This window comes from Molothrus aeneus, chromosome 6 (assembly GCF_037042795.1).
Source record: "Molothrus aeneus isolate 106 chromosome 6, BPBGC_Maene_1.0, whole genome shotgun sequence".
In the NCBI taxonomy this organism is placed as follows: domain Eukaryota; kingdom Metazoa; phylum Chordata; class Aves; order Passeriformes; family Icteridae; genus Molothrus; species Molothrus aeneus.
The window spans coordinates 43,864,703-44,008,881 of NC_089651.1; positions in this window are offsets into that span (position 1 = coordinate 43,864,703).

Here is a 144,179-nt window from a genome sequence, read left to right on the forward strand (position 1 = left end):
TCATGAAATTTCTATAGATACATTCATAACTACACATCTTTGAAAGATAACCAAGCTTGTTTGCTTTTGTAACAAGTGCTTCTGGATCCAGTTTTTCCCTGGTTGCACATCAAGAATAGTCTAATTTACTTAAATGGGTTATTTTATTCCTACAAAATAATGTGAGAAATTAATTCTGGGCATGACACATTTCTCCTTGTGCATGTTGTAAACAATGAAAAAGTCTTGGTGAATTGAAACACATTGCTTTCCTCACAGGCATGATTCTGTACAGGTCTCTCAAGGCTGAATAACTCAGAGGAGGAGGCTGTTGTAACTTACAATACCTTGCAGCAGCCTAGATTTAAGCCTATGGCTCAAAGACTTGAAGCTATTTAAGCCATCTTTATCCTATTATCTATGTCTGATCTTAAGATCAGACATCTTTTTTTTTCCCAGTACTATACACAGGCACTATATATTTACACTGATGTAACGTCTAATATAAACAGCATTCTGCTGATTTTGAAGGGCCTTGTAATGTCCTCAGATAAGGAAAATGTGCTCCAGGTTGTGTTTTACCTCATCAGGATTTCTGTATTTTATAAAAATGCACAGGCAAAAGTCATAGTATTAAATTAGCACAAATTTTAGTGTACCTGAGACAAAAAAAAAGTCAGAAAATTTCATTCTGAAATACTTTTTTCGCATTCTGCTAGTAATATGCTGAAGAACCCATGGCAAATAATTTTTAAGGAGAGTGCAATTATTTTATGTTTTATAAAGAAAAAAAAGAAAATTGGTAACAGAAGTAACTTTTCATATTACTTACCTGAGTATTATCATAGAATCATTTGCTAGTATTATTTAGATTGAAAAGACCTCTGAGAGCATCAAGTCCAACTGTAAATATGAATCATTAAGAGGCATAATTGTCAATAGGATAAAATGGGGTTTTTCTTTTTGACATTACGCAGCTAAATTAACAGAAGCATGAAGCATATTACAGTGCAAAATCTTAACATTAAAAAGTAAAATTTTTATTCAATTTTAACCCTCATTCTTTTGTTGTTTTTATTAAAAAAACTCTGCTTAGAATATGTCTGTTCAAAGATTAATATATCTGTCAGTTGAACCAATACTGCAGTAACAAGCATAAGAAATTCAAGGTGGATTTATTGGGACAGTCAGAAAGTGAGAACCATCTTAAAATACTTAAAGAATGACAGTTATATGAGTTAAAGGATGGGGGGTGAGAGTAAAAAAAGACTGAAATTGGCCCCGGGTAAAGACAGGAAAATGGAATCATAAATCATATAAGACAGCTGTGTTCTTTTATCCATGGATCCAGATGTTCCCACTAAATGTGTAACAACTCCAGAATTATTTTACAAGGAGGAAAGGAACTGTGAATATTTGATTTCTCTCTTTCTTAAACATGACTAGCTGGGAATGTTTGATGCCAAGTAGAAACTTTGACCCGTGCTTGCAGCAGAGCAGCCCCTGAACAGAGTTCTTAAACATAACTCCTTACCAATGTGGACTGTGATATGATTTAAACAGCCAGTGCTAAAAGGCTAAAGTTATACTGGGATCTTTTTGAAAACAGTGACTAGAATCAAATCTATGGTTGAAGCATCTGGGTAATACGAGGCTAGATATCCTCACTGACTAGGAATTTCTCAATGCTAGCCAGTATCAGGGGATGATGGAGTCCTGCTAGAATTAAAATCAGTTTCGTACTGAGATTAGAGGTAGATGAATCTTAGATGGTGAGAAAATGAAATTATAAGTCACTTCAGATATGTTTTGAAATAGCAGCTCAGGACAGACCATGACAAAGCTATTTAAATATCTTCCAAATGGAAATTATTTTCCTCTCTCCTCTCTGCCTCATCCTTAAAATGCAATAGCAGATCACGTATCAGCTTATGTTTTCAAGTAAAATAGAGAAGGAAAAGTTTTTTACTCTTCTAAATGTTTCTTTATTACACAAGAGTAAAATAGAATAATATTTTTTCTTTGTGTTAGTTTCCTTCACCAACAGAGTTTTGAATCTTACAGACTAATACCTATACCTATTCCATAGACATCTAAAAAGATACCTTATGCTGATAATAAAAAACAGCACACTATTGGGTTTTATTAGGTTATTTCTATAATTACACATCTGTGACTGAAGACAGGTATTAGGTGATTATCACACCATTGTTTGGAGAAGAGGAGAGAGGAAGACGAGTCTCCATTAAATAATCAAGGATGAGAATGTTCTTGAAAGTACATACGTTATATTTTCTTTTCCGTTTGATCTATAATAACCTGAGCTGCTATTTTCAATTTAGCTCAATGCAAGAAATACAGAGAAAAAGAAAAGGCAGAGACACCTACTTCTGTACTTAGAGGGTGCTGTTGAAATCATGGAGACAAACATGTACATCTCCATTTGAAGCCTCATGAAGTTTATTTAGATTGAAGAAATTAAGGCTCTTAAAATTATATGCCATTAAAATTCAATTATACGCCATTTCTAGCGCTACCTTCCACAGAAACCTGAGTCCCTGTAAAATTGTGGGTACTTCTCTCCAGTTTGTTTTCTGTAGTTCAGGGCGTGATAATATTGAGAGTGATATTTTGTGTCTGTGGAGGCTTTCTGCATCTTTGCATAAAAGCAACCACTGCAAGGAAGGTAGATCTTTTCAAGATTTATTGTGGATTGAGACATGGACATTTTTAAAGATGCTAAATGCTACTGTGTCCTTCATGTGGTTCTTAAACCTTTTCTTTTTTTTTTTTTTGGTAAAAATAGTTTCTCAATTTGATAGGTTTATAAAATTTTGAATTTTCTTTTGCTATGTAAATGTGGTTAGGAAGATTTTTAAAAAAAACAATATTCTTCTTTCTCTTTTTTATGTTTTCCCCAAAACTTTTAATAGGGAAATGAGCTGGAAAAAAAATTGTGACTAACTTTTTAACATAAATTATGAATGGAAGTCCTAAAGTCCCACAGACCTCCAGAAGTATTTGGAAAGCTTGTTTTCTTTCTGGCAGACCTATTTAGATGTATACCAGCTTTGAGAGATCAGTGGAACAAGTGCTCTTAGCAGATTTTTCCAAAAGGCTGAGACAAGCATGGTTGTTTTTTTGACTATGATGACATAGAGAACATGAATAACTTATACATTTCAAAAATGTAATTAGATCTACAACCACTCCATTTCTTTTTTGGCTATGAAGACATCAAGACTCTATATGCCTATTATAAGGAGAACACTGTCTTGAGGGAGCTGCTGTAACAGTTTCAAATGAATCCATATTTCATCCTTTGGTTTAGGTGGTGAGTATTTTTAATTCTCATATGATTTTAAAATGCACCCAATTTAAAAATTCTCCTTCAGTTTTTATATTGTATTCTATTATTATATGTAAAATTCTGGATTTCAATGATTTTCAATCTTTACTCACTTTTTTATCTTTTCAAGGTATGATCAAATTATCAGTGCCTATTGATGTTTCTTGCAAGACTTTGGATCACTCTTTGAGCAGAAAGCCAAGTATTGGGCAATTAGAAATGTTTGTGAGTTCACTTCCAAAGGCTGAGGAAACCTGCTAACAGCTTAAAGTGAGTAGTGGTGTAATAAAAGCTTTTCTTAAAAAGGGAAAATGCGCAATATAAAGTACAAGAACAATATACTGTGGGAGGAGTGAATCAGATGTATGAGGAGTTTCTAAATAGTTCTATCAATCTGCTCAGTATTAGAAAAGGTTTATTTAACCTTAAAAGGGATAAATAGAAAACCAAAGACAGATTTTAAATCCTGTGAATGGTGACCTGAACATCAAATCATGACCTGAACGTCAAATTTTGTAGCAGAGAAAAATATAGGTTAATCTAAACTAGTATAGCAATCCTAATATAACTATGATCACAGAAGGAAGAAAGAGAAATCAAACTGGAATATCGTTACATGTAAGTTCTCTTTAATCTAGACATATGACAATACATTAAAGATAAGGCTCAAAGCACCATATTGGGTGGAGAAGCTACTTGTGTTACTGCCTCTCATCAGTTAGACAGCTGAAGAATACATCTCAACACATATTCAACTTATGGAAGAAGTAGGTTGACCTACAGAATCTTTGTGGTGTTTTTTTTTTTTTAGGCTTAGATATTTCTTTTTAAGTGTTCAGAGTTTCATTCTGAGTATCTTCTTTATACCTTGGAAAAAAAGTGACCTTAAGGACTTTCCTAACCAGTGCAAATTTCACTATAGATTCTGGACTTAAACTTTACTCTCTAAAGGATGCAGCATTAACATGGTTAAAATCTTCAGAAAATCTGGTACCAAATTTTTGTCCTATCTCCTACAAATGGCTTTGAATTTGTGGGACATATGGTGAATTTTTGCTTTTTCAACACTTAACTGGCTTATATTACTGGTAAACAAAAGGAAAAAGGATTTTTTGCCTTTAGGTGATGTATTTTTTCCTGATGGAAGCTGACAATGAACTAAATAGCTATGTTTGGTATTCTACATGAATAGAATTGTGACTGGCCACTCCATGGCCAGAAAAAATGTCAGTGTTTTAAAAGCAACAAATGGCTATTTTACTTCTCTTAACCTCATAAAAATTAGTGAAACCTGGTTGACAAGAGCTGAGAAAGAACTTAGGTGAAAACATTAACATACTGAGAATATTTAAGAATTCTATTAATCCCTTGATAAAAGAATCTATAAGACTTGTCTTTGCTCCAGAATTTCTGATGGACTCTTACGAACTTTTTGCTGAAGAAAAGTGCCGATCCTAATAGGGAATAAATGGTAAGAATTAAATAATCTTCTTTGTGAAATAAGCCATCTATTTTTCTGTTCAGGATGTACCCTGTAATGGACTTCCATAATGGAATATGCTAGGCTGTATTGGTGTCTTCAGAGAATCAGAAAAATAATTCTAATTCTTTGTTTCCTTAAGTATCTTACCTGTTCTTAAGAGGATAACGGCACTCAGGATTTCTGAGACTTTCAGCCTAATTCTACTGCAGCATCCTCAGTTTTATTAAGATAGAAAAATAGTTGGCAAAAAATGAGAATACAAAGAACTAATGCTTTTTTTCCCTACCCTTGGATTTCATTCATTCACTTTATTTTCATCAAGCAAGGACCAGGTGTTGAGCCCCATTTTATTAGCCCTTCCATGAAAATGCAGGGAGTTTCTGACCCTGCTGTATATAATTGGAAAGCTGAGTAATTACATGTTATATAATTATACGTTTAGTTCTTTGGAAATGGACCCAGGCAACAGCTTTCAGCCAGGAAAAAAGGAAAAAAAAGAAAAAAAAAAAAACCAAAAAAAGAAAAAAAACCAAAACCAACAAAAAAACCTTAAAAAAACCAAAACAAACAGAAACCAAAACACACACACAAGCCCAATAATGTTCTGTTTCTTTGCTCACATTTTATACATACATATTTTTAATACGTGAACCTACCATAAATTAATCCTTTATCTACTATTTTTCTGCTTTCTCTGTTCACAAATATTTTAGAGTAAGGTTTTCAAAGAAAAACCATAAGAAACAGAATTATTTTCTGCTGACTAGGAAACATATTTTTTTCCAATCTCTTCTCCCCCTCATGCCCTTCACTGATTATTGTATTGCTAACCTATTCCACCTTTTTGTGTGCTTTAAAGCGATCTGTCAAAATATAAAAAAAAAGTTTTAAATTAAGGTCTTGAAAAGATATGAAATTAAGTTTTTAGGGAATACAGTATTGTCTAAAGGAAAAGACAGAGGAAACATGAAGACAAAAGATGTGGGCAAATTGAACAATGTTGTGGTATGGCTATGCAAAAATAAGTTGAGTTTTTAATTAAATGTATGGGAAGATTTGGTTTGGGTTTTGTTTTTTTCTGTTTTTGTTTATTTGTTTGTTTGGTTTGGTTTGGTTTTTTGTGGTTTTTGTTGCTTGTTTGTTTTTTGGGGTTTTTTGGTTTTTTGGTCAGAAATGGAATTTATTGCAGCAATGGAACTACTAGATTTAGTCCATCCAGGGTTTTCTAGAGGTTTAGGAATTTTAGAAAATTTCATTTACATTCAATAGTTCTTCCTTCTGTCTCAACATCTCCAGGCATGATATGCATAGAAGAAGAAATGAGTAATGTGGATTTGCTTGTGCCTTGAAATCTTAGGCTCTCCTTCAGGGAGGAAGCAGAATTGTTTTGTGCCACAATACCAGCTAATAGTGTGCACTCAGGAAGTGAGAAGACTGAGATAATCAAATCAGTTCTGAGAATAATAGGATGCAAAGAGAATTCAAAGAAATTTTTGTATTCAAGTACATAGAATAGCTCTCTTTTCCACAGAGAAGAGGGTATTGCTTGAATATGTGTGACCAATAGCATTGCATGATCACTCCATGGACACTCTTCTTCACATGTATCAGGTGCCAGAACTGATGTTTTGAAATCTCACTGTATTGTTTAACATGAAATGCTGACCAGAGCATGTCAAGTACTAGGTGACTATGTAGGGACCATATTTCTTTCATAGTTGCTGTGGAAATTTTAGAAGCTATTATAAAAAGAATTCCAACAATTTACAAGCTGATCTTATTACTCATCTTTTCCTTTACTGTTACTTCACTGACCTGAGGCAAGTTTTCAGAATTACCATGCTGGGAAAAGTTTAATTGTCTGTTTGGATACTGAATGGAAAGAGAATGTTTAATTCTACAGTTGCATCATTCATTATAAATATTCTAAATCAGGGAGTTATGGGATTTCATTTGTCCAGGGCCTAGCACAATAGGTCCCCTGATTGTGCTCTTGAAGCATTATGAATTGATGAATAAATGAATAAATATCATCTCAATGTTTCAGGCAGAGGCATGAAGTCCTTTACACACACCTAAATTTGCTATATAGTATTTTCTATAGAGAGAATTTCTTTCCTAATGGCAGGTAACAATGGCTTTAAAATAGGAAGATTCATAATCCTTATGGGCTTTATCCTATTGTGTAATTGAAAATGCCACCAATATATAACATCATTAAATAACTCTTGTATTAAAATAAGTGTAATGAGTTATTTTTAATTGTGTCTCATAAACAATTTTTTCATTGGTTGATAGAGTAGAGAAAAAGGAACAATTAGGCAAAAAAAGGCAAAACAAATTGGACTAAGTGAGAGAAATAATGATTAGTGTATATAATGAGTCTATGAGTGTATATATAATATGTTTAAAGTGTTTCCTATTCCTGTGGGGTATTTACTAAATTAGACCTACTTAAGAATCCAGAACCACATACAAATGAAGCCTGCTGACACTGTAGTTTTCAAATGTACTTTTGAATAGTCACATAGCTACACTGCACAGCACCAAAGCAGAGGATGTTATTCCTTTGGTAATATGAGCTGGTAAAGCATAGGAAATTTGGGATGATTTTCTGTAGCTGTTCCAAACTTCCTGGTCCACATTCTTAGCCTTCCTACAACTGCTTAGGAGCATTCCAGAAGTTCATAACTGTTGTAAAATCCACACTTCCATCCTCTTTGTCAGAGACTGAATATTATAATTTATTGCTTAAATATCTTCACAAAGGACTTTTGCCTATTAAAGCAAAGCTGTATTACAAAAAAGCTTCAGAGAAGACCACTGCACCCTGAATAGGCCTTCTGACTGAGGCCCTGGACTGCTCCCTGATGGAGATAAGATTGTGGCTCAGGTCTGAGCTGGGGGGACAAGAATGTGTTCACAGAGGGATCAAGCATAGCACCTTCGAGGTGCAGACCACAGCCCCACAGACCACAGGGCTATCAGCTGCCAGGCTGGCACAGACCCTCACACCAAAGGCTGGGGGGGATGGAAGTTTTTGGGTGTATAGGGAAGAAGCCTCTGGTTCGAGACTGTGAATGCCCATCCTCTGCTGTGCAGAGGAGCCCAGCTGTGGGGCCCCGCCACCCCAGGAAAAGCTTGTGAAGGACAGCAGAGTCAGAACCCATCAGGGGCCTCCCACAAGGGGTCCCCAGACCCTGCACCAGAGTGCTGCAAATGATGCAACAGATCCACAGTGCTGCAAGGGACAGTGTTAAACTGGACTCCAGCAAGGGAGGCACCTGGGAGTTCCCACCTGGCCCAAATGTATACTAATCCATGGGACTGTACACCTTTTGGCACGGCAGAGCCAGCTGGTCTCACCACCCAGAAGACCAGAGAGAGGGGAAAAACCAGCTGTCATTGGAACCCTGGAAGGGTTATATGTTTGTACATAACCCCTGTCACTCTCCCTCTGTGCCCCCATCCTCACCATGAAAGCTTTTTCTATTTTTTCTTTCTTTCTTCTTTTCCATTTAATTCTCCTTGCTTCTTTTAATATTAAATAGCAGTATATTGGCACCAACATCTAAAGTCATTTAGCTTTACTCACATTTTTTGGGTAGATTTTGAACATTTCTGGGTCTGATCCATTTTATTCACAGAGGCTTGGTCTCCTTTCGTCACCACTGTTAAAACAATTCTTAAAAGGTTAAGAAAAGCACAAAGCTGAGAGCTCCAGGGACATTATAGCCACAAAAGGCCTTCCAGGGAGGACAAGGAACTGCCCCAGCCTTGCTCCTTCCACATATTTCTGCTCGCCACCCATGTGCAAAAGCAACCTCAGCAGAAGGCTGCTTTTACTGCTCTGCTTAGGGTTAGGCTCATGCTTAAGGCTCCCTCAGCAGCTTGGCTCAAATTGAACTGTATACTTTGTTAAAGTAGGCAGAAAGCTCTCATAAATTACTTTTAGGGATTCCCTGCTGTGTGGTAGCCCTTACTCTTTTTTCCTTGAGTACAAGAGATTAAATGTCTGTGGGGAGTGAAAAAATGGCATACTTTCTTCACTTATTTCCAGAGATTGCTTGCCAATCACTATTAGAGAACAAAATTATTCCCAATTTCCTTGAACCTAGGTAGGGACAAACATATACTTGAGTCACAGTTTCTAATTTTCTTATCTTGATTTCTAGTGTGCCCTGAGTGACCAGTGAGGAAAACATTTATTTATAGCTTTTCTTGTTCCTTAGCTATTTGTCATGCTCAGACTGGGGTTTCTAAAACTTTGAAGGAAGAAAGGAATTAATCCTTTCTCTCTCACAGTCTTAATTCATAGGCTGCAAAGTGAGTACCTCTAATTCAGAACATTAACAGAATAATGACTTTTTACTGTCTTATTCATTTAATCCTATAAGAAGTATGTTCTGCTAAAAAGAAAGTCAGGAATTGGCTGGGTAGAGATTCTAAATGTGCAGTGTAACAGCCTGCCTTCAGCTAGAGGTGCAGAAAACAGAAAAAGAACCATAGTCCTTGGACATGACCCTGAATGGACATTTTATGAACCTTATATGTCCCTGTCTTATGTATTTATTGTTTTTTAACTTTCTCTTGAGACTTATATTCAAGTTAGTTGTTTTTTACCATATTGCTGTTTAGTCCTATGAGGGATGGAAAGGAAAACAGCTTGTAAGGTTTGTAATGACCTTGAAAACAGAAACAGCTGCCAAGGTCACATTTAACCTGTTGACTGCGTTCAGCAGGGATCTTTTGGGTTGACCAGTTTTGCCCCTGCTAAAGGTATCAGTCAGTGGAAATCCCAGAAAGAAAATGGATTAGACATTTCTCCCTTCAAATATGAAGAAATGTTTATACGTGCATGTATTTAAATCTGAATGTGATGTGCATCACAAGGACTATCTGATAAGAAGTCATGCTTACTAAGACTATACAGCTCGCACTTACATTCTGTGAAGTTCCATGAAAAGTTCACTTTTAATTCAGCTTTGATCTGAGAAGTTTTGTGGTAGAGAGCAGTAAGGTTATTTCTCTAATCCAGAGACTGACAGCACAAAAGAATCTGGAAAAATGCTTTATAAAATGGTCCTGTGGGGATTCTTTCTGTCTGCGCAATCAAATTTGCTCGTGGTTTTTAGAGACAAATCATGACTGTTCCACACTCCCACACCCACCCCTTTCACACTGTGAGCCTTGAAATTTAATTGAGGTTTTTAAAATACTCAGTGTTCTTTCTGATTGGTCATGAATAATAAAACAGTTGCAATTAGAATGCAAATTATTATTCTGTTGATGATGAAAGAGCCACGGTAGAATCCAGTTTATCCTTGTATTATTTGGACTGCAGTAAAAAAAATATATATGAGAGAAAAAAGAAGATAAGGTATCTATAAGAAAAATTAAAAAAAAAAAAAAGAAGTCAAGGAATTTTGTTTTCAAGATATATATAGGCTTCTGGAAAGGGTTTACAAATTTGTCATTTGGAGAAGGAAACCAGTCCAGGCAACACTCTTGATTTAGTACTGCACAATGATTGTGGACAAAAGGACAAGTGTAGGCAGTGGAAAGTGTAGCAGAAAAGAAAAGTGGAAAGGGTAGCAGGAAAAGTCTATTTTCAACCTATTCACTTTTGTGGCTCTTGGATCTTTTGCATCTTGGGGATCTCTGTGATATTCTCATCATTTCTTCACCCCAGTGGCTAGGTCATTATCTAACTCCAGATATAGAACAGTGATTTAATCTTGCTCAGATCCAGGTGAGACATTTTTTTTCTCCAAAATGAAAATGCTATCTACAATTTCAAAAAAGTAATGGAAATAACAACTACCTGGTACCACGATTAGCTGCGCGGTCCTTGGCTAGAGCATAAAAAGCATTATAAAGGAAGAAGTGCTTTGAAGTTTTAAAACTGCTGTTTTAGCCTTGTCAAAGCTCTGGCAGGTAAAAAAAAGTAGTGGCTATTTGCTATGGCTGTGTTTTCTTTAAGTATTTTTCTTACATGATTGTGGGGTTTGCATCTTCATATCTAAACTAACTTTTTCCTTCTTCACAGAAGAAAAATATTTTTTTATATAAAATAGAACTCTAAAAGTATCATATTAATTGAAATTTCCACATTTATTTAATAAAAGATATGTTTTAAAAATTCAATCATTTTAATATCACTCTGATCAATACATCCCCACCCTTTATCTTTGTTATCTGTTCCTCCATACTTTCAAGTCTGGATTACTGCAGGCTTACAAATTATTCCACACATCCTAGGTCTTTACAGATTTTAGCAGCTAAAATTTCATGAGATATATAAATGTAGTTTGGTCCAATGGGAAGCACAACATACATTCTTCATTGTATTGATTTCAAATCCATGTTGTAGTTGAAGGCTAATGCAAGAATATTGACTTAAATATTTCAAATTTTGTTAATACATCAAGAATTTAGCAGCTTCACACTTTCCAATCTGGACATGCTTTTCTTTTTCCTTTCACCTACTATATAGCTCATAGTAGGACAGCTTTTCTCTGTTAAATGCTTTGACAAAGCTCAGAACATCTTTGGGGGATAGAGCATTAATCTTGGACTTGAGCATTTCTGCCCAAAGTCTGTGTGAACTTGGGAAGCCAATTAGTTTCTCGACTTTGGTTCTACATCTCTAACATATTTATGTCAATTTTAATTCTATAGTTTGTAAATTTAGACAAGTACCTTCAAGACTAATGCTTCTACATAAAAGAATAAGGAAAAACAACCATTTAAATAATGGAGACAAACTCTATGAATTAATCACTTCTCATGAAGTTAAACAAACCTCACAAATTTACCCCTTCCTACCTGAAAGCAGTTTAGATACTCAAAACAAATTTAGCCTTCCATTAAGCACTCTATTTAAAAATATTTATATTTTAAAAGGTGTTGAAAATTAATGAAGACTAATCAGCAGCAACATAAGTAAGTATTTAAAATTTCTCAAAAAAACTGAATTGCTTTTTCACAAAAATATTGTGGCTTGTAATTTGCTTAAAATTTAGAAAAATAATTTTAAAATTTAAAGAGAAAAATTTGAAATTCAAAGAAAGAAGATTAAAACTGTAGCCATTTTAACCATGCCTAAAAGTTAAAATGAGATGAGGGGAGACATTTATATTCACTGTTGAATTGTGAATAATTTTATGTTTTTTTAATGCAAGATAAAAATATATTAATTACATACAACCTGGTAATACAAGAGTAAATTTAATTATTATTTTTAATTTTCATGGAGCAGCACCCTTTGGAAACTCACTGTTTTGCTCTTTAGCACTGCATGTTTGTTCTTCTCAGAAAGCCAGGTACTTAAAGCAGTAAATAATTCTTTTGATAGTAAAACAGTCGTGTCCTGCCATTGTTCACCCAAAATATCTGCTACCTACAACTGTCATATGTACTAGCCTAAGAAGCACAGAGTTTGCAGACTACTGGAAAATGTATATTTTAGTTAATTTCTGTCTATGCCTGAACTGCAAGCAGTGTTGCCCAGCTTTTGAGACCAGAACAAATCCTGCCATCTCTAACAAAACCATATCGGTTCCTCTCTATTACACTCCCGAAACATTTGGATATGTGAATATTTGATTTAACAAGCATACATCCTTCTATTAACTTACTAGAATTAACTCCTCATTATGTTAGAGTGGCTATGTGTATTTTGTCCATGTAATAACATTTGTAGGGTGGGAGAGAATTCAGGTTTGAAGAAAAATGCAAACTGGGTGAAGAGTGCCAAAACTAAAAGCCAGAAAATAATATTTCTCTCCTGTGATTTGCTCCAGGCTTACTATGTCACTAGCAATGGTTGAAAGTATTATACTGTTGGACAATATCTGACTTACATGTCCAAGGATGACGAAAAAATGATTCTGTTACAGCCTTATCTCCACCTGGGCACTCAAGTCAAGTCACATCTGTTCTGATGGTGCCTTGTGCATTGGCCAAGACAGAAACCACATTCCTAAAGCAATCCTCAGTAGAATCAATCATTTATGAGAACCTAGTGAGTGAATTATGCCTAGTGAGTTATTCTAAACCATTGTGTGTCGTGAACAGAACTTTATCAAAAAGACTAGGAAAATAAACACATATACTGAACAGCTTTGAAAAATGTAATACAAAAAACAGGTGAGTCATGCTCATCTCAATTAAGTTCATAAAAATCCACTGCTTTCCTGACATGTATCCCAGTAAAACCAAATACTATATACTATTGCCATATGCTTATTTCATACATAATTTCTGTCATTAGCATAAAATTTTGGGGTGTTTTTTATTGTCTAGGCAAAATGATAATATTACTATTGAAGTGCTGCAGTAGCATGGGAGGTATTTGTAATTTGTATTTTAATGAGAAGGAAAAATTAAAATTATTGCATCCACATAGACTTGTTTTATTTTAGAATAGTTCATGTACTCTTAAGCTCATTTTCTAAAATTACTTTACAAAGTAAGATCTTTTGAGTCTTTAGCAATGCAAACTGATTAAGCTGATAATAATATTATTATGAAAGATTTAAAGAGTAGTCCATTGTGATATAGAATAAATAATAATACTGCATCCATTGCAAATGTTTTTATAGATAATTTCAATAAATGAATATTTACAGTATGTGAGAATTTCTTTCTGTTTTTTATCTTTATGGATGCAAGCTGGCTTACAGCTGAATTGTCTGCCTCAACAGGAGTGTTTTTCAGTATTTAAACTCACACAACAGAACAGTTTATCACAAATGTACTAGATATATCCATCTTTGAGTAATTGAATACCCTCATGTTCAAAGCACTCACAGAAGCAGTGCCCTTCCTGAATCAAAATGAGACTAGAATAAAAGGATATTTCACAGCTGTAGGAAAAAGTTCAGAAATTTTAAGACACCTTAAATGTACTTTATGAAGGTTTCAGCAATATTTTGAAGTGGATTTGCTAAAAAAATGTTAGAATGAGTTATTTTCTATGTGGTCAGGAGATTGCATTGGCAAAAACAAAAGTTAGAAATAACATAGTTCTACTTCTCCACTTAGAACACCACAGCAGTCAGTGCAGAAGGGGGGCAAAAAGCATTAATTACAGTTTGTGGCTTCTCAGCTCTGGAGTCATCAGAGGTTAAATTCTGTAAATTAGAATATCTTAGGTGTCACAGCCATAATAGCCTATTTTTTTTTCACAAAATCTTGTGCCCATTACAAATTAAGGAATGGCACATTTCCCATTTTTTACATCTCTAGTATAGAAAAGGATTATGAAAGAAAATTACATTTACCTATCAAAATTTCCTTTCTTCCTTTCCCCATGTATGTTGGGAGAACCAGCTATATATTGACTACAACTGTTACTTACTTTTAGTGGGATAAGAGAGCATTAGCTCTTGCCATGACACAGATTTGCAAATAACTAGATTTGCAAGTATTCAATGCTCATCAGGATCATCTCTCAGAGGAGAAGTTGTTCTTATTGCTCTCATCCAGTGTCTTCATCTGCGCTACTAATAGAGGAGAGCTCTTAGCCTACATTTCTTCTTCCTTTCCCCTTTTCTCCACATTCAGTCTTCACATTTTCAAATTACATTATAGTTACATGTGATATAGTTACTTAAAATATAAATTTTGGTAGAAGCTCATGCAGTTTCCCAGTGTAAGTACAGTTAATAACAAATTATAATTATTTTTTCCTTATAAGATACTGCTAAAGCCTGTAGAGTCCTTGTTTAATGGAGTTTCATGAATCAATTTTTAACAAGGGTGAGATAAGGCAAAATACACTTTTAGGAAATAAAAGGTTTCCCTTCTTCTTTGGAATCTCCTCTAGCAATAGACCTTTTGCTGTGCTATGATCTCTGTTATTATTGGAAGTATCTTCTAGAAACATAATGGGCAGACTACCCTTCACATTTTCAATGTGGCCTATTAGACCAATTTTGAAATTAAAATTTTCCAGTAACCCAGATGGATAGGACAGCCTTGATCTACAGCAATCTCTCAAACAAAGTAGATACTCGGGTCTGTTCTTTGCAAGTAAGTCACAAATAAAGGCTTTGGAAATGAGGTTTTGAGAAATTCAAGGGACTGTTTACTGACCATTTACTGTCACATGACAAACTCAAAGAGAGCATTAAAACTTGCTGATCTTCTGGAAATCATCTGGTCAAATGCCTTATTTTGCTAAGACAACATTTAAATGCAGTTTCCTAATTAATTAAAAAAAAAAAAAGTGAAAAGGACACTCAAGAAAAGTGACAGAGAAACCAGTCAGGCCCAAGTACAATTGAATCATGTACCTGTCCAGAGATAACTCTTTGTATCTGTGTGTATGTGTGGTGAGATGGAAACAGTGTCTAGTCTGACAGGATAATGTTCAGAAATTATGCAGTTACTGATGGAAAGGTTGTTTATGTTTTCATACTCTTAAAAATATCCTGTGTGTTTGTCTAGTTGATCAATGCTCTTCTTTCTATATTTGCCTTCACCTCCTCCCTCCCTTACTTAGACACTGGTCAAACGTCACCTCAGCTTCATTTGTTCAGATGTAAAATCAATTTTTTTTTAAGAGAATTAATCAAAAAGTCTAGTCAGGTCATCAAGAAACTTCCACAGTTTTCTTGATTTCAAACTAATCTACAATTCTGTCTGCCTTCTTACTATAGGAAAGAACTATTCTTAGACCTAGGAGATCATCGTTTGTTACTTAGAAAAACTTCAGTTAGGGAATTTCAGTATAATAGATTAGACATAAACCATGCAAGAAATTGTACTTAAGACCAAAACAACAACAGAAAATATTGCTTTAAAGTGCTCAACAGCTGAACTAAGTCTGCTGGAATCCGATTCTTCCTTAACCACTATGGAGAAAAAGATTTCAAAGATAATTAATTAATTAATTAACTAATTTGATTTCAACAAGCCACAATCAGCAACACCAGGAAACTAAAGCCACTTGCATCATCTAGGGGTGTCTATTGAATTTTAGGAAAAAGATTTGCCAAGACTGACCACTACTTGTCATACACCTCCCTAAAAACATCTTTTTGCTTTATGTTCCACCTCCTCCCTAAAGTTCAGGGTTTTTTTATCTGCTTGAACAGCATATTATGTATCATTATACTATTGAAATGCTGAAAATCTTAATTAAAATTGCTTCTTATTGTCTCATTCCACTGCATAAATACCCAAGTTACCATTTCTTGTGTTTGCTTGTTTCAAATATGAATGTTGATACCTGTGACATCACTTTGTTCGTACCTTCTCACTTTGTCAAAAGTAAATGAAAGTTCTACATGACTAAACATGAAGAGAGAAGTGCTATGTTGAGGTTTACTCATACAAGTTCCTTCCCTAGAGTTTCTGTTTTCACTATAAAACCTTCATCCTGCAATACTTTAGGCTTACTTCCTTAAATGTATTTCATTCTCCTGCAGTGTCACTCACAACTCTTGATATTTTAATAAAGAGCTTGGGACTGAGTGTCTGCCTGAGCATTGGAAATTTCTAATTTTGTGTTTAATGAGGTTTTTGCTCTGAAAATGTAAAATTTGATAGTTATTTTAAAGCAGACCACTACATAGCTACTCCATTGTTATGGAGAGAAATGGCACTCTCTTGTGCAATGCTTGTGCTTCACAATAATGTCATGTATTTACCTTGTTCACATTTAGAAAATGCCATTCTTATAATCTATGGAGTAGCCCTGCTTAGCAGACCTAATATGCACACAAGAAAAGAAAATACCTAGAAAAGTACATGTGAAAAAGTGTACTGTCTTTAAGTAAATAAAGTATATTTATCACAGATGCACTAATACTCCAACATAAAATGACTCAATATTTAACTATTCAGCCCTTACTTCACTTTAGATTGCTTTGTTATTGGGAGTCTTTCTATGAAATAGGATATTAAAAGACACGTTCAAGTCAAAACATATCTCAAATACTTGTAAAAGTATATGGGTGACCAGTTCTAAAAGGCACTAAGCTACATAATATCTGTTTTGTTTTTTTTTAAACTGTGTGACCTCTTTATAATCACCTTTATATGTCTCTGCTAGTACAATATTGTATATTTATATAGGGGATTATTGATAGCACAACTACAATGTAATCAAATGCAGGATTCAATAACAACACAGAAGTTAAAATACCATATGAATCTAAAATTCCCTTTCAATATTGCTCAACCTAATTGAGGGCTTCCCCCTGCTCTCATTTTCTTACTCTGTTGTAAATAATATACTTTTTCAGCTATCACTATGGCAAGGAAAGTGAGAAAGGAGAGGGATAGCAGAGCAGGTTTATTTTGGTAACATTCTTGTTCATGTGGAAGGAGATTGCATTACATGCAGTTTGATCCCCAGATAAGAATGTTCAAAGAAACAGAATCAAAGGCTAATTATGAGCCTCCAGCCTTCAATCTAAAGTGAAAGATTGTGACAGTTTGTTTAAGATGAGAGCTTTTTAGTAAGTGAGCTGTGTTAGAGGAGTGATGCCCAATCAACTAATTGATCTGATAGAAAGCTGAAGTCTCTCATAAAAGAAAAAGGAAAAGTGATCATTTTGGAAAATCCTGCCATTTCCTGTTGTGATCATCCTAATTAGCTTCTGATAAAAGTAATAAGTGAAGGGGGAAGTAGAAAGGAAGGGTATGAGAAATTAAGAAGTATATGACCAGTTGTAATGTGTCAAATATTTTAACCCAAGTTGTAACTGCTTCTTATTTCATCTAGGTGCAATGAAGTTTAATAGAACAGAATTACGTCTGAGTTCCTTTACAATAACTGAAGACTTGGTGACAGATTTTTATAAACAATTATTTAAAACTATTTTACAGAGCTTATTTTATCATTCATTGTATTTATCCCCAAGCTAACTATTAAGGGGAAAAAAACCTAGATTTTTTAGGTGGTTAATTATTCATTTTAATTGTTTGGGATTTGAAAATGTCCATTTTAAATGTCTTGATTAAGTTCCATATGAATTGTGAATGCTATCAGAATTCTTTGGCCAAGGTGAAGTGTACACATACACTCTAGTATCATCAGCTTAGAAAAATGATTGGTGATTTTTTGACAGCCACAGAAATGAAAATTAAAAATCAAAAAATTATTCAGAAAGGAGAATAACAGAAAACAATTAATTGAGAATTACCTGAGAGGAAGCAAGACAATTAAGGTGCTGAGTGTTGAGTCCTTTGCTTGTTGAAGTTTACAAGTGTTAGTGGTCTTAATAAGTCAATGGAAACACAGGATTATGATTGAAAAACTCTTTGGTTACTTTTCACACCAATAATATCACTGCTCAAAGTGTAATGACCTTGATGATGAAATACTGAAGCTCCTTCCTAGAGCTTATGCTTGAGGTTGAAAACTCAGAAATGTAGATTAATATGTAAAAAACGCATACAGGTAAAACAGCTTGTCATGCTCAGTGTATTTACTTCAATGTACCTTTATAAACTTCAATGTTTTTTTTTCTTTAAAAATCCCTGTTCAAAGCTTATCAGTGATTTCAAGTATTGCAGGAAAAAAACCCAAAATGGACATAAAGTCCTACCTTTTGTATGTTGTATCATTTCAGACTTCAGCCACATTCTGTATTTTAGTTCAAGTGAATTAGATTAAACAAATGTGGTCAGCAAGATGCAATCTAAACACCAGTAGCCAGCATGCAACATTAATCTGGAGTACTTTCTCTGCACCTTCAATTCAGAAATTCCTTGCAATTAAAGACTGAGCCATAATTTTACACAGGTATGAGAAATTATTTTCCCTTATATTGAGACTTACTTTTAATGTATGTGGCAGCTTTGCTTTGACAGAACCCCTATAGCTGCAACATTTACTTTCAGTTTTTGTTCTCCAGTGTAAAACTGAAATTATTTATGTCAGCTTATCAAGGAACAGTTGTTTTCCTTTGTAATTTTCTTTAATGCATCTGGAAGACTATTTTATATTGCTGCATTTTCAAAGCTTATCTTCCTGTATAAATGTTTAAGTATGTGTTTATGAACATCCTGAGAATGGTGGCAATTATCAAAAACTATATTCTCTTCCTCCTTTTCTCACTCTATAAAACACTTTTCTCCAAAGAGAGCAGCTACACAATATTTTGTGGAATTGCTATGGAATAAGTTGCTACTCACTGAAAGCAAAGGATCAGATCTGCTTCTCAAAATATAACATATATATATGTTATAGATAAAGTACACTAATATATGTTTTCTTTTTGAATTAGAGACATACAGAAAATAATGCTATGAAAAGCAGTGTCAAAAAAAGGAGAGAGAGGAGTCCTGCAACTTTATTTGAATAAAGGGAGAGAGTCCACTGGGGCACACGCAGTATGTCTGGTATTAAAAATAACTTTTAACCTGCTTAAGATGGAAAGATAATATTATTTTTATTCTCAAGTTATTGCTCTTTCTCCTTTTGATCTAAAGTAGCAAATTGACTTTAAGTATTTACTAGAGACAATCAAACTTGTGTAATGGACCTTTTTGGCCAGCCATACTAATTTGTAATAATTTTTTATGCATGAATGCTAACATTCTTAAGGCCAATTCACAATTCTAATTGGTGACATTTTTAATATTTCTTATTTTATGAAGTGATATTAGTGTGCATCCTCACAAAGTCTAGATGACACTTTAAATTTTCAGGCAAGTCTTCTGCTTCACTGCACTTGAACAAGGTTTACAAGAAGACTTTGAGATCACTGGGGTTGTGCATGAACATAGACCACAACTTTTACAGAAACAATAAACTTATTTTTCATGCAAATAACCACCCCAAAAAATACAAATTTAGGTTTTTAACTGAAAAAAATTATCTAATAAAAAAGGCGAGTCACTGACACTAGCAAATAAATTTTCAATATCTAGTCTCCCTTCCTTTTTGCAGATTGTCCATTTTCACAAATACATACATCCATGACTTAATGACTGATGTATCCTGTAATCCACCATTCAAATTATTATAGTTATAATTCAGTATCTCAGCACTGTAACTTGCCCTCCAAACCTCATGGCCTATTTTCGGATTTTTTTTTTTTAATTAGATGAAAATATTTAATTGAATCTATCTTTCCTGTGCTAGATTTTTTGTTGTTGTTGTAGTGAATGACTAAGTTCAAAGCAGATGTAGCTCCAGTGGAATCTGAAAGCTGTCTTCATTCTTGAAATGTAAAAAGTGCAGGTGATCCCTCAAACCCTGTTATCTAAGCATCATGACAGTCACCCAAACCACTGATAGTACTTCATCCTTAAGTGTGGGATGTGGCAACATGTCGTGTCTTCTCTTACCTCAAAATTGTTTTTTCCTTTTTTGTTCTTCTACAAGGATTTTCAGTGTCTTTATACCACTGCTGAAACTATTCACTATCCCAGTCACCTCTGAAAGATCAAAAAGAAATTAGGAATCTGTAATAAAATTCTTAGAATTACCAGTGCTGCAACACATTGCAGAGACCTCAGGGCTCCCATCAGGCTGAGTTGTAAGAGTGTAGCTTCTTCATCTGATTGTCAACCTGAAAAGACTGAAAACACGTGTGATTGGAAATTCACTTCAAAATCTCCCAACTGTTGCTCCAATACCTTAACCCCTGACACTTTTCCCTGTTGCTGAATGCTGCTAACAGAGACATATATGACTTTCCTAATCATTTGATTCTCCTCAGGAAAAGGATATTACCAACTCTTTCAGAAGGGACAGTAAGTTAAACTTCATTCCTGATCTAATCTTTAAATAGGGAGACTGGGAGCAGAATGAGCAAGCAGAACCAGAACTAAGCATTGAGTAAAAAGGCTTCCTCTTTCAAGTTTGAATCGGAGTCCCCACAGCCTGGCAATTTGGGGAGAGAAAATGCTAAAAAGGTGGGAATGACCAGGACAGTGTGACTATATTTTGTGTTCTCCTAAACCTACCCATTTGAAGGTTATAGAAGACTGCAGAGAGCTTCAATGTCCTGACACTTACAAATGTGTAGGCTTTACTGTGTTTCGCCCTTTAGTAGCTATCTTAATGATCCTGAGACAACTCCTTGAATTAAATTTCATAAAATTTCTTCTGAGAATAATTATTATTTTTCACATACTAGAAAAATAAATATTTCAGATATTCCACACAAATTCCAGTTCTCTCTCAGGCTGAAGAACAGATGGTTAGGAAGGGGGACAGAGTTTAAGCTGATTCATTTTAGATGATGAATGATATATACAGTGACAAGGACACATTAAGTAGGAGACAGTTCTTTCAAATGTGTCACTCCAAAGAGGTGACTCAGATACTCACTTAGGTTGCTCTTTATCTGCTTTCCTAAGCCACAGCCTAAAATCACAGTATGCATGGTTACAACCTTCACACCTTAGCATACTGACAAGATCCTGACAGCTTTCTTTTTGAAAAGTTTAATACCTTTTCCACCTTCTAGTAAAAAAAATATAAATCAAAGGAAATGGAAAAAAAAATAGAAATATGACAAACTTCACTTGTACAAGACTATCTGCATTTTTACAGTAGAGAAACATATATCATTTTCAAAGAGAATTGAATTTCTTATTTTATTCAATTAGCATTTGATCTATGTGCCTCCTTCTATAAATAAATGCAGTTTTTCCAAACTGGGCTGTCTTCAGTATGCTGAAGACAGTAAACTGACTTATTTTCCTTTTAAAAAAGACAAAAAAAAGTTTTTTACTTGAAGATCATAGTAACACAGACCAATTAGAACCTCTTAGGCAACCATTTAAAATTACTGAAATTGGCTCCACATTTTCAGAAATCATGGAACCCTAGAATATCTCAGGTTGAGAGGGACACATAGGTATCATCAAGTCCAGCTCCCTGCTCTTTTAGTTCTACCTAAAACTAAACCATATGACTAACACTGCTGTTCAGATGCTCCTTGATTTCTCCAGTACTTCCTGTGAAGACTGTTCAGTGACAGACCCCTCTCTTACTGAAGAGCCTTCTCTCATGTCTAATCTAAACCTCCCCTTTGCAGTGAACCTTGCGGATTGTTTCAATTCTTTCAGGTCCTATCACTGATCACCACAGGATCTTGCCCTCCACAGTCCCCCTCAAGGAAGCACTAAGGTGCCATGAGGTCACCCTTCTGTCTCCTCCAGGCTGAACAAGCCAAGTGACCTCAGACCTTTCACAATCTTGGCTGTGAACACATTAATGGTTTGATGTTCTTGTACTGCATACAAGATGAGATGAGGCCACAAAGTGCAGCGCAGGGTGGGACAATCACCTACCTCGACTGGCAGGTGATGCTGTTCCTGATGCACTCTTACATTCTTGTTCAACTTGCCCTCAACCCAAAACCACAGTTCTCTTTCTCTGCTTTCCAGCCTTTTCTCCCCTTCTTTATATGTATTAGCAAGATTACTCTATCCTGGGTGAAGAATGCAGCACTTTCTGTTAAATTTCATACCACCTGTAACTACCCGACTTTTCAGATTTCCCAATAACCCTCTCTACATTTGAGGAAATCCAAAGATTCTTTTAATTCAGTATCATCAATCATTACAGTTTCCTTCTAAATCTCCCCTACAGCCCTCCCAGTTACTTATTAGCAAGTCTCTTTTATTTGTAATTTTGCCTGCTCATGAAATATTAAAAAATAAATTTTTTAAAAGTCTGAAATTCTCTATGGGCTCATCTCACAATACTCCTCGATGTGTTAGTACACAGGTGAGTTAGGCAGTTAATGAGGATGTAGTAAAATTGCAATTCTATTGTTAACACTAAGCTTTCCCACCTTTTCTGGTGGAATAGAAGGTTTTCATATTTTGTCAGTGTGTTGAATCATTTACTGCTTTGCAGTTTGGTTTCAGCTAGAGGACTCAGAATGATTGCTTCCCACTATTTATGAGCATTAATAAACATGCTTGGAAAAGTGGCATGAAGCAGGAATACCCCTTACATTCACAAGTTACATTATTTTGTACCTTAGCTTGGTCACAGCTTTCCTTCCCGTACAGTAGGAGCAGCAGCACATTTGTGCTGCCTACCATGTGACTCCATATCTGACCTGTAAGTCACAATGGGTCTCTGAACAGGACTTTTCAACTTCTGCACTCCACAGGGTCTTCTGTAGCCCAGAGCAGTGTGCAGGATCTGGAACTCAAAGCTCTGTGGTTCCATTCCCTCTCTTGTAAAAGAGCACCAAAGTAGATGGTTGCTGTGAATCTGAATTTGTTAAATATTTCTAGCATGCTTTATATCTGGGAAAGTTTTTACACTGTCATTTATTTATTATCCTTGTCAGAAACCAGTGTGCTGTTTTCCAGTAGCCATGCCCATATGCTCTGTGTAGACACATGCAGTGGGAAAAGAAACCAGCTGTGTTTTACCCACTTCCAAATACCTTGCTGGAAAAATCAGCAATAAAATCACTGTAATGAATCTTCTTACTTCACTCTCAATTTCCATGTCAGTGAGAATTTAAGGTTTACTTGAGAGAAGAATTCTATTTGTCTTATGTATCCTAAAACCTGCTTATTTATTTTTTGTAAATCAAATACCTCTCCTTTTAACCTTGAACATTCCCCAGTCCTGAACCAGACCGTCTTGCAAAATAAGCCAGTCAAACATTCTCATTGTGGGTAGGGGTAGTGGGAGAATAGAAAAACCTTCTGTCACCAAATCCTTTCCACCCACAGGCAAAAAGTCTTCACCCAATTAACTAACACCAGGTGCACACTTGAATGCATCAGAGGTATGTGGTATACTCACTGGCTCTGTTTCTAACTTGGCAGACAGACATGAAACCTGCCCCTGATTAGCCTGTTTTACTGGACCTGCAGCAGAGGGTGTTTCCCCTCTCAAGAAAATATTTTAGGTGTTTCTGTACAAATAATGAATGCCTGACAATGCCAGACCCAGCACACCCTGTGCATTAAAAGGATTATCCTTTTTAGGAACGGATTTGTCAAGATCAATCAGTGGCAGCAGTTCACTGCAAAACAGAAAGTGTTAGCCATGAATGACCAGCATTTTGTGCAAATGTAGAGAGTATCAGAGTCCATCTCTGTGGTGGGGTAAAGACTCCTACCTTTATGGGTATAGACTATCAGGTTCCTCCCAAGTTTGACTTTTCTCTCATATATTTTGGCTCTGAAAACTTTTGCTACCAGACAAAATAATTTTAAAAATCTGTGTCCAAAAGAATTCCAGACATACTAATTTCAACCTCTGAATGCAAATGATGTAGCTCTTCGGGGGCCTGGAAATCCAATTTTTATCTTAGAGGATTTTGAAGCACCAAACATTCCTGAAAATCAAATGTAATATTTGTAAACTTAGCCAGAGTACAAAGAAATGAAGGCATCCAGGACTAACAAAAAACTGTAAATATTTTCTCCTGAATGTTCTTGCTATTTATTAATATTTCATAAGTGAGGTGAAAACTCATGAAATTTGTCAGTTCTTTCCCTGATTTGTGTGACAGCCAAACTCTTTCATGTAAAGCTATTGGTTTATTTTCTTGTAGCAAAGCAGCTTTACCTGTAACTGCTACAAGTACACTCAAGGCTTTACAGTTACTACACAACTGAGCCACTTAAATAAATAAAATCTTTTAATTCAGGTCTTCTATCTAATATGGGTAAAAAGAACTTTCTCATTGTTTTAAGGCATTTAAAAGCATAGATGATCAATACATGAACTAGAAGAGAAGTTATAGCAACTGAATATAGCCAGCAAAATAAGATTTTTAAGTGATAAAATTCTAACAGCTGTGGAGTTTCACTAAGTTGCCCCATTCCATGGATACAAATTTATTAAATTATTACTGTTATTCTTTGAAATATTTTCTCTGCCACTTTATGGTACCTCAGAACACCAAAGCCAAAACAGAAGTCAAAATCCTTATTTGATTTAGTCGCTTGAGAGGGAAATGAATCTGTACTTGCCAGTAATTTGAACTTAGCCTTCCTAGAGGTCTATCACCTTCCTTAAATCAATAGCTTCCTCTTTTTTCTCTCTAACCTAAAGATATTGAAGACTATGTTTTAAAATCTCAAAGACTTAAATTCTCACAATTTTTTTAAAAATGTGTCTCTCAGACAAATTGAGTCCAATACAACCCAACTTACTGCGCTGTCTGAACTTAAAATACAAACCAAATTGCATGTATAGTTGTCCTCCTGCAGGTTCTCCTGAAGAGCTGGGATTCAAATCTTTGCCTCTAGAACAGAAGAACAGAAGAGAAGATTGATCATCTCAAAGATCAATTGGGTCTAGAACACTTGATGTCCACTTGAACTAGGTATGTGTGCCCAGGAAAAATATTAAAAATAGGGCAAGAATAAAGTAATACTTCCATGGCACAAAATCCCATACTGCAGAAATTTTACTGTTAGCGAGTTGCTGTACAGGAAAGTTTCAACTGGATCATTCTATTTAGTATACCCAAGGGTGGGCTTGTCTTTACTTAATTTATCCAAATTTTAATTATTACTTTTTTATATTACAAGAAATCCACAATATTTTCCCAATGAGTTCCACAGTTTAGCTAAGTATATATGTGTAAAAAAACCCCACTTTCCTTTGTTTTACTTTTCATTTGCTGTCAAGTAACATCAGTTTGTGATCCCTGCTTTTCCTTTTGTGAGGGTGTATAATTTTCCCTGTTCATCTTAATCAGTGTAGTCTCTCCAAATCTGTAGTGTTGCTGTGCAATTGCTTGTTGCCATTCACTGTCTGCTAATTCTTTTGTAGCAATTTTCAGATGCAGTTGAATTTGGTTTATTTGCCTTACAAATGAACTGAAAATTCTTCACAATATAAAATATTAAATGTTCTATCCAAATATGTAACATCATATATACTAAGGTTGTTTATTGAGTAGAATGTTTACATGCACTAAGGGAATTCAACATATTGTGTGCCAGACATGAAGAAAACATCTTGCACAAGAATAGAATAATTTTTGTCAACAGAGTGTTTGCCAAGACTGAGATTTTTAAAGGGACATACTTCCTGTTAAATAGTATCTGAAAGTGGAACTATTCATTTTAATCTTTATCTGTCTTTCCTACACTAATCCCATACTGGAATTGTTCCCAGTATTAGTATGTGCTTTGGAAGCAAAATCAACTTTGGAATCACCACTGGTCATTTTTAAAAATCTCCACTAACAACAGACTTTTAAATATGTGTCTTATTTTGTCTAAAAAAGGAATTGTTGTGTTTGAGGAGTTGTAAACTGCATGGTAAAGGCTAGGAAAATCCAGAAAACAGATTTTCTCCGAGGTATAGTTGGCACTGTTATTGTCTCAATCTCAATATTCAATAGTTTTCTAGTTTCTCTCTCTGCAGTGGCATTCTGAGAACCATTAAACAGCAAAGGACATCAAGCAAATGCAGAGAATGAGTGTTTGGAATCAGTTTATGTTCCAGGCCAGCATAAGCTATATCCCTAAATAATTATTTAAGACTTTTACACCTGAATAAGTTATTCAGGAGCTGGAAAATATATCAAAAAATAGAAATACTTTTTTTTTAGTGAACCACCTTGTAGTGATTATGGTGGTGGAAGTGATAATATAGATCAGACAAATGCCAAGTAAAAAGCGGTAATCAACTTTTGGGTCACATACCTATTGGTAAATGTAGTATTATTTCAGTGGACCCAGGGCTAGTTTATGTTCAGAGCCATTAGGAATTCAAAAGGATACCAATTCTTCCACCTCCCCCTACAATAACATCCATATGGCTTTCTACATATTGTTGCAAATTCAAATCACTGAGGAATTTCATGCAGTGCTTTTATCCCCTCACCTAACAAATCATCTATAAAACTAAGTACCCTTCACATGGTATTTGTATTAAGGGGTCATCTACTGTTTTTACAGACAGCTATTTGTTACTGGCATGTTTAATTTCTGCATATAAATAGCACAGATTTATAATCAAATATTTTTTTGCAAAGTCAAAACATTTAGAAGAACTGGATGAAAAAGTGATTGGAGGCAAGTCTTTGCCATCCACTTTCCCACTTCTCCATGGCCTCTTTTTAATGGTAGCAGGCCATCTATAGATTTCCAGGAATTAAGTACACATCTACCCTGCCCGCAGGGCAGATAAATCAGAGTTTATGCAGTGTTGTTTGAGGACTTTTTTATACTCTTATTAGTAGATATAGAGGAAACAGAGTGGGAGGGAAGGAATAAAAGCCTGCTGAGTCTGCAGGTTTCATCCTGTAAGTTCAGGCAGTTTGCCTGACCCCCCCGCCCCCTCCACTACTATATGTCAAAGGTGACATCTTTGCAATAGTTAAGAGTACTTTTTTCCTGTTCATTGTAAAAAACATTAGAGTAGATGAATGAGTCAACCAGTAAGGGCAAAGATAATCTGAGATTTGTCTCTTAAAATGGACAATAGGAGATGTTTTTGTCACTCTGGAAAAACAGGAGAAGGATATACCAATACTTCCCACAGTGCTGCACCACATGACAGCAATCTGTGGTTAAAGAACTCTCAGAGCAAGGTGCGGTTTCATCTTTAATTCAGTCGCTCTCCTTTGAATTCTACAACTTTAACCAATGATGTTTAGAACTTCTATAAACTTTTTCCCCATAACCTCCCAAGGCAGAATGCTTCACTTTTATCCATATGTTGCATAAAGAAAAATCTCCTTTGGCTGGTTTCTCAGCAGGATCTAGGAAACACATGTGATCAGAGCAAAGAGCAGATTTATCACCTCTTGAGTATTCAAATGCTTATCTTCAGAATGTCAAAGGAAGTAAATTCTGGAAAGGCCCTCAGAGCTTGTGCTACTATTGTATGCTCATTGTCATTCGTTCATTGTCATTCAATGGTAGTGTTAGCAATTTTTTCAGTTAAAGTTTGGCCAGATTTTAATTTTACCCTTTTACTTCTAAAATATTTTTTCTTTTTCACCATGTAAATGCTGCATGAAAGCATCAGGACACAGATATTACACTTGTTCAGCACTTTCCTTGATTTCATAGACTCTGATAAGAGGCTGACTTAAAACTCATCATTATGGGTCATGGAAAATGCAGAGAGCTAGAAAGATTTCACATAAAAGTTTGGAAGCACTTCATGTAACAACAATCTGCTTGCAATGCTGAGCTTTTTTTCCTTAACATACACAACCTACCACTTCTTTTGTGATGTCATCTGAGATAACACAACAAAAGTGTGTTTTGTGAGGAAGTTCACATGAAAAGCACTCTACTATTTCTTCACATAGGGCCAAAAAGAAATTCAGTGTTTTCTGATGAGTGTTGTCATTGACAAGAATAGATGTATTCTGGGAATCTGGAGGTTGGGGAGGATGTTCTGCACTGTTGGTGGTGCCAGAGTGCAGGACTCTGACCAGTTTCTTTTAGATATTCCACACATGGACCATTAATGTTTGATACAGATTTACTTCTTTAAGTTATTTTAAGTCACATGGGATTTTGATTTAACAGACAACTGCAAGAATGGATTTGAATCAGAGTGCAAGCACAAATTGTGCTTACCAGACTGAAGCAATGCTAGCATTCATTTGAATCACAATAAAGCAAAAATTTCCTGAGCTCGTCATCAAAACCCCAGATATACCCAGCACATCAAAGGATACATGGATTGAAACTACATCAAGACCGTTGCTCTCCTAACAGGTCTTTTGTTTGTTTCTCATTTTAACTTCTATAGGTCATATATATTTTTTCATTAATGAAGGGATTAACAGTTAGCAAACATCTGATATAGCTATTCATAGAGAGCAAAGGCTCCCCTCTGGCACCCTTTGCAATGAGTTTAGCATCCTTTAAAACAGCCATGATTAGAGTCACTCTGCACATCCTTCCCAAATTTCATCATTACATTGTCTGTGGCCGTCTCCTCTAAGCCTTCTGTTGTAAGGACTCAACCATCAGTAACAAGGGGAAGAGAAGAATTAAAAAAAAACAAAACCAAATCAAAACCTGCAGATGTTTACTGAGCAAAGAATACAGAAATGAAAACAAAAACTGTAAAATTGTTAAATTCTACTAGAAAATTGAAAACAAAGGCTATTGCAACAGAGTATAATATAAGTGAGGAAGAGAAGAAAAAGTCAGATGAGGAGCAGCCATTATTCAGGTCTTTATGTAGGCATAGAGGAATAAAATATTCAAAAGGTTTGGCTTATCTGTCAGCTTTATATTCCTGTGAGGAAATAACTTCCTACTTGATGTGAGTCCTACTCCTCTGCTAAACTCCAGTAAATTAATAAGAAATCTTTGTTATGTTCATATAGCTCAATAATTTCAAGATAATCTTGTTGTGCTTAGTTGAAAAGAAACCTTTTCTAGAGCTTTACCTCATATTTCAGACTTACAGAAATGTGATGATATTCTTGAGATAACAGAAGGAAATTAAAGTGAAGAGGTTTTGTTTGTTTGGTGATGTTTTCCCCCCTCCCTGACTCTAAAAGGTTTAACTTGATATTTGGATTACACTTCACAGTGGAGTGAGCATGAGAAACTATTGTTTTATGAACTGATTTCCTCATTTCAGCTCAACAGCAATTTTAAATCTTTGCCTTTTGCCTAGCAGCTGTGTTATCTCATAAACATAAGAATTTTTACTATGGGATTTTAGCCTCGCCAAAACTATAACAAACAAACAATTTAAAGATGAAGTTTGATTAGCTGTATAAAAGATCTGCACAATCTGCACATCTATCCTAACAAGGCTTTATCTTTTGCAAGCCTCAGACAATTGCTTACACCAAGTGATTGTCTACTGTTTAACAACAAAAATGAAGTGTTATAACTGCCAGTTTCTTAACATAAGGTCCTGCACTTAAAACACTTTAAGTAGTTGGACAAAAAGACAGTATAAAACTCATCAGTATAAACTGCTCTTTCACACCCCATCACCATTCTTTGGCCCACGTTAGATCTATCAGTTGCTTGCTCTTGTTTTGTTTTTCATTTTTCATTCTTCCTCCCCTCTCACCTCCATGTGGCTACGTTTATAATCTTTGAAAAATGAATTTAGAAATGACAGCATGTCAAAGCAGTTCTAAATAAATATGGTTTCGATTTTGAGTAAATGTTTTGGCTGAGAGACAAGAGAGACCACCTGGTTTAGCAGTGAAGGCATCGGTGTGGTACTTAAAATAGATTGATCCCATGTTTTGCTTTCTCATTTATCTCTTCAAAGTTCTATGCTTTGCTTCCTTATTGTAAGACCAATAGGATAGAAATTTTCTAGATTTTATGCATATATAGTAGCTACTATGATAGCTTTCAGAACTCAGAGCCTTGATATGATTTGCATGAAAAAATAAATGTAAGAAATTTATGCTACTGAAAAGCAACTTGTGGATCACTTAGCTATTGATTGAGTGAATATTGAAAAAAAAATTTAAAAAGTTTATGACATACCTTGTCTTATTAGGAAGAGACTAAAACCCTTTCCTGTACGAACAGCTCTCAAAATAACTTTTGCCATCTTTGGATGATGTCACAGAAAACAGTTTTCTCAACTCAACATTGGATCAAACATGCAGCTTCCTAAAACATTTATTTGACACTGAACACACTCAAAAACTCAAAAACAACTCCATGTCTCTGCTAACTTCTACTAGCTCACTATCCAGCTGAACTAGAAGGGAAAAAGTATTTCATGTTCACATTAAAGAGGAAGACAAATCCACCCAAAATTGCAGCAGTGAGAATTTAAAAAGCTTTCAAGCAGAATTACAGTTACTAGTACTACAAGAAAGAATTTTTTTATCTTATTTTAGTGTAAGTAGTCTTTATTTAAGTATATCATTGAAAGCACCCTAAGCATTTGAATGTTATTATGTTGAAAAATATTTAGATAGTAAATTTACATACTATATTGAAATATATTGTACACTTTCACTCTTACTCCTTAGGGGTTACTTTTAATGACATCTGATATAAGACTTACAAGGTCTTTTCTAAGTAGGAAAAAGTACAAATTTAGAAGTTTCTGAAATAATCCTCAAAGTATAGGAGTTCTTGTCATAGTATCTCAACTAAACTTTCCCTCTCAATTTACCCACAAAGTTCAAAACTAGCATGTGAGTCATAATTAACAAAGTGAATCAGTCAGTTAAGCACTATGTTTCCCTTTTTGTTTATTATTTAAGAATACAACCAAAGTTATGTAAATATCTCTAATCTTAATGTTTATAAATAATTTCAAATTTAATAATTTTCAAATAATTACCACCAAATGGATTATTTCTACACTGCAGTCTGCTCTACTCATAAAGAATGGATGGGGAGCTAAATCACATAGAACTGTTTTTATTTTTGTTAATTGGCTAAAATTTCCTTAATTGAGAGAAAAATATGGTTTAAAAAAGCAATACCTACTTAATTTAAAAGCAGTACCTACTTAATACCTACTTAATCACTTAATTAATTATTTTTCAATATATTTTATAAAGAAAAATCAACTCAGATGTTATGTCCATAAAGATCTATTGATGAAAGGTAAACAGAGATGAAGAGAAAACACCGAATCTCCTGGAATTTAAATGAGGGCTGCTCTCACTGCATTCAACCAACCAGATTTATGAAGTGCTCCTACATTTCTTCCTCATCATCAGGTCCTAATCTGTCAGATTCACACTAAGTTTGGTGAGATTTCCAACAGGGTTGTGCAGTCTCAAAAGGGAGCATTTACCAAATAGGAAGCCTGATCAAAACCTCTTAGATGTACTAAAAATACTGCAAAGGTTCTAGATGACATCTCTTGAAACCATCTATACAAAACAAAGGTACTTCATTTTTGTAGTCATAAGATGGTAAATAAAAGAAAAAAGTGAGCAATTTGGATGTTAAAGTGGGCATTCTAGACCTTGCACTGTAATTCCACTTGCACTTTAATTGTTTGGGTAAAGGGTTTTTTTCTGTCACACTATAGGCATATGACATTAATTCCTTCAATTTTTAAAGTACAATCCATTTACTCAACACTCACGGAAGAAGAAACTTCTATTATTCCAGAATTATATCCTACTGTCCCCATATTAAAAAAATATTAAGATGATCTTGAAGGAACTGAAATTTACTGCTTTCCTTTCCAAGATATGGTTATTGTCTCTTTGTATGTAGCTTATTCGATTTTCTTAAGGTCAATTTCCGGGTTAGCAAAAGTGAATCAACTCCTTTAATTAGTTTTTCTCTATACCGATTTAGAGCCTGAATCTTTTCCCTCTAAATCATATCTTCCAACTCTAATGTATTATATCCTTTTTTGAATTTCAGTAGGAATTCCCTGCAAGGTTTTCCACATCTCTAACAGAAGTTCAAACTTTCCTAACTGATAAAGCTACTACACAGCCCTTTTTAATTTTCTATAAATTTAAGCGTAAGGAAGGTCATTTCCAATTCAGATAAACAACTCTGTCTAAGGCTTTTGATATATCTAGGAAGGAGACTTTCAAAGACAAACAGGAGCCAGGCACCTACATTCCACTGATAGCTAATAGGCATCAGGCACCTGTGCCTTTGAAAATTTCCCCCCAGTCAATCATGTTTGACAATAATTCATCAAGTTTTCCTACTGTTGTGCTGAAAAAAAAAGTGAGCTGTCACTTTCAAGACTGTTCCTGTACACAAGAGAAGCCAAATCCATATCGATCAAAGTGACATGTTTGTAGTGCAAAATAAACTGAAACATCTATATAATTTATGGCTTGTTATGTTTGGTGATAAACAGGTGCTTTAATTAAGTTTGAGATTCAGAGCCTTTTAAACCTAGTGCCGAATTTTATCACCTATAAATAAAGAGGTCTTTGGAAAGAGGAATAGATAAGCATGAGTATTGATTTTGGTGACAGACGTGGACATAAGTCCCAGCACTTACAGCAAATAATATACTGCTTATGCCTTTAAACTACAATTACCTGCAGAATACAGTGTGTTCTGTTCTGTTCAAGAGAAGGGCTGAAAACATACAATAGCATGTTTCAGCAGAAGAGAAACTTAAGCAAATGCAAAGATACAGGGATGCCAAACAGCATCTGGATACAGCAGTAAATTTGTCATCATCAATGGGTGCCCCAGGCCCTGTTTATTAGAAGTTTTGGTAATTAGATTCTGAAGTACTTACACATCTGAAGTACAGATATAAAGTGGAGGTTAGATCATAGGGCAGATTCCAACATAGATAGACACCTCTGTTCCTCTTTCACACAGAAAGGCTGAAGGCTTTGGAATTCATAGTGCACTTTTATATTGGCACATCCAAATATTTCTGCAGTGAATAATAAGTTTGCTTCTTTGTTATTTTGCCTCCTTTTAAGTGGATGAAGATAGAGGTACTGCATGAATATGGAGAGAATTAGTATTACATAACTTATAGGTGGATAAGCTCATTCTACAGTTAAGGTAGAAAATTAGGAAACTACAGTTAGGATTTCATAGTAAGTCCTAAATAAATAAATATATTTCAAAGAAGCCTAATGAATTGTCTTTAGGATGTGCCCATATATACCTACTGACTATAAGGAAAGGCTACAGACTCACTTGGAGTAGAAGTTTAATTCCTAAATATTAATTACTTAAAATTTTTCAAGGAAGATTGTAACCTAATTAACTTTTGTAACTTTTACAGTGATGTATTGGTGCAGCTAGAAAAAGAATCCAAATTTCTGAACTAGATTTTTTTTATAAAATTGTTTTACCTTACTGTCTCTGGCCCATGCATTAAATAAGTTTATAGTGATGGTATTATTTTAAGACCTTTGTAGATTTCAGCGAATGAGGCCTGTGCAGCATCTATTTGGCATTACTGGAACAAAGATTAATACAATAAGAAAATATTAAGAACTTAAGAAAAAATTTAGAAGATAGAAGATTATTCATCAGTTATTTCGGGGCAGACTTTTTCAGCTTCATAAGGTCAAACTTTGCATCAATTTTAGTCAGAGGTTTTCTTTAGTTTTGGCTGTTGGAAATGTCTAGCTTTCATATTTTTATTCTTATTGAGGCCTGGAAGTTAACAATAAATGAAAAACTAATGAACTGTCTTCAAGCTGAAAATATATTTCCACATATCATCTTCAAAAAAACAAACTTGAAGTTCCTCTAATTCTTCCTCACTCCCTCTCTTTAATCCTCGGACATCTTGTTTGCTATAACAGATTTTACATTGTCTTTCTTTCCTTTAAGAGGTGTATTTTATAGCATATCCCAATCTAACTACTTCTACTATAAATAAGATAAAACTGGTGCTAGGTATTGCTGAGCAGAGAGCACAATCATTAAGAGAAACAGTCCAGTAAAGAAGCCAAAAGTAATGGCTTTATTTGGAATCTGTCTATTGGCTTTCTACTTGCAAACTTTGCCACAGACATAATACCTCCAGCTCAGAAACAATTATGCTGTTACTATACAAAACCTGATGAAAAAGAAAAAATGTTTTGAAAAAAAAATCCCACCTTTTTCTTTTAGTTGAGGGAAAAGAAAATCTTTCTCCAAGTTTCTTTAGATCAGTGCTATTAAATTTTGAATTTTCAATGTCCACTTTTAAATTTTCAGTATTTGGAAATATTAATGGGCCAAATCTTAATTAACTCATCTCAGTTTTGATACAGCATCTCCTTCTGAGACTGATGAACTGTGCAACTACCTTAGGAGTTTCAGTCAGCCTGAACATGTTTGTCAAAGATGATAGCAAAAAGAACTCTTGTTTATTAACTTTGGCCTGTCATACATAATGCTCAAACATTCATCATGTTTTTAGCTAATTTTATTATTGCTTTCCAGGTATAGATTGAAAAAGGTGAACATGTCTTGCTATTGTGACAATGCAGGAAAAGAAAAATCAGATTCAGGGTGAGAGTTCAATAAAATTGTGCTCAGCACAGAGTACTAAGGGAAGACCAAAAAGAAGGAATGTTAAGGATTAGGGAAAGAGCATGAAATCTTTGATTGTTGCTGTGTTTTACTTCAGGTATAGAAGCATATGGTAGGTCATTACATCAAATTGATATGTATTTAATTTTTGTCATATGATAAAATGAAAGGAAGAAGCATGTAGATTTCTGATGACATGTTAGGAAAATAATTTGAAACATAACTTTTCAATGATCCGCACAAATGATAAATTTTGTTTACTCAAAAGGGGATTTAATTAAGGGAGAGAAAGGGAAAAAATCTGTGAAGAGCCCAAAGAACATAAATAGTCTTTTTATTTACTTTGAAACTGATTTTCATATAGGGAGTAAAGAACTTGTGGATTTTATTCCCACATGATACTATACAGACTATGGAATTTATAGCATCAGAATCTATAAACATCCAGTTTACAAGGAATATTTTTTTCAAATATCACATATAAGGGATTTTGACAACAAAAGAATGGATTCCCAATTTGCATAAAATTCACTTCCTTAAGTTAAGAGATGTTGTTTGAATTGAAGATTGGGAAGAAACAAACCCTTACCTATGTCATGGATAGGTATGGCCATAGGAATGTTGCCAAAAAGACTTCTGTGTTATAATGGCTCATTTAGAACTCACATGGTAGCAGATCTTCAGCAGCAGAATTCTGGGGGGTCACCTGTAAGATTTTATTACTAAGTTATTTTTATTACTAAGTTGACATGTATCACCTCTTAAATAGTGGGTGATACAGGTGAGAGTAAGGCCAAAGGCTTAGCTAAGGCACATGTCACTGAACAGCTAAAAAAGTGTGCATCTATTTGTCTGGTAGAAAGTTAGTTACAAGCTTGTTTTGATGTCAAGAACATTTTGCCAAGAGGGCTTTTTGGCCCAGGGGGTATTAACTGTTGAATTTTCATGTTTGATTTTCTTTCTCTTTTTTTTTTTTTTCTTTTTTATTTTAATACAGTAGTCTGAAAGCTGAAAAAAGGCAGACACATAATGTTTTTTATAAGGGTGACATCTTAATTAGGCCGAAGAGTTAGACTAATTATCTCAAAGGATTTTAGACCTTCTCTGCCCAAGAGCTAGTGCGTTTGTGTCTTAAATTGTGTACAATTTTCAACACTGAAGTCCTCAAAGTGAAGGTGAGAAAATGAAGAATCTTTCTGTTGCCTGCAACCACTTAGTTTAACTATAAAGTGCTAAATTTTCAAAATCTGAGAACAGTTTTCTGTCTTGAGAAAAGTACTATGCACAAAGTCACCTACTTTAAAAGAATCACCAAAATGTTTTGTTGATTGGTTTGGTTTTAGTGGGGTCTTTTGTGTTTGGCTAAGGGTCTTTTTTTATGGTTTGTTTGTGTTTTGTTTTTTTTTAAGGACTGTCATGAAGCTGACTGATATATAGAATGCATTTATTTCAATATATATGCATCTTCTTTATGGTTTATTAAACTAATTAATCTCAGTAGAATTATATGGATACTATGGCACAAGAAAAAGAAGCAACCAAACAGCAGTTCTCTGTTATGGCTTTGCAGTACAATTCACATCTTTCTTTGCACTTCATATACTTATTAACAGCTATGCCATATGTTTAAATCAATAACATCTTACCAGTAACATATCAAAAACTTCTATTTTGAATGTAAATAGTAAACAAGAGGAAGAATGGAAAAGCAATTCTTAGGTCTAAGTTGAACAGAATATTAAGAAAAAGAAACTGCACTCTTTGGATTAATTATATATTTCACAGTGACTTCCAGTTAACACTATTGCTTGCATAATACAAAAGAAATGTCCTTTCCAACTACAATGCTTTTCTCTTGCTAGATAGTACAGTTAATTGAATGAATCTTTGCAAAAAGCATAAATCTATAAAGAAGACTGGGAGTCAGTTTCAATATCGCTGAAGTTGTTTTCATGATCCACTCTCATTTGAACCCAAAAGGTTAGCACAGTAAATAGTATAAAATAATTGTACAAGCCCTAAATTTATCAAAAGAAAAAACAGATATTCATTCTCTAAGATGTTTAATTTGGTTATCCTTGCTTTTCTGTGTGAGGGTCATTGTGATTGCTATAAGTTGCTGATTTAAAAAAGTGAGACGACATTCGAGAAATTAAGAAATATTTTGCCATGGATTTGGCAAAAGCATAATTTTTTGTCTCAAAGGTAAGTTTTTCCTATGGTACATCTCATAGATTTTTTTTATCACAGGCAAATGAAAAATTTAAAACAAAGGCATTTTTAAGGACTAAACGCAAGGGAAAGAGTTTACTGAGCCTCCATTGACCTACCAGGTACCCACACACATGACAAATTTGTCCAAAGAGAAGAATAATAGGTACCTAATTAAAAGTTTTTAATACTTTGAGTCTGATTTCCTCTCTTTCCCCTATGCTATTAAAGAAGGACATCCAGTTATTCAGGAGCAAATGTTGCTCAATGATATCAAATTATTTTTAAGTGTCCCATTTTCGTGCATGTTACAGATCCTTAGCACATTATGCATAAAAAGAGATCTTAGCAACTGTATAGTCAAAGCCTTTAGGAGATGGCTAAATCAAATCTTTTAAATGTCACACCTTCTGAGTCTTTTAAGTCATATGAATTGTTCAGAGGATTTAAAAATGAAGTCAAGCAGCTGCTCTGCACTTTGTATTAACAATATCTGTTCAAATATGCTCATGTCTTCTAAACTTCTACATCTACTCTGTGTATATAGCACATACCTATATCAAGATAAAAAAGAACAGGGCAAATACCTTAAATGTGGTAGACCTCAAGTTTCCAGCTGTTTGGAAGTTGCAGCATGTACTGGAATATATTGCAGCAAAAATGTAGAAGACAAATATTGTCTTTTGAAATTTTTAGTTTGTATTCTTATAGAAAATATTTATTATACATATCTTGTAGTATATAAAGTATGAATACAGCTCAGTTTCATCTTGACTTTATTTTAATTATTTAGAATTCATCATTGGTGTCTGATTGGAAATGCTAGTCATGATTTAGAAAGAGTTTTTCTTTTAGAAAAAACTGCACAATACACTATAAATATAAGGATAAGAGTAACAGAAAAAAAGTTACAAAAAAAAAAAAAGAGCAAGTATTGTGGCTTTGCAGAAGACATGGGAATTTCACATTCCATAACAATTCTGCACTTGCTCTTGTGAAAGGTAAAGTACATTAAAGCACTGTTGAAACTGAATAAAAATTCTCATTTGTCTTCAATTAGTGCAAATGTATCAAAGGAAATTCAACAAAAAGACGCTTTATGTTATGAACATTGAGACACACAATTTTGTTAAATATCCAATAGATACAGATTGCTTTTGCTGCATTTCCTTTACTTTGTCTATCCACTTTGTATAGTGAGGAAATGCAGTATTCAAAATCCAAATTGCATAGTAGGGTGTTTGAAAGCAAAATTTAAGTGTATATTTGAAATATCTTTTTTAACCGCGTTCCTTTGCAAAGGTGAGGGTGCTAAAATACATAATTATATATTTTTATATCTCTATACAAAAATATAGCTGTCTATATCTCACAGAACTATAGACTTGGAAAGTACAAAACTAAAACCTTTAATCTTCAAATTGCTGATTCTGATTACAAGTTAGTACCTAAGTTAGAATATTTTACCTGCTTTGAGTCATGACTTAATCTCCTTATGACAAAGCTCAGTAACTGACAAGCATGAACCTGTGGGAAAACAATCCTGACATTAGCTGGGCTGGTTAGAGCATGATGCTGATAATCTCAGGGCTGCAGGTTTGATCCCAATATGGACCATAAACTTAAGAGTTGGACTTGGACTTGATGATCCTTATGGGTCCTGTGCAATTCAGAATATTCTGTGGTTCTGTGATATTTATTTAGACTATTTGAACAGTGCAAAATTATACATTTCTCTTTAGTAAAAGGTGTGAAAAAATGCAGTGCATTTCTCTGATTTTCAGTTTTCTGCACATCTCCAGGTTCATTGATTTGAGGTAATTTGAAAATGTTAGGGGTTTATTTCCATAGAATTCAAATTATGATCTGTCTTAAATGATAGTGAGCTATTCATTAACTATTATAATTCTCATAAAGTCTGATGAGATTGAAGAACAACATTGAGTAGTTTTCAGAATGTAGAAAGACCACTCACTCATAATAGGGAACTCATATGATCTGGTTCACCTTACTTTCTAATTTCATAAATATTTTTCAGAATCCTGTTTTCACTGATATATCAGTTCCATATTCTCCCTTTTTTATGGACAGTGGAACAGCTGGCCTATTTAACATGCAGAAATATCTCCCAAAGGCATCTTGTGTGGTCTACCCATTTCAACTGTAGAAATCACATTATAGCAAAGCTCAAGTGAAAAATTCAGACCAGGGCTCCATTATTATAAATAAAATCTGATGATTAATAAAGGATTTAGATCTCTGAAAACAGCTTCCCACTTGATTAAGCAGGTTATTGATTATAATTCTGTAGTTGATTATATAGATTTCTACGGAATCATCATAAGAAATAAGATTCCTAAAAATGTTTTATGCAGAGCATTATGTTGTATTTAAATTGTTATGTATTTAGAAAAACAATATATTACATGTTTACATGAAAATCTAATGAATAAAATACAGACAAAGTATGTGATTTTTGAGTTATGCATTTTATATATTGATAAATTTGTTTGGCTATGTCTGTAGAGAGGAAAAAACAAGGGGCAGGAAAAACGTGTTACCTAATTTAGAAAATACAAATTTACAAAATACAAATTTATAAAAATATATAAATTATAAATACAAAGGCAGCCACAGTGAGAGCATCAAGTAGGAAAAGGGAGAAGAGGAAGATCGTTTACTTTATCTTGTTGACTTAATTCATTGAGGAAACAAATCTAATTAAAGCTTTTAGTCACTTAGAGTGAAGACTAAGACTCAGAGTGTATGCTTCCAGTCAGGTCCAGAACATAATATTTGACTTCCTTAAGTCAGCCTTAATATTTCAGGTTTTTATTTGAACACTGCAAGAGAAGAAAAAAGATGTGATTACTGAAACTCTGCTGAAGATGTGTAAGTCAAAATTACTGGCACAATTACTAAAAAAATTTTTAAATTTCAACTAAAGATATTCTATATTGCAAATTTTAATACTTTGTCCATTTATCTTTTACATGCTTCCCTCTCAGTAACTATTATAGAAAATATAGAGGAGGTGCAGGCACCGATCTCTTCTTTGTGGCGACCAGTGACAGGCTCGAGGGAATGGCCTGTGTTAGTGAAGGTTTAGGTTAGATATCAGGAAAAGGTTCTTCACCCAGAGGGTGGTTGGGCACTGGAAAAGGTTCCCCAGGGAAGTGATCACAACACCAAGCCTGACAGTATTTAAGACAAGTTCGGATAATTCCAAATTCATTCTCAGGTTTGAATCTTTTAAGCAATGCCACAGCATACACATATGTCAGTGCTCAAATAGATACACAACCTGAATGTACATATTAAACATTAACCACAACCATAGTCAAAGGAAGAAGCATTTTTAAGAAAGCTGGCCTAATCCAAATCTCTTACTTAGAGGTAGGTAGGTAGATTTATATTTTTATATTTCACAGTTCACTCTAATTTTATGATAACTCAGGACTCTATGTAATTCTACATATTGCAGCAGTCCTATTTTTAAATCCAGAAAAATAACTTCTTATCCTTAATATGTACTGGTAATACCCATAAAATAGTTAACCCCTTCTAGCCCAGAATTACCAGGCTAAGCTAATAATTAGAGTAGGTTCAGGTAAAATAGGTTCTTTGAAAGAAAGATTCCTTAAGTATACACAGTCATTAAAAAAAAAAATTAAATGTCTAGTTCTATCTTGTTACAAGAAAAATTGTATTCAAAAGCATTGTTTTCAATCAACCATCTTCTATCTGCTCCATACTTAAGACAAAGGACTTGTTTCTGCTGCCTTGAGTACTGGCACAGCTACTAGAGGAGGCACCTCTGAAGCTGAAGGAATTATTGCTATTATAAGCCACACAAGATCAAGCCCCCTTCTTTATTTAAACCTTTATTTAAAGAACTCATTCCACATTGATGAATACATTACATGAACTACAACTGGACCTGTCAAGAGAGTAACTTGCATCAAGCTGGACATGAAACATTTTGCAGCAATCTGAATCTTTTGATCTGCTAAGAGAAATACCAGGTCCCTCCATGAGCACGCCAGAGTGCTGAGCCTCCACTGTCCAGCAAGACAATACATAAAAGGCATTTTTGCTCTTTCCCCTTCAAGGGCTGTCTTTTCATACCGCTATCATGTTTTGATATTTTTCTTTTGCAAGTCAGTTACTAAATCTTGCAAAAGGCTGTCATTGTTCTTCCCAAGTGGAATGTGCTGAAGGAAGCAATGTGAGCAGTGCACTCTCAAACCTCTGTTTCCTGTTGCCCCCAGCTGTCCTGCACATTGTTAGGATATGTAAACAATGCAGACAAACCCGGCATTAAAAACATGTCTCTTCCCTGCTGCCTGATGGATACATTTTGTAAATGGTACCTTTTGCATTACTGTACATGTCACTTGTGTCCTCCTCTTAAGCTTGAAGTTCTACAGTTGAAGGGACAAATATGAATAATGCAATGAGATTTTGAATGTACTTTTAGTTGTATTTATGCATGATAAAGCAGAGGGAGTTTACTTCCCTTATGTGTAAGAAAAACGATAAAATGGACCGTTTAGTGAGTTCTTTGTGGCATTTTTGAAAACAACAACATAGGTTTCCAGGACACCAGATATATGTTGTAAAAAGTAGGCCTAGATGTTATGTCCAATCCCAATCAGTTTTCAACCTGTATATTTATGAACTCCTGATTCTCATTTAGCTAAAATAAAGATTTTAAGACAACAAAGGCTAAACTGAATGCCACTCACTGGCATGCTACTCACCTGCACTACAAAGCTTCCCATTGCCTCCTTAATCTATCCAGCTGTGACTGCACTCTGCACTGTGAATTGGATGTTCTAGAATGTTGTCCTGTTTTTTTTAAGACCCATCAAAGTAAAGTGGTTGTAACAAAGAAAAACTTTTAGAATAGACCATGGTGAAAATGGAGTCCAATAGAAATGACAAATAACATACGTAGTACAGCCAAACAGCAGTCTTTCAATCATCAAGATACCTGCCCAAGTATAGCACAAGAATTTTTAATGGAATTTTATTAGCATAGAGTAATGTGGAAAAATGTCATGACAGGAACACATTTATAAATAGATTTAATTTGTTAATTATATAAGTGCACAGAATTGATTTAGGTTGAGTTACTTTGTCAGCCTGCAAAACCTTCACATGATCAACTTGTCATAATTTTTTTTCAAAGACCTGTATATACAAATAAAGCAGACAGTAACAAAGAACATCCGGAATATTGAGAACATGTGTTGTCTGCTTCGGGATATTTAGCCCAGATTTACAAAACAGAGTTTAAACCACACTCTTAGGTTCCCTAAGAGTTTGTAAAGCAGCTGTTAAAACAATAAATAAATAAATTTGCCTGAAATCAAATCAGTGCACAGGACAATGCTTTATAATTTTGAATTTACCTGTTAGATATGAAGGATTCATATGCTTATGATCTCAGGAAAAAAACCAAAAAAACAGAACAAAACAAAAAACCACAAAACACCAGAACAAAGCCACTATGTTTTCCTTCTTTTTTTTTTTTTTAATTCAGACTCCTCATCTAAATCATTCAGACCTCAGCATGCAACTTTCCTCTTGTACCAGGAGATCAATTTAAACATAATTTGGAGGGGGGGAGGGGTGGAATTCTGTGGTTTTTGCTCTTTTTTTCTTTCAGGAGGAAGATCAGCAGGTGTTGTCCACCCTGCCACACCAGATAGTTTTTAGCAGAAACAGGAAGCACTTTCATGAGATGTTTCTAGTTTTCTTTATTTTCAATATTGAATTTTTTTAGATAGATATTGATATTGCATAGCATATAACCAAGCAGATATGCAATACATACATACAAATGCAATCTCAAAATTATTCAAGTCTCACAGTTAATGAACCACTGATTCTTTAATCTTTATGTATTCTCCCCAGAAAAGATAATCAAAGAGAACACAGAATCACATCTACTACCAACAGGTCCAAATATCAAGCTTTCTGCTAGACCAGTTATTGTACTATTTCTCAGATTTATGACAACCAACCATAAAATAAATATGGTTTTCAAATCATCTTTTACTTATAAAGAAGAATAATGCATTTTAAAACACCTACTTGGGCTTGTCCTGCACATAGCAAATGTGACCATACCAAAAGTCCATGATACTGAGCACTGTGGGACAATTTGTGAATATTTACAGTAGAGTATTTAGCGTTCTTCTCGTATTTATTTCCCACTATTCTGTCCTATAACAGGAATCATACCACTGTACTTAAAAATGCTACATGAGATTTTTCTTCTCAGTTTGTCAGTCTTTTATTAACTTTTTTTTTACCTTTTCGTAGAATACCAAATTGATAAGTTACTCCACTTTCTTTGTTTTAAGCTTGTTTTTGATACTTCTCACTTTACATGCTAGAAGAGAAGACACAACTATTCTCTTTTCACCTCTAGTTTTACCTTCATGCTATATAAACTGAACTTGAAGGATGAAACCACATAGTATGTAACACAGAGCCTTGAAAATTTTGTCCATAAATACTGTTCATGGTCACATCTATGCAATCCAAATGCTCAGGTTGATTTAACATGATTCTACAATGTATTGTTACACAGTTTGACCTCTCATTCAGAGAGCTTCACAGAAACCTCAAAACTTTCTGTCTACTGCCAAGGATCATGTATTTCTATTCATCTTGGCTTGCAGCAACTTGGCATACAAAAAATTAAAGTGATGAGCTGTTACAGTTTTTAGGAAATTTAGGAAGATTTGAACACTTTCTATTATGTCAAACTTCATCATTAAAATAGAAAAAAAAAACCAAACTAACCTACAAGGAAAGAGATGTGTTAGGGGTTGGATAGCAAAACCAGAAGTATGTTGTTAACTACTGGATCTTGCTCCCACACATACTCTGACAAAGGATTAACTACTTACAAAGTGCCAAATTACTTAATTTTGTTTAGTTTTTGATTGCCTGGTTTAGTAGTCTTGTATTATTACATATTTTGGACTAATTAAATGTCCCAACTACACAGCCTAAGAATATCACATTAAAGCTTAACAGTGAAGGGAATTAAAATATAAAATAACCTCAAATTCTTTCTTTAAGAAACTATTATTAATGAAAGAAAAAAAAAGAGGAAATGTGAAATGTTTATTGTGGAAGCACAGTCTTCATTTCAAGGGAAACAAGTGTATGTAACAGCCTCCTCTAAGCAAGTGTTTAACTCAAAGTTGACCCAGATTTTATAAAAGTCTTTCTAAACTACATCTAACCTATTTAGACCTTTCAGACCTAATATCTTGTGTTAATTAATTAGTTTTTTGAAATTAAAAAATAGATAGCAAATATCATTAGTGCAAACGCAGTTTATCTACAAGACCACAGTTATCTATTATACTCAAAAGTTTTGTATAGTCTGAAATAGATGAATTTAATTTTTTTCTTTCTCTTCTATTCTCACAGCATTTATTAAACTTCTTCTGTCTGCATCATCATCTGTAGAATCTAGTGAAATAATCTTTTCACAGGAATCTTTATCCTTCTCACTTACCTTTTTCAAAAAGTATGAATCACAGTGTTGAGATTTAGTTCAAAAGCACTCTTAAAGTCTCACCTTAATGAAAGAAAACTTATTTCCTTAACAATTACTACTTCTATCCACTGGATGTGTTTTCAGTAGTTGCATGTATTTTCAAAGAAAACGTATTAACATTAAATTCAATATAAAATGTCAAGACCTCCCAATCCATAAACAACCAACTCTTTTGGAATCAGCAGGTAACAAGATCAAAGCACACATTCAATTTAGCTGGAAGGCAGTATCAGGTTAGCTAATGGTCGTCTAAGACAGCTCTGTGACTTTGGTAGATTGCTCATGATTTCCGCTTCTAAAAAATAACATGGAATAAGAGGTGGTTTAATCACAAACATGGTCGCTTTCTCTAAAGAACTGCATTACAGCAGTGCAATTCTCCAGATGATCACAACATTACTTTCCAAATATAATGCTTAGTTCCAATAGCACAAGATTTGTTACCTCTGCTAATCTCAACTTTGAAGGTATTTCTGTTCCCAGTGTCTGGCAGTTTTATGACGGCTATGACACCTCTCAGACTAATCAGGCAAACCACCTGCCAGTATTTCTGTAATCAGTGTGCAGATTGCCTAAACCAGCCCATGTAGTTAAGAGCTGTGCACCACTGCAAGCATATTGGTGCTCAGCTGCTCCCACAGCCACCCTTTCAAGAACAGCAGCTACTGCATTATAGCAGGCATGACCCACTGAATTCTTCACTTGGTAGGTGTTTTGGTATAAAATACATTTAATTTGATTGGTCATCATACAATTTTCTGAAGGAATGATTTATGATTTGCTAGGAAAAAAAACAAAATAGCAGGTGTTATTCAGAGAATTCTGGGAAGAGTAATTTTTATTATGTTAATCTACTAATACCTGATTAAAACTCATAAAGCCATTGTGAGTAACTCATGTCTCAAATCATATTCTACACAGGAATACCATAAAACAACTTTCAAACTAGTTTACCTTGATTTGAAGGTAGGAAAGAGAGTAAGAGATTAATTGAAAAGCTAAGGAACTTGATCCTTTTCTCACTAAGTACAAAGCATATCTGGATATGTTAATTTCCTATTGTCCTAGACAGCTTCATTATATCTGGCGAGCTGAGTTTTGGAAAGTTAGAAAGATTTCCGTTAAAAGGTAAAGAACAATTAGATATGCTTGGATTTAGGTATCTTTGGAAATGTTTATTGAAAACCTCTTATATCTGGGTAGGATTGTATATCCAGGCAGAACTGGGAGTTTCATTTATCAGTGTCCTTAATCTCACAAAGGCTAGTTGAGTAACTAGGGCTTCAATAGACACAGAATCCTTCATTTATTTTTCTCAGGAAGGTGAGAAAGATAAATGGACCACAGCATCAAATAAAATAATGTTTTATTCTGTTGCTTTATTACATGGACATTTAAAATAATTATAATACAATGAGAGGGTTTTTTAATTTTCTTAGGTTCCCTTTCCCTTACTAAAAAGATCACTTTCTTTTTAGTAAGAAACCACCATTTTCTTGGTGGTTGCTTAGGGATTTTGTTAATCTATCAATGTGAACTCACCTCTATTTTACATGAAAATACGCCTTCATATTCAGAAACCATTATGGGAATTTTGCAGGCCTAGCCACTGCTCTTTATTCAGAAATGATGTAGGTGGAACAGAAGTAATCACTGTAAGTGCAGGCAGAAGACAAGCCTTAAGCAGCATTTGATCAAGGCTTAAGGCAGGTTCCTTAGTGTCAGAAAGAGCAAAATCAGGGTCCCATGGCTTGGGTTGCTGTACATCTGTAGACAAAGCAGAAAAAGTACTGTACAGCCTAAACACAGAAGCAGAAAGGAAGCAGAAATGAGCTAAAGCATGAAACTCAGAATAAAACTCTGGTATGTTAAGGCTTAGATACTGCTACTATTATTTTTTGTGATTTTATTCCTTTTTGTTTATATGCTGTCACTTGAAAAATTGAAAAGGATTTCAAAGAAAACTTTTGAGTACCTATATCTAACTATCTAACTCCAACATTGTTTCTAAATCCATACATTTCAGCTCTAATTTTACCACTGTCATGATAACTAATTTTTTCATTTTTTCACATTTTACAAAAACCATTCTTCCAGCATCACACATTGATACTTTTGTACATAATTTGACTTAATACTTGATTGTGAAAAATTCAAACCCACAAACTATGTATCATCATGCTTTTAACATTTCTGTATAATTTTTAAAAGAAATTTTAATATAAACCATGGAGTTTTTATCTCATTGTGCAAGTGTCAGGTCCAGGACTCCAAATCTTTGACAACTACAGAAAATATAACAGTCCAAATAAGTGGAAGGGAGATAGTAAGGTAGAATTGTGAAGTGCAGAGTAATCTCAGGTGACAGACCCTTGTCTTGTAAGGTTCTCTCTACACAGACCTGCAGTCTCAGTGTTTACCATAAGATTATTTTTATTAAAATTCAGTTATTTCTGTTGTCACGTATCTGCCTATTGAAAAACAGTAAAGGTCTGAAATATATATTTATCAACTGTCAGGGTACAGTGAAGGCTGACTTAACTAAAAGATTTTAGACCTTTCATAAAGATACATAAAAGCCACAGTATGGCTTTATTCTAAAACAGCTATAATGTGCAAGGAATGAACTAATACTTCTGGATAACATTTCTGGTGCTGTGCCTGCCTCTCCAGAGCTACTTCAGGGATAGCTGTCTAGTGATGAAATCACTCTAACTATATGCACAAAATTACAGTCAAACATTATAATAAAACATCAAATTTCATTTAAGTAGATTTGCATTGTGAAATTTGCACTAGAATTAATTCCATTCAACTTTGCTTCTTGTTACTAGTGACTGCCCACATCCGTCATCCTGTTGCCAACACTAAATCAGCTCGGGGCAGTGTTACACTAACTCCAGGTCTTTTCAGTAAATTCCTGAAAGCCTCATGAAGTATCATCAAGGGGAAATTAAAACAAAGGTTAATGTCACTTTTTATGGTTGACTAGTTCTGTAAACAGACCAAAGGGAAGGTAGCATCTGAAACCTGAAGAATTTATTAGTCTGACAACCACCAGGGAGTACCAAATACACCTGTCAAAGCTGAGCTTATCTTGTGAGGAGGAATTTCAAAGCCTTGTTACAGGAGCAGCAAAACCAGCCTTACTGCACTCCAGTTAGCATTGATGAAACAAAGATCTCAGCAGTAAACTACACACAGAATTAAACAGAACATAAAATTGAAATATATAATTGTATAATAATACAATGTATAATTTCCAAACTTATGCTAATCTTCGCATTTTTTTTCCTCTAAAAATGCACATCTGCTAGAATGGGGGGAAAAAATGAAGGTTTCATATCACAGAGGTTCTTCATAAATTATGATTAATGAATTTACCTGAGTGAAAATTTTGAACTGACAACTATACAAACTCAGCCATAGAGATTGAGCAGGAAAATATCCTATATGCAGTATCAGGCAATAATCACTGTTCTTCATGTGGATGGATTATTTTATTTGCTTGTCACATATTTGTTTGGCACCACATGCTTGATCCTTGGCTTTTCCAAAGCTAGTCAAGTGAATTGATAATTAGAGGTCAGGTTATATTGGTTGTGTAGTTTGGGTTGCTTTGTTTTCTTAGAGTGGGAGGGTGCACTCTGATTTTATGAAATAACTAAACTCACTAATAACTTGACCCAATAGCTACACCCTGATGTCAGGGTACCATTTCGTTATGTACCAAGCACCCTCTGGGTTAAACATCCTACAATATTGCACAAGTACTGTTTGGAGGATGAAAGTGCTACCAATAAGAAAATGGGAGCAGATTGTTAAGTCTCCCAAGTTTAAAGAGCTAGAGCAACACAGTGAATCTAAGACTTCTGCAGAGGTCCACAGATTGTCATGAAAATTAATAGATATTTTGACCACTGCATGGTAACATTGGCCAGACTTGAGCTGGTAGGTGCTATGTATGAAGGATACCTCACTGAATTAGCAAGGTTTGCAAACTACATCAACAAAATCCCCATAATAATTAATATAAATCTTGCAAATACATTACTGGATATGGTATTAATAAAAAGGAAAAAGGAGCTTTGTACAATAAATTTACTGAGTTGTATGTATGTACATACACATTTTAGTTTTTATTGCACAAAATGTATTGATTTCTTTGGCCTTTGGGTATTTGCTTCTGTAGTAGACAAGTGTTTTATGGGATGAATAGATGTATGCAAAGAATATTGGTAGATCAATATTTGGCAAATATATATTCTCTGTGGACATATGAGTATCAATTTTGACATTTAAGAAATTGAATTTGAATATATCTATATTTCGGCAATAATTTAATTTATTCGGTGTATTTCTAAACACAGATGTAACATACCAAGTTTGTGTTGCTGGTGTTCTGTGAAACTCTTTGATGTATATGGCATTGTGAATTCTGTTTACCAAAAACCATACAACCCCCTTCATAGTAACTATGTATGTGGATTTCCAGTTTATCTAATAGATTACAGCTACGTAAACCTATATCTGCTTTCCTTTACATTCTTCCGCTCAAAATGGGTGGAGGAGAGTCAACTGTACAACGTTCCTTTAAACTTATTTCCTAACTGCTCACACCTCTTATTCATGTATTTTCAAGGTCTTTCAAATGCAAGCAGGCCCTAACTGCCCTGTCTAGCCCCATCTTGGGTCCCCATGCACACACAATTTGTCCCTTAGGTTCAGGGTTTTTCCTGTGCCTGAGCCGTGTTGTAGCTGTGCTCTGTTTTGCCTTGCTGCCTGGTGAGTGTGGATGTGCCTGGTGCTTGTGGACTGACTGCTCCTTTCTGCTGTCACTGGGCCCGTTCTCCTCATCTTGTTCACGTATGGTAGGGCTGCAGCCTTAGTATTCATGCCTCTGCTGCTGTGATGTTGATGTTATTAACTCCTGGTCTGCCTTCACTTGACAAACAATCTGCTCTACCACCCCATGTATTTTAATTCCACTTTGAAATGTACCTTTCTGTATTAAATTGAACTGTACTGAAGTAACCTGCAAATGATGTTTGTCATACTTCTTTTATTACGTGGGAGCATTTCTATTTTGAATTACATTAATAAACAAACAATATTAAACAAACAACAAAAAAAACCAGAAAACATTCCTTCCTTTGTTTTAGGAGGATTGCTTTCCCTTTGAGAGATTGTGGAAGATTGTAAGGAAACCTATATCTGTTCTAAGATACAAAGTGTAGTGTTGAAGGAATAGGAAACATACTGCATTTTTTTCCAGCAAAGAGGCAAAACGAAATATGTCTGCAGCTGTCTTAATTGTATTATTATTGAATTATGTTTTCCAAATGACTTCTGAAGTGCAACTTGCTCCAAGGTACATTTACTGACTGAAACATAAGCCATGAGCTGATCAGCATTTGAGTGCGTCAGATGAGAAACAGGATAGGTTTATTCTTGGAAGGCAAAAGCAGTTCCAAATCTGTTGATACACTATGTGACTATGTGTCTGTTGTTCCTGCTTTTTTCTTGAATGATAAATAGAGGTGCATTGACAGTAGTGCACTAGCCTGACCAAAGTTATCTTGTTAATGGGTCAATGGCAGAAAGATGAGGTGTGAAACTGGATTTAAAATAAAAATCCTGGAGTCAAGAACAAAGAATAGATAACAGCTGCTTAGCTAACTTAACACTTCAAAGTCACAGGGGTCAGTTTGTCATCTATGGGAACCAGCAAGATATGGTAAATCTTGTTTGTACTTTTCTTCCTTTTGTCAAACTTTGTCTCGTGACTGAGTATGCTTGGGTTTAGTTTATAAATCATCTATGGCAAGGACCTAGGGCAAATAAGTGTAACCTTGCCATGTGTCATCTTGCAAACAGTATCTGCAACCCTGTAAACATAAGCTATGCAAACCAGTTGTACCTTCTAAAACCCCAGTTCTTAGGTAAGATCCACATAGAAAAATATTTGGCTCAATTTGTGCTGTTCAAAAATACTTAGATCTCTACTGTATGGTTTGTCTAAGATTTCTGTTAAAAAAAAAACAAAAAAAAAACAAACCAAAACCAAAAGCAAACAAAGAATATACCTCAACACAACCCCCTCCCAAAACCCCATCTCAGCTCTTTATAAGGCTAGATGTTGCCCAGGTCTAAAACCTAGAAAAGAAGCAATAACACCATCTAAAACCCCACTCTACTCTGTTCTTGAAGATTCTCACTGGGTGACACAATCCAGGACATTCACTTCTTTGCTCCATTAGTACTATTAAGGAGATGAGTTAACTTAAGCTTGTTGCTGTTTGATAGACATTAGTGATCCTGTAACTTTTGTTCTCCCAAGTGGAATTGTTTCCTTAGGAAAGGGAAATATGAGGCAGTGAGGAAAAAGACAGCAGCCAATCATAGTGTTGAAGTTTACATAGGACAATTGGACAATGCAATATTAGGGGCAGATAAAAGCCTGATTTGAAAGAAAAAGAGCTGTGTGACTATGGAGTGGAGAAGCTGTGGAGTGCCAAGAAAATTACTTGTAGAGACATATGCAAGCATTATGATGAATGTGCATGTAACATATTTGATATGGAGAAGAAGGGTCTGAATCTTTATTTTTCTTCTCTTCTATAGCAAATTTCATGCCCCTATAAAGCCAGTTTTACTCCCTAATTTCCACCCATATCAACATAAATTAGTGCCTAAATAATTCTGATTGGGTTCCCCTAGGCCAGTACCTCTTATCTCATCTGCAGACTTCAACAAAGTGTGAGCACTACCTCACTACCTCACACGTGGTATCTTTGCCTAAGTTTAATTATCTAACAGAAGACAAACATTCTTTATCTATGAATGTGTGCATATTGAGGCATATATGTGTTAAGCCAATAATACTGGCTTAACTTCTGTAAAATGTTACTGAAGTTAATGGAAAAATAGCCTAGAAGTGATACGTGTTGAGGGAAGAATGGGAGACTGAAGGAAGCAGACTGAGACAGAAGAGTATAGCTGCCTTTCATCTGCTACCTACCTGTTCTGTACTCCTCCCAATTACAGTAAAACTTAGTTATTTTTCCCTCTTATCTCGGTGCTATTGTAATTAGATTAACTATTTGTGTAGTGCTCCATAGTATGTATCTATCAGTGTTTTCCATAGAATTATCAGCTCCCAGAAACATTTTCTAATTTATTATGCCATGATGAGGAGATATTCTGCAAGTGACTGGAGCTTTACTATGGAGAGGAAGTCATTTCATCCTTTGTAATAATGCTTATGAGTTAAATGTCTGAGAGGAGAAATTCTTCTTTTAGGGCAGCTGCTTTAGTCTGGAAACTTAGATCATTATGCAATTTTACTTGTTCATTATGCAAATTTTTCTCTTAGAGTGTACTTGATACAAAGTCTTGATGAGAAATACAGCATTGCATTGGCATGAGTTTGTCTAGTAAAACTTGTCTAGTAGAACTGGTTAGTTGTGTTCCAGTCTCTTCAGACTTCTAAATTCCTGCTAAGGAAGAGTTAAACACTGCATGAAATAAGCAGGAAAACAGCTGCTGATGTGTTTCATTACTTCAGAGCTAGATCAGGATCTAACTGCTGTTTCTGCTGCAGATGCTCCACAATAACAAGTTTCAGGGGGCAGAGACAGGTTGCCAGCACCCTACCTGCCCAAGGCCAGAGAGAGCACTGATTTTCACCAGTAATTTGAAATGGTAATCTAAGTAAACATTCATTTATTATAGTACAACTTATGTCCAAGCACATTACAAGGAAGGCCTGATGCACCTTATAAGAACTGCAACACTATAGTATTGCAGAACTTCATTAGTTCAATGGACAACTTATATGAAAATAAGCAAGCATATATAGAATGTACATTCTATTATTAGTAGTAGTATAGTCAAAATAAACTAACTGACAACAGAAGTTCTTAAATCCTCTATTGTGCATATGCTCAATTTCATTATGGACAGAAAAGACGATTGTAAACAGGATATTTTACAAGACTAAAGTGTTCACTCCTGATGTAGAGCAGACTTTCCTTCTGAAATGCTCTTTAATATTTATTATGATTAGTATCAGAATAAATATATAATTAGTATAATTAGTTGGATAATGAATAATTGATTAAATGCCTAATAAAGTAGAACTCTACAAACACTTAGATTCTCATTTTGAGCAGCTTTGAAATATATTTGCTACTAACTTTAAAGTCAAAATACTAAAAGAACTCAAACCAGAAGTTTGAGAAGTACGTTATATAAAACACAGTTCAGTAGATTTTCAAGCTAAACATGGATCTGTTTCATGGTCCTTGTTACCTGCTGAGAAAAGTCTCACAAAGTTAATGAAGAACTCATCATCACGGTTGGATTTCTGCTCTTAAACCTAAACAAAATGCCTTGGCATTAATTTGAGATAGTTGAAAAAGGTATCTACTCCTTCTGCCAAAACCTGATTAAATTACTTCAAACTGTCTTTTTCAAACTTTAAACTTATTCTGTGTAAACCACAATACTTAAAGCTATTGTTTAAGAAACTACCTTGTGAAAGAATCCTGTTCAGTGCCTGCTGCTAAGCAACTCTGATCTGACTGCCATGGATGTACATTAAACATATCAATTTTGTGCAGAAATTATCTGCATAGTAGCAGTCACTACAAACAACTTTCAGACATGCATTTTCATTTGTATGTGCTAAATGAGCATAGAAACATCATTACTTATGGTACACCAAAGGAAACAAAATCAAGCAGGGACAAAGTGCTTTAACACAACTGGAAGATGGTCAGCTGCAAGTGAAAAACAGTTACTGAACAAAAATATCTGTCACTATTGTCTTAGAATTTTCTAAAAGGCACCAGCCAGTCTTCATGACACCAACACAGAGTATGCTTATTCAGCAAGTTTCTGATGTTTACTGTAATTATTGTAAAACATTTGACCAGAGTCATGAAACCAGAGAATGTCAATTAGTGCTCTTGCATGCAATTCAACTCGATTAAGCCCCAAGGTGGAATGCTGAAGAGATTTAGTGCATTATTGCATTACAGAACTGCGAAGTATATAACCCAAACAGCAATTTCAGTGTATGAGATCTCTCAACAGACTGTTATCTCAAAGGAAACTATAGCTAACTTCACACAAATTTAAGAAAAATGGCAAAAAAAAATTTAGCAGCAAAAATTTAGTATAGATGTGGAGGTGTGTATGTGTGTATAATTATATGCTTATACACCATCCAAACAGCAGAAGATATAAATTTCCCTTTGAATTTTAGCTGGAAATAGTTTTTGCGTGGTACATAAACATTGACAAACTAAGATAGCCCTGAAGTATTAAACAGGAGCATCCTAATTTTCACGTAAGCAGATATTATCACCTGATAGTTAAAGCTAGTTTAGATAGTTTAGATAGTTTTAGCTCAGAATACTTGACTGTTACAAGTAGTTGAGACTTTGTTCTCTGTCTTTCTAGAAAAGACAAGTTTTGCTCCTTGTCATGATAAGAAAGTCATGAAAATGTCAGATTAGTACTTCCAAATAAAATCTAGAGCTCTTGTTTCCTCTTTCTCCAGTTTCTCAAATGCTTTTGCCATGGCTGCTTTTAAAGCACTGCTAAAATAATGTTTTGGCTACAGGTACAGTCTCTACCATGATGCAAAGTTGTTGCACAATAAATCCTGGAGCACCTGATAGTCTATTTTAGCATCTGCAATAATGCCACTGTAAAGGTTTTGTTAAGATTAATGTTAGTGTACAAAATGCTGAACCCCATTGTGGAATGTGCATATTTAGCCATACCCTTTTCTGATAGATGTATTGAAAATGTGGAGGTTTTAATTAACCTGCACGTTGAGACATTGACAAATCAGCATAGAAGCAAGCAATACTGACTCTGGCACATGTTCCAGTTCGTAGAAATCAGCAGGAGTTATGTTCTCACTCTGGCTGATTGGAAATTGAGCAGAAAATTATGTTGATGCCTCATGCCTTCATAAAGAATGGGTGGAGCAAGTTGCATATCACAGAATCAAAGAGTCATCCAGGCTGGAAAAGACCTCTAAGATGACTGAGTCTAACTTTTGACTGATTACCGCCATGTCAACTAGGAAAAAATTTAAAAAAAAGTAACTCACTTATGATATTTAATTGCTGTAGCATAGCAAAAAATACGTACAGGCATTGGAATTTCCTTTAAAGAAAGAAATGGCTGTACAATATAATATTGTAAACTGGAACTATAGTAGTATTTTTTTGTAAGAAATGAAGTATTAATGAGCATCTCTATTTAAGTGCCTGCACCTATGCTTCCCAAATGCAGCAGTTTTGTTAGAGAAAGCCATTGCAACCAACTTACAGCTGTAAGAAAAGTCAAGTGAATATGCTCACATGAAAGAGCATAATAAATGAAGTGTGAATATTTTTTAGAACGCCTTGGGTTCTCTCCACTTCACTTACCTCACCTATGTACTTCATCTCCCACCAACACTGACTAAGAAAAATGTGTCCTTCCCCCAAAACAGATGTTATTCTACTTTGAATTTTACATAAGAGAAATATTTCTCCAAATTATAAAAAACCCTACCCTGATAAACCTAATATCTAAACATTCACAGCTGTAAATCATTATTGATAGCATATTACAAGTTGTATTTCATGTAAAGACCTTGTATGTCCTTGGGCATATATTTCATGCCAAAACTTAGATCAGAAAGCTATAGTCAAATATAGCCTCTAAAGGAGGGCACACCATATGTTTCCCTAACTAATTTAAGATACTGCTTAACAGTTTTTTTCTTAGGTTACTCTGGGAAAAAAACTCTTTCAGGGAAACCACGCACATGCCTATTTAATGGGCGCATACACCAGAATTGTTTATAAATGGTTTCTTTACATGTTTTTGTTCTTTTTAATTTATTTTCAGTGTACATAATTGGACAAGCATGACAAGATGAAACTCTGCTTACATGCAAAAAGTACATGGGGTGAAAACCAGAATACAATGTTAACGTGAAGTTGTGACTTATTTTTCTTGCATTCAGTCATTCAGTTCAACCATAATTTTTTTTTTTTAATCTTTGGTAAATTTAGTAAGATATTTAACTACCTCACAGCTTCATTTTAGACATTTCCCCTGCACAAGCTTTCACATAAATTCACATGTCTTTCATCGTATCGTCTCTTTTACTGATGAATGTGCAAACACCCACATAGTTCTCTCTTCAGCAAAATAACTTTCTTAGTAATTCTTCTCAGATCTAAATAAATGGAAGGCTCCCATTTCTACACACGAATATCTGCTACCAGCTGTCTATGCAGTAAGGGCAGAGCAACTAGATTTAAAATAGACCAAAGTTAGGTTTTGAGCTCCTTTAAATGATGGAACTTGCCTTATGACAATGGAAGAGCTCCTGGTATTGCAGCCATTGCTGCCTTATTCTGATAGCTGCTTTCCCCTTTCATTGTGCTGCTATCCTGTATGAGAAAGTCATGCAGACCTAAGATGTTTGTTGTGAAATAATAAATATCACAAAATTATTTAGGCAAGTTTGAAGTTTTTACAAGTTTTTTATCCTGTGCAGTTTTCCAATTCACTAAATTCTCATGCAAAGTACTCTAACCTAAGAAACAGATCATAGTCACATATTTTACCGTACTGGATTGTGGTGAATACTGAATGCATAAAAATTTAACCAAGAACAACACTTCTTTTTATAACTTCTCCCTTTATCCCTTTTCTCAATATATCTAAATCTATTTCTGGCAGGTCTAATGAGACTTTAAATTCTGTATGAATTCAAGCCAAGGGGTTGGGATTTAATGCATGCTGGACTTAGACATGTTTCTTCCTTTGGAAGAGCAGAAGGCCTTAAATGAGATTGAGTATCTGAAGATGTCAGGACAAAAAGGGGGTAAAGTAAAGAAGCTGCAGTGACAAAATTGCATAGAAGAGAGAGATAAACTTTTCAGTGTGTTTTATCTTGATCTCATGCATACCAAGATGAGGAGTATAGGCAAAGCATAGGACAGGAATACCCATTTTTTCAAGTTGCCAATTCATTTGGAATTTTCATAGTAATTATGACTCAAACAAAGTAATTCTTCTGTAATTAAACTCCCATCTGGGCGGCTGAAGCCTAACTATGGATTTTCATCACAATTCTGATTTTATGGGTGACCTTCACAGATACCTTGACTTATTTTGGACCGAATTTAAAGATTTGCTAAAGTGTAGGAAGCTGCTTCTCTGAGAGTTGTAAAAATTTGTTGGGAATGAAAGACATAAGGATTTCATTTCTAATCAAAAAGAGACTAAGATGCGATTATATTATCTTCTATAACTACTTCAATGCTACTTATTAAAATACCAACTACTAAATGGATATTTAATTTTTAAAAGAAAAACAGAAAGAATGAATGTTTTGAAAATTGGCTAGATGAAACCAAGGCCCTGCATAATTCAGAAGGAAAGTAGGAAAGATCTTAAAAAACATATTTTGCTGCTGATTTTGATGCTATTTTGTAAAATTCATCCCCATTGAAAGAGCAACATTTCGTTTCCCTTCCTGAAAAGAAAAAACACTTCCTTTCAGAAAGGGAAATGAAATCTTGAGACCCTGCAAAGAAAGACTTACAAACACTTTGGAAAAGAGATATGATCAAATGAAATGCATTTGAAATAAACACAAAAAACCCAGAAAATTGCGAGTTTTGTGACTACAAGAGAGTCGTCAGGAAGAAAATGAAGTGCTGTGCAAAAGACCAAAACATGCCAAAAATAACATCTCAGATCTTGAAAAGAAGGTGAAAACAATCAAGGAGGAAGAAACAACATTGAGGGGAGGATATCAGGGAAATGGCATGGATATCTAAAAACAAAAAAAATAAAAGAAGGAAAAAAATCTTACCCAAAGTCAAAGCCATCAAAAGGCAGGCCACAAGCCATCAAGGCCAGGGACATGCACCAAAGATTGCCAAAACTGATCCCCGCTGAAGGCCAAAACAGAAAAGAAGGACTTACAAACACACTGGAATGGAGGTACCATCAAAGGAATTGCAATTGGAGGAGAAAATAAAAAAAGTTAGAAATTTGGTGACTACAAGAAAATGGACCGTGATTATAGCAGGTGCAGTGCAAAGGACCAAAACATGCCAAAACTAAGCTCACGGATGTTGCAAAAGCAGGGTAAAAAGTCAAGGAGGAAGACACAACTTGGAAGGGAAGATATGAGGGACATGGCATGGATACTTAAAAAATAAAAAGAAAAAACTCTTCCCCAAAGTCAAAGCCATCAAAAGGCATGGCATGCCATCAAGTGCAGGGACATGCATCAAAGCTTGCCGAATTCATCCGGATTGAAATTGCCTGATTCCGTTTCCCTTCTCGAAAGGAAACAAAATTTTCTTTCAGGAAGGGAAACGAAACCTTGTGACCCTGAAAAGAAAGACTTACAATCACTCTGGAAAGGAGATATGATCAAATGAAATGCAATTGAAAAAAACCTAAAAAACCCCAAATATCAGTAGTTTTTGTGACTACAATGAAGTTGTGTGGGAGAAGAAGAGTTGCAGTGCAAAGGACCAAAGCATGCCTAAACTAACCTCTCATATGTTGTAAAAGGAGGTGAAAAAAATCAAGGAGGAGGAGACTTTGAGGGGAATATAAAAGGGACCTGGCATGGATACTTAGGAAAAAAAAGAAAAATCAAAAATCAATCTTTGCCAAAGTGAGATCCATTAAAAAGCATGGGATGCTATCAAGTGCAGGGACATGGACCAAAGCCTGCCAAACTTGCTCCATTTAAATCCCAGAAAGAGAAAAGAAGGACTTACAAACACTGAAAAGGAGGTATCATGAAATGAAATGCAATTGAAGGAAAATAAAAAAGAAAATCAGGCGATTTAGTGACTACAAGAAAGTTGTCTGGGAGAAAATGGGAAAATGGGGTACAGTAGAAAGGACCAAAACACTCCAAAACTAACCTGACAGATGTTGCAAAAGCAGGTGAAAACAATCAAGGAGGAAGACACAACATTGAGGGGAAGATATCAGGGTCATGGCATGGATACTTAAAAAATAAAAAGTCTTTTCCAAATTTAAAGATTTCAAAAGGCATGGGATGCCATCAACTGCAGGGACAAGGAAATTTCCTTTCGGAAAGGGAAATGAAATCTTGCAGTTTCAGTGGGGATCAATAGGTAAGCTTTGGTCTATGTTCTTGCAATTGCTGCCCCTCATTTCCTCCCAGACCATTTTCTTATCGTCACTAAATGTCCTAATTTTCTGTGGTTTTTGGGATTTTTCAGTTTCATTTCATTGGATCTTATGTCCTTTCCAGAGTGCTTGTAAGTCTTTGTTTTCTGTTTTGCAAGATTTCATTCCCCTGCTCGAGTGGAAATTTTATTTCCTTTTGGGTAGGGAATCAAAATCTTGCGATTTCAATTGGGATCAGTTGGGCAAGCTTTGGTCCATGTCCCTTCTACTCCCATTGACCTCCCTGGCTGCCAAGGTCCATTTCCACTGGGGCAATGCTTGTTCTTGCAGGCATTTTCCTACATGTCTTCCCTCCTCCTCTAGCTCAACAGATGCAGTTCTGTCAGTTTGTATTCCTAAATGCTGTGATTTATTTGATGCACAGATCGGCACATTCATGCATTTACTACAGGCTGGAAAGCTCAGGTCTGGCATGTATTTGCAGATGCATTTATGTAATTAAACATTTAGGGGTAATTACTCTAATTTCCTAGCTTGACTTGTTAAGCGTCCTATTCTGAGGATGAAATTCCTAAAGAGGAACCTAAAGAGGCTTCATTTTCACAGTCCCCTTCATTCCTATCTGTCCCTTATTCAGCTGAGGGCTTTGCCATATTCCCTTTCCCTGATGTTGCAGGTGGGCAGTGAGCAAGGGCTGCTTGATCCTCACAGCTGGATGTTACAGAGGGGCTGCAGTCAGGAGTGTTCTGTTGTGTTTGCTTGTACAGTCCCACAGTTTCCAGCAGTTATTTAACCCAGCTGTGGCCTGGCAGGGTCATCCCCCTCTCTCTCCTTCCACTCAACAGCCAGCCCAGGCTGAAAAACACTGTGAGGCCAGACTGTGCAAAGTGTGTAATCCCTTGTGCCTGCAGAGCTCCCTGCTCTGTGTGCTCACAGATGAATCTGCAAATGAGAGAACACTCTGCTTTGAGCACAAAGCTGCAAAGACCTTAGCATTATAAACCCCAAACCTCAGCACACGGGTTTGACTTTGCATTTTGACTATTTAGATAAGAACATATTGCCTGTTCTATTACTCTTTACACGGGCTCAGGTTTAATCACTGGTATGCCAAAGGGAGATATGCCTTCATTCTTGCAATAACTCTGTGCTGCTTGTGCTGAGCTGAAGAGTCCTGAAGGAATGGAGCTGTTGTAATCATACCCCTGCACTCTCAGCCTTTCAGCGGAGATAGACTTTCACATGTTGACCATGCAGTGCCCTGATCAACCCTACCCAGCAGTCTTTTGCTAGAGGGTGAGTTTTTGTTTCCGTAGATTGGATGGCTTTCCCATCTCTTCTCAGCATATGTAGAAATTATTCTCAGAAAAATCACCAGTGGATCCAGAGCAGAGATGTGGATAACCAGTCCTTAGCTCTGCAAATGCACTGACTTGTCTTGCCTCAAAGCTATGACACAATGAAAATAGAAAGTACAGACGGGTGTCGTCTCTATAACCTTTCTTCTCTTTTTGTGCTCTTGGCAACTGGGCTTATAGCAACTCCTACATTTATTTGGACAGGTGGAAAGAAAAATGAGGCAAACTCATTTATCCTTTTAATTCTCTGAAATAGCTCTTAATGAGATGATATTGTCTACACAGCACATATAAAAGAGGCAATGATCCAACACAAAGTTTCATGGTCCTGTCCTTTGGAAAATTTCTCTAATTTACATATGGGTTTCATGCACCTACAATACACATTCCAGACTTCCATGAATAATAACAAATACTCTTTATAACATATAATTCATTTTGCTTTTAAAACATTAATATAATTCACTAAATATAATGAATAACAAATACTCTTTATAACATACTAGGGCACGATGTCCCAGCATGAGATCTTTATTGTTTTATAATTCTGTTTATATTCATAAAATGGAGAGAATACAGAAATATTTGCTTCAAGTACAATTTTAGAACATAGCAAATGACTTTAGATGCTAAAATCCCTTTGCAAGCTAAATGCTGGGAATAAGTTAAAAGCCATCAAATATTGCAATGTTTATACTATACATGACATGGTATATCCTGTAGATTTGAGCAGAGCTCTGAATTATTTTGTAAGCCTTTAGAGGAAGAGAGGGAGAAGGTGAGAGAAAGGAAGGGTCAAGTCTCTGGTTCTGATTTGTGATCCCAGAACTGATTAACAATTTACAGCGCAACTGATGGATACAACTGGATTCAGTCCTTAGACCATGAGGAAGTACCAAACCCCCTGAAAAATGCATAAACCTCCAAACTAAGGAATCACAGCTCTCCTGTGGTCTCTTCTAAATTGTGCATTCCTGTCTGCACAATAGCTAAGGGTCTTAGAAAAAAGGCATTAAAAGTCCACTACAAGTTCCAAGTATTTTCCCCACTGAAAACAAAGTTGTAATTGGAGTCACTGGGGTTATGTAAGGGGTGATTTCAGCCTGTTCTCATATAGATAAGCATTTTTGCACCTTGTATGACCTTGATTGTCTGACAATTGAATAGATATTGCAGTAAGTTTCTGTTCATTTGAAACAATTATGTACAGATGTTTTCAAAGGATAAGAAAGCTGATCAGAAGGTACTTGAAATCCAGGAAAAGATAAATATAATATATGAAATAAACAAGTGCAACTGACACTGCCTGGAACTTTAATTGATGTATTGTGCTCACAGCAGTACTGAACATTTAAATGTTTTGCTCAAGATTGTGAAACTTTAACCCCTGGGAAGCCTAGCCATGGGAATTACAACATGGGGTTTCTCATAGCAATTTTTGCTTCAAAGCAATATTGAAAATTAGTGGAGTAATTCAAAATAAATACAATCCAGCCATGAGCCTAGATTTTGATCTGAACCTTTCTTTAGGCTCAGGCAAGTTGAGATAGTGTTTATAAAAGCTTTTGTCATTTATGGTCTGTTCTCTGAAGGAAATGAAATCATAGTTTGTTCCCTTTTCTTTATCTGTCATTCAGCTCTCACCTCTATATGACAGAGTTTGTCTACTGGCCACATGGACTACCTTGACAGAGACAGAGGTCCTTCACATATTTATTTCACAGAAATTATAGTCAAAACAGAAAAAAAAATGCTTAGTGACTTAGCTCAATTTTGGTGAAATAGTACCGAGTTTAAACTGGGAAACATTGCCTGGAATTTTGGTGGAAACATGGAATAAGCATTGAGTGGATCTTGTGCTATACCAGGTACCAATACAGTGCAAATACAAGACACCAGACTTCAATGATTCTACTGTTTACGGTGTTATTTGTTATATTTCTGGTTACTACACAGGTAGGAAATTCCATTATTTAATATTCATTTTAGTTTAAACTTCATGTGTGCTACAGGGAAAGTGAAATGAAATAGTCTCTTCTATTGCTATATAGTCTTAGCTCTCTATAAAGTCCTTAATGTATCTTGGTCCTCACAGTTTTTATCACAATTTTATTGAGCCATTCCTTGCCCTGTCTTTCTCTGAGACCATATTTAATTATCATCCTATCCATGAAAAATTCTAGACATACACTGATGTTTCAAATGTTTCCATCATTTCTTTGTGGTGTCAACAACTGGAGTCATACCTTTGGAAACAGTTGGTCTTTTCTGGAGCTTTCAGTTTTCTTTAACTTTTATTTCAGACTGAAAATTTTCAGACGTGTTTATCCTCTCTCTGTTGATAAATTCTCAAGCCTGCAAGGCTCTCAGCAAATAAAAATATTAATATTTAACACAAATATACAGGAAGGATTGTAAATTTAGTGCATGAGATATTTTTTAAATTTTAATGATCTAAATTTGGTTCTTTACAAGGCTATTTGTCTACGAGCAGTAATATATTCAACAAAATATATTATATTTTCAATAAATATAATATTGAATGCATATCTATAATACATATAAAGATATATTTTCTATGGGAAAATTGAATTAATTTAATTTTACAGAAATACTATGTGTTAAGTAAGTTTCCAAAGTAACAGTTCAAACAAACAGTTGTAAATGTAAACATCTGCTTACTGAAAGTAAAAAAGAACATAGAAAACACATCTTGATCTGAGGACTTAGCTCACTGTGAAGAAAATTTTTCTTCTTCCTTTTTGAAATTCCAAGGCCTAACACTAGGGAAACTACAGCTTCTTTACTGATAATATTGTATTTTTTCTTTTTTGTTTGGCAGGGAGGGGAAGTTACAAGAATAGTCAAGGTGTTTATATATTCTCTTTTCTGCCATTTCCCTCTCCATCATATCTTCAAAAACTCTAACAGAGACCAGTGAGTCAGGCAGCAGCAACACCAAGTTAGACTGAGCACAATATTGCATGAAAAAACAAAGCTCCAGATTAGTCTGCTCAAAAAAATAATTATCCATGTGGTTGTGCAAATAACACACCTGTCCAAAATTTACACCAACTTGCACTTCTTACAGGATCAACCAAGAGAGATACTTCAGAGTATTTTTCGAACAATGAGATTAAACTCATTCTATATCATTAAAACCTTTCTTAGGGAAACTGAGGCAAAGGAGTTTGACAATTTCCCATTAGTCATCCTTTTATTTCATGTAGTGGAAATAGAGTTTCTTTCTGTTAACTCATTTTATTGCATGGTTCTTTGCTGTCTGCTCCCAGTTATAATTTATTCTTTAAGTCCTGTGGGAGTCAGGCTTGAAGTTTTACTAGCTCTTCTTAAAGCTCACATTTTCACAGATGAGTTGTCCTGGAATCATCTTGCCATTTTAATTCTTGCCATTTTAATTCTTAGCAAATTATTTTTATTAGCTTCAATGAAAGGTTCAATCTTATGTATTTATAAAGTTTTTTCTCCTTCTTTAAAATAAAAAAAATTAATTCGTAACTACTAAATTGTGATGTGTGCATCCTAATGCTTAGAATGTTTTTAAAACTCTCTCCCAGGTCTGTTTTCCTCATTTCTGTTAGGAACAGAAGTAGCTAAAATATCATTTGAACCTTAAGAGACATGGGCTACTATTCCAGGCCCACTGTCATCAAACCCCATTGAAAAAATTGGGAGCTTTCTTAAATTTTGATGGGGATGTTATTCAAAATTTTCAAAGTAAAGTGAAGAAGAATATAATGGTTTGACTTCAAGAATGACAGCAACAACAACAAAAAGTTTTGCTAGAAAATTTCTATTTGGTTGTGAAAATTGATGGTGTGGTGCATATAGAAATTTATTTTTATTACTCTGCCTATAATTACTATGTGATGAATTTTGTATGACATTCAAATATATTGGTGTACTTTGAACAAAATATTAAAGTTTTTGTGCAAGTAGCAATGATGAAAAATAATTGAGACCAGAAGTACCAATATCAGACAAAAGAGTTGGAGTTAAAATCGATGCTTCAGACATTAATCTGTTTGCCCATCATTGCTTATAGGCATTGCAACCATGAGCTGAACAGTACTTCATTGCATCTATTGTTTTAGGCCTCTTAGCTTTAAGAAAAAAATGCAAAAATAATTAAAAGCTTCCTGGTCACGAGGCTGATTTCCTGAGCCATTGTCTATAAGTACTCAGGAAATCACTCGGTGTTAGTCACTGAAAAGGCCATAGGTAATTGCTGCAGCTTTATCACTTCCTGAGCTAATGCATGTAGGAAGCGGACATGAAAACAATAAAATTTCCAGTTAGGCTTAATTTTCCATTTAAAGAAAATAATAATAATAAAAAAATTAGCAAAGGTTTAACACTTGACTGTTATCTCAGTCTTGGAATCATCTTGAAGAAGGGGAAATTGGCAACCAGAAATATTGGTCTTTACTTGTTTTTTAGAGTATTGTATACAAGTTAACTGCCCCTAAGTACCAACTTTGACAACTACTCTTTTATTCCCAAATATATATTGTAATATCTCTAATAAAATTTTCATCACTAGAATTTGTGACAAAGTAAATAGACTGTCAGACTACAGCTTCATATGGAATTCAAATATAATTAAATATCCTTACTCACAAATAATAATTTTCTACTGTATGAAAAAATTCAAAACTTACACTTATCGTTCCAATATTTCAATGCAGCTGAACAATAGACTCATACAAGTGTTTTATTAACAACAGCATTTGAAAATGAACATAAATTATAATGATATACAACTGAACCTGGAATTTAAAATAACCAATTGCATTTTTGAAACAAAGCAGTTTACTACTTTTCTCTTTCCATCTAAAAATACTGGGTCTCTATTCTTTGCTCTAGTCAGTTTCAAACTCGTGAATGAAAGACTCTTATTCACTGTGGAATCACTTACTGAAAATTGTTCTTTGTTTTATCCACATTTTGTTTTACACTCAAAATACACATTTGTATATGTTTATACTCTGAGTAACTTATATTCCTGAGAGGAATATAGAAACTTTCCAAAGCACTTCTTCTGCAGATTCAAAGGAAAGAACAATCCTACTGAATGCATCTTTAAGTATGTAGTGACAGCCTATGAAGAAGAATTTATATGCAGTGCAAAGTGTATTGTATTAGCTTTATTTTCATGTGTATAAATATTGTTCTAAGCAACTTCACATGTCAAATGTTTAAAAAGTTTTTTTAAACATTTGACATGTGAAGTTAACCATGAAATTCATTAGAAAGTAGAAGAATTAGGCTGCCTTGGAGATTTGTGTTCTTTTCTGTGGTCCAACTTCACTTCAATGGAAAATTTCAGGTAATACAAAAAATGTAGCTTTATTTACCATTACCAACAATTAAATATTTTACTTCATAAGTCTTGTATCTAAAATTGTGTGTTTCTCTAGTGCATATTCTTTTCCAAGGTGCTGTTTTATTTCAGAGATATGAATATGTCTCTGAGGTTTCAGCTAGGGTTGCATCAGTTCTAGATATTAACAATGCGAATTTACAAGACATTTTGGGGAAATGAATAAGCAAAAGTATTAGTCATCATGTACTAATTAGAAACGTTTTAAAGACACAGAAGGATTTAAATTCTTGTGCTTAGCACTTATTGTGGCATTGAATGTTCCACATCAGTTATCTTATCAGCTCTTCTGCAAGTGACTATTATCTTTCATTGAACAAAAAAAATAAGTCTACATAATTCTGTTATTTTCCAGCATGGAAAAACTGGCCCAGATAGACCTGTCTGCTCTTTTCTGTGCCTTAAAGAATCAGTACAGGTTTCCCACACACTCTAAAGACTTGCAAGTACTGTAGTTAAACTCACACTTTGAAAACACTAATTTTTCTGGAAACTAGATCTTATACTTACTTGGTCCTGAATAAAACCTTTTCAGTTCCTTCTTGTTCTTAAACAAGGTAACCCCAATTTTATCTTGTTCACAAAGTTACATAGTCTTTTCCCCTCATGCAGATTAACAATTTTAACACTGATCAGAGTGGACAAAAGAAGCATAGTGTTTCAGTTGATTACTTTTCTTTTTTTTTAAATAATTTATTACTTCTGATAAGGTTTTTAAATTTACATAATTCCATTCTAGAGAAGCTTTGCAATAATAAAAACTAAAGTCTATAAAAGAGTTCTAGGGTAAAGGATTAAAGTAAACCTCGGAGATTCTTCCTTCAAATCCTGACAAATACATACTTCTAGCTGGAGTTAGGATAGACTGGTAATCAGGTGCACTGTGACTTTGCTACAAAAATCTGCATTGAGAAACTATCTGTATTCATACCCATGACTCAAAAGTTTGGGGAATGTTCAGTACATCTATGCAAAATTTAGATAAAAAATTGCAGACATCAAGTTTGAAAGGAACAGCTCAGAGGGTTTTATATATCTCTAAAAATTACATTTTATTACAAAGCATATGTACAAGTGATCTAAACAAGTATCTAAAGCTCCTTGTGCTCTCACTTTTTGATTTACATTTGCAACAGTGATATTTACCAATTAATGAAAAAAATGCTGTTAATCTCGTAGGATTTATGAATTTACAAATAATAAGGATTTGTGAGAAACTTTTGTCAATTCCCACATACATTTAATAAATCTGAATAAAATGGTGCTTGTTTCCTTTGCAAATTTATGTAAAAGCAAACAAATGGACTTAGGATGAAAGGTGATAGTGGAGTCAGTGTGGTGAGGGAGCTCATGATACGGGAAAAATCACAAAAATGGTCATTCTTCTTCCTTTCCAAGAATGCAGTGGGGATGGGGAGGGTGAGGAAGGCACAGGATAGAAAAGGATACTGTGTCTTTCAGTTCTTCCTAATCACCTTCTTGACCCAAAATCCTTCTTCTCTTATTTCAGGTCAGGGCCCCTAATTAGCTGTTAGGAATGCTGTGTTGGCTTTCTAAAACTGCGTGGAAGGATAAGATTAAGAGGCTAGAATATAAACAGAGGCCTTCTGAATTTGGTGTAAGGTGACTGTCATATCATTAAGTCATTATACTGCAAGCTTCTTCAACTCAAGACCGAACCAAATGATTGGTATTGAAGTTCAGTATCTCTTTCATCTCTGATAGAGAAGATGTGTCCTAACGTGCTTACAAACAGCTCTATTGGTGAAGATACTGGTGTTTACATCTTTGAAATGGGTCCTAATGTCTCTACTAACTTCAAGCAGCAGGTTTGTTACAGAGTTTAGACAGTGTGGCTCCAGAAACAGAGAAGGGGGTCCACACAAACTTGAGTTTCTGAACCTTGGGGTAAAAAAGTAAGTTCAAGGGGGCGTGAGTTGTAGGCAGTTTGGGAAGGCTGTACCTTCCCTCTGCCTCAGGAATGGGGAAAGGGAGAGGGCAACATGCAGCCGGGAGGATAAAATCTTTATCTGGGATAAAAGGAGGCTGCCCCCTCTGAAAGCTCGAGAGAGAAAACCCCATGTGCAAGTGACACCAGATTACAATTAATTTTAGTAGAAACCGATATCTCTTTCACTACCTCCCTTTTTGAATATCTCTTACTCTGCGTGATACCTGTCAATAACCTCTATACTGGAAAGATGGTGTTCCCACCTACTAAAAAAAGATCTCTCATGTCTTTAAATACAAAAAAAAAAAATTAAATATGACCTCCCTCTTTTTAAGAGAGATAAAGAGACATTACTCATAGATCTAAAGTTATAACTGTCATTTTGTTCTGTTAAAACCCAGAAAATAAGAGAGCAAGTATCTTAAGTGCTGGTGGAAGAAACAAATATTTGGATGAAGAATGGAAGGTAGCAATAAATATATTGTACATTTCATGTACATCATGTCACCTCCTCAGTGCCCTCTTCCAAGCTGCATAAAAAAGAAAAAAAAAAGAAAAAACAAGAAAAAAAACTTAACCTGTGTAACATCAGAAAAGGTTTTTGTAAGGCTGATTCTTCAGTTCTGGGAAGAAATAGCCTGGCAAAGGCACTGATATATCTGCAGGTATACCAAAAATACCAAGGGTACAAAACCTGCAAACCATACCATTTCATTTTTGCACACCAGCCAGGCCTGGTGATGCACAGAACACAGAAAAAAATGAAATGTAGACTGGCATCTAAAGTTAGGGTTGCGCCTAGGGTTAGGGTTTTAAAAACCACAAAGCCCAGAGCTCCAGGCATACTGCAGCCGCAAAAGCCATCCCAAGGGGAACGCAAAACTGCCACAACATGATTTCCTCCACAGCTTTTTCCTTGGAACCAGCAGGAGCCCAAGGCTGCCTTTACTACCTAGGGTTAGGGTTCTGCCGAGGGCTAGGGTTTTAAAAAACACAAAGGCAAGAGCTCCAGACACACTGCAGCCATGAAAGCCATCCCAAGTAGAATGCAAAACTGCCACAACATGGTTTCCTCCACAGCTATTTCCTTGGAACCTGCCGGAGACCAAGGCCTCCTTTACATCCTAGGGTTAGGATTAGGGCTGTGCCTAGGGTTAGGGGTTATGAAAACCACAAAGCCCAGAGCTCCAGGCACACTGCAGACGAAAAAGGCATCCCAAGGGATGCCACAACATGGCTGCCTCCACGTCTTTTTCCTTGGGAGCAGCTGGAGACCACAGCTGCCTTTACTGCCTAGGATGAAGGATAGGGTTAGGGTTACTTCTGTGTTTAGGGTTTATAAACCAGGAAGCCCCAGCTACAGGCCCACAGCGGCTGCAAAAGGTGTTCCAAGTAGAGCAAAAACGGCCGCAACGTGACTGTCTCAGCAGCTTTTTCCTTAGAACCATCTCTTACCCTAGGCTGATTTATCTCCCTATATTTAGGGTTAGGGTTGTGCCTAGGGTTAGGGTTTCTTAAACCAGGAAGTCCAAAGCTCCAGACACACTGCAGCTGCGAAAGGCATTCCAAGGGGAGCACAAAAGTGCCACAACATGGTTGCCGCAGCAGCTTTTTCCTTGGGACCATCCCTAACCCTAGGCTGATTTACCTGCCTCGGCTTAAGGTTAGGGTTACGCCTCGGGTTAGGCTTTTTTAAACCAGAGAGCCCCAGACACACTGCAGTTGCAAAAGGCACCCCAAGGGAAGCACAAAATTGCCACAACATGGCTGCCTCAGCAGCTTTTTCCTTGGGACCCTCCCTAAACCTAGGCTAAATTACCTGCCTAGTTTTAGGGTTAGGGTTTTGCCTAGGATTAAGGTTTCATAAAACAGGAAGCCCCGAGACCCAGACAGACTGCAGCTGCGAAAGGCATCCCAAATGAGCGCAAAACTGCCACAACATGGCTGCTTCAGCAGCCTTTTCCTTGGGACCATGCTGGACCCTAGGCTGATTTACACGCCTTGGGTTAGGGTTACGCCTAGAGTTAGGGTTTTTTAAACCAACAAGCCCTGAGCTCCAGGAATAGTGTGGCTGAAAACAGCATGCCAAGGGAGGCACAAAAGTGCCACAGCATGGCTGCCTCAGCAGCTTTTTCCTTGGGACAATCCCTAACCCTAGGCTGACTTACCTGCCTAGGGTTAGGATGAGGGTTATGCCTAGGTTTTAGGGTTTTTTAAACCAGCAAGCCCTGAGCTCCAGGCATAGTGCGGCTGCAAACAGAATCCCAAGGGAAGCACAAAACTGCCACAGCATGGCTGCTTCAGCAGCTTTTTCTGTGGGACCATTCCTTACCCTAGGCTGTTTTACCTGGCTAGGGTCAGGGTTAGGGTTACACCTAGGGTTAGGGTTTTTTAAACCAGGAAGTCCTGAGCTCCAGACACACTGCAGCTGTGAAAGGCATCCTAAGGTGAGAGCAAAACTGCCATAACTTGGCTGCCTCACCAGCTTTCTCCTTGGGACCATTCCTAACCCTAGGCTGATTTACCAGCCTAGGGTTAGGGTAAAGCCTAGGGTTAGGGATTTTTAGACCAGGGAGCCACAGACACACTACAGCCACAATAGGAATCCTAGGTGAGCGCAAAACTGTAATAACTTGGTTGCCTCAGCAGCTTTTTCCTTGGGACCATCCCTAAACCTAGGCTGATTTGTGTGCCTCGGCTTAGGGTTACATCTAGGGTTAGGGTTTTTAAACCAGCAAGCCTCGAGCTCCAGACACACTGCAGCTGTGAAAGGCATCCCAAGGCAAGCACAAAAGTTCCAGAGCATGGCTGCTTCAACAGCTTTTTGCGTGGAACCATCCCCAACCCTAGGCTGACTTACCTGCCTAGGGTTGGGGTTAGGGTTACCTGTACCTTTAGGGTTTTTTACACCAGCAAGCTCTGAGCTCCAGGCATAGTGCAGCTGCCAACAGCATCCCAAGGGAAGCACAAAAGTGCCACAATATGGCTGCTTCAGCAGCCTTTTCCTTGGGACCATGATGGACCCTAGGCTTATTTACATGCCTAGGGTTAGGGTTACACCTAGGGTTAAGGTTTTTTAAACCAGCAAGCTCTGAGCTCCAGGCATAGTGCAGCTGCAAAAAGCATGCCAAGGGAAGCACAAAAGTGCCACAGCATGGCTGCCTCAGCAGCTTTTTCCTTGGGACCATCCCTAACCCTAGGCTGATTTACCTACCTAGCGTTAGGGTTGGGGTTATGCCTAGGGTAAGGTTTTTTTAATAAGCAAGCCTTGAGCTCCTGGCACAATGCCGTTGCAAAAGACGTCCCAAGGGGAACACAAAACTGCCATAACATGGCTGCCTCCTCCCCTTTTTCCTAGGAGACCGCCCTCACCCAAGGCTGGGTTTTCTGCCTAGGGTTAGATTTTGTATTGCGCCTAGGGTTAGGGTTTTCTAAACCAGGAAGGCCCGAGCTCCAGACACACTGCAGCTGCGAAAGGCATCCTAAGGTGAGAGCAAAACTGCCACAACATGGCTGCCGCAGCAGCTTTTTCCTTGGGACCATGCCTAACCATGCCCATGGTTAGGATTAGGGCTACGCCTAGGTTTAGGGTTTTTTAAACTGCAAAGCCCTGAGCTACAGGCATAGTGCAGCTGCAAATGTCATCCCAAGGAGAGCACAAAAGTGTCACAACCTGGCTGCCTGCAGAGCTTTTTCCTTGGGACCATCTCTAATTCTAGGCTGATTTGCCTGCCTAGGGTTATGGTTAGGGTTGTGCCTAGGGTTAGGGTTTTTTAAACCAGGAAGCCTCGAGCTCCTGACACACTGCAGCTGTGAAAGGCATCCCATAGGGAGTGCAGAACTGCCACAACATGGCTGCCTCAGCAGCTTTTTCCTTGGAGACTGCCCTTACCCAAGGCTACCTTTTCTGCTTAGGCTTAGGGCTGTGGCTAGGGTTAGGGTTTTTTAAATCTGGAAGGCCTCAGCTTCAGGCACAGAACGGCTGCAAAAGGCATCCCAAGGGGAGCGCAAAACTGCCAAAACATGGCTGCTTCCACAGCTTTTTCCTTGGGAATGTCCATAACCCTAGTTTGATTTTCCTGGCTTGGGTTTGAGTTAGAGTAAGTGTTATGCCTAGAGTTAATGTTTTTGAAATCACAAAGCCCTGAGCTCCAGGCATGCTTCATCTGCAAGAGCCATCCCAAGTGGAATACAAATCTTCCACAACATGGCTTCCTCCACAGATTTTTTCTTGGAACCCACCAGAGACCAAGGCTTCCATTACCGGTTAGGGTTAGAGTTTTGCCTTGGGTTAGTGATTTGAAAACCACAAAGCCCAGAGCTCCAAGCACACTGCAGTGACAAAAGCCAAGCCAAGGGGAACGCTAAAGTTCCACAACATGGCTTCCACCACAGCTTTTTCCTTGGAACCAGCTGGAGCCCTAGGCTGCCTTTACTGCCTAGCATTAGGGTTAGGGTTGCACCTAGGGTTAGGGTTTTGAAAACCACAGAGCCCAGAGCTCCTGGCACACTGAAGCCGCAAAGGCATCCTAAGGGGAATGGAAAACTGCCCCAACATGGCTTCCTCAGCAGCTTTTTCCTTGGAACCAGCGAGAGCCTAAGGCTTCCTTTACTTCCTAGGGTTCGGAAGTACCAATTGCATAATCAGTACTTCTCTCTTTGCTGTTTACTGTGGATTCCTTCATAACATTCAGCAGTGTCATTAACTCCTTCATTCCTGAAATTATTAGCACTTTTAGGAATATGAAGTGGAAATTTATAGCCAGTTACATTATATCATACCTGTCTCCTTCTGCATTTCTAAGACCTGGTTCTGCCTTTGAAACTAAGATATACAAACATGCTTTTTCTTTATATCATCCATTGCTTACCTGGCTAAGGAGACTGTATGATACTCTGTAAAAATATCTGTCACAGATAATCCTTGTTATTTCCAAAGGATGCAGAAGCGTGCTAGTGAAGAAACAAGTGCAAGCAATGTGCAAGTATTTGAGAAACAAGAAGTATCATGAAATATTGATGAAACAGTGTAAATGTCACCAGTCAATGAACTAGCTAAGTCCCAGGGGTAGTAATTCCCTGTATGATGCACAAAGTTAGCACTTTTCCATGTATTGCTCTTTCTCTACAGTTGGGAAATAAAGCAGTTTAGTAATTAGGACAAGGAGTTCATTCAGGATTACAGAGCTGTTCTTGCATTCACATTGATTCATAAGTCAGTCCAAAAAAAAGTCTTTCCACTTATCTGCATCCAATGGACTGCAATGGACTTAAGAGGCCTTGCTACTCGATGTGTTGAATGACTACAGTTCCAGAAGGAAAGATGCTCTAAGATTGTAAAATTGTTTTAGTTAAGAGCTCAAAAACATCACTTTGCTCTTAATAGTCCAAGCTGTAGTGCCAGCAATCAAAAAATGCTCTTTTCATCTCCCTTGTTTCTTATAAAACTCTATTTTCTATAGCTAAGAGCTATTTTCTCAGGATGCTATTCTCTATATAACATTGTATATTTAAATTATTGAGGAGAAAAAAAGAAAGGGGGTATGGGTGGGAAGAAAGAAGGGATAAAAAAAAAATAGGCATTTCTCTTTTCTCTGTCTTCACAGAAAATAACACATTACCCAAGTTAAGATGCATCTTGACAAGACGTGTGTCTTGTCAAGATGCATCTTAAGGAATAGAAGAATGAAAGAACACAGGAAATCATGCAACAATTTTCACTGGTTATCATCAAAGCCATATGAGCCGCTAACTTTGCAAAGTTTTAAAAGTGCTGGATAAGATTTGCACTTAGACTTTTCTGAAGAAGTGTGAGATTTAGCATGACTGAGTTTATGAATGTCTTCCCCACTGTAGCTTTTAGATGCAAATAAGACAATAAACACAGCATTGCAGGAGAGAACAGCTCATCCTTTTGGCTCTGTAACTGTTACCTTCAAATTTTCTGACAGACCAATAGTTATCTGTAGTCCTCAAGTCCAGATATCCGCTGATATATGAAGATAAAAAGTACTATGAAATTATTCTCTCTCACCTTGAGTGAACCACTTGATTTTTGTAGATATAGCCACCTGAAATTTCATGCTTGTTATCACATGGTTTGAAAACTATGATTAAGGGATTGTTAAGAGTGGGTTGCTCCAAGTTTAGTGGGACTGATGAAAAAACCCCATGTTTCGCTGAGGAGAAATAGAACGGACTAAAAAATTCTCTATCAGAAATCCAGAAGATTATTTTGAATAGTATTTATCGCACATGATGATATATTGATATATTTGTCTCACATAAATATAAGGGAAAACAAGCTGAGGTAAGTAACTCATTAGATCTTTCAAATAGAAAAAAAAATCTTAGTGATGTTTATGTAAGATAGTGCATGGGTGATCTAGACACTGAATCAGTGGTGTTGTTTTTACTATGACCTGTTTAACTACAGACAATATTTTATCCTTCCTGGTCAGTTTTACCTCATTTTCTTCAACATGGTTTCAAATCATTGCCTAAAAATGTGGGCTTATGGCTGACAGTGGGTTTTTATCTCCATGATTTGTTTTACATTTGACCTTTGCAGAAGATTCATTGGGGTTTAATTCTGCTGCGGGTGTTTACTTACCAGGAACTCAGAGTGAGATGCATACAACCAAGTTTACATAAGCTGAGCAGTCATTAGGAGATAATGACTTTCAGTCAGTAGTCTTTGAGACTGAATTTGAAGCAGCATCTTTAGGGTCAAAGGCTTTGACTCGTATATCCTTTTCCTCCCCCTAGTAATTTAGCAGACTTTTATCTTGTTATCAGCAGCTGTTCAAACAAGGATATGAAGACACATATTTATTTCTTTGAAAGAATCAACAAGAAGCATTGTGAGATGGTGCTTCTTTGAGATGGGTTTGAAAAGCTGGCAAAATAATATTTTGCAGGAATTTTTTTAATTGACTTGAACTTAACAGTGATTAAAATAATGATAAAATCCTGAATATAGAGGTAAGTATTTGTATAATACTTTGTATTTAATGAGCATGTATAATATGTAATACCTTGTATTTAATGAGCATGAAGGTGTTAAATCAACTGTGGGAAGCAAGTCCCTTCCATGTACTAATGAATAGCAGCAAAAAAAAAAAAAAAAAAAGAATTGCCTGATACTGCTCCATTCATGCAACTTAGTTTTATCCTATGGAGTTAGAAAAAGACTATGAATCCCTGAAGTCTTCCTGACAATGCCAACAAAAGATTATCATATGTTCTTTGGCCTTTGGCCCTGTTTTAGTATTACTTTTATGTAAGTGGAAAACTACTAAAATAATTTTTCCTTTGCTGAAATAAAGCAGGGAAAAAAAATACTAGTGCCGAAACTAAAGCATAAATTGTTTCTAATTGTTAGTCTTGTTCTATTTTTAATTTAGAAGCCAAGAGTTCAATGAACCAGTAGTCGGGCATATCAACAATATCTCATGAACTGGAAAGTTGCTTTTCTTGAAAGGAATAGTGATAATATCATTGCCTGCAACAGGGTTCATATCTTTTTCTACAACATGAAAAGATTTTAAAGAAATATTGAAATTTTAAAGAAATATAGCTTTATAGGGAGAACAAAAAGAAAACACTCCAGAATGTCAGGCATGGCCCTGCTTATATCATGCATAGATCCTAGTAAGCCCCTCTAAATTCATGAAGAAAGGAACCAATTTACAAAAATGTATGTTGTAAGGCACACAAACTAAATCATTGCAGACCAAACCTAGGATAGACTGGACCTGTGATTTAATTTTTTTAGTACAAATGATTGTTTATACTAGAAAATGTTCATGTGCTTTCATTTCAATGCTATCAGAAGCAGTGATCTGAAAATAGAAATTCAAAATGTAATTTTATTAGATGATTCCACTAACCAAAGGATCCCTAAGTTGCAGCACACAGGTGCATCCTTACCTTTGAAAACTCTCTGAAACCATACTCTTCTCTATTTCCCTGTGCTTACTATAAATGAGAACCCATCTCATTTCCTTGCATAATCCTTGCTTTCTTTGTACCATGTGCATACCCACAATTGGCAGTGTGGGGTCCAGCAGCAGCTCTTTTATGTGTCTTTGACAGGTGTTCTAGGTTCCCTTAAGTTACTTCCCTCTGAAAAGTTAAAACAAACTGATAGACTAGACAGATATTTTGAAGAATATATACTTTCATTGAAGGTAGTGCTTTCTAGAAACTGGTAAGAATACATCAAGCATTCAGTGACAGTGCAATATAGTGTTTCCAGTCTGTTAGTAAAGAAGATGCACACAATACCTTGGGTACAATGATGGACACAAATACCAAAACTTTACAGTTAATACTTGCTCATTCTGCCCTTGTTGTGCTATGATTGAATGATTGACCAAAACCTGTTGTTGTCAGATTTCTAAAGTCCCATACCTCCTTGGTGCATTCTCATGGCTGCAGATCTTCACAGCACAGACTCCTTCTTCTGCATGCTGTTCTCTCTCAGTTCATGGCTCCTTCAAGGCTCTCCCTGACTAGCTAACCTACCCCCTTTTATCCCGGTCATCTTCATTGGTCACAGCTGCAGCCCAATTAAGGATATCACAGCTGCAGCCCATCAAGGACAACCGGGACCTCCCAGGGCAGAGCCTATATACAGATATTCAAGTACAATACATTTCCTCTACTATATTTCCCCCTTTTCTTTTACTTACAGAACAAGGTTTTACATACAATACTTCAAGTACAATACACACATATTTCCCCATGACTCAAAGGCCTTGTACAACCCACATAGCTCCTTGCTCAAAGGCCATACTCTTTCACAGCTCCTTGCCCCCAAGGCTATGTTCTTTTGCAGCTCTTGGCTGTCTCATCTTCTACCGAATATCACTGCAGCTCTTGGCTGCCACAGCTCTCAGCTGCCTCATCTTCTGCTAACTATCACGTCAGGGTCACCAATTGCTGTTGTCAGATTTCTAGAGTCCCATACCTCCTTGGTGCATTCTCATGGCTGCAGATCTTCACAGCACAGACTCCTTCTGCATGCTGTTCTCTCTCAGTTCAGGGCTCCTTCAAGGCTCTCCCTGACTGGCTAACCTGCCCCCTTTTATCCCAGTTATCTTCATTGGTCACAGCTGCAGCCCATCAAGGACAACCGGGACCTCCCGGGGCAGAGCCTATATACAGATATTCAAGTACAATACATTTCCTCTACTATAAAAAACTTGTTAGGCAATATTACGGTTCCTAATTGATACCAGGACATTTTAACTAACTAACTAACATTAGTAACATTAGGCTGGAAACATTGTAACAAGTTAAAAAATGTATGATTAAAGCTAACAGGTCTTTCTATCTAAACAAAGACGGTAGTTAACTTGAATAAAAAATCTAATATCTTTAATTGTGAACAATTGTAATATGTTGATTTCTGAGTTAATAGAAAATCTTTAATTCTGTAATTGTGAAAAGAGAAGAATTCTAATAGTCAGATGTGGAAATATATTCCTCAAAATCTTCTGTTAAATTAATTTCTGTAAAATATTAATTTGAAGTTCTATTTTCTTGGATTTCTTTATACATCTGACATAATGGATGTGATTAGTTCCTTTTGGATCCATTACTTTGTAAAAAATGCTGTGTCTGCAGCCCAAGAAGGAATAAAAATGTAAGAGAGCAAGACTTTCCACCCATGAAAACTGTCAGTCTATTAGTGCATTTTTACATTAAAAGAAAAATAAAAAGGCCATTTGATTTGGAAAATATGAGAAAGAGTCTGTTGTATGAGGAGTGCTCAAAGAAAGTGGTCAACAGCTCTAAAGGAATGTCATATCAATAAGTAAAGGAATAAATAAATAAATAAATACAGCTAGGGAAATTCAGAAGAGATTATCTTGCTAGAGGACTAATCAAAGATTTTCCATCTGAATGAGTTATACCAAGAATTCACTGCTGACCAGGTAAACTCCAAGGCCCAGATGGGGTCTCTGCATGTATATAGCTCTACAGGGAGCACAGTCCTGGTTTGTAACTTCATGCTGCTAATTTGCATTTAACACATGCCTGTGTTTTGAAAGCTCAGTGCAAGTCACTCCTGTTTTTCTCTTCCTCAAAGTCCTGATATTCCATAAACCACTTTTCATTTGCTGTTTTTTCTCACTTAAAAAAAAAAAATCCTTTTTTTTTCAGCTGGTTGGCACCCGTCCTTATTTTTTCAGGAAATTTGGAGTCCTGTAATTCTCAAAAACACTCTGTCACTAAGCCTCTAGGTATTCTAGTTACTTCAGCAGAATGAGGTCTCCTGAATATATCATTCTAGAGAATTTCTGGTGAAGGTCCAGTCTTTTATTATAGAGAATAATTCCTTTGTTTCCTTGCAATTCCTTTTCCCCTACAATTTCTCACATTTTTGAACTGTATGCATCCTCCTCAGGCTCACATTCAGAATGCAATAGTTTCGCTTACCAATTGATTGATCAATTTTGGATTCATTTTAGCAGAGACTCCATTAGCAAAAGTTACTTGATGTGTTTCTAAGTCCCAGAACATGGGAGAAGAGTCCCTTCAAACTTGACATGTAAATTGCAGTGTAGAGAAATGACTACTGACTGCATCTATTACCCACATTATTGGCCAATTTGTCAGCTGCTGCTGAAACCACTTGCTTGCTCTGCCAGAGAAGAGTAGGGATGAGGTAGGCTCTGAAAAATCAGTTTGTGATGTTCTTCTACAGCACCAAGTGATGAGACAAGAAAGGTACAGGAAGCAAGTAATATCAAAGACTTAATGTATTAACTATTTATTTCTTTAATTCTCCCACTTCCTATATATGCATCTGTGTTCTTTTGTTGAATAATCTGCTGCAGGTAACTCAGTTTGCAAACTGATTGAGCTCTGAGTGAGCCTGAGACAAGAGGCCCTGAACTGCCAGCCTTTGCATAACAAATGGCCATCCAGGTGAATGGACACTGGGAGACACAGCAGGAGCAGAAGGCTTGGGAGGAGGAGTGATCAAGATTTGTGCAGTATTGGACTGTGAGGGGATAAAAGTCCGTGGGCCCTTTGGGCTCCTCCATGGAGATACCAGCTCTGAGGTACCAGCTTGGGCTGGTTTTGTGTTACTGTGCTGTGAATGGAGCGGTGAGGAGGCCTGGTGGGAATGTGTGAGTGGGTGTGCAGGGGGTCAAACAGGGATCTGCTGGATCACTGGAGCTGCCCTTGAGGAGAAGGGGCTTTGGTCCCAGCACTCAAAGTCTCTGGTGTTGGGAGTGTGACAACTTTTATGGCACAGGAGCCAAATATGACTGGGATGTTCAAGTGTTCTCTCAGTGTCTGAAAAAGAGAGAGTGATTATTAGTGCAGGAATGTAACTTAACCACTCGCTATTTTTGACCAAAATGGCTGCTCAGGTGAGCAGGTGTCAACAGTTGATGAGGCATTTAAAAACCCCCCTCCAAGTAGCTCAATAGCAGCAGTTAAACCTCAACCATGTCTCTGGCATCTCATACTAACAGGGATTGTTTCTATGAAGAAGGCCGTTCACTTGCTTGATGTTTTATTTGGCACTTGTCCATGCACAAAAATCAATCTCCAATTCCTTTTAATGTTTAGCACTAAATCCAGAAAGCAAAACAAAGCATATGAGTCTTGCATTTATTATAGCAGCCTCTTGTGTTTGGCTTCAGGGCAGCCTTCTAATCAAGGGAATGAATAAACAGTCATTGACTCACTTTCAGGGAATATGAGAGACAGCTCAATCTCCCCGAAGGCCAGCACAGAGAAGGGGCCTCCAAATCATACATCAAAACACTATCAAACTGTTAATTTAGCCTGGCAATTATTAAAATGTTAAAACATTTGTACTACTATTTTTATTGATGGAGGCTGAGGCACAAATGCAAACTTCCTTTAAATCTCTACCTTCATGGAAAATGGAAATATCTTATAACTAGTATAAAATTTTCAAAGACAGTTTTTGTGGTTTGTTTAAAAAAATTTCTTAATTGACTCTCTTCATTTAAAAGCTGTAGAACTATCAACTTTTTTATGAGCATATGTATTTCTGCATTCAAATAGTAATAAACAGACATAAAATATGCTTTATAAGACAATGATATTTCATACCCACAGTTTTTGGGTGGAGCAGATTTCCTGAATTTAGAATTATATTTGTTCTCACTCTTACTTTGGTTGTAAGAATCTTAAGTACTGTGATCCCTTCAAAATGAGTAGTAGATTTCCTACAGTTTCCTTTAGACTACTCCAAGGACATATGTGTATGGTCACAAAAGACTCTGACCATTAGTCCAGGATATAAAAACTGATTGATATCATATTCAAGTATTCTTTCAACCAGTATTTGCTAAATGAAAAGTGGGGCTTGTTCCAGGTATACACAAAATGGTAGTTTATATTCTTCATGGCTTCAGGATCTCCTGAAGGGTCTAGTCAATGAGAAAATATGTAACCATTTTTATCTCTTTGCTAATGTGCAATATCACAATTTTCAAGGTCTGCTTTAGGGTTTTTGGGCAGATTTTTCAGTGTTTGAGTTTGGAAATGGGCTTAAAATGAAAAGAATGCTTATTTTAGTCTTCATACCTTGAAAATTTTCTAAAACATAAAATGATGAATTTTTGAAATTTCACCTAACGTTCTATTTTTTTAAAAAAACCCTTGCAGTGTAATTTCCTTTTATTGTGTGATCTGCAATGACACAGATAATGATCTGTTCCCAACAAAACCAGCATAGTTTCTTCACAGTTGTGCCAATTTTCATTATTGCAGCAACACATCAGATAACCTGCTGCTAGAAATACTTCTGAAATACTGTAGCTGATCAAGAATCTTTCATTATCTTCTCCTTACTAGCTGAAAATTTAGGTTTCAATTAATACAGAAAATGGAAAGATAAAAAGCTAAATGTCACAGAAAATAGTGGAAGTTTGGTAGTCCCAGATGGCTCATCAAGCTAAACAGATCATGAAGCACATGGTTTCAGGCAACAGCAACTTTTGATTTACCTGTCCAAAGGTGGAAGACTATATTTCAAAATCTTTTCAGCTTGTGGATTTAAATATAATTTTAGAGTTTAGCTGCCTGAATTTGGTAATTTTGAAAAATTAAAACAATTGGGTTAAGGTAGGTACAATCACTGTAGAGGATGCTTAGAACATAATGAGATACACATTCATCAAGCCATTCAGTCTCACTGGAAATCCTAAGTTCTTGCAAAGCTATAGAATTGTGTATCATTGTTTTTCAAGCTGTTCTGCCTGTTTGTCACAGATTTGTTAAATAGTTTTGTACACAATTTTTTTCTTGCTTTCTTGTTTGTTTTCCTTTTTTCTTGTTTTGTTTTGCTTATTTTCTTTAACTTTCCTTTCTTTTCATTCCATTCCTTCTTCCCTTCCTCCTCCTCCATCTCTTAGTCTCTTTCTCTCTCCTTCTGTTTTTTTTTCTCTCATTTTCTTTCTCTCATTTTTTAAAGTCAGAAAAATCTAAATCCCAGCTGAAACTTCTCAAATACATATTCTTAAGATGAAAATATCTTGGCCTTTCCACTGTCTATCCTATTTCATTATAAAAAGATGAAATAACTAAATGAAGCAACTAATATTGCAATATGTTTCATAATTACAGTTGTCCTAAAAATAGATTCTTTTATTTTAAATTCCACAAGCTATAATGAAAGCTAGTTTTCCCAATTTATAGAAATTTCATGTGTTTTGAATGACATAGAAAACACTAATCAAAGCAAGATTATTAAAAAGGGAGAAAAAAAAGAAAAAGGAAAAGAAAGATGGAATACACCTGCTTAGCAGAATTTATAGTTCAACTCTCTTGGCTGTACCAATCACTTAGAACATTAATTTGTCTTTTAAAGGATTAATGTGTTTAATTAAGTTTATGAAGCAATTCCTTAAAGACTAAGTCTGTCTCTGGCAGAATAATAAATTCTTTAGAAAGGGAAAACAACCCTACAACATTGCTTCACCCTAAACCAGTTTTTGTATCCTTTTTCACACAGTAAAACCTTCTGAGTAAGTTTCAGAGTAACATATGATTCCCTCCATTATATTTGCTCTTAATTCTATATTCAGATTATGTATCTGAAGAAAATACTCAAGCTTTAATAATGTTCTCTGCTACATGTAGAGCCCTTGCTGACTGTTGAAATCAGAACAAATGCAGTAACTGTAAATGATGAAAATGTAACATCATCTACTGTTGGATCTGTCAGTGGCCTATTTGACAGGCATTTTCCCTGTAAAAGTATGAAGACAATTCCTTCATTTATACTGGTTATAGAGCTTTCAGAGGGATTCTCAACCTCTTATCTGGTATGAATAATTGTGAGGAAATGCTGTCATTGGTGCCTCCAATTGTTGAAATCCGTTTGACTCTTAAGCATTTTGACTGTGTCTATTTTGATCTTGACCTAATGTTATAAAATTGCAATATGTAACAATCTACTAAGTGCAAACATCTTGGAAGGATTGACTGCAGGCCTAGAAGACCTTCTCTGACTGTCACACACCTTTTCTGTGATATTTTTTTAAGCTATACTTCAGGCAATTAAATTCACCGGCAATTGTCCCACTATTCCACTTATTCCCAGAGAACCAACATCCTAAAATGTAGGGAACCATGTTTTCTGGTATCATGTATATGTTTTTCAGCTACTAATTAGCAGTATAGACAGGGAAAATGTAGCTTATGAGGCATGTTATCTGAGGTGACATTAAAATTATATTAATTTTCTGTGTGTGAAAATAGTTGAAAGGAATTTAATTACTATTTGTTACCAAGTTAATATTATTTTTTACTGTGCAGTGATCCCTTTATTCATCCCCTCCCAGAGCTGGAAAACAAAACAATATTCATAAATAAAAATGATAAGTGAGACTTTTGCATGTCAGATTATTACATGACTGATACAAAAATGGAATTTATTCTCATAAACACTTCTGTCATTATTGGATTATGGAGAATTGCATCTGAAGTTTGACAAGGTGGACTCAAGTAATTTAGATAAGAACGGTGTTGATCTTTGAACCAATGTCTGTTACAGTTTTTGCCACTTCTCTATCGTCATTTACAAAGGAAATATTACCTTTAAAAATACTTTTCCATAGCTATGCTTAGTCCAGTCATGTAAGTCAGCATTAAATGTAAGTAAAGTTCATCATAAAAATGATAAGGTTACATTTTTAACTGCAGTGACTTAGAAAATTGTACACTGAGGAAGCTAAAATGAAGATAGTGGGTATCTCCATATGTTTTGAGAAATTTGAATTAACATAAATTCCAGTCGAGGGCCAGCACAATCTTGTGATATCAAAAAGGGATTCTGTTGCTTAAACATTTGAATCTATGTCTGTTATGCTTGGCATGGTGTGCCCAAGATGTAGTTTTTGGAGTTGTCATTGGCATCCTGCACATTTTGAAATAACAGCCCTTGTACCTAGAGGTATTTGAAAAGGCACCAGATGCTGGAGTGTATTTCACTGAGTGTATTTCACTGAGCCTGATTGCTTGGTCATAGATTAGTTAGACTGTGTGTAGTTTGTAGAGTTCCAGATATGGATTTGGAAACTATTCAAAAATATCAACTCTTCCTCATGAAAAATATTCTGATCTACACTTCCTGTGGGCCAAGCTGTGTTAATTATCACAATTCTGCCCTTTTTCCTATTAATGCAAATTGCTGAATTTACTGAAATTAGGTGGTAAAGTTGAAATTATATTAATATCCTAGAATATACTTCTCATAGATGAAATATTTCAGTGGAAAAGTTTTCACTTGGAAAATTTAAACTTTAAAAAAAAGGCATAGACTTTCTTAATTTTTGGAATGGAATTTACAGTGTTTGGATTTTAAAGGCAAATGCTGTAATTTAAATCAAGCAAAAATTTTTCTAACACTCCATTCTAATGAATGGAACAAAATAGACCTAAAAATAGGTACGTTGACACCTTCAGAAGTGTCTGTAAATAGTGGATTAATATATTAGACTTTTTTAGGTAAGGTATTACATTTATTCTTGTTACCATAGGAATAAACCCTAATTTCTGCTTTTTAAAATGTCATATGTAAAATTGGAAAAAAATATATTAATTCCAAAGCAAATGACATTTTCAGAAGTGTGTTTGGAAGTAAACAAAAATCCGAATTCTTCAGGAGCATAAAACATGGGATTGCCTGTACTTATTTGTATAGAATATTGTCCTCTGTTCATTCTTTTGCATAAGAAAATCTGGTAGTACCTAAATTTAATATAAGGAATATGAGAGGGGCTCCAAGTGTTTATAAACAATGCATTTTAGGGGAAAGATTCCATATCTTCTCTATCTAAATTATCTCCACAACAACAGGACATATATACTTCATCCAGCATATGACATTAACTAGAGTTACATTACTGCAGTTTCATACTCTGAGTATTTGGGAATAACAGATGGTCAGATAGTTAACACACTTAATTTAGCTACATATATGGAAGGAAAACAGAAGGAAAGTTATTACATTTCCGTGAAGGATTAAAAGTATTTATGACAGTACTTTCTCTGAGATCCTCTCTGGAAAAGACTTCCAGAGGCTTCTCTATGCCTGTAAGTATTTGGAATAGCTAATCATTTTTTATTCCAGATGAGGGAATTTCTGGTAATTTCTGTTACAAGGTGTGATCAGCCACTGCTGTTCCTCTGGAAACATTAGGTCAATGTGGAGCTCAGCTGGCTGATAGTACGTGATTGCTAAGGACTTACTGGAAAAAAATTGTGGGTGAACTTTTTCACTGGAGTTTTTTGAGAAGGTTGGAAAGATAACATATTTGAATATCAAATTCTAACTTCACTTGTGAGATTAGCTCTTAAAGTTCACAGCCCCAGTTAAGTGAGATGGCAGAGTTCCTCTTGTCTCCTTTGTTTGTTGTGTCAGTGTCACACCAGTGAAGAGTGAGACAAACTTATGTTACAAAAGCTGAAATGCAAAAGATCTTTGTTATTAAAAAATGTTATTTTAAAAAAGTTTTTTTTTTTCCCTGAAGTTTGGAAAGAAAAATAAGAAAACCATGAAGATGAAATCATCTGAAAGTAGGTTTTGTGGGCTGAACTCTGACTCCTCTGGCTCTGGTGAGTCTTTGGCATTGAGATCATCCTCAGTTCATCAAGGTTGGGACCAATGCTTACGTATGTACTATTGCCTGTTTGTGTTCTGCCTATTTGGTCTTTTTTCACAGTGAGACGCTCCAATGTTTCTTCTTTTGAATGTTTGCACTTGTCTTTTATCTCTTAAACTGACCTCTCTTGTTAACTTCATAAGTTCCTAACAACTTGCTCAAGATTTCTGAGGTAATTTCCAGACTTTTTTAAGAGTATATCTAATTCAAGATAATGTCCCATGTTCAGTGCATTGCGCTAATCATAGCTGACATTTTTGCAAGAAAAAGTGTCATAGTCACAGTGATCCAGCTAAAATTCTAGTTTTTCTAATTAAGTCAAAGTGTTGGTAACATAATTCTTTTATGAGCAATTGAATATTGTGGTGTCTATTGCTAATTTAAAACATGAGTTATAACTCATCGCAGATACTTCAAGGATATGTCCAGTGATTTCTTTCTATTTCTTACTCTGTAACAGTGGGATTGTTAATCCTTATTGAAAAATAGACTATTTATACTAATTCTCTACTGTCTTTTCTAATATAGATCCTTGTGTTTCAATAAAAAGTATGAAAAATAACCTGCAGCTGAAGATTGGATTAAATGGCACTGCAGCTTTCCTCAGCAGTTGAGTACAAATGATGTAGTAGATTTATAAAGTGTATCAGAGTTTCCAGCCCTGACAATGGTTACTGTATTAGTGGTTTTGATATCAGATGGTTCAGTGCCAATATTTAGAATGTAAATATAAGAAGGTGCTTAGATCTTAAAGTTTACCTGTGTGATGGGAGCTAGATGACAATTTCTCAGGACAGCATATGGACCATGGAAACAGAAATCTCTACCTGTTGTTTTAGGACTTTATTTCCTGTCAGTGACAGTAAAAACCAGCAAAAGTCAGTGGATACTCACACTGTCCACATTTTCCTCAGTCTGAATGAAATATTTCCCTCTCTAAGACTATCAGTTTCCATCTCTAAAGTCACTCATATTAAGAAACAAAAACCAGAAAGACATTAACTTTAAGACCCTGGGGTTGATGTCACCAAAAGATGGACTCAGTTCAAAGCTGGACATTCTATTCCTCACTGATTTTTTTTCAAAATCTACCAGTCCTCTCACTTCATAAAAACTTGTTAATAGAGATCCTTGTTCTGCTTAAACATTAAAAAAAGAAAAGCTCACTTCCATGTGCAAATCTTTATCTCCATCTGTTTCTTATTCCATGTTGCAAGCCCATCTATCTTCTTTATGATCTAGATGCTCTTTCTCATAACACTATCAATGTGGTAACTATGTTCATTTTTTTAATGATCTAGGAAATGTTTTTGCTTGAGCTTCTGATTTTTTATATTTTCCTCTGTATCTCAAAGACTGATTTAAAAAACTTGTAAAGGTCTTTTACCTCTTAGCAAGTCTGTATTGCTCTTTATTCTTCCAGAGAAACTTCCTTAGAAAAAAAAACCAAATCTGCTCAACAGTCCTTAGTGGTACTATCAGAAGAGGAATGGAAGTAGCTCACTGTGCAACGTTCATCAAACCCTGGATTGTTACAGAGACCTAATGTCAACTGGAATGTTTCCAAGTTTTGTAGTACTGCGTGTTGTTCTGTTCCCCACACCTGCTCCTTACCAATACCCCTCTTTTGCAGAATCTCTGGAGATAATTTTACATCATTTAGAGCAAACAGACAAACAGAAATAATGCTCCTTTTATAGTGTTACAAAATGGAGGGGAATATAAAAATGTATAGAATAAAACCAATTTTTATTGGATTCAGAATGTATAGATACATATAGTCATTTCTATGGGATTATGTTACATTAATCTATACTTTATTTGAAGGAGGATAGGATTTTCTTTAAGAAGTAGGAAAGATGGAAAGACAATGAGAAATGTACCTCCTCCTGCTCCACTGAGTTCATTGACCTCACCTCAGGAAAACATAATTTATGCGATGCAAGAAGATAATCATTTAACAGAGGCCTAGAAAAAACAGTATTATATTTCATTAATATTTCCCCTAGCTCATCATAGAGCTTAGCACCAGTGGGTTCACTAGTGCAAATGTAATACTTTTTTGCTACTCAGGTCATTAAATGTTTTGCTTCCAACACAGTCTGAACTCAGATACTGATTCTCTTTAATGAGGTTGGTATGGAAAAAGTGATACAACAGCAGAAAGAAACAAAAATTCCTTAAGATAGAGGTTATTTTTTGTCCTATTACTCAAATACCGCTACATTGATAAGGATGAAAAGAAAACCTTAGTAAAAGCTTGCATATACTGATCCATGCAGAATGGATATCCCTGTTATTATGGCATTTGCTAAAATAAGGGCATCCATATTTTTAAAAGACAATTTATTTAATTGGAAAGAGATGATTGAATCTACCTGTGAATGCATGGAAAACATGGTTAAGATACCATTTGACTTTCTAACAAAAATAGTAAATAGATTTTCCTTTCTCTAGGAAAAAACATGGATTTTTGTGTAGGGACATGGCACTGTTAACTGTTTATGATGTTGTGGTGGTCATTAAGTGAACAAAGTTTTCTTATGGAGAATTCCATGTTAAAGTCATAGAAATGTCACAACTAAACTGTAATTAGTCATGAATAAGTTCCTAGGCTGTGGTGTTGGCATGTTCATGTTGATTTCTTGGTTTTCTCTTATGGATTGCTGACATCCAGTACCTAGTAACAGATTTCTTAAATCAGCTCTGAGATGAAGGGAAACAGTGCACATACATAAGCCTAAGCTGTTACACTTAGAAATCCTTCAGATTTTATGTTGTCAGCTCTTTCTTACCTCTGTAGGAACCAACAAATAGTTCTGTGATTTAAGCTACTAAAATATTTTAATGTTAAGAATGTAGAATTTTAATTGGCTTTATGCTCAAATTATTGCTTAGAATGATGGTTTTATACTGATTGTTATCTATTTTTATTTATTTATTTATTTATTTTCTCTAGATTGACCTGTGAATTCATAAAGTGTTATTTAGAAGTTATCCAATAGGTTTACCTCATCTACTAAAGTACGTTTACAAATATCTGTTCTAATATACATACAGTATTAGAAACCAAGTTTTTTATTTTTTATTTTCTGTCTTCACCATGCTCCTGTGTTTTTAGGGTTTCTGAAATGATAGTTAAATTCACTGTTTTGAAGAAGCTGTTGGCACAGCCGGTTTTCCTCCCAGAGCAGCTCAAATTCAGAGAAGCCTCCTTGTATAAACAACATTCCACATCTACTTTGTTCTAATGATACCTCAGTATTTGCTAAATGTAGAGACAAAAGTTCATTGGTCTAATTGGCTAAACATGATTCTAGAGTGGTAAACCATGTTCAATTTCATAATGAAGGCAAGGGTGAGCCATGTTATTTTACCATGTGTGAACAGCTACATAAAACTAAAGTTCAACTGTCACTGTTTTCCCTAAAAGAAATTCCTTCCTGATGAGAAGCTGAAATCATCTGGATGCAATTCCTGTTGTGTGGAGCTTTTTCTATTTAAAAAAAAAAAAAAAAAAAAAAAGGTAAGTATCCTCCTTCACTTTTTGACCAATTTTGTAAACACTGTCTTTACAAAATTTCCTGTGCCACAGAATTGTCTAGAGATCATGCTTCCTTTAGAGACAGCATAGGCTCTTCAATACAATTTTAGAATTTCTCTTCTTATTTGTGCCTTTGTGCTTGGTGCAGAAAATAGCAGGAATAGGTGTTAGAATCACATTGAAGAGACATCTTGATAAATGTTCAAAGCTGGAGTCAATATGGGTTGCAATACCTTATGTACGGATCAGTTGTGGAAATAGGTATTTGATTTTGCCTCCACCAATACCATTTTGAGCATGTAGATATGAATCCTTTAGAAACTATCCATTCAAAATTGCTAGGAAATTAATTTTAAAAATAACATTTTAAAAGGAGAAATGATTGGGCAGACTTAAAAAACAACAATCAGAATTTCACCTATCATGAAGCCAACATTTTCCATTATGCTTTTAAGACTTTCTTTTTGTGCCAGATAGTTTATGCTCGTGAAATTCAGCAGTCATTAAAATCCAGCAGAGTTTTATCACTGATTTCAAAGTACACAAGATTTCATCCTGGGATTCTAGTGGGATTAATTTCAGCATAAGGAACTATTCAGCTTGAATAGCAGCAAACAAATTTGATCACAGAATAAACTAAGCTCTTGGGTTTTGGTTTCCTTTTGCCATTATAATGCTTTTTTGTATTGAAAAAGTAATATTAGAGGTTGTCCAAGACCACATAGCACTTTAAAAAGCAGCCAGATAAAGGATGCCTTCAACAGGTATAGTGTGAGTTACATGGGACAACGCATGTCTTGATTCAAATATGAAGGAATTAAAACCCACATTGCTTTTCTACAGTGAGTAGTTCAAAGTTTTCATTTTCTTGGCAAACTGCCTCTCCTTCTCCTTAACAGCATTACACTTGTGTTTATTTAAAATATTCACATGTCTTTCACAATTTAGAAAGAAATCTCTCATTTATTTACCTAAACTAAGGCAGTAAAAATGATATACTCTCTAGAGGTCTTTATTCTAGACTTCGTTTTCTCTGATATAAGGGCTACTGTGCCTTAGCTTTCAATTTTTGCATCCTGTAAAAACTTACAGTCATTTTTTTCATCATCTATAAGTGCTCCTCTCATTTTCCAAACTAAATATGGTAACTGAAAGGCACTGCTAATTGATATTATCATGCAGTGGAAAAGATAAAAGAAAAATAAGAGTAAAGGAAAGTTTTCCTTGATATTTGGAACCAATGACAATGTGTTTCAGACAACATCTAGGTGGTACAGAACAAGTTCAAGATATCGTTATTGTTAATTGTCTTTACTTGATAGCATTATCAGCTATTCCAAAAATGAAGCACAATGTCATTTGTGATATTGATTTTGAAAGGTGAGGGTTTATTTATATTGGATTCAGAACATTAGTCAAACTCAAAATACCTTAGACAATAAGACCTAGCTGATAACGTTCTGCCCCATATTAATTCTTCTAAAGGCTTACATGTTTCATCTCAGATATGTATACAACTTGATAAACATTCAACCTTCTCTTTCTCTCTTCCCTTTTTCTCCTCCTTACATCTCTTTCTTTGTATTTTTGGTACACAAGGAATATTATGCTACTTTTACTACTTAAAGAGGATCCATTTCATTGTCTTTATTACCTTCTCTTCAATCTCAAATCCCAAGCCTGCTCAGTAGCAGGCTTCTGTCTAGATACTGTTGATATGACACTCATGTCAGCCAACTGAGGCAGAATTTCTTTACTCTTTTGCTTTTCATGCTCATACTTTAAATGAAGACATAACATGAGCTATCTATTATGTATATGTCAAAACACCCAATCAAAGTAAATTTGTGTATTCCATCACCAAGAAAAATATTAAAGACTGACCACTGAAATCTCCAGAATATCTAAACACCTAAATATCTAATGAACAAAGGCATTCAAATCAGGTTTGGATAAAATTTTGGATCACACTTGTTGATGCAGGATCAAAAGTGAAAACACTACACTGATCCTCTCCTTAGAAAAAAAGACAAAATAAAACAGGATGATTTAGGAGTGTTTAAACATCCACCTTACTAAAACTCATTAGGAAGGATTTTCATGCGTCAATCAATTCTTTCAGAAAAAATTGATCCTTATCTTTCAAAAGAATTTTCGATTTCTAACAAGTCCAGGTTCAGGGCAAATTTTCTCAATCCGGTATCTTCAAAGCAATTGCAAAAGTTAGCTAAATGGTATTGATGGATGAACAGTATCTCTTAGGACACCAGAATGAAGGTAGAAATGTTTGTCATTTCATGCTTGAAAGACTTAAATTCTTTCACCAAAACCAACAGGATAACCAGAACAGATAATCTGGGAAAAAGATTTAAATACAGAATGGATAGGTCCTGAAGGTCCACAGAAGCCACAGTCTTGTTATTGACAAAACACACATCAAAACACACATACAGAGACTGCCTTGTTTCATTTGGAGGACTGAGGAATTTGTGTATTTTATGGTTTGAAACAAAGAAAGGAAGAAAAGAATTGATAATAAAATATCAGCTAGGTTAGAGCAGACCATTAGAAACAATTTATATAGCCATAATACAGGTACAGACAGACACAAATACACAGAGAGTAATGGAGAGCAGGGAGAGCTGTCAATAGCTAATAAAGAAATCCTTAGACTGGATGCTAGAGACAGGAGATAAGGTAACTAATAAAGCACCGGGAAAGATATGTATTAAAAAAACAGTGTGAGGTAGAGGAAGACTGCAGAGCATCTATTCTCGTTGTCATCCAGTGACATGAAAAAAACAGGAAGGCACATATGTAAATACAGGAAAATTGACTTTTTTTGTTGTTGTTGTTTTAATTCATTGGGGTAGTCAAACACTGGAATCCGTTGCCTGGAGAGTTTTTCTGACTGTCTGTCTGTGAGATATTTAAAACTTGACTTGATATAGCCATTAGCATCCTGCTATAACTGACCATGCTTTGAGTGGGAAAGTTGAATTAGTTGGTCTCAGGAGGCTCCTACCAGCTTTAGACTTTCTGTGATTCTCTATGTTATCAGAAGAAACAATGCAAAATTTAGTTTGAAAATCACATAACAAACGAGTTTCCTTCGGTTTCCTTTGATTAGTTTGGTCACATACCAGTTGGAAATAAGGCTATTATCAGTCTTTTGAAGCAAATCAGAAGTAAGCTATTCTGTGTTTTGAGAGCATATATTCATATTCATGTTACAAGTATAGAGTTTAAAATCTTACAGGAAAGAGTGGTGCATTGTCTACATTGCTTTATATACTGATCCTGAATAATCATGTCTTTATATCTTCACTCCAAGAAGAACTTGGCTGATGATTTTTTTAGTTAATTTTGAAAAAATTGGAAAAGTCCAGTCAAATAGGAAAAAAACCATGTAATTATAATATATTTAAAATATCCCAGAGACTATCAGGTGATGACAGGGCTTGACAAGGATTTCAAAATAGTGTTTCAGGGACATGACTGATAACATTTTAGAAAAAGCTGGCCAACAGCAGAATGAAAGTTCCCAGTATAGTATTATGGTCAAATATGATCCTCACGTATAAATAGGGGATAACTGAGTAGAACTAGGATGATTATATTTATTGTATCATTTGAGTCCTGTTGAGTTTTTACTATAACCTGGGTCTTGCTTTAGTGTACATTATTGAAAAAAATATTGACAAATCAGAGAAGGTTCAACAAAGAGAATGTGTTTTATTATAGACTATCAAGGAAATGATGTTCATGCAAAGTAAGAAATTTCATTGAGTACTCAGGATTTAAATGTGTTCTGGTGAAAAAATAATTTTGTGATATTCTGTGGTTAGGTATTTAATTGCATACATTGTCTAGAAACCTTTTTAGCACATGACAGATAAGACTGAGTTGTTAACTTTTCTTTTAAGCCAACATTGAAGAAAACAAGGTATAAGAATGACTTTCTAGGAATTTAAACAACCCAGAAAAATTTTTATGTTTTTTCTTCCAGAAGATATTTTAAAATTAGATCTTTGGTTTGTTGTGTGGGTCACCAGGTTATAAGAACAAAGTAATTGAGAATCATGTAAAGACATCTGGGTTGGTTGTCTTTGAATTAAATCAGCTAGGTTGGATTAAAGCAGCATAGCTGCAGCACCTGCAAGCCTATTGGGACTGATTTAGCCATCCTTTCGTAATATATTGATTATAGATCTATCAAGTGAGCATATGCTCATGAAACACAAAAATATTTAACATAGAAAAAAAACTAAATCTTTTTCAGACAAAATTGAAAGCAATACAGTATGACCTACCTATATGGAAGGTTTTCAGAAGGATCTCATAATGACATTGTGAAAAGGAAGGAAAATATAGATTAAAATCCTGCTTTGCATTACCTATAAAATAACCCTATAATAAAATTTTGCTGTGCATTACCTAGCAATAAGCCTATAAAAAATTTTTGTGACACATAGATGAACTCAATACAAGATTTTTATCAGCATGTTTTACAGAATCTAAGAACAATGATTTGCAAACCTACTTGGTTAGCAAAAAAAACCTCAACCTATATTACAGGATAAACACATGAAAACAAACAGCACTTCAACAATTCCTAAGGTTCATATTTAATTCTATAAACATATAAAATATGTATATTTATTTATTTTTGTATTTACAATTTTGTGCATACTGGTGCCAACTCGGTATTAACTATGATCATTAGGTTGCATTATTTACACTCACAAGTATTCAGGTTAACATTTAGATTAATCAAATAATTGAATTCCAAAGTATAAATTAATTATAACACAATAAGTTCTTCAGGAGATCATTCTGAATGAATGATAATTTACATGTATGTGTATTAATTGCTGCTATCCTACCCAAAAGCAAGATCCTCAAACAATAATTTTGTCTTCCTAGTTAAATATGATCTAATAAAATTTAGAGAATATGCTAAATTGTGAGCTGCATAGTAAGTTTATAGTGTATAGGTAAAAGAAGAAAAACTGAGTCTGGGTGGGATCTCAGCCTCTCCTTTATATTCATTAGCCAGCATCGTTTGAATTCTTCTGTGTACTTTGCAAAATAAGCAATCATTGGCATTCAGGAATTTGCTTATGAATGCAGTCTAACAGTAACAGGTTACAAAGTTGGGACTCATAATGAAAACTTAAGATGAACAGCTTTTAAATCCATGGAATTAAAATTATTAATTTCAATAATTTACAAACACATTCCGATTATCTAGGATTTCTAAGCCAGTTGGAATCAGCTGGTTCATCAATTATGCTCCTACAAATGAAAAGCAGGTAACTAGTACAAAAATAGCAATAAATATCTATTAGAAAGTACCAAATGTTTGATTTCAGATTTTTTTTGAAAAAAACTACTGATTAGTTTTAATCATATTTCCATATTTTAAAAGGTACCTAGTGTTAATAAAGCTTTATGTTTTAAAGTTCCATAAAGTTTTGCCTGTGGTTATTTTCTGTGATTCAGTGTGGGAATCTATTGAATCTCAGTCAGAAGGGCTGAATATACACTGATTGACAGACAGCGACCTTGAGGAACAGAGAAGGTGCTGCAGCATACAACAAATACAAAATATTATGTGTGGAAGAATGGCTACATGACAGGGGCCATGTTCTGGACCAAGAATTGGGAGGATGCAGCTAATCTCCCTGCACCTGCAAAACACTGTGCCCTTGAGCATAGCTGTGGTACAATAACAAGTAGTGAGAGAGACATGAGAAAAGAAAGATGTAACCCCTAGGGTATGAGGAAGAGCTGATATTGTAGTATAGCCAATAGATTGCTTAGCTTGCAGAATATGTATGAGCTTATTACTTGTTGTGTATAAAAGTCTGACGCTCTCTTCAATAAATGAAGCTTGCTAAACACTCATACTGAGCATCCAAGTTTCCCTCACCGCAACAATTATAAAAAAAAAAGTACTGGACTTAATTTCAGATAATTTAGTAGAGCAATACTCATATAGAAATCAACCCCCTTTTCACACATTTTCCCATATCTTTAAACAGTTAAACACTCAGAAGGAACCTAACAAAGATGGAATAGATCAATAAGAATATGTCTTAAAGCTACACAGATGAAATAGGTGATTTTAAACTTTTTCATCTTCCATCAGAGCTAGATGGTTTCTTTCCGTTTAAAATAAAATTAAGTCCAAAAGTTCATCATTCCCCAAGTGTTCACATGAGAGTATTTACTAAGTGCTTTCAAATTTTTTCCACTAAAAATAATAAACAAATCCATGTTATTCAGTTTGCTATGCTTTGTTTCTTCTGGTTCTGCACAGGTTAATGAACTCTGACCTGCTGACGATAAAAGTTTTGTAAGTAGTAATTTAACCAGCTCATCTTGTCTCAACTTTTTAATATGGTTTTTGCTTGTTTGTGATTTGATTTAATAATTTGTTGCCATTAAAGAAAACCTCACCTGTTCTTGGATTGAATTAATGAATTGTTTCCAAGTTACTAAATGACGACATAGTAGTTACAGGTATTTAATATTAATACTACTATAATATCAGAGTAAGATATATGGTATTACCTCTTGGCTTTTGTTAAAAGTGAGTAAAAATACTGGAATCAGATTGTTGATACTTGTGTTGATGATGATCCAAAACAATTCAAATTTTTTTCATCTACTACTTTGCAGCATTCATTACAAAGATTTGTTTACCAAAATATTTCAGGCAACAGACTCATTTTCTGAAGTATTCCCAAGCAAAGGAAATTAGGAAAGGAAATTGTTTAAGAGATTAGCTATATATATATATATATATATATATATATATATATATATATATATATATGAATATGTATATGAGGTACATCTATGAGGAATATTTTTCAAATCAGTTTCTCTTCCAAAACAAAGAATCAGCATTTGTATTGGTCCTGTATAATTTCCTGGATCTTATAAAAACTCAACTAGCCAGATGGTAAATGATCCAGTATCTTCCTTTGCAGATATTTATCCAAGGCATTTCTAATGTACCTTGAGGAGCTGAGCATCAAAGAAAGTGGCTACTATGCTTATATATCTGTGGTAGGTTTTCAGAGATGTCCATGTTCTTAGGACTGTTTTCTCTTCCATGAAATTTGCTGTTCTTTAATAGAATGCTTCCCTTTTTCAACACAGATGGTGAAGTTTGTTGGGGTGGACTTTGTCTAAAGAAATCTGCATCTTTATTTATTTAGTATACCATGAGAATGATAAGGTTAAAAAATGCCAGATTTGTAGACCCTTTATAGGATTATTAATAGTAACCATTTAGCAAGGTTATTTAAAAATATTTTTCTTGTTATTAGAAATGTTCATATATCTAGTGGAATAACTAGGTATACATCAGGAAACAAACAGCAAGTAAGGAGGTCATAATTTTTTTTGAGTCACTAACCATAACAAATTTTTAATGTGACCAGTGGATGCTTCGAGTCCATTAACAATTTTTAAGAGGAATTTTAGAAACCAGTTAAAAACAGTTAAGTTCAGATATTTCTTATATCAGTCTATCTAAGTGTCGTTGCCAAAGGAATCTATCCTTACATCCACTGAAAATTAGTTTTGGGATTTACAATCAGTTCAAAATTCCGAGTTAGATTAATTAGTTAAACATTTTAAAGAATTTTTATGCTTGAAAATAAGTTGTTATAATATATTTGACATCCTTGCAGGAACAGAGAGCATCACACTGACTTAAAACTATATGGGAAAGTTTGGCACATCAAAATGGCATCTAAGACCTGATGGCAAGCAAGACGTCATCAAAAAGTAGAGTGAAGACAGATGTATACTTGAAACATTGTTTCAGTGAGAAGCTTAAAGTTTAAAGGAACATCCAATTTGAGATTCAGAATTCACCCCTATTTCATTTTAAAAAGATGAATAAAGTTCATTCCTGTTTCTTAAAATCTTATTCCAGAAAGATTAATTGGTTGCAGCATATATTTCTTGCAGTGTTTTCTAAAAATAGAGCAATACAATACCAAAAGAACGAGGACAAAGCATGAATATGCAGGACCTCATGATGGTAAGCAATTACTAGTTTGTAGACTCTCCACTTCCCTTATTAGTTCCTCTTCATGTTGAAATTGCATCAGCTCAGGCCAAGGAAAGCACAGACTTCTGAACTTTGGTGAATCTCTTCAAGCATCTCAAACTTGTTTATTAGGATATGTGCACTGGCACCAGCATAGTTTTAAGGGAAAATATCAGATACTGATGTTACTTTATGGAGAGCCCGATACTAAGAACGTGCATTAATATCCACCAGCTTACAGACTCTCCACTGAAGCAATACCTGGTTTCTCTACCTTGATCAGGCTAAGTCATTATTTAAGTGAAATTTGCTTAGACTGACAAATCAGACGCTTCCCTTCCACACATGCTGAAATATACAGCAGTGAATACCTTGAGAATTTATAATCCAAATCCTGTGGCTTTGAACTGCTATATCAAACAGGGCTTTTTGTCAAGGTTGTATTTTTCAAGGTGGGTAACTGAAATTCACCATTCTGCTTAAGTGCTTTGGATGACACTCCTAGTAAATAAGCAGGGCTGCAAAGGTGTGCTCTCTCCCAGCATGCTTATGTCCTGTAAGTCAAAGAGCCAAACTTCTTCATGAAACATCCTGTCTTTTATGTCCTGTGATTTATGGGTAGAATTTCTGAAGAAAGCCAGTGCAATTTTTTTCTACCAGTTGCATGCCATGTATTTGATGTAATTGGAGAATAAAGAGAGAAGTGCTGGGATTAAAAGCAATTTCCTGCACTGAATTGAAACCTTGCTAATCAATTTTAAGTAACTAGCTAATGCATTTATGTAATAAATGAATCAATCTCAAATACACATTTTACCATTTGGATTGAATTTAATATCCCAGCATGCAATTAAGTGACATTATTGACAATGGTTTGAACATGTAATTGGTGATTTGATATCACAATTGGTGTTCTGTGGTGTTCTAAAACCAATTTTCTAATAAATTCACTACCATTAATTTATTCCTTCATATTGTTCTGCAGGATATATAAAATATAAAATACTAATTGACTTGGAAAGCAAGAATACCTGGAGTTTTAACCACCAAATTCCTGACCTAGGTTCTATTTACAAATATTTTCTAAAAAAAACACCAACAAAACAGAACATTTAAAAAAATTCTATCAGCATATCTTTTACTATAAATAAAAAGACTAGTAATATTTTGCAGTATATTTTTCAACTGACATGGAATTTGGGCTGAGTCTGTGTTTGTTTGAGACATTTTCTGTTATGTTTAATTGCTACAGAACTATGTTCCTGTCTCTTGTAAATTTTCACAACTAGTATGATATTACTGCAGTAGAGATAGAGAATGCCTAGAAATGATACAGATACAAATGTGTGTCACAGAACAAAGCAAGTGTTGATATTTAGAGAAAACTCAGAAATTTGGGCAACCAAACCTTAACTAGCTGATTCATTCATTTATTTATGTCCTGAACTCTTTTTTTGTGTGAAATTTGATGGGTTCCAAAACTTCTTGGGTAGTAGAGATCTGCTTCACCAAGAGAATGCCAATATTTCAGCTGCACAATCTATCTGTTAGACACCAAGATCCATCTACATCATGGCAGAACTAGCTGTTGTTATCAGTAACCTATCTTTTCTATTTAGTTAACTGCTCTAGACATTAATAATCCCAATTATGGCAGTTACAAAACTTTGCTTGACAGCTTATTCCATTGCATTGTTTAACTCTTCTTTCAGCAGTAAATCTTTTGTCCTAATATTTAGCCTACATTTTTCCCACTGAAGCTTGAGGCAATTATTTCTTGTTCTGTCTTCCTTGACTATGAAGTACAATTAATCTCTTTCTTCTTTATAGCATCCTTTTATGTTTCTGCAGTCTTCACCAAAGAACTGTTATATAATTCATTCATATTATTTATTTCTTTCTCAGCACATAGATAGTAAATAAAACATGAATGACTGAAAACATAGGAGATTCAAAAAGAAGGGGGGTGTGCCTCTGTGTGTGTGTTTGGACATTCATATATGTTTTTAAATGTCACAAAACCAATCGATATTACCTAAAGCACAACTTTCTGTAACATTCATGAGGCTGTTCAAAGCCAATGACACACTGTGACCCTCTTGCAGGCTAATTATTTATCTTCCTAAGTACAATCCTTTAACATATCAAGGTGAAATAACATTATCAAGAAGAAATAAAGTACATAAACTCAGTAGCCGGTAGTTCAAAGAAGACGGACAAAGTACATAGATCCCTTTAAAATTTTTTGGATGTTTATATCTCTGGAATTTCAATTAACTAGCAGAAAGCTCTATATTCACATGCAATGGTTGTAAATTGTACCTGATTTCCAGTCAGTACATTGATATTGTTATAATCTGTATGTTTTGTAGCTAAATAAAACCAGCTTAATTTAAGATGATTTAGAAACATAATGAAAATATTTTTGTTGCAAACGTTAAACACTAATTACATGCTGAACAATTTTCTTTGAATATCTTGAATATTGAATGCACTGTACTAAAACTGCCATAAAATTGAAAGTTTTTGCACAGTATTAAGTGATGATGTAGCATACTGAGTATCTTATATGAACATGAAATACATAATGTTTTAGGATAGAAGCATTTTTTGACATAAAATGTCAAACTTATTCTTTTGTAATTTGACTACTGAGTTTTTAAATGTGTCTCTTGCAAGTCATATTCTCTGTGCTATCAGTCTCTCTCAGTGAAACTTGGTTTCAAGAACCCACCTGGCTTCAGTAGTGATAAAGATAACTTAAAATATGAAATACCTTGCACTCCAATAGGCAACCCACACAACCAAGTTAGGATGGGTTTGATTAGTCTTTATCACTGTAAGGGGAAAAGGCCTCATGACTTTTGCAAACTGATATGTCCTTCTTATGATAGATAACAATATTATCAAACTCATGACAGAATATTGACAGAATTATTTGGTCATTCTGGTATGAGACATATTGACAGAATTATTTGGTCATTCTGGTATGAGACAGTTAAACAATGCATGAACTGAAAAACAGTGCAGAGGTAAACAGCTTTGTCAGTGAAATAATGTATTTCTCTTATATGCAGACATTTTGAAGGCTTTTTAAGTCCCTGATGCTGATCAAAGCATTTCATGTCCTGCAAAGCATCAGGCGAGTGTTAAAAGCATGACCTTGCTGTGCAGGTAGTATGCTCCCAAAATTCAGCCATAATCTGACTGTTTTTACTTTTTCCCTATATGACACAAATTTAACGCATATTCTAACAACTTGGATTCTACCTGGGAAAGAATTTGACCTCCTGTACTAGGGTATGATCTAATAAATGTCAAGGTTGTTTGTTAGCTCTTTAAATGCAGTAAAAAATGACAATGACAATATGAACATGTGCCTAGGAAGAACAAAGTTTTCTCACACTCAATGTTTCATCTGTAGCATATGAACACTACATTTTTTCTGGTCCCAAGACAGATTTTGTTCATTCATTCAAGGTATGATCTGGTCAAGGCAAATGGAAGGATGATGGGATGCACAGGATTCTGTTTATGGAATTAAAGAGGGGGAAATAAGTAAAGCAGATACAAGCCTGTGCTTAAAGATGGATCATTAATTTTTGTTATTATAAAAATAAAGATATTACAATATCTTGCTAAACACATGCATATGTATAGATCTTTGCACTTGGGGCTTTCAAAATGTTTTATAATGATTTCAATATAATGGTTACCTGTTGGAGCTAGGGAAAGAGATATTGAACAGAGCATCTGGTGGAATCACCTGATGCACCTCCTTCACAGAAAGTGAGAGTCCCTCACTTCCACTCCCAGTGGTGAGTGAGGGGGTATAGAACAACAACCTAGACATGTCCACGTGGCTCCAGCCTTCACCCCTCAAGTCTGGTGCAAAAAACATCTCTTCTGGCTAAAACCAAGGCAAGGTTCACTGTGAGAAATTATATCTTCATTATATAGTTTATTTATGGAAAAAATACAAAGTACACAAGAAAATGCTTTAAATGTAGGATGTTTATGAGTGGGAAACTTCAATTTCTGCAAGTTGGAGAAACATGTGAGGGTCTTTTAAAAGATGGAAAAAGGGAGAAAAATAATTTGATAGATAAGACTCACAATAAAAGTGTTATTATTTACTTGATTTAATAGATTTTACTGTGGTTCAATATACTTCCTTACATGTTGAGGATCAATGGCATGTTATAATCAAACCTGTATCACCCAGACCATGATGAGGTTACATAGGTTTCAGTAAAATACCTTGAATTACTTTCAGACATTTTTAAGACCCATCTGACCCTCCAATGTGAAATGCACCTATAGCAATAGAAACCAAGCTAAATTATTGACTGAAATGATCCATTTAGACCATTTGAGGTAAATAAATGATTATCTGAGTCACAATAGAGTTTGGCTAATAACACATTAGCTATGAACATTATGAAGAGGATAAAAACCCTAAGGTGTTAACTGAAGAGGATAAAAAACCTAAGGTGTTAATTTATGGTTAACTAGGTTTTAGGCATGTACTTCTCTTTTCCCTGTCAGTATTAAACACATTAGTCAAGACCCTGGTTTAAAAATTACTCTTCTCATGCTGAGACAAATCTATTTATATTTGATCTAATAAAAATCAAACCACTGAGTTTGCAAGACTGAATGTTTTCATAGGGGAAGGGAAGAGTTTGGGAGTGGTGAGGAAGTGAATCATCGTCATTACGAACTGCTGATGAGGATCTTCTCTGCAGATATTCCTAAGAACACTGGAAACAGCTTTATAGCTTTATTCTGGGCAGAATGATTAGTGATTAATCATCCTCCATAATAAAGAAATATTCATATTCATTATCCCTATACATAAGCAAGACAGCCTTACATAAGTAGTTTGAGAAACACAGATGGGATCATCACCCGAGTGAAGGATATATAATTTACTTTCAATTCATTTCCTGTCCTAGAAAGAAATGAGAAAGCTGTGGGGGTTGTTTGCCTGGTTGGTTGGAGTTTTTTTGTTTGTTTGTATATTTGTTTCTTTCTTTAAACTTTTATTGAGAGGCTTTTTGAATTAAGCAGTACATTTTAAAGCCATCATGCATGTCTTCTAAATGAGATAGGAAAGAAGTCACCCATGCTTGTTCTTCCATTTTCTTGACCCTGCTTAGAGTAAGACAGCCCCTGGCTAGAGCATAAATCAAATACAAAGAAAATCCTTTGTGCTGACGTGACTGAAGACAAACATAAAAAGGTGTAGGGATAAAGAACATTAAAAAAATAACAGAAAAGCATTCTCAGCTGATTCTTCTCTCCAGATAGAACCAATACTGTCAATCTCAGCTGCTGTCTCTGTGCTCGTGTGAATGGCCTTGTTTCTCAGGGACAGCTCATTCTCCCCAGCTCCCCTGTACTACATTCAGTTTCTGAGGCAAAGGTTCCTGCTATGTACATAAGGTCTTGTATATCATTTAGAGAAACAGATGCAGTTCTCTGATGACAGGCAGAGAAGAATTTCTGTCTCCTTAGGTGGCGAACTTAGCTGTGATGGCAGCTGGCCTAGTGCCCCCCTTGGCCTTTTACCAGAGTGCTGTCAGATGTTCCAGCCATCATATCCCCAGGCACTTTCTCCATTTCCTTGGGTCTGAATTCAGACAGAATTTTTCTGTCTCAGGATTTCTTGACACATATCTCAGTGAAGACCCTCTGCATAGCACCCACCACCAAGATTTGGCTATTACTTTCCAGGCTAATTCTGACTTCTCAGATTCCTTCTGGAGGCTCAATATGCAATTGCTTAAATGGCAATAGTGGCTTTTCATTAATTCCTTGCATTTGAGCTCACATAATTCATGTTATTTCACTGCTCAGGTTTCCCTTTTTCTTTTGGACCCCTCTAGGGTTTGTCTTTCAACTTTGTTTAAAAAGGAATGAACTCTTTTTTTCTGTTTGCTTGTTTATAGTACAGAATACCGAAATTAGGCAAGGCTTTTGCAGGATAGTCTGCAAACACATATGTGAGCACATATGCAATTGTTACTCTGCTGGGGTCCTAGATCAGCCTGATTTGTGCTAAATGTCAGGCAAATCACAGTGGATATGGGTATAATAATATCCTCTTCTAGGTCCTTGGTTCATGGAATGCTTATGTGAGGTTTTTTTTACAGCACTAAGGTTATGATAAACCCCACTTTGATATATTTAGAGATTCTGTACCAAATTTTTCTTTTTTGAAAATAAAATTTATATGTATCCCTCAAATAACAGTGTCTTCCCCTCCCCCTTCTATAATTTTTTTTTTTTTTTACATTTTATTTCAAGTTCAAAGGAAGGAGAAGCAAGACTATGACTGATAGCAAGGATCCTACTGGCAGTACAGTGCAAAACACTTTAAAGAATTCAAACAAGTCAAATTCAGTAGTGAATCTAAAAACTGATTTCTATCAGTTTGCTTTGGTAGATGAAAATGCTTTCATTATGAATTTTGTTTTCAAAACCGATTCTTTGTTCTCCAGTTGTGTGATATGATTAATTCTGTTGCTTTGTATGTCTAAATATGCTTGATTTTTTTAATGAAGTGTAGGGGAAATTCATACTTGACTAATGGGTCCTGCATGCTTGTTTTTGCTCCCTCTTGTCCAGCAAAGTAACAATACTTGATATTTTTGTTATCTTCTAATAATAGAAGGTGCAATATCACTTTCCAAATATTTCTAAACAAAACTTTTGCAACTTAGGTAAGCAATGTTCACCTATATTCACAAGTGGCAGACAACTAAATTGTATAGAGCTTGGTTTTTTTTAAAGTCATCCCACTCATAAACAGGTTTTCAAATGAACAATATACATGGTCTCATGTAGCCTGTTTCTTATAGTACCTGCTGAGAGCTGTCTAATTTTGAAACCATAGCTACTATTATATAAATAAATAGAAACTTTTATTTTTGACGTCAGCTGCGGCTCTTGAACACATAAGAATACATGGTTCAGGGCTCCCTGTAAAATATGTGCTATGGGAAGTCACAAAGACCTTATTCCAATCCAGAAGTACATTTTCTTCAGAAATCACTTCAGAAGCTAGGCCAATAATACCCACCTCTGTTATACAGGCAGACATAATTAGTACAAATGAACTATTGACATGAAAACAGAAGCTCTTTCTTACCCTTTGTGCATCACTAATAATTGCTTTTACATTAAAGTGCATTGTTAAATATCTCTGTCACCAGATTTCTGGGACCACATGTAATGTATCAATTGGACTAAAAATTGCAACATTGCAAGAAAAGAATTCAACAAAACAGCTAAGTACATTCTGCTCATATGAAAATACAATTCTTCTTTTTAAAAATTGAATATACGAGATGACAGAAACCTACTTGATTTCTAATGCAGTTATGGGTATTTTGGTGATACTTGTTTGTTTGGTTTTTTGTTTTTCTTTTTGTTAGTTTGTTTGGTTTTGGTTTTTTTTTCAATGACACATTCCTGGACAAACTACAAAATCCCAGAGACAGGTAGAGTTTGTTAGTCTGGGAGATGAAAAGATATTTGTGTCTCCAGAGTCATATGAGTATGCCTGCATGTGTATATATCCTCTGCTAGCCTTCAAATAGAAATCTTGTTGAGTTTGTCTTGAAACATTTGCCTTGGGTAATTTAACCCAATACAAGGAAAGATGTAAGATAGTGGAAAATCATATGGAATAACTTATGGTGAAAGAATCAGTGAAGTTTGAAAGTTGCTATTAAAACAACAATTATCAAGGAAAAAATACAAAAATAAATGAGACATAGTTTTGAAACTCAATTGCCATATTATCTCTGCATATCCAGAGCAAGTGCTTGTGCAGTCTCCAAAACATTAATCATTATTATGGTACCGTGATGTTTGATCAAAAGTTGTTTATTTAATTTGCTTTAATTTTTGTTCTGTTTTCCAATGCCCTTTTCAAAATGTTCTACATGGTTTTGCTAGAAAGAGCTATTTTCTTTTGGACAAAGAGGACTTTTTGAAATAACATTGCACTGAAAACAAAAAAAGCATTACACCTGCTAACATGAGATTGCAATGTTTCCAACCCTTTCTAAAACGACATTGACCTGTCTCAGCTTTCCTCTTCCTTCTCTCCTTTTCTCATCTCTCAAGTCTGTCCTTGTAATAGTCTGTGCTTTCTAGTACCAAATATTCACTAAATATTCTACAAAGTACTTCTTCTGTTTTAGTATTAGAAGTGTTAGAGAAAAAAATTTGAAAGATATTTTTCCCTGAAAGCAGAAGCCACTCAAAGCCAATATATTCCACATGAAAATGAGTGTTGATTTAAAGATAGTTACAGTACTTTTGCACCAAATACATATAATAGCATACAATTTCTTTGTATTTCAGTACTTCTAAGATATTGTTTTCAGATTTCCATGGATAAAACTCTGAAGGTTTTACTGACTCTCTCTCAAAAAAAATAGCAGTAGAATTTTAAATTAGGAGTTTCAAGAAGGGTTTATATACCCCTTGAAAGGGTTTCCACTTAAAAAGTAAGGTAGGAATTCTTAGAGTTGACTTTAAAATGGACCTTTTTTCTTTTTCCTTGGAGAGATACAGTCAAATAACTTGTGATTTCTGGTGACTCCATAACTGTTATTCATATTCGTTCCACTATTTTATGTTTTCCTGGTAGAGACAGCAAGATGTTTACATTTTCTTGCTTTAATACTCCCAAAGGCAACAAATGCAAAACTAGTACTAATACTAATAAAGAGTGACAGTTTTCATAATCAACTGTGAAAATGAATCGGTATTTTCAAGCGCAAAAAGGCAGTGGCAATTTCCAAAGAGGTATTGGTGTATGGCACAATCCATAGACTCTTAAAATGTTTTGTATGTTTCTCCATTCCTTTTCAGAGACCAAACTGCTCTAACTGTGTGTGGGGAGACTTTAATTTCTCACTCCTTGGCAAAGAGAAAAAAGAAGCTAAAGATTGTCATTTCTCTCTCACTTAAGAAAAGATGTGCAAACATAAAAATGATCCATGTTCCACTGCTGCTGTAAACAAACCAGCAAAGGGGCAAAAAAAGAGAAACTCTCTAAGGAAACACAGAAGAAAATGATTCCTTGTCTGCATTAGGCTACAGTTCAGGCAAGTGACAGAGTTTGGAAGAGATGTGGAATGACAGTCCTGTCTCGCTGCAGCAGGCAGTGGGAATGTCCTCATCTGTTTACAATTCACTCTCCCTGTTAGGGTTGCTGTAAATTGGCTAGAAGAATGTGGTGAGCTATCTCCTCTTGACATATTTGCCATGGCACTTATATATATGTAAGTTTACTTCTTTTCTACTGACTGAGGCCATACAAAAATCCTTTATAGTTGTTTAGCCAATATTTTCCTTTTTGTTATATCCTTATGAAGCTGATATATATAAAACTGTAGCCCACAATTTAGTTCATTCAGTGTAAGAGAGAAATGCCTTCCCTTGTCCTGTCCTTTTGTGTTTGAGTCAGATAACCAAGGAATGTATTAATCCTTAAAATGTAATTATATACCCAAGAAAGATTCACAGGCATGCCTTAACAAAAAGAAATTTTTTCTCAGTGGAAACAATCACAATAATTTTTGCTCCCATATCAAGAAAAATAACAAAATAACTAGGGAGTATTTTTATATATAATTTCAAAACTTTCAACACTACAGGAAAATTCCAAAAGAGTTGCCCAGGTCTAAATCAACTTCTAAAATGCAACGTCTTCTTCCAAAATAATCCTCAAGTTTTCAAAAGTTGTCCTACTACAAAATTGTAGTAAACTGAAGACTAAATGATTTGGCTTTTAATTTAGGATGTGCTTATTTTAAAACCTTTAAAATTGTAATTATGATTAGTTATGTATGAAGAACTTTATTTATATGAATGAAAAGTTATTACTGTAATAAAAGAGGTCTGAGAAGGCAGCAGTGACAGCATTATTAAATGTAAGTTATCCATGTCTACTTATTTCCCACAGAGACTGGAATCAAGCTTAGGACAACTGTGAATACTTCAGCTAGACATCTCAAGGGAATATGCCCATTTTGCTACTAGTGCAATCAGCACTACAAATTTCCCTCATGGATTTGAAGCTGGACAGTTAGGAAAAGTGTTTAAAGTTTAGTAAGATACCTGAATGCCATTGTTCAAACAAGTATAAGAAAATAAACTCCAATATTTTGATACTATAAACCAAAGAAATTTATAAAGTTTATTACACAAAAAAAAAAATAATTCTCATGGCTTGTGTGACTCTAGAAGGACAACCAATTAAAGAAATATTAAATTTTTGATGTAAAAATACTGAATTTGCTATCTTCTCAAAGATGTTTTTTAAACCTCTTCATGTACTAGGTGGCTTTGGCTTTCCTTCTTTTTTTTCCTAAAGGTGAATCCATAAGGTTTTCAATAGGATAGGATACACTATCTCTAGTTTTAACATGGGAAATAAATTAATGAAAAACAACTGGCAAAATGTTTGGGAGATATTTTTTAATCAGGGAACTCTGTGGAATAGTGAAAACAAAGAAATGTGCTTATGTTTAAAGATATTGAGGGGTTTATGGCCTTCCATCTTGAACACTGACTGAAGAAATCATATATTTATAAAGGAATGTTGTGCATTACTCAGTAGAATAAGTAATAATTTCATGGTAAGAACATATGCAAGAACATTAATCTCAGTATTGTATATATCAAGCAGTTCAAGTAGAAATGCTACTAATTTGCTTTGAATTTCCCATTCCTGGCCAATATAGTGTCCAGGTCTGAGACACTTATTTTCATATATTCTTAAAAATGTAAGGACTCTCAAAGAGAGTGAAAGAAATTAATAATTTCAAGCACTAAAACCAAAAGCAAGCAAACAAAACCAAAGCAGAACCAGAAAACAATCTTTATTGTCATAATATGATACAGTTACTTCAATGAAACATGAAGGCTACCTTAAAATAGTAGTGAAAAAATGCAGAATGGGTTAGAATATTGCAGGGAAAAATCTTCATTCAATGCAAGTAATTATCTAGAACCATCTTGTTTAGCTTCAAGCCCTGGGTATCTGGGAAATAGTAAGATAAAAGATCACCTGATCAACAGGAAGAACATCTGAGTAATACTGACTAAAACTTCACAATTTTTTGTACTAATGTATGTCCCTATGCAATAATTACTTGCATTATCCTACTTCCATTAAAAAAGAACAAAAACCAAAAACACTGAAACAAAGTATTAGATATTAAATTCTTCAGGAATTAAGTATGTTAACAGATGTACTTCACAAACATTCATTCATCACAAATAGCTCAAAATTTGATTGCTGGTTTAGACAGTTTAGCCTCCACACCTTATTGCTAAGGATTTTTTTTTCCCCATGTGGCCTTGCATCTTGAACGCTGAATGAAGAAATTATATATTAATAAGGATTAGTCTGGAAATCTACATTAATATTGTTGTTGAGGTTTTTTTTGTTGTTATTATTACTTATTACTATTATTATTAGAAGTAGCAGTAGTAGTACATTCATTAAATGTCTAAATATTCTTCTTGAAAGGCATTCATTTTTTTTGTTAGTTATAGATGTATTTTTTTTAATCCAAGAAATGTCATCCCAGATTTATAATGATAACTGTTGTTCTCAGTTTACATGAAAATGATGAAATGTATATTATATTATTTTTATATAATAAATTAATGCTATTCTGGTAACTGGTTTGATTTTTTTTAATGGAAGGGGAGGGAATTTACTCATCTTCCATTATCCAGTAGAAATAAATTTTTAAACCCTAAGTAATATCCCTTTCCCAGATCTTTTAAAAAGTTTTGTCTTTCATGATATGCAGAAAATATTAATTCAGCTATTACTTTTAAACTTCCACTATTATGACACTGAATCTAGGAGGTATCATGCCTACTTTTAAATTAATTTAATTTTGGTTCAACTACCATTTCCATTCTACAGAACATTTATCATTTAGCTGTTGGTTTGTTTTGTTGGTGTTTTTTCCCAGGATTTTTTTTTCTTAGTGCAACAGAAGACCCTGATGCAATTACTTTTATTTATGGAGCTCCAGTGGTAAAACAGATTCAAAAATCTCTATTCCAGCATGGGGAAATTCAGTGTCGAGGGTCACCAAAACTTCCAGCTCCAGCACTTTTTCTATTTTATCTTGATCTCCTTACCTACATAAAAGATGCCATGTGTATGCAGAGCTGATATGAGTAGTTGTAATATATCAAGGAGTACCTGATAGCATCTTACACTATTATTATTTTGAGACTTACTGATCCTGTGACCAGATAGATATGGAAGAAATGGGAAAATAAAAGCATGGCAGCATATCCAGTTTTGCATACTGCTGTTTCTTTGAGTCCCAGAGTCCTACTCTCAGTTAAGATATTCCTTAACTTCACCAAACTCTAAACTAGGTTTTTTATTTTTCATTTAAAGGTCTGTTTGTCTTTTTCCCTTTCTTCCACAAAAATGTAATTTCAGGCTAAACTTACAAGCCTTTCTTGTCAGTATTAGAAAAAGATAAGGCAAACGCAGAAGTTATTCTAATGATTTAGTGATTTTGTGTTAAAGCAAAACCCTAGAGTGAGTTCAGAATCAGGCAGATTGAAACAAGTAAATACAGTATGTCAGAAGCAAAAAGTGATTTTCTACCTCCTGTGTCCCTCTGGCAGCTATCTATATTTGCTGCTCTCACATGAGCATCAGCAAATGTAACCACTTAAACTTGATCCTTCTGTCCTGATCGGTTATATGGAAAAAAGGCAGTAGAGGTCTGTCTTAATTCATGTGGGATGCCCTTAATGCTTCCCCTGGAGTGGACATGGTTTTTCTTACTAGGGTTATCTGCTTTCTGTTTTTTACACTACCTATTTATCTGTTTCTATATCTCAAAAGGGATACTTGAAAGCTTCTATCTAAACCAGGTCCCAATTATGTAGAATTAAGAATAGGCTGTTGAAAATTCAGTCACAGACCATGTGCTGTCATTTTCAACACCACTGGCAATACCTTGAATTGGAGCGGATGTGAAATACTCAGATGTTTTCATCTGCTCTCAGAACACTGAATATTTCTTAGTAAAGCATAGAAGTCAGGTTAGCTTCAAAGTACAAAACCTATTTCAGAGATGAGATCTGTGTGGAAATGGTGAAAGTCCTGTTTGGATAAAACCCTGCAGACACATATGAGCAAAAATTGGATTCTGACCCTGTAGCTCAAATTCAGAGTGCAGCATTTTTTGTGAGCCACCTTGATGAATGAAAACTAAGTAAAAAATATTCGGGGGGGTTCACAGTGGGAAAATCTGGCTTTCTGGAAAGTGACACAGGATCTGGGTGCACCCCAGTCATTCCATACATCATTAGCTTTGTGTAGTTGGAGGAAAGGTATCTCACACAAAATATAAATATAGGGTCATCTGCCTGCTCAAGCTTTTTGGAAAGTCGTGGGTGCACTGCTATTATTTGGTTAGGGGCTGCTGCTTTAGGTCTCCTATAGGATCCTGTTATCTGTCCACTTGTCTTTAAGCAGAAGAGAAAACCACAACAACCTGACAAATGTTTGCCTTCCTTGCAAGGTGATGATTTAGCTCATCTTGTCATCTATTTATTATTATTACCCATCAGAAGCTGAAATATCACTTTTCCTATCCATCCTCATAAGGATTTTATGCTCATGTAAATCTAGACCACACTTCCTACACATTCTATGAAGAACAAGTGAAGATGGAAATCGCATAAATCCAACTTTTGGCAAAGGTATTGTTTTCATTCAATTTTTACTTGAAATATTTTAATATGCATAAATCTTATGCAAATATGAAAAGTAGTTACTACCTTTGTAATTAGATATTATTTATCATATTTAGATAATTATAAATTACTGCAGAATTACTAGAATCAGCAGGTCTGTTTTACAGTGACAATCTAAGATTAAAATCACTTGCCCTCAATTGCCTAGCAATCTGGCAGGAGCTGTAGGAAGAAAAGGTAAATGCTTTTGAATCCCTTTCACAGTTCACAAGGAGAGATTATTTTTCCCCTTCTTCTTTCAAAATACCATTAAACTAAAACACCCAAAAACTGACCAAATGTGTCTGTTTGTACTTTGGTCACCAGTTTAACTTTGCAGTTAAACTCTTTAGCAGCAATTTGACCATCCCTTCAATTAATAGCATTGACAAATAACAACTGTTTGAACAGAGAGCCCGAGACATCCAGAAAAACCTCCCTGGCAAGACGAAAGTATTCATCTTGCACCATATCCCGAAAATTCAATTCTTATAAAAGCAAAATCATTACAGAGGCACAAGTGCTCTGAGGACAGACTGGGAGCACATGGGGGTTGTTTTCAATTGAAGCATAAAAGAGTTTTAAATCAATTTCCAAGTTCAATACCCTCCAAGGGAGGGTAATGAGGAAAGTGTATGCAGCAACCCTGTTTTCCTTGAGAATATTTTGTTAGTTTGCTGTGTTACCTGGGAGATTTTACCCTTGCTTTTTCTGGATGGGTAGGTAAGCAGAGAACAATATGCAAGCACCTGAGAGGGTCAAAACACATAAAGATTAATTCTGTATTCTGAAAACCCTTGCACAGTTGAATCCACAGCTCTGACTTAAATTTTTATGAGATAAACTTGGTCCATATGGTCAATGAATAATACCTCTTTAAATTTCCTAATTAGTAAAAAAGGGCAGGAAACATGCTGAACTATAGAGATAAAGGACTTACTTTCTGTTTATTGAACTCTAACCAAGTAGTTCTTTGGTCCTGAGGAGAACTTTGATGAGTTTTTGTCCTAATTTTTTCAAAGCTGTACTGTGGGCTGATGGAAAATTAGAGTTTAAACTAAATTAATTTACCTTAATTCACACAAAATTAATGAGATGGGAAAAATGAAAAGTGGACATTCTTATCAACATATATTGAAGCCATTCTTCTATTTGAAATGTCAAAAGCAATCTCAATAAAGACACCACACAGTGAAATATAGTGGTCCAGACAACATAAAGAATGCAAACTATCACATAAATATCACCATCGTACATAAGACAGAAGTTAAAAAGTGGACCATATATGTTCTCTTTTCAGTGTATTGAAATTAATGGGAAATTCTCCTTACTTAATATGCATGGTGGTCTGTATGTCATAGTTTAAGACGACAAGGCAGCTAAACACCACACAGACACTTGCTCACAACTGTCCCCGTAGTGGGATGAGGAGGGAAGTGGGAAAAAAAAATAGAACTTCTAAGGTAAAGAAGCTTAATAGGACAGAAATAGAAGAAAAAAGAATGTTGATACTAGTAATAACAATGGTACAAATTTTAGGCTATACAAAGCATGTGATGCACAATGTACTTTCACAGGTTCACCACCTGCTGACTGCTGCCCAGCCACCCCTTAGCCAGTTTTCCTCCAGTTTTTTATGCTAAGCATGACACCATATGGAATGGAATATCCCTTTGAGAAGTTTGGATCAGCTATTCCTCCATGTTCTCTCCCAAATTCTTGTTCTCCTCTAAGCCTATTCACTTGTGGAGTGGTTTGAGAAACTGAATAGACCTTGACTTAGTCTAAATACTGACCAGCAACAACTAAAATATCAGTGTGTTGTGAACATTATTCTCATCTTAAATGCAAAACAAGTCTATACCAGCTACTTGGAACAAAAATAGCTCTATCCCAGATGAAATCAGGACCGCGTACCAAAAAAAATGTTATTGGGAATTCTAATGTTAAATCCCTTTAGTTAAAGGTGATGCTAATGCTAAAAGTCTAATTAAAAGTTATTTAGTGACATTTTGTTTCTTAAGATATTCATCAGATAACCCATACATAGCTGTTATTCTGTGTCTTAAATTATGTGCCAGTACTTGTTTAACATACAACTGCCTTATTACACAGGAATCAAGTACATGTCAGAGATACTTAGGCTGAGGTGTTACTGTTAATATCAAACTTCTTCATGCTTTTCAATGGCTATGTGCAAAGTATGATTGCTATATTTTTAAAATACTTCTGTTCAGTTTAATTCCCTTCAATTTGACCTTAGGGTTCTTTGCCTCCAAAGTGGTGATGAGGGTAACAGGGCCACTGTGGGCTATGAACTCTCAGACAAGTTTGGTGAAGCTCCTTGTAAAAAAGTGTGAATCTCTGCTGAGTGTTAATGTATACCACAGGATGCACCATCCTGGAAGCATTCAAGGCCTTCAAGGCCTGATTGGATGTGCCTTTGAAAAACCTGGACTAGTGCCCGTATCAGGGGTGTTAGAACAAGATGATCTTTAGGTCACTCCCAATACTAACCATTCAATGAATCCATGATTTTATTAATACCTGTGGGGTATAAATGTGTCATCTTTAAATGTGTCATCTTAGAGTGTGTCTATGAAGAAATGGTGAAGCTGAGCTGCTCTGGCATTTATATATATATATATATATATATATATATATATATATACACACATATATATGAAAAAAGGCTCATTGATAGCTTGAGGAGTAAACCGTATCTTGGAGGCAAGTATTCTTTCTCATGGTATGAATCAAATATTGCATCTATCCTTTTCATATTAAATATAACTTTGTCATGCTTTCAAGGCACTTTCCTCCCTTTAAAGTTGTGCTTCATATTGCAGGGGGAAAAACAAGGATTTATGTTCACACTGTGAATTTAAAACCTTTTCTCCCCAAATTTAGTGCCATTTTGGTGAATTCTGGAACAAGTCAGTACAATGTAGAAGAGAAATTTCATGTTTTCATGAAATTAAGAAGCATTTGGGATTTAATTTTTCATGTCTCCTTACCATTTTTTTATTTTATATCTCTTAAAACAAAGAACACATCTCTTTATACAACATCAATATACGTCGAATACAAGCCTTACGGCCAATACAATGAAACATCTGAGCAATGCTTAGGCATTTTCAAAGTTAATTATTTAGTCTTAAATGCTATTTATATTCAAATATCTTATCTTATTAAATCAATCATTTAGGAGATTTCCTTATTTATAAAATTTTTTATGCAAGCATTTAAAGTTTTCAAGAGTTGATTCTTTCACAGCTGATCTAAAATGAGAATAATGCTGGCTTTACAGAATTTAAAAAATCCCATGGCTTAAACATAAACTTGTCTGAATAAAAACCAGCTAAAAGTAAGGAAGCTGTAATTTGGCCTCAAATCAAAGAAACTTTCAAACATTTATTTTAATCAGCCATCAGTCTTGGTGTTTTTGCCCTGAAAAACTGTGATTAATGTTAAATGTGAGTTAGTATAACAATTCTAAATTAACATTCAGCAGGAAACAGTAGTAGAATATTGGAAAACTCTTCTGGAAAGAATTAACTTGCCACTCTTCAGCAGTCCAAGGAGAATATTATATCTTAGTTCTGGAGAATTCTGTGGACTACTTTTCTTTGAAGTAAAAACAGAGAAGAAAGGTTGTGGTTTTATGACACTTAAAACAGAGACCAAAAAATCAAATTTAATGGCCATCATTGGTATTTTTAATAGCTAAAGGAAGCACAATATCCACTCCTTTTTCACATTTTTGAGACATAGATATGTTCACAAAATACATATATACACAAATATACACACACACATGCAGACAAATGCATCTTTCACATATGGCTGTGCCCTGAGGAATGAAATAAAGAATACATGCTCATGAGAACTGCCTCTGGGGTTTTCTTCAAAATGAAACATTTTCAGAAACCTGACATTGTTGGGATGGGGGGAGAGGGTTGAGCAAACGGTATAGAGAGAGAAGTGCTTGCTGACAGGTTGACAAAAGTACATGTGGCCTTTCCTTTTAGAGGGGAGAGGTTAGGCACTCCACCGCCACAGCAGAGCCTTGGGGTATTGCACAGCTATCCATTCGCAGCTTTCACCGTGATGAATGAGGCTTTAGCAGACGCCTTGCAGAGAACTGGCAAGACAGAGAAGCAGAAAGGATGAGATTACTCATATGTCTGCCCTTTTCCCCTCTCAGATCGGGTGAGGCAGGTGATTAAAAGATAAAGTCCTGGGTGATCTAATCAAAGCCATCTGCTCCCACTCTAGTCAAGTAAGAGAAATTCTCAGAAGCTCAAGGAACATGAAGTGTTGGTTTAATCAGAACTCAAACAGAAATATTATTGTAAAAGCACTCAGGGGCTCTGAGGACAATCCTCCTATTCATTGAAGAGCTCCAGATATATGGATATAACTTTCTTAAATGGTTCTCAGACTTCAAAATACCCACAGTTACATTAAACAAAATTAAGGATTCAATAAAACCTGATGGTTTGAGCATGAGGGAAAAAAAAAGCCTAAACCTGTCACCAGATACTTACCTTAAGGGGAATGAGGCTTCTTGCAATTTCTTTTAAAGCATCGAATACTGGCTGAAACCATATGGAACATATCAATTTCTTTCTGGTGATGACAAGCCTCATTCAGAAGATTATTAACAATGAAATTAATAAAAGCATCCTTAATTTGAATTTTTTTTCCTAATCTTTCCTAACCAGCAGGAGAAAAATTCCTAAAAGAATATTCTGGCATCGACAGCCTTTGTGATAACCAGGGTGAAACATTTACAAAATTGACTACTCTTTTTTAAGGGGGAAAAAAGGTAATTAATAAATACCCTATAGCCCAAGGAAACTTTACTCTGTGTACAGATCTGCTCCACAAAAATGTAAAGTTCTAATTTCATTAAGTTTTAAATGGGAAATGATGACCAGCTTTTTCAGCTGAAATTCCTGTTTTAGTCTGTTTGGATTCATGCATGTATGATAGTCAAGAGAGACATGACCATTTCTGATAACCATAGTGAAAGGCTGCCTGCTATTGCAGCAGAGGCTTTTTGCACTTATTTTTATTATATTGCTTTTTCAAAGGTTTGTTAGTATGTCAGCTACAGTCTTTCAATGAAATTCAGTAGTATTTTGAGATGCACAAAATTTTCATAATTGCATCTATTTATGTAGACAACATATATTCATTCTCCCTAATCTATTATTAGTTTTCTGTGCAAATACTGCCAGGCTCACTCAAGGCCACTGGATTTAGTTACTTACTTGACTGAAAAGCATGTCAATGCAAATTCAGGCTGATAAACCAGCACACAAATCTCCAGGGCTTTAGCAAGTTATAATTTAACCACAGTATTAACAAAACAAGATAGCAATTATGCAAGGAATCAGCTGAAAGGTTATTTTTAATTTTAAATTTCTGCCTCTGTACAGCTGGGTGCAAGATGAGGCACATGTCCCCATTAGGCAGGCCTTTGGAAACCAAGCAGCATACTGTACTAAGCATTATGCTGTGGATGTTTCACAGTAAATTTATCAGAGCTAGCCCTGAAAGCAAATGGTTTTCTGGTGTGGTAGAATGTTCTTTTTAATATTAGTATATCAAATATTTTTGGCTCTGATAGTGACAGCAAATTAGTGCTGACTTCATAAAGGCAGAGTTGTGTGCAAGCACATTAGAAGGGCTCTTCTGACTGCCATGGTTCCTCACCTCCAGGACTGTCTTGTCCTGAATTCAAGCTTCACCATCAAGTCAGATCAGCTAAATTCTTAACTTTCTCATTCTTCACCATTTAATCACACATAGCCTTGTAGAGGCTAGAGGCCCTCTGACAGACCTATTTACATTAAAGACTTGAATTTATGTACTCCCATTTGTTCTTGGTAAACTTATTGTTCCTTCTTATTCATTAGCTGCTCAGCCACCTTGCATCACTTAGAACTGGTACCATTCCTGTGAAGTCACAGCCCCTCTAGGAGTCTGCTCTGGTGCCCCTATAAGTCTGTGAAGATGACGAGGCTGCTCTCAGGCCCCTACACAGTCCTGTCTGCCCTTGCCTGACCTCTCCTGGGGCTTCTGCATCCTGTGTACAACCTAGGAGTAAATGTCAGCTTCTCAGAGCCATCAGCCCTTGTCCAGCAACAGCATGGCAGGGCTGGTCTGCAGCTCTCCACAATCCTCTCTTGCCTGGCTCATCTGTGGACCCACAATCCATCGTGTCCCTGGCCCATTTCCACCTCCATGGAGGTGTCTGATGCCTGGGGCTGGGCCGACTCTGCTGGCTCACCTGCTCTGCTCCTGGCTGGGACCATGGACTAGGCCCTGGCTGTCAGTCCCTGCCCTGTTCCCTTGGAAAGAATCCCTGTGATGATGGTTCATATTTCTATGACAGCTGGTGACATTTGCAGTGCCGTGAACACATGGTCAACATCTCTGTGAGACAAGTGAGAGGAAGCAGGGAGTAAACTCAAACACTGAAAGTCAGCTGAACGTGCCCATGAATTGCTAGGATGTTCCATGCCCAAGTTTTGGTTGCTCCAAGGCAGCTAGTGATGCTCTAAACATCCTAGTCTGGAATGTTAGCCATTACCAGCAGACAGTTAGGGTGTTTCTATCTTTTTCTGAGGTAGGAGAGGATGTCATAAAATTGATACCAGCTCAGCATGGTCACTCTGTACCTCAGGTCAGAGAAAAGTCCATGTCACATTTAAGTTACTAGAATAAAGGCAGCTAAGATAAACTCTCCATTCATATTACAGGCTTAATTCAGTTTCCTGGACACCCAGTTGCTGGGGTTTATTGGGAATAAATTGAGGAGTATCCAGCTGGAACCCCAGGAGCCACAAGGGAAAGCCTTGGGTAAAAAGAAGTTTTCCCTCATATCAGTCAATTCACATGAATGTCTCACAGATCCTGAAGCATCTAAGATGTCACTTGTATGATAACAGAAGTGAAATTGAATCAAGGCCTCTGTGCTTACACAAGTACATCACTTCCATAATAGACAGGTTTCTGCAACATAGAAGCTTTTGAAAAATGTGACAGGTAATTTTAGTTTGGTTTGATTTACGTTTTAAAGTTCTGAAATCTTGGGACACAGTTTTGTAAACCATCACTTTTGTGTAACACAATGGAAGACATGATCATTGGAAATGTTTCATATAAGAAACAGCTTTAAATTAAGAGGCTTTGATGGTGCATACTGTAACTAGTTTTTTGTTCTCCTGTTGATCTGATTCAGCCCAGACTATTTACATTACATGGCAGAACACATAAATGTCGTTTTTGCACTTGTGGAATACAATTCAAAGCCTTTTGAAATCAGCTGGATGCTTTTCTTGATTTCCCAGGAGAATTAGATGTGCAATGTGGCATTGAGCATCTCAGATATTCAGTTGGGAGATTTCAGTACACAGAAATAGTCAGTTTCATTTTAACTGGACAGCTTTGACTGTCTCTGTATTTTGTGTGAACTTCCATGTTCATGACTGCACATTTTAATAACTTTGAAAATGCCTCAAACCAGAGGCAGACACTTCAAACTCCATGAAAATAAATGAATGAATAGAAGTAGTAATGTTCATTTCTTCTGATGGGTACACAGAGTGGCTCACTCAATATAATCTGAATGTTTGAACAATATGCATCTAAACCCTTAAGTATTATGAAAATTAGCTTTCAAATTACAAAGCCTGGATTCAAAATGTTTTTGTGAGTTTGACATGGCAGTCGAGTATGAACAAGAGGAGCAAAGTAAGATGAGATAAGAAAGACTACTAGCAGACCTGGAGTTACTGTCACCTGCATTAGGCAGGACATTATTATACTATTCATAACCATCTTTCTGTGAGGTGTTTAGATATTCTGCTAAAAGGTTCTTTTACTGTTTCCTTCATCTTCTTACAGATGGATTGACAGAATTTGAAACGAAACTGGAATTACACCATTTCTGTAAGCTTGGCACTGGTCTTTTCTCCAGCTACCTCAGTGGTTTTGCTTTCCATCTGGATGTCATGCAAGTTTCTGAGTATTCAGAGCCAGAGAAAAAAAGAAAAGGAAAAAAAAACCTTTTGAGAGCATACCGCCCAACCGATCAGAGGTCAAAATATTTTGTAGTAAAGACATTGTTTATTTCTACTATTCCTTCTTCCCTCACTCTAGCACTTTTCATGATCCAATTTTGAGAAGTTCATGGCATTACATTTGTGACTACCATATAATTTTATTGGAACATTCAAATTCTCTTTTATTCTTTTGAAGGGAAATATATTAAAGTGATATCCCTCTTGTTTTTTGATTTGGTTTGGATTGATTCCAAAGGGAAAATAAATGTGTCTCTTTCCTGTGTGTCTGGCCAGCTTCTCTTCTGAAAATTCCACCTGGCAATTTCAAACAGAAATACTGAAGCCTAAAGATAATTGCCATTGGGTCACAATTGAAAACATTATGAGACTTCCCTTTTATCTTTGTTCATTCAATCTTTTTCTTTCTGTATCTACAAAAACACATTGCATTCTTTTAATCTCTCAAAAATAAAGTGTAAAATCCAAAATCTAAACCAAAATGATGGACAGAGAATTAACAGGTCACTCTTCATTTGCCTGATCAGGCTATTCAGATGTGAGAGTAGCACTGAAAAAGGATAGGGTAAGGAAATGGAGAATGTTTGTATTTAAGTTAAACCACACATCTAAAGGTTGTCACACTTGCAAATTCCAGAGCCAAGGTTCATAAAATGTAAAAGTATTCTTGCACTGTTAGAACTTGGCAGGGCTATGAGAAAATATTATAATCTAGTTTTTCATTTATTCTGGCTAGCTGACATTTTTCCCTCAGTCTGGCATGCAGTAATCATTAAGAGAGCCTGGTATTTCACAAAATTTGATAAATGAATGACAACTTCAGAGATTTTATCCCTTTTTTTTACCCCTGGGTATATAAAGCTGGTATCATATGCAACTGAGAAACTACATTTGCATGCATACACCTACACAAGATTTTTTTTGTCCTGTAATTACTGTAGCTATTTTAAGTGTACACTGTGCACATGTATATATGGATTAATTCAGGCACAGTTTTGACATAGCACATGTGTGTGCTATAGTTAGAACCAGATTATGAGCTTTTGCATATGGGCTTGAACAGGATGGTGGGAGTTAGGACTTGTCCTAACTTCTGTTTAGAAACTACCCCTTTAGTAGGACAGAAAAACAGAGGCAAAGCCCTTTGGTTAGGTTACCCAGGAGAGTAGTGAGTATGTACATGTGGGACTCCTAAAGGTCAGACCACTGAAAGGAACCTGCCTTCAAGTGTTTAAATATCAGCTTCCTGAAAGGACTGAGAAATTGCCACCTAGACAGAATTTGAGTGCTTATGCTTTAACAGCATAAATCCCACATTTAGCAGGGTTCTGGAATCCCTCTCCTATATGCACCATCTAACTCTAAAACTATTGATATTTAGTTTTTGCCAGAAATTTTCCAGTAGTCTAAAGCACTATTTCTGTTTCAATGAACAAGTACCTCTTTTCAAACAGGGCTAGGTCACTTCCCCAGCTCAGACCTCAGTATAGGTAAAATAGGTATTTTACCATATAACGCAAGACTAGAGCAAGGCTAAATAATTTGCATAGCATCAATTTCTGCAGGGTTATTGTATCTACCACTGCTGGGAAAAAGATAATACTTTCTCTTTCTTTATCTTATTGCTTTGGTACAGTGGTTAGAACTACCAGAGTGGTTAGAACTACCAGAGTGGTTAGAACTACCACACAAAAATTCACAAAAGCACAAGTTGACTGAGGTTAGAAGAAATCTCAGTGGGTTTGTCTACTCAACTCACCGTGGTCAAAGTAGAGTCATCTACAGAACATTTTTCAGGGCCATGCCAAGTTAAATTTTGAATATCTTCAAGAACATAACCTCTCAGATTGACTTGTAGCAGTGTTTGAGCCTTGCAGAAACAAACAAAAAAGTTCAAATAGTTGATTTTTTTTTTCCTAAATATGAACAGCCCCAACTCTTTCAGCCTTTCCTCATATTTGGGCTGCTTCAGGTCTCCAGTCATCTTCACAGCCCTTGGCTGGAGTCTTAAATATTCTAGATGTAGAGTCTGACATGAAAAAATATAGACATTTACAGGATCAAACTATTCTTTTGTGACATATTTATTTTATTTTGAATAATTTGAGCCTTGTGAAGCTAAACTGTTGTTAATTGCTGTGTGAATTGCAGTATATTTAGGGATTTGGCCCCTCTGAAATTTTGTTTTTAGCCAAAGAGCAAATAGAAGAGTCTTGTGTGGTTGGATCTCTCCTTTTGCCATGTCGCAATGCAACTCAAGAGTACATAGCTGTGTGATAAGAAGTTTATTCTTCCCAGGTTTGAAAAGGAAGAGCTGTTTCTCAACAAAAGCCTGGATTTAATTGTGCTGACAGGGATTTTTGTATCAAATCTTATACACATGTGCTTTCAAAGGAAAAAAATGCTGCAGGTTCTTCAGGGACAAGATTTTACCTTCCTTACATATTGCTTGGAAAATTGCCCCTAAGATTACTGTAACATTAAACAATATTATTGAAGTTATGATCCAGCCACAAAGCTTTGAGTTTTTCTGGAATCATCCTAGATTGACATCATTAGCACTTGGATACACAAATAAAGGCTTAATTAATTGTTAAGAATTGCACTGCCCTGTTGAGTTTTTTAGACAAAATCTGTACTTAAGAACAGATATTTAATTTTGAGAGCTGAAGGTGCAAAAGCATTCAGCATTTTACTTCTGTCCACTAATTAATTTTTAATTTTAACCCTGAGAAAATAGGTATCATCTGGGTGCCTGACTGCTCATATGGACAGACAAATATTTTAAAATTTGACAATGTCTCCCATCCCCGGCCTTCCCTCTTCTCATACAATAAAATGAAATTACTTTCCAAGAAAAAAAATAATTGTCCAGAAGTCACTTTTAAATTTAATTAAATTTAGTGAGAAAATTGATATGAAGACTTCTAGAGAGTTCTGAAGAGTAAAGTCATTACTGAAAAACCAAGATTCTTCAACTGTTTGCTTCGGAGCTAATCTGGAACATGCATTCTTCCCCAACTTCTTTATCTCTGCTCCACCTAGGAGAGGACAAAGAGAAAAAAAGTTAAGCTCATTACTGAGATAAGAACAGTTTACAAATTAAATATAATAAAATACACTGCTACTAATACTCCTGGTAATAATAGTAATGAAAAGGGATATAGATAACGAAAAGAGAGACAGAAGAAGAAAACTCAAGGAAAAAAAAAGTGATGCACAAGAACATTGCTCAACAGCACTGCACATCAACAAATTAAATATCAGTGTTAACATTATTCTCATACTGAATCAAAAACATAGCACTGTACCAGCTATCAGAATGAAAATTAACTCTATCCCAGCTGAAAGCAGGACAATGTGTCACATTCTTTTCTTAGATTCTCAGGTGAGACTAGTCAAAGTGGGGCTAGATTGCATCAAAGTGTACATTTATAAATTTGGCAACAGGAAAATGTAGTGAACTTAGCAACTCATTTTATAGAGATCATAAAACAGCTCTCACAAGGTTACAGTCTGAGGTCGCTACTACCCTGAACTGAAAGTGAAACAATGACCCATGATATGTAATAAAATGCTCCATATTCCATTATTATTAGGATGAGTTCCTTTTATCATCATTCCAATACTCCTTTTTTGGCTGTCACCAAACTTAAAATTTAAAGCATGAAAGTCTGGGTTACAGCTAGATTAACACCTACTAGTATTAAGAGGAAACATAAAAGATAGCCTTTATTCTGAAAGAAAAAGAAAATGAGAAAGAAATTGAACTGATGTATTTGATTTGCATTGTCTTTCTGTGTTTCAATTCTAGGATTTGGCAGAGGATATTTTGGTTGACAAAAGTGTTTTTTTTTACCAGGTTACTTTCAGTGGGGAAGTTATGTACTATCTATTTCAAAATCTAGAGGAAGTATTCAAGGTAGGCAGGATAAAACACATGAAGGAAGGACTTTATAAATATTTGGAAAAAGTTTTGGATTATAGAAAGAAATAATGTTTATTGAGCAAATACCCTTTATACATTTAAAGCAAATCTACCTTTTGTTTGCTTATCCAGACACATTTTGCATATGGCATAGAATTGCTCCTCCAGACCTAGATTCAGATTCCTAATCATGAACTATGGTGCTGTCCTTGTACTGCAGCTTTGTTTGGGACAACAGTTTTGGGAATGAAGCCATATATGTTTTTTGTTCTTGAAAATTATGAAATTTGGAGGGAAAAAGGAAAAAGGGTCTAGGGGGCAAGGGGTGACAGCAACACCCAAAATAAATAGACATAAGAGAATGACCCTAAAATTAAATGACCTTAAAATTAAAATGTTAACTTTTTCATTCAGTTAACCTGTAAACTGATTGAAATTATTCTATAGCAGGCCAATGAGAAAGAAACTGTTCAATCTTCCTACTGCAATAGGAACGTGGAAGAATAAGATAATAGATCTTGTTATTTGTAATGTTCACATCCCTTTTAAAATGTCTTGTGCAGAAAAAGAGAAACACTAAAAATATCCAACAGCATAGTTAAAGTTAACTTGGCCATAAAAACTAAAATATACAGTGTAGTTTGGTACTTCTAATATTTGTACTTAATTTATAATCAATCACAGAATCAGAGAATAAGCTGAGCTGGAAGGGACTGACAAGGATCATCGAGTCCAGCTCCTGTCCCTGCACAGCACCATCTCAGGAGTCACACCGCATGCCCAAGAGCATTCTCCAAACACTTGAACTCTGTCAAGCTGCTGCTGTGACCACTTGTGCCCAGCCACCCTCTGGGTTTTCCTGATATCCAACCTAAACCTCCCCTGACACAACTTCAGGCTGTTCCCTCAGGTCCTGTCACTGGTTGCCACAGAGATCAGTGGAAAGGAGATCAGGTTTGATAAGCAGGACTTTCCTCTCATGAAGCCATGCTGTCGCCAATGACTACTTCATCTTTCAGGTGAGGTTTTCTACTCAGCCCACCTTACTCAAAGAAGGGTCACAAAATGTTTTTCAGGGTCATGCCAAGTTGAATTTTGAATATCTTCAAGAACATAACCTCTCCACAAGAATAATCTTCTCCATAACTTTTCCAGGCACTGAAGTGAGGCTGACAGGCCTGTAGTTTCTAGGGTCATCCTTCTTGCCCTTGGAAAATTGGGACAATATTTGCAAACTTCCAGTCATTTGAGACCTCTTCAGATTCCCAGGAGTGCTCAAAAAGCATCAAGAGAGGTTTTGCAATGATAAATCAACATCTAGGGCACCCCAGATGTTTTCTAATAGTTAAATTAATTACAAATATTATTTCTGAGACAAGAATTCTCTTGTGGGAGAAAATAATGGATAACAGCTCTGAAACTTCTCTACATCTCATGTTCCCTGAACTCCCACAGACTGGCTCAACGTTCAACTATATTGAGGATCCCAGCAGTAAATATGAATCTCGCAATATTGATTTCAGGGATACATTTTCTGCAAATAAACCTGGCCGGCCTGATTTTTGACTATATCTCTCCTTCATACTTGTCCTTCAAATGGTTCCTAAAAATGCAGATTATGGGATATAAACAGAAAAGAAAAACCTACTCAAGTAATTATATATATTTATATATTAACCAATCATTAAATAGTCCTTGTTTGCATTTTTTTCTCAACTTGTAGAACAGACATTAAACTGTGTGCAATATGTGGGCTGATGTTTCTCGGGAAACAGCTTCTGAATAAAAAATTAAAGAGTTTTAAAACAACAGTCTGCAAAATTGAGGAGACCAGGAAATCAAATCTTTGTCTTTATTGGCTGAAGAGTGAAGGGTGGCAGCAATCAGTGATGGGTTTATTGGAGTCTCTGCAATGGCAAGTGTTTTTTTTTTTTTTCTTAGACACAATTATAAAAATAAGAATAATAGCAGTAAAAATGGCACTTTGATTTTCTGTCTTTCCACCTGACTGACATGTAGACACATTGGTCCTAGTCAGCTTTCAACCTATCAGAAATGGAAACTAATGTGAATATGAGATGAGAAAAATTATAAGACAGGTGTAATCTGTCACTTGTTGGCTCTGAATTACCTTGCTACTTAACAGTTACATTGCTTGGGGTAAAATACTGATCAGCCTGAATAAGGGTGGGAGAGTCAGGGGTCATTATTGGGGGAGCACTTTGATCTTCTCAGTATCCTTGTTATCTCACAAGGAAGTAGATTGAAAACGTTGAGAATCTTGAATGGGAGTTGCATCAGTAGGTGACTGTACATCTTTCATTCATGTTCTTTTTGACTCACCTGGAAGACTAGGAGGAGGTTCTACCTTCATCAAGGAAAAAACCAAATGGAGCAAAGTTGTGAGGCATGTTGTGTCGTGATCTAAAACTCAGCTTTAAAAACATACAGTCAAATTCAAATTTCTTTCCTTCCCCTTAAGGATGGGTCATCACAACTAAATGTTACTTGTCTTGATTTTGCATGCAATTATTTTTAAAATAGGTCACTCCATTAAATAGAGTCAATTAAATTTCATAAATCAAAAGCACTTCTTCTCTAGACTTCTCATCTGTGGCTCAGGAAAGGATGTTGCAACTCCTGTCTCGGTTGGGCTGATGGGTCATGAATTCTTAAGCCTCTGAGTGCAATTATCTGCACTGTTTTGCATCCTTCACACTTTAGAGTGGCAAGATCACAGTGTAATGAGCATTACCCTAAGCTAAATCCATATTTATAATACAAAAGAAAACCGTGGCATCTTTTGGTGCACCCACACTTTGTCTGGGACACCATTCCTAGTCACCAACATAGAATTATACCATATAGTCTGTTATACTTTGTTCAGCATTCTCAATGCTAGACAGAAAAACAATATTTAAATATTTCTTCTTTAGAAAGGCCTGTATTGGCTTTCAATCTGATATATGTTCTGTGGTGATGCTGTCTTAAAAGCAACAGAAATCTTTTCTGAACAGTTCAACCTTCACATAAACTTTTGCATTCAGTTTCATTCATGGTGTGAAACTATTTCCCCAAATCAGAAAAAGCCTTTGTAATAGAAATAAAATACCATCACCTTCAGAATTAAAAACTTAAAATCTTGGTTTCCATTGCTGTAAATCTCAGACATATACAATTTGGATAAATGTGATTATTATACCTGGTGGAACCTGATGGTTTATTCACAGTATTCAGAACTCACTGCTTGCCCTAAAAATTGCAAATATTCAGCCACAAAAATGTGGTTTTGTTTTGCAGGGCCATGTTCTAAATGGAATCTTAACTTGAACATTTTTTGAGGGAGTCAATGTTGATTGTTTCAGGATGAAACATTGTAGACAAATGTGTAGTTAAAAAGAAGATTCTAATTATCTTAAGAAATTATCTGATATTAAGAAATCATCTCACCAATTCACTTCTAATACTTCCTGTCTGGCAAGTTGGATAGAGATGGCTCAAAAGAATCAAGGAATAAGATATAAAGGGGTTAATATAGACCCACAAAATAGTTCTCAAAATATGTGATTCTGGAAAAGATAAAATTTATAATACACTAAAATAAATGGTTTTTTGTCTTGAAAGAGAAGAAACAAATTGCAAATTTGCAGCTGATGGAAGCTGGAAAAAGAAAGTGCATTGTCCCAGTTTTGGGAGGAATGATAAACAACTAATATTTATATTGACTGTCTCAAGAACAACTGCAATGTACACTTTGATATGGGGACAGTATGATGATGAATTTTCTTTCTACTAACAAATTATAGTAAAACCACCACCTCCAATAAAATAACTAGATCATTGTTTTCCAGTTTCTTTAGAGAAGTGCTTTCTTCAGCTTCCTGTTTCTATGAGAAGAAACATGAATTTTTTCTAGAGATGTTTCAGAACACAGAAATCAATTATGTGCACTTGTAGCCTATTACTTTTCTCAGAACTTAGACTGTATTTTATGTGTCAAGCAAGTAAAATCATTCCAAAGTTTAAAAACCATTTTTTTCCCTTTGTACCTTTTCCTATGCAGTGTTGAAAAGCCAGTTGATTTTTTATTTTTTCACAGAACAAACAAGAACTCATTAGTTTTAATCTGCTTTTTCATAATTTTCTACTTAAAAATGCCTTTAATATTGAGTTTTGAAAGAGTGAATGATTTAAAGTAAATTTTTTTCATAAAACTCTATACCCTAATGGCTGGAAAAGAAAATGTACAGTTGACTGTAAAAAGTAGGAAGTTGGAAAAATAATTTTTTTATATTTCCAGTAGAATTTTTTCCACATTTTATAGTTTGGGAATTAAGGACACTGCTAAGAAAAGATTGTAAATATGGACTTCAAAGGAATGATTTTAAAAAAATTAAAAATTGCCTATTGAAAAGATCCATAACCATTGTTCTCATCCTGGGTGCTCTTAAAAGTCATGGGTTTATAATAATCTAGTTAGGTTTGCCATACTGCGTATAATATCACTTTGTCACGGGTATTTCTCTGATTCACTGTGTTGAAGGTCACTATGAGAGTTGAATGCCTCAAGAAACTTGCAATTTGTTGAGATGACAATCTTTTGCTTTGTCCACTTTGAACCTCAACCACTTTCTTTCCTTTTCCCTGCTTGTATTTCTAGTAGGAGAACTCTTCAACTTTGAAATTCTATTTAATTCTACATAGAGATAGAAGTCTAGAGTTTCAACACGTGGAGGAGCAAATAGGAAAACTGAATAAACAGTAGGGTTTTAGATACATTAGGAACTGTAGAAGTTTATGCAGAGAGGAACTTGAGAAGAAAGAAACCAGCAGTGGGATACTCCAAATGCTAACATTACCCGAAAACCAAAATGCTCAAAAGGATTATTTAAATCAGAAGCTAATAGAAAGCCTGTTGTTGCAGAAGGTACAACAGGTAGTTCAGGCTGATGTAGTCTGCAGAAGTGACATCAAAATTAATGTTAAGTGTGTCTCTCAAAAGAGGAAGAAAATTCAGAAAATTCACAAGGGAAGCATAGTGCTTTATGCATAAAATATGCAGCATTAATCAGTGAAATGGGGAAAAACTTACAAATGTTTCCTTAATTGTGCTGGGAGCCTGGAAAATAACATAAGGAATTATTACAATTCTTGGAATCTAAACAATTACCCTGACATACCAGGTAACTCAGGGACTTGGTGGAAAGAGGATAAGCCATTGATTGTTGTATTGTCAGGCTTCCAGCTTCACAGGGATTCTAGACTAGGACATAAGGGAGAAAGAATGAATGTATGAAACTTTAAATTATTATGATCATAATTTAAAAGCATTATTCATTTTGGTGGAAATTTAATGTTATTAATAAAAATGTAGAACTAGCATGGAACAATGCCTGCCCTTATCAGAAAACTACAAAATGCTGAGTGATACAGAAAAAATTCCAAGTTTGGGAGAGGTACTAAATGTGAGAGATTCTGATTATCTATCTAGAAATCTGATAGGATTGAATGGAATGAGGTGTAAACTTTCTTTTTTTTTTGCTATGATGAATGTTTTATTTCTAGAACAATAAAAAAGTCTTAATATTCACAGGAAAAGATTCTGTTAAAATTTTGGTCTTGAGCCATGCAGGAGGAACCATTTCAAGAGATATTATTTGGAGATTTGTTATGTGATAGTGACCATGCCAGAAGAAGGTTTAAAAGCAGGAAACAGGTAAAAAACCCCCAGAATGTGAGTTTTCATTTTTCAGAAAGGAAGAAAGATTTAAGGAACAAATGGGAGAACCAGCCCTGGGAAAAAACCCCGAACCAACCAATCAACCAACCAATCAACTAACCAACCAACCAACCAACCAAGCAAAATATAACAAGAAAACTCCAAATAAACACCTAAAACACTCTTTTCATCTTGAATTCTTCCTAAAAAAAATTACAGTAGAAGTCCAAGTAAAAAAAATATGAAATTAAAAGAAATCAAAATAGACCTAAACTTCTTATGTTAGGTCAGGAGCTCAGAATACAAGTTAACATTGATAACATAGATAAAAACTCTATATTGAAGAAATTGAAAGCATACTAAATATGGATGACAAATAAACCATAAAATATGCAGAATATACATGAACAGGAAATTTAAAAAACCCTCAAAAATAATTTGAAAAGTACCTTCAAAAGTGTGCTTATACTGATAATAAATCTGTCAAAAGCACATTAAAACACTTCTGATAGGGAATTGGCAAGAACATGTGATAAAATTCTGAAAGGAAACTCAGGTGTGACAAAGTTATAGTAGATAAACACAATGAATTCTGTGAATTGGTCTATACTGAAGACATTGAATAGATATTAAAGCCCTTTTGCAGCATAAAATTCAAAGAAATTAAATCACTTGTAAAAATATACAGGACATATTAGACAAAATAGATAAATTAGATGTTCATAAGTCAGCAGTACCAAGTGATATTTCATCCATGCTGTGTAACATGTCATGGTGAGGCCATCACACACATAGAACAGGAAGACTGTCAAGATTACCTATCTGTGATAAGACATCCAGCTAGGATTGTGGGAATTACAGGAACAATGAGTCTGAGTCTATAATAGAAAAATAAGATCTTTAACATAGCAGTACACAGAACCTTTTGGGAAAGAGTCAGCATATCTTCTGTAAAGGGCAATCCTTCCTCGCTGACCCGTTGTAGTTCTTGATTGTAAGCACGAGTATGAACAGGAGATAGTAGAACCAATGTATTTGGAGTTTTTAAAGGTTCACCAGAGACTACTAAAGAAAACAAGTTGTGTAAAATTTCCTTTAAGCACTGAAAGTTGGCTAAATGATAGAAGTGGTAGGGTAGGATAGCACAGCATAACACAGAATAGCATAGAATTGGATTTATCAGTTGCTTTCCAGGATGGGGAAGAATATGCAATATGGTCCCATAGGGAAGGTGCTGGGACCAGCTCTTTCCATGACTTTGGAGACCTGGAGAAGAAAGGAACAATGAATCTGCAAATCTGTGATTGCTACTAATCTCCTTTGTGGTGAAGGACACTAAATTGGGATATTATTAATCCTGAAAACTAATAAGAAGTTGTTGACCAAACTGCAATATTCAAAATAAAGGTTCTTCAAACTAAAACTAATTTCTACTAATTAAAGAAGGAGTTTCTTTTCAAGCAGATAAAACAGAGTCCTTCTTAAAACAGCAAATAGCAAATTTACAGACCTTACTGCACTATGACGTTGTAGGTGGAGGCACACAGTAAGCTGGAAAATTATTAGATATTCATTTACAAAAATGTCTAAATAACAGTGTACTATTAAATGACATCCTATGGCAATTGACTGAGTTTGGACTGCAAAAAGCAGCTACATTGGTGTTTCCTCTCTAAACATCTCCTGCCTGTGTCGATGATTGGCTCTGGGCTGGATGGGCTGTTGGTTTGACATCACACATCCTTGTGTTTTTAATTAATGCATGTGACCCTCTTCCAATCACCTAAAAATTCCTCTGTGAATTCCTGCAATATCTGCCCAAGTTTCTGCCATCTGGTCTCTGCATAGGACCACCCACAAGGACAGTCATGCCTCTGATATCTTCCCACTGTTCGGCATCTCTCAGAAAATACTGTAGGGCTATGCTTTGCCTTGTGCCTGAAAGTTAGATTGACATTTACAGAAAACATGGGTTTAATGTATATTTATTGAGGAAATGATACCCCCTTGTCCAGGCTTTCAGAATTCTGACAACCTGCTGAAAAGTAGCTTTAATTAGGATAACAGTAGTCCAGGAGCGACAGAAAGTTTAAAAATCCTTCAGTTTCATCTGAAATAAATTTACAGATGAAAGTAGATTTGATGAGGCTTGGGTATAAACTTGCTGCAATGACTAAACCCTGAGCTCTCCCATGATTTTGTCAAAAGTCTTCATTTGGACTGCCAGGTACTTGACATAAACAAGAAATTATCTTGTATTAATAGACACAGGAGGCATGCTGGGTTCCCTGTTGTCCTTGTATGTGAGCCATCCTAATATTTAAAACAAGGTATAGCTTCTTTTTCACCTTAATTTTACCTTCATGTTTTGGGAGTTTTTGATTGTCTTGGTTTTTTTGTTTATTTGCTTGCTTTTTTCCATAGATATACATTTTGGTTGAAATTCCATAATAAATTCATATTCCATTTTCAGTGGAAAATGAACCCAACACAAAATGACCTAGTCTCTTCTTGTTGTTTACAATATCAGCATTGATATCCTGAGATACTGAGACACTACCGTTGTACCATGCTGCATATTACTCTTTAATCATAAATTCTGATCAATTTGGCCTCCTACAGACCAATGTCAAGGGGGAAGAAACATAAAATCCAAACCCAAAGCCTAATGTACCCAAAAATGTGTAAATTAAGGCAAGGAGTATTGTGTGCCTGTTATTTATTTTATCATTTTACATTTTGAAAAAGCATTAGCCATTGAAACAGAAATAGTTGAGTGTGTCAGTAGATTACAAAATTTCAGGTTTGTCATTGTAGTGGAATCAGGGTAAGAAAATGTACTGCTCATTTTGCATACAAGATACAGCTTAAATTTACAGATGCTAGACATTTTTAATAATGAAGGCAGCTGTCAAATTATAAAAAATGTCAGAGCAGATAAAATCCCTGAAGCCATGCTGAGCTCTGAAAAGGTTTTCTTTTACTAGTATGCCATTGCCTCCTTCACCATCATACTTGAAAGACATCAATGATTTCCACCTGAATGATATTGCCTTTGTTCTTTTCAATAATGAAATAATCCTCTTTTTTTTCCTTTTAGACATACCATTACAATACCATAATAAAGCACATTCTCTACTTTTTTGTTTTAATTTAAATCTCTATATGGCAACTAAAGGGTTTGAAATGTGGCCACCCTCAACACTTCATTGGAAATTTTACATATGGGCTCCTGTACAGGCTCCTTGCATTAGCAGAAATCAACTTTCCATTCCTTTAGCCAATCTACACACACTTCTTGATTTGCTTTTGTCCAAAGGAGAATAATAAAACAGTGATGACAGTGATTTCCTAGCCCACGTGGAGAGTTTTAAATGATTCAAAGAAAACTCAGGTAAATCTGAAGAGTAATAAGTTTAAAGAGTGCAGTTGGAAAAAAATATACTTAAGCCATTGCTCAAAAAAAAAAAATCCAGGTAATTTACAATGCCAGTTGAAGCCCAGCGTCACACTGAAACTTCACTGCAGCCCTTCCCAAGTATTGACTAAAGTTCCTGTACCAGAAAAAATTAAAAGACAAAAAAAGACATCAGTTTCCTAATTTTCATCCAGGTGGTTTGAAGACAGCAGGGACATATATAGAGAATCTACTGTATTTTTAGAGATAATAGGATCACGAAGAGACCTCTTATATCCCAACCTGTTATACTTTCTGTAATGATGGACTACAGCTTGGAGTACCTCATTGCTTTCTCTGTTCAAAATAAAAGAGGCTCCAAGCACTTAGGAGAATACATTGCTTACAAAGAAAGAATTCTGTCTCAAACAGGTGTGTTTGGATTTTTTGTAACTTGTGAAGTTTGGGTTTTTTATTTTTTAAAGTTACTTTTCATTGCAAATACAACTTTTTCAAATTTTTAACTCATTAGTCCCTGCTGTCTATCTTATGACAAAGACAAAATGGCAAATACACACATAGCAAATAAAAGAAAAAATAATTTGTAAAAAAATATTTCAACTTGTGCAAACATAAATATTTTAATGGAATGTCAGCATACAATTACAGGGACTGAAATCCAAAAACCACTTCATCCAGTGACATATAATTAAATCTTAGGGGAATAGAATTATATTATCTGAGCAATCCTCTGTCTAAGACAAAAAGTGTTCATTTCCATGGATGCTAACAGAACTTGGAGGAAAAAAAGAGTTCCTTCCTGCACCTCACACTGGTTCCATCACCCTCAAATCAAATCACATTGCAATTTATACTTTTTTTGGGTACATATGGCTGTGAATATAAAATTAACTAAGTTAGATAATTTATATATAATTTGCAGGTAGCTACCAACCAGAATTTACTGACTTGTATTTGGGAATGCAATATTAGTTCTTGAGGGTTAGAAGAACTGTAACAATTGAATAGCTCTGAACATTACTTACCATTAAATTGTAATCTGAATGTATGATCAACATTGTGGGGTTACAGAAGAAGGAAAAGTCCCTACTTAAAGCTACTAGACTAATTTTGCAGTTGTAGTGAGGCATTTTGATTCATCTGACATCATTTTTTTTTCAATCATAAGGAGAAACACAAAGTCAGAAGATAGTTGCAAACCCCACAGCAAAAGGGAGGAAAGCACAGACCATTTTGAGGAGTTTCCTTTGAGTGCATACTGGAAAGAGAGAGAGTTCATGCACTCACAGTCAAACAGAACACTAAATAAAATGGCTCCTGCACAAAAGTCCTCCTTGATATAGCATCACTGTTCTTTGGGCTCTTGACAGTTTTAAAGGCCATTACTAACACCTCCTTTGCAATCTACTCCTCTGCATCACACAAGTGTCAGGGAATCAGATCAGGCAAAACTCCCATTAAAGTAAATGAAGGTCATGCCTGCATAAGAGACAAATATAAACTCAACAAGGATCCTTTGGTTTGGTCTCAGGAGCTCAGGAGTGCAGAGAGAAAGAGTATGCTCATCAATATGCTCTAGGTCAGATCATTTTCTGGTCCATTAGGTTAAGTTCTTGAGAAGAGAGAATCTAATAGTACTTTGTTCTCTTAAATATTCATATAGACAGATGATAAACTCATCATAATTATGCCTTAGAGACTTATAAAGGTATACATAAACATGCATCTGTCTGTAGCTATGATGAAGAGCTATTTCAATTCTGATTTCCCCTTAGAAATTGGGACAATTACATATTTTATCCTTATTTAATGGAGAGAAATATATTTTACTGTTTTCAGGGATGCCAATGCCAAGCAAATTCCTTGAGCCTGATTTAGGCTGAGTTTGGAGGGAATGAGAAACATGCAAATTAAATAGCATATTATTATTTCCTCAGTTTCATATCACAAAATAACCTACAGCCAAACACATCAACTCATGCAAAGCTAAGGCTTCCTGGTTGAGGATAAAGTTTCCCTGAACCTTTAAGTTCAGGAAGTTCTATTGTACAATCAGTAAATGAATTTATGATTGTCCTATTAATAGTATTGTTCCAATGATTAGGAATTTGTTAATCAGACCAATTCTTCTGGCATACTTTGGTTATCCTTCTTTCATCTTATGGATAACTTAGACATTTCTCCTTCTCCATCCCAAAATTAATAAGGAAACACAAATAAATAGGTAGCTGCATTTGTTCCTAAATTGTGTGGAAAGGTTTTACAGAGTCTGCTTTCAGAAATATAAGTAGCAACTCCCAGATACATATGTATTTTGTAAACATTGTTATTTGTGTTCTTTAATGTGTTTATGAAATATTTCTTTCATACTAAAGTAAGGCAGGCCATACAAGAAAGAAAATGTTCCTTTTTTTCCCCATGTATTGCTACTGAGACTACTGATACTGTGCCTTCCTGCATTTGTCATAAAATTCCATTGTGCTTAGATGATATATTTTTAAACCAGGAGTATTTTCAAATATAGAGGAGAGTCCAGATGATTGAATAGCTTTTTTTGCATAAAATAGCCAAAGCACTGAATTTTTTTGTGTTGTATTTTAACATGTTTCTGAGACTACACAAGAAAGATAAATAAGATAAATAGGAAATAGCAAAAATAAATAGGATAAATAAATAAACTCATAAAAGAGTTTCAAAAGCATAAGTGGCCAGTGACAGTTTGAAGATTTTGGTCAATTGTTCAGGACCAGAAGATGCCAACAGTATGTTAACAGTTCATGAGAGTGGTATAGAGAAAGGGTTATACTCAGATATACATCTCTTGTCTGTGTCCAGGGGTTAAAATATAGACATTTCAAATTATTTTCCACCCAGATATTAGGAAACATTTCCCAAATTCTAATTCATTGAGCTAAGCTGTGTCTTATCTCAGGTTCCCTTGCATGGAATTCTCTCTTGTTAAAGTTATAGTTAATATGAAATTTAAAATATTAACAGAATTTAATCAATGTTCCTCACATGATTGTACAGTTTCCCAAAGACAAAAATCCCTAACATTATAAAAAGAAAAAACAAAAACAGGATGCTTTTTTTGGTGTAAACTGCCCCAACCAACATCTGGAGTAATAAACTTTTTAATTCTGTGGGTTTTGGTTTGGGTTTTTTGTTTATTTGCCAGCTTCTTTAGGGGAAAGAAAGAAGAAGAAATGTCAACAGACACTAAGGACTTTTCAAAACTTGAGAAAAAAGAAAAGTGCACCTTAAATCCCATGCCAAATTTCAGCCTAGAGCAAGTTACTATGCTGCAGTCTTAGATGGCATGGATACACATAGATAGGCCTTTCAACATATCCCTGCTGTAGTTAGGCAGGTAAATAATCAATTGAATTAATGGAGGATGACTGTTTCCAAGTCTTTCTGCTACAAAAATTTCATAGCATCATATATGTACATCTCAACAAATTTCCACTAAACCTTACATTAGGAAAGAACAGATGGAGACCTTTAGACAATTTTGGAAATTCAGCATCACATGAATCTCTACTGCCAAAGTGAAAATTTCCAGCAGACCTACTACTGGCAAAGAGACATTTCATGGATATTGTCACTATCTTCACAAATGGAAGGGGATGCTTATAAATTTGTTTTCAGAATTGCAGATCCCTGAGAACATATGTTTTCTTCTTTGTTTGTTTTATTTTTCAGTTCTGTCTTGGTTTAAAATATAACCACAATAAACCCTCATTAGCAACATACTATTTGTTTGAATTATAAATCAAATGTTGCCCAATGAGCACCTGTAAATTATTTGGCACTAGTTTGAAACTTTCCTAAAATGTTAGTCTGAAGACAAACTGCATCTTGACAAAAAGTTATCTTTTTATCTTGTTCAGAATTTAGAATTTAAAACTTTGGATTGATTTTTACAGTAAAGCAAATGTTTGTCTTCTGTCCTTTTCATGCACTGTTATTATTTTTTTTTTTGCAGTGAGAAGTTTTATTATATATATTAGCCTTTGGTCTGCATTGGAATATTAAGGAAATAAGTAACCCCATGTCTTGACTTTTTCATGCACATTGCACATGCAAGGTATGACAACACCTTGAACCCATTATCCTATGATTTTGAGGAATATGTGTTAAATACATACAATGTTTTTTTCCCTCTTTATTTCTTGGTATACATTTCATGAAAGAAAATGAAGAACATGAAAGGCTTTAGTCTACAGGAAATTGTAGAATGAAAGAATGACAGCAATAAGCACATTAAATACAATATGAGAGATATTGTCTTTAACCCAGGGCTATACTAAAATGTTACAACTAATATCTAAGGGTCCAAAGACATATGAGTCAAAGTACTGCTGTGTACTTTTCATATTGAGACTAAAATCACTGAAATCAGTGATTGTCCTTTTCAAAATTTTTATCTTATCACTGAGGAATAAAATGATGAAGCTTACTGCTTCATTCTCTGAAGTCACCATTGATTTACATGTGCAGCTTTGAGAATTTTTCTCTCAGGGATGATGACAAAACTTCTATCCACTAGACAATACTTATGCATCCTCACAAATGTTGTTTTCTGTGTCATTAAGCCACTTAGATGAGTTTAAAACATCCAGGACATTCAGCAACAGGGAAGTGGTAGGGCAGGCTGAAAGAAACTTTGATCATGGCCTTTTTCCCCCACCATTCAGAAAAGGACATTTTTCATAAGTAAACGACCATGACCAAATAGTCATGGTAAAATTATCCATATTCTTCTGCAATACTAGAGGCTGCATTGCATGGCAAAATAAAGACACTTTCTTGCTGTTAATATAATTTCAATTGCCAGCCTTGATTTCCAGAGAATCTTTAACTGATCGATTATCTTTTACAGATAACTTATCTTTTTATAGATTCAGTCAGCAACTGGGAAGTTCTATTACAGTCCCCTAATTATATCTCCTTCCACCTTTATCCATTTTATTTTCTTAGTCCAGGATCATGTGGGTGATTCATTCAAAAAAACTTTCTGAATTCAAATGTGAATATTATCTTAGAGCTTCTATGGGCATTAGACTAATGGCTAAGTAGTTATTATTTCCAGATGTTGTTCCTTTCTATCTACACTAAAGTACTGCTCAGCTGTGTTTGAAGTCAAGGAATCTATTTACACACACAAAAGACAAAAAGAAAAAAATCTACCTTGAGAAATGTTCCACACAGCTGAACTGTAGACTCATAAATTCCTCACTCTAATGTTTACATACTTCTGAATGGCTCCAATTGCTACCAGCCAGGGTGTTCTGCTTGCCACAAAGAAATCTGAAACCTGAAAAAATTTCATAAACAATTGTCTTTAACCAAGAACATATGCTCACCCAGCCACTATGTAAGGCATTGAATATCCAGGGAATATAAAGAAGGGTGAAAAGGGAAGAAGAAGAAAGAGAAAAACACTGAATGCTTTGTTGAGTGAAGTAGGATTGTCACTGTTAAAGATCACTGTTGTTCTACTTTAGGAGATTTTGCACCCTCAGTGTTTAACCTAATATAGACTTTCATTTTTTTTCTGTCTGCAGCTATCTGCTATGAAACATTTATGCTAATAAACATGCACTATTAAATATCCAAATTTGCCTTTGCTGCTGTTTACCAAGTTTACTCCCCTCTTGCATATTAAATTTTTAAGCTTATGAGTCAATTTGTCACAGCAGTAGGACATAGAATCTCTCTCCCCTTACTACATATAGAGCCCAGAAACAATGTTTAAACTGATTTTCCAGCCTTCTCAAACAGCAAAAATTTCTTTCCCCATGGTTTAAACTATCGCCAGCTATTAGGATCCCACAGCTTCCTTTCAGAAACAATTTCACAATCTAATAGCGTCCACCATGGGGAAATTCTTCTTATATAATTGAGCCCACATTTGCTTAATATGTATTCTTTAGCTTGAGAAATTAATAGATTTGATTGGTAGTTACGGGAGGTTAATCCTGTGGCTGTGGCATTCTTTCAGATTGCAAGTTCAGCTCAAAAAAGTGGAAAACTGGTCATAAATCATAACTTTTTTGTTTGGTTGGTTTTTTTGGGTGGGGGGAAGTATGATGCAATGTCTTGAAATTTGATGGCTTCTTTTGTCATCTGAAAACTCTGTATGTTTGTATCCTTGGGAAGAAGGCCCCATAGAATTTAGGCAGCTTTGGCAGCATGATTAAGAAATGTTGAGGTGATTTGACTCATTTTATCTTATCCGTCACTGCTGCACAAGTAAGATCATGTGCATTGAATGTTTTCATGCCTTAACTTATTAACAGAAGTGACTGTAGTTGAGTGTGTTTAAATGGGAAATATAAATCCAGAAGTCTGAATAATGCTTGTTTAAGAGCATAGGTAGTTTAGCAGCAAGATATCAGACTGGCTAATATGACATTGTAAAGAGACACTCAAGATCAGTACTCTATATGCACCATTTTACACCATTTTGTGTTTCAGATGTGCATTTAAAATTGATAATTCAAAAATGCCTAAATGATTTTCTATTCAGGGTCTGAAGTATAGCTATAAAAATCATTTTTTTCTAAGAGATGCGCACATCTACACAGAGGCACATTTGCAAAAGTGAATTCTCAGAGCAGACATTGAAATCAGTTTCAGGTGTTCTGTTCAGCATGAGTAAAATTCATAAGGAAAACAAAAGCAGAAAAAGTGGGTGGCCATAATTTCTACCTGTGGCTTTAGTAGGTTATGATGTCTTGCTTACATCAATTTTGTCACTTGGACTCACCTACTGTTTTCATCAACAAAACCATACTCTTCTGCTTACCTGATTGTACCACAGTTTCAGACATCCCTTGTTGGACCTCTAACACTTGATCTTAATGAACGAGTCATGGCAAACACTTTGTGAAAGTTATTTCCAGAAGAGTTAAGAAGAAAGAAAGAAAGGAGCATGGATTCAAGTGGAGTAGGGAGACAGAGCATTTAAATAAGAGAAATAAGAAATAAGAGAAATTATAGTTTCATCTTAAAAAAAAAATCTGAAAAGAAAATTTGCTAAAAATATTACTGACAAACAGCATGTAAAGAAACCTGCTCACTCAATCTAAGCTGCAGCAGAATGCTGCATGCAGTGTTTTGAACTCCAAGAGCAATAAAAATGTGTCTGTTTTCATTCTTCCATGGTTTCTTAATTTGAATACTGCCATATACTAATATTTTTCTTCTGGAAATGTCACTCCTGAAAACACCACATCGAGGCTCACCTGTACTAAGTAACAACAGTACTTGCACTGCAAATCCTTGGTGACATTTTGGTCCATCCTCACCTCTTGAGATCTGCATTGCATTACTGCTACAATAGAAGAATAGAGGAATATAGTACAAAATGAAGAAGCATAGCTTTGATTACTTGAAATAAATGTGGGGAACAGATGAATTAGCTGAACCCAAACATGGATCAAATCAGGAATATAATTCTCTATGGTATAACCAAGGTCAACTTGCCCTCTTTCCCATGGTTGTAATAATGACTTAATACAGAACAGTCTTTATGACATATATTTCATATGCCATTACGATTCACTGATTCACATGCAAAGAAAAGCAAAACCAAAAAAACCTCCTCCATTATCCAGAACTGTTCTATGAACTTCAGATAGATAAAAAAATCAAACTCCATGAATATATTGTCATGACATTATGGAGAAAAAGCCATCTCTTTCCCACTTATTAACTAACATTATAAATGCCATCCCTAAATTCCAACACAGGCAATTTATACTGGGAAATTTCTAAGTGATCTCATATATGAAAGCTAAAGAAGGAAGTGTTGTAAACCACTCTCTGTCCACTTTGTGGAAAGACAGATAATCTTAAATTACATGCTTGAATCCTCCAGTCCATATTGCATGTACATTGTTTGATCTCAGACAGGTTATTTAATATCTCTACAACTCAACATTCTAAAACATACAGGAAGAATAATTCTATTTATTCTGATTGTAAGGAAAATATTCACTGAATGGTGACCTTATAAGATCCTACAGTTCACCTGGATTTTCCATGTGCTACTGTGCTATTGAATAATTTAACTGCATTTTTTATGTGTTTAAGTTTCAACATGATTATACATATATATATGATCATATATATATGATCATAATATATGATAATATATAATATATATATGATCATAATATGATTATTATATATATGATTACACACATGTATATGTACATACATACAGTTTGTCCAATGTGATCACTCAAGTATATGCAGAAAGGAAACAAAGACTAGGCCTATAGTATAATTGCAGATGACTTTAAATGTTTTAATATATCTAGATCAACTTTTATGCTGTTGAGCATACTTAAGCAAAGGGAAACTTCAAAATGCTCAGAAATAGCATAATTATGCTCTTTGATCAAGCCTTGAAGGAGCAACTATAAACTGATTGATGTCACTTTAAAGGCTGACTGAACTAGTCAAGAGCTAATATTATGCAGTATTTCTTGGTAGCATAAAAAAGAATAGAGAAAGGTTCAGATATTTGTCTGAAAAAGATACTATGGACTATACAGATTATTTTTTGTGTCTGTTGTTTTCTTGTTTTTGTTTTTTTTTTATTATCTCATTTTGTAAAGTGGTAAGAAAGAAATACAGTGGTTTTAGGAACAGTATATGTTGGGGGAAGCTAAAGGGGCATGTTCCTACTCTTCCCACTATTGTCAGCAATTTTCTTTGTTTAGGCAAAGCAGCTTGGTATAATTTGCTTCAAATCCTGCTAACAGTTAAAATAACTCAAATGTTCCCACTTCAGGCTGCCAAATATGATTGCTGATGTATTGCAGTTGTCATATATGAACTTGTCAGGCTTTTGTCTTTCTTTCTATAGGACCAGGAGTTGGTGTCCCAAGGGAAGGAGCACTCATTTCTATGCCCTAAATACACAGCTTTGCTGAGCTTTGCAGTTTTGCAGTCTAGGTAACCCTGAGAGTTTGTGTTAAAGCTAGCCTGAATGCCTGCTGTTACCAATCATGCCTTTAGTCATATAGACTGTGTGACCTCCTAAAAAGAATGTCCTAACTAATCAAACTTTGAAATTACATTTTTGTTTACACTGATCTGCTTTTTCCTTCTCTAATTTGCTTTCCTATTTTTCTTACTAGTTTCAAATTAGGCTTTTATTTGTCTAAATAAGTAGTAGTGTTATCTTTAGATATAATCAGCCTGGTCCCATAGTAACTAGTAGAACAATAAATTGGAATAAATGATTGCCCTGTAGCTTATCATTATATGTGTATGTTCATGATAAGATTATTGTTAGAAATTACAATGCCAGATGAGACCACTTTTTTATCATGTTATTGTTTTATGGGTGAGTGTCAAGTCTAAGTTTCAATGCATGTTTTAGTGAATAATTGTAATTGAAAATGTTGTATGTTTTGCTATGTAATATAACTCTGATATGTCTGCAGCACTCTTACTATGGTTTTACATAGTTTTGATTTGCCAAAGACCTGACCGCAAAAATCACCTTCTTGATGGAAACATTTGCAACATTTTCTTGTACTGTATGCAATCAAAAGCCTTGCTATCAGTTATAAAAATGTGTATTCTTGAATTGGTTAGTTTGAAATAAAATCCCAGTGCAGACTAAAGAGTTTATAGTTTTCACTACAAAAATGCAATCAGGTCAAGAAAAATAGAAAACTTCCCTCTAGTCTTTAACTGAGCATATGAATCTTGTAAGAATTACATTTTTCCTGGTCTTTAGTAAAATTTGACATTGTGTATAGCTCGTGTTGAGAATGCACTTTTTTCTCTCTCACAGACAACACAGCTGGATAGATCTAGGTAAGGTAAACTTCCCAAATTAAGTGGAAACCCATGTATGTCCCTTTCCACAGTTTGGGTTATTGTGCAAATTATAAACTGTAGTAATTTGATTACACTGTTCATATTTTTTTGCTAGTTGTTACTAATGTAAAGCAAAACTAGAGGGCAGTTTGTTGTGATTACTGTTTTCTGATTAAAAGAGTGCAATGAGTGGGAAAATGGAATGTTTGAGGTCAGGATTACAGAGAGTCAACAAAGACCCCAGAAGTTAGAGGTCTGGAATAGCAGATTGTGCCACATCATCTAGTGACTAAATCACTATACCAGGTTTGTGTGTAATCCCAAGTAGAAAGAAATATACCCAGACCTCATGACAGTTTTACAGTCATACTTCAAGAGTTCTCTTAAGGATTGTCAGCGTTTGAGCAAAATAGGATTCTTATTTTGGCTATTTTCTTCTGCTTTCTTCAAAACAGGTCATAGCATTTTTTTAACTTTTTAAATCAAGAGGCTCTTTTATGACAGAACATGGTGTCATTAACTCATGTTTTGCCAGTGGTTTGAAGTAGGTTGGCTATTTTTTATGGTGATTCATGCATTTGATGAAGATCATATGCCAAATTATTCCAAGTAAATTTTCAGATTCACTGAAATAGTTTCCATGTTAATTATTTTATTTTAAATTTATACTTTCTTAGCAACATGTAAGACTTTGATCTCAATAGGAGTTTGTTTTATTTTTAAAGCTATTTTTCAAATGTGAGTTTTTTTCAATATAAGGAATGAAATTTGACTTCTCAGATCTTCAGTAACACATTGTGCATGAAGATAATTGGATAACTTTTTTCTTTTCCAAAACATTCCAGGATTTTACTTTCTTTCTATTGTATTATTATGCCATGGGGTTTTCTTTCTTTTTTTTAAATTAATGTTTGGTAATATTTTTTTCTCATTTTCTCTAAAGGATTTGTATTTATTTAATTTCCCTGTGGCAAAGTCAGTTTGGCATATACTAGTGTACTCTGAGGTTTTGGGGCTTTTTTATCTATTCAATTAATATAATTTGATGGCTTTTTATTTAAAGGGAAAATAGAAAAATGAAGGATAGAAAATCTATTAACAAACACTTGATATATTAAACTTAATGAAGGGGCATGAGCACACAGGGTGTATGGCTTACTAAATGTTTTAGAGTATCAGAATATAAGTTTTGAAACACTAAAGAACTCTCTGTTAAAAAGACAAAACTGCAGGAAAAAAATCAATACCATGTTCTAGAGATGCTTCAAGGGACTAAGAGTGTGTGACCATGACAGTCTTTAGATCAGAGTTTCACAGATATACTTTTTGCATTTTTTAATGACATGTGTAAACTGGATCTCTATTTAGCAAGGAGATGGATAAAAGGAACTTTTCAGTTCTTTTGCTTGCTTTTATCATCTTCCACAATTTCTCTTGCTGATAAAAGCACTAGCTTATATGTTTATGATGATAAAACCATTCTAAAAAAGAAAAGTTATAAAATATGTCCCTACTTGCTTTCTTTCTGAAGTCCAAGGATGCATTTGATTGTAACAAATGGAATTTAATGAAGAATTGAGAGTAAGGGTGATAATTTTGCTAATTATTCTTAATACATCAACAGTCACATTACTAAAGAGAAGTTTGCAATTAGTTTATAGGCTCTGTTTGGGAGCTACACTTATGTTTTTACCTTAATTATAAAATCTCTAGCAGCTTACATGTAGTTAGATAAAATCCTATTTTACTATTTAAAACTAGCTACTGTCTTGTTCCACATGATGGAGAAATAAGTAGGCCAGGTAGATTTCAGTGAGAAGATAGGAAAAAAGAAAAACCAAAACACCTTCTTTGTATTTTAATCAAAAGATACTTAAAGTTCATAACTGACATGTCAAGTCCTATTCTCATGTCCCAGTGATAGTTACAGTGATAGAGACATGTTTTAATAAGGAGATGTGGAGGACAGTAGGCTTTCAGAAGAGGTTTAGTTGAGATTTAAAGCTGAAATAAAAGTAAAACAATCAATCAAAGATATTTCAGAAAAAATCCCAAAACAACAAAACTGACTGACCAACCAAAAACAAACCCACAAGAAATTATAACCAAACAAACCTGTGCTACTAAGTAGTATTAAATATGTTCAGAATTTTTTTTTTACTTTTCAAAAATTTTAAAGCATTATTTTTAATAAACTGGAATATCGGTGTACCAATTATTACAACTGTGAAAGTATAGAGTCTCAAGTGGGTTATACCTCTTATAGCTTACGTATGGCCAACCCCTGCTATGATTCAGTGGTACTGAGAAACTTAACCCAGGAGCCGTGATGTCCAGACCACTTCTCTCTTCTTTTCACAGTAATTCCTTTTGACCTGTCCAGAATTAATTACCATCTGTCTAATGCTATCTTCCTAGTTGAAGGTGAACTAACAGTAACAATGTGGAGGCTGCAATAATGCCTACCAGCAGATTTCATTGGTTTTTTGCCAAATTGACAGGGTCCCATCTGCTTTGTGAGGACATGTTGCAACAAACTCAGGTGTTCTCTTAATGACCTGACATAACTATTTAAAGAGATGTTTATGATTGTAATATATTGCTCTCTTAATTACAGCAGCAGGGATTAGCTCTGTCTATGCTTTTATGCTGTTTGATTTTCTTACTACAATCCTCTTACTAACTGCTTCACCATGTAAATTATATCACATTAGATTCCCTTAAATCAATCCAATTTCAGATATGGTGCTTAAAAGAGTGTAGGTTTTCATTTCTTGCATGAGTACACACCAGAATGGTAGTGGTCCTCTTCTCCACTGAATAAATTATGTGAAAAACTTCACTGTCTTAAACTCTGGATGCTATTGAATGCATGAAGTATAGGGGAAATATGCATTTGAAACAATGAATCATGTTGTTTTCTTCAATGGCCTTGTTCTACCGGAGTTGGTGACCCATTTTTAAATTTCAGTCACTAAAAAAACTGAGGTTGTTTAGTATTCTCAAATCATATGTGAAGGAAGAAAATATGAACTGTAGAATTGCAGAGAACAGAAATTATGATGTTTGAGGGAAGCATCAAAACAACACATATAATCCATAGGGGATTTTGCACTTCTGAATGTTATTCATATGGGTGATATCCCTTACTTTGCACACTTATGTCCATATTTTCTGT